The sequence below is a fragment of the Notolabrus celidotus genome, chromosome 3 (genome assembly GCF_009762535.1).
Source record: "Notolabrus celidotus isolate fNotCel1 chromosome 3, fNotCel1.pri, whole genome shotgun sequence".
NCBI classification, from domain to species: domain Eukaryota; kingdom Metazoa; phylum Chordata; class Actinopteri; order Labriformes; family Labridae; genus Notolabrus; species Notolabrus celidotus.
The window spans coordinates 33837882-33981153 of NC_048274.1; the positions used below are offsets into that span (position 1 = coordinate 33837882).

Below are 143272 nucleotides of genomic sequence, written 5' to 3' on the forward strand. Positions count from 1 at the left end.
AACTCTTTTTGTACTGAATATAAACACGTTTAGAGCGTGTCCGTTTACACAGATTAAACATTGAAATGCTTAGTGTTCATGTAGTGGAGTTTACTTTCATGAAAACAGCTTGTTGGCCTTTGTATGACATGCACTTTGATTCAGTTAACCTATATACTAGAATGTCCAAAACAAACAGAGGCCTCTCTTATCTTTAAAGAGCTTCTTCTTAACATAGATGTCAGTGAATTCAATCTTAAAAAACAAAAAACACAGCAGGCTTTAAATCATGGGACTCTCTGAGCCACATTGTTCTTTTTTTCACATATAAGTGTTGCTATGTTCAAAATGAACACACGCTTAAACGCTGACTCTTGTTCTCCATTAAGAAAATGGACCTTCGTGTTTTTCTTCCCTCTTTGATTTGCATACAGTCGGTTATTTTTAAAGTGGCCCAGCTGCTGTGTGCTGTGGTTTACTGAGCTGTCTGTAAAGTTATCTTTAGTTGTCTTTATGCTAATGCTCTGCCACTTTTTTTGTCTTTTAAGGGAAACAACGATGAGGAATCTGTCAAAGGCGTTTTGACATCTCCCGAGAACCGCATCCTTGTCAAGAGGATGCTGATTAAGTGTGCAGACATCTCCAATCCGTGCAGGCCTCTGGAGCTCTGCATAGAATGGGCTGGACGCATCTCAGAGGAGTATTTTGCACAGGTAATTAGACAAAGAACATATTTGTGATAATGATGGATTCAGCAGGCAGCAGCTGGGCTGTTTTTTAATATAATTTATAAAGATATTGTTTTTGATGAGCATTTTTGTTGCTTTCTTTGGTACAGACTGACGAGGAGAAGAGACAAGGCCTACCAGTGGTTATGCCTGTGTTTGACAGAAACACATGTAGCATCCCAAAGTCCCAGATATCCTTCATAGACTACTTCATTACAGACATGTTTGATGCATGGGATGGTAAGACTGCAGGGCATGATGCAAACATTACAGACACTACCAGTGGTTATGCCTGTGTTTGACAGAAACACATGTAGCATCCCAAAGTCCCAGATATCCTTCATAGACTACTTCATTACAGACATGTTTGATGCATGGGATGGTAAGACTGCAGGGCATGATGCAAACATTACAGACACATACAGTAGGCAAGGCAAGGCAAGGCAAGGCAAGGCAAGGCAAGGCAAGGCAAGGCAAGGCAAGGCAAGGCAAGGCAAGGCAAGGCAAGAAAAGGAAAATTAGAAATATATTAAAAGTAACTCTAGCGACTGTAAGCAGACCAGTACCTGATGACCTCAGAGGTCGAGGTGGTTCATACAGTAGCAGCAGATCAGCAATGTATTTTGGGCCTAAACCATTCAGTGCTTTATAAACCATCAGCAGGATTTCTTTTGTTTTGATTAACTACTCAAGTATTACACCAAGCTAAAAGTTCCCTAACATACTTGCACTAAGATTATATAATATATATATATTAAGTATTTTTACTGTTAAGATAGAGTTGCCTGTGAAATGATTGTTAATGTTGTCAGTATCACAATACTTTGTGGGACATGTATGCCAGCATAGTGTCCGTACTTGTATAGGCTATTTTTCACCAGAAACAAAACTATTTTTATTCTATTGAGTCTTAGAAGGATTTAAATATGAAAAAATTATATTGCTCAAGTCTGTTTTTATATATACTGCATATATTTTTTTATATTCAACCTTAATTTAACCAGGTGAGACTCATTAAGAAAATCCTCTTTCTCAAGAGTGTCCTGGCCAAGATAAACTGTAACACAGTTAGCAAAGTTTCTGACAAATGATAAGCAGCCATACTTACAAACATGAAATAAAATATATGATAGTGATGCATTAAAAACCCTAAAATAACAAAGAAAAATAACAACAGCAAACATTTGTCAAAGTCAACCACAACCATAAATAAATTCTACAGGACATTTATATACGGATGCCAAGATATTCAAAATCACTATAAGAATCCAGTTTATTAAGTTTCAGGACTCCATTCAAAGTAAAGAGAACAGCAAACTTAGACGCCTTTTGACGTGAAATAGCAATAATCGGGGAATTATGGAAACAGCTGATGTTGCTTTTCAATCTAAGCTGAGGTGTGGAGCTACAGCTTTCCCTGTAAAAATGACTGGAACAAAGTAAGAAATACAGAGCTTTCAGGCTTTCAAGATAAAGAGAACATAGGCCTTAGTAAAGGTCAGTCTGTTGTGAGAGATGTCATGAGTTGAGTTGTAAGAATAAGTAGCAGAAAATAAAATAGTTTGGTCTTCAAACAAATGGTCAATGTCACTGCAGAGATCACATTATAAGAATGTTAAAAAGACAAAACTTGACAAAGATTGATCATTACGTTTATTTTTTTCCAGCTTTTGCAGACCTCCCCAATCTTATGCAGCACTTGGACAACAACTTCAAGTACTGGAAAGGCCTGGATGAGAGAAAGCTGCACAGCCTGCGACCGCCTCCAGAGTAGGCCGCTGCACTGTCTGGTGGCCCTGGTGACTCTGCAGTCCAGGGGTAGCCCTCCTCTCTCGTGCTGGGGTGTCTTTCTCCCTGTCAGCAAAAGGGCCTCCTCGCCTTCACTCTCCTGCTTCCGTAGCACGCTGAGCGTCCACATGTCCGTTCCATACAGAAACCGCAGAAGGACCTCCTGACAGGAGGTTGCAGCTTTGACGCTGCTGGCTTCACCACCTTGTCAGATAAGAACTGTGATGAACATGCAGCATCTTGATGAACTTCACGTGCCTCTCAGGCATTCGCATTGTAGCTGGACAGGTGACATGACTGTAAAAAGGGTCCGTACAGGTCTCCTTGCAAAGCATCCGTCCCCCCAATGACCACATGGGCTCTCCTGTCTGCCTGTGAAGCTGCTGTTTGAGTAAAAACTGATGTTAATGAAGGAGTGAGCACAACTGGAGGACAGGATGAAGTGTGGTCTGGATCAAAAGGTGTCCAATCACCTTTGACCTCCATCTCTGTGCTCGCAGCATGACAGGACTTCTCCCTCTGCCCCTGGAGGCCACAACATGGAAGTACACTCCACTGCTTTTCTTTCTTTTTTTTTTGCAGTATACTCATGTGTCCTTCAGAAACAGATCCATGTTGACACTGCAGACAAGTGCAATGGGATGCTTTTTCTTTTGGTCAGGTGGTGGATTTGTATTTAAGGCCACTGCTGAGAGACAAAAACCTCAAACATGAAAGAACACTCCACTTTATTTTTGTTTGTTTTTTTTGGCAATATATCCATGAGTCCCTCTGAAACACATCTATGTCGACACTAAGCTGTCATTGCAAACACGTCAGAGAGGTGAGGATGCTTTTGTTTTGTGGTCAGGGAGTGGATCTTAAACTAAGGCCACTGCTGAAAGACAAACACCTCAACACTACAGATGATTTGGTATATTAACTTTTCTTAGATGTTCCATGTTTTCTATGTTAAAACTCAATCATTAAATTAATTGAACAACAAACAAGTTACAAAAGGAGAGAGAAAAGCCAAAGCTGATGAAGAGAAATACTACTCTATCTCTCAAAAATTCACCAATATTATCCATATTGAGCATTACCATATTAAACATTTTTATTTTCTTATCAAAAGTACAGTACCAGTTTGAATGAACACTTTTGTATTGCACTGTAAACAATATTAGAAATGTCTACGTCTCAGTGATTTGTCCAGGGATGGGATGTTGCATTGTAGAATAAGCTGTTATTGTTGATCATCAGGAGAGTGCGAGTGCGTGTGCATGTATAAGTGTGTGGGTGTGTGTGCGTGTGTGTGTGTGTGTGTGTGTGTGTGTGTGTGTGTGTGTGTGTCGGGTTGTAGGTGTGGGTGTGTGGGTGTATTCATTGTTGCAACGATCCCTTACTCTTGGTTTAATGCTGTAAACCGCTTGACATTTGACAACAGCAGAAATATGTGAAAAAACATTTTGGACTTGAAAATTTTTTCTCCCAGAAATTTTTGTATCTGGTTTATCCTACTGAAAAGACTGCCTTATTTTATACAATATTTATACAGTACATCCCACTGTGCAACTGCAACGGACATCTGGAGTTTTTATTATGACATAGTCAGAAGGTTATGTTCAAGTAAAATCTCAATATTTTTATAGACAATGAATTTTACACTGGATTTGCAGCATATGAGATCAACCATTCTAGCTATCTGAATACCTGTGAATTAGACGGTCTTGCAGAGCATGTATACAGAGAACTAAATGGTTAAGACGGATGTGGATCGCAGAGTTGTCTATCACTGTCTTTAAGCAGTCTCCTAAAGGCTGGCTTGCATTGATTTTTCGATCAAACATCATTCTGTTTTGGCCACTTGTCCAACATCCTTATGCACAGACCCAGGGAACAGCTTTCTGTTCAAGGCTGGTTTCAGATTAGGATACTAATATATGTTAAAGATTGTTGCTTATTAAGAATATTTCCTCTTTAAACAGTATATAAATGCCATAACAGCTAAGCAAATGATGGTTAATAAGATGTATTGACCATGTTTATCTTTGTTTCTCTCTTATGACAGAATTGTACACTCAGTCAGGGGATTTGTTTGTTCCTTCTGATTCACATCTTGGTCTGAAGGCACGGAAGAAAATTAGAAACTATTCAATGAAAAATAAAATAATGTCAATATGTTTGCAGTCTGTTTTCTGCAATGTTTCAATGTCTGTCCTCTTAACTGTGTCATCTGTCTTCTGTCTTTTCTTTTGGTTTCTGTCATGTATCCCTCTTTGCAAGTCCACAACATGCCTCACAAATGTATGGAATATTATGAGCTATTGCCTTCGACTGACTTGTTTGACTGTGTTGTTTTTTTCAGCCTGTTAGTACTATTACCAAAAAAAAAACTTGAATTTCATGAAACTTGATGAAAAGTTGCAGCATAGACAACAGAAGAACTCGGGACATTTAAACGTAAAACTTAAAAACTTTCTCTTTCATTCAGGGGTCTCTCTCAATAACAAGATAGTTCCTGTGACACCCGTGAGCATCAAGACCGCGTGGGCTTCCTGGGGCTTGTGGACATTGAAATACCCAGGCTCACTCACGCCATCAGGGTCCAGTTCAAAGCTCCTGTTCTGCTCTGCATATGGACTTTGGGACTGGGAGCTGCTTACACACTCCTGCCTGGAGGAGCCAGAGGGTCTGATGTTGAAGCAGGATGAACTGAAACTCGTGATCATATTGCCATGAAAGGCAACAAGCTTGCATTCAGAAATGGGCAACTTTCATCATAATGGTGCTGGAAAAAATATCTATGTGGAAATCAGTTCCAGCTTGACTGCAGATAATGGTTGATTTGTGGTCCAGTGCTCATAATGGTGACTCTTGAGTCTTTACCGTGCAAGTTGATACTTTATATGTGCCATCCAGCCTCAGGTAGTCATTTCACATATGCTGTTTTTGATGCATACCTTGTGTATTACCTCTCAGACTGACTGAAATTTGCAGGACATATAAAGAGTTGCTCCTGCAAATGCCCGTGTAATACAAGGCTGGGCTATTTGACTTTGGTGTTATATGAATGGAAGCTAACAATAAATCTGAAACTACTTGTTGGCTTGCCGAAACCCTGGCTTGTACAACCCTAATAAGGATAAGGAAAAACAACGTATCTCATTCTTTACATCAAGAAGATAATGGATCAAACACATGCTGTTCTGTTTTGTTATTATGTGGTTAAATGCCTTGTCTCAGCTTGGCTACAAAAAATGTCATGCCCTTTCTGAAACTATTTCTTGAAATAGTCGAACTGCCAAATTGTTGTTAAAACATGTAGTTGTTATTTTTTGTATCATGTGTTTACACTAACCTTAAATGTTAAGCTAATGTAGGAGTATCACGGGACGCCAGGAGTCATAAAGTAAGCAAAGTGATCAGTGACATTTGTTATTGGGTTATACAGAACTCATTTAGGGTTTGGTTTTAAGAAATATTTTATAAAAGGTAGAAAACTCGTCATGCTAGTCATGGTCAAGAGAGAGAGAGTGTTGTAGGAAATAAGATATTTACAGTTGTCTTCCGAGTCAGTTGACCCTTTTTTTTAACTGCAACTTTTACCTTCCAAGGTTTTCTGTTGCTACAGGGTAGGTCCTTCAACTTCCTCCTTCGTTTCTGGCAAAGACTCAATAATCCACACGCTGCTGCTGGTGTTTTTTGTCAGCTATATATAGACAGGCTGTTAAAAGCTTTTGAAGAAACATTGAGCACTTCCATGGTTCATATGAGGACAGTCTCTCTCCTCTTTCTTAGATTTTTTCTATTTATTTCAGCACATATATACAAATAGTTAAACTAGTCTGATTTTTGCACAACATTAAACGTATCATGTCATACTGTCTGTGCAAACACAAAAACAATTTTCTATTTCTAAACAGAGCTTTAGAACTGGCTGTGTGGCCAACACTACCATCTTTTTATATCTACAAACAGAAACCAAGAAAATCTCATTTACTCTCAACTTTTGGATATTTTTCACTTATCATAGAATAGAAATCAAAGGTCTGAAGAATTTCAAAGTCTTGTTTTGACATTATAATTGCAATATTATAATCTTCTTATTAGCTGACACGGGGGGAACTTAGACTAGTTTGTACAGAAACAGCATTCATATGCTTGGATTTTGTCAAACATGCAGCTTTTAAATTCAATTTTTCTAACCCTGATTTTGGGTAGTATACGCTACTTATCAATAGGTAACCTACAGTAGGTGGTAGATGGTATGAGTTATGATTATGAAAGGTGTTAGTCTATTTTACAGAAGCAAGCTGGAGCTGTGTGCAGCTGTGGTCCGGGTCTGATGAAAAATGTATTTAAGTCAACTATAAAAAACATAAAATATTTTTCTCTTGCTCCAGATCCTCCTCACGGTGTCACATTATTTAGTTTCAGTGTAATCCAGCAGGCTTCTCAAAAGGGGCAATGTGGACCACCATTACAGTAAATACATAAATACATACCCCTCTTTAAAAAGTTTAAACATGATCATGAATTAGTGGATAATGACCTCAACTTTTTGTAGATTTTATGCAACGCATTATCATCAATTGCATACCAATTCACTGGAGACCCATAGGATAAGTTTATGATTTTCTACATTTTCTTATTTTAAAATGATTTAATATAGATAAGTTAACAGGAAAAGTGGTCCAATAGCACAATATACATCATGAAGAAGACAGTCAAACCATCTGTGTATTCCTGCACTGACCATTTGCACTGTTTGTTAATCTCTGTGTACAGAAACTGAACACACAATGGACCCGCCTTTGTAAATAGTAATCTACATTGTTGAAGTAACTAAAAAAAAAGTTGTGGGGCGCTTATAAATACAGTTGTCACTTTATTTGTATCATCTTAACCGCTATGTCTACATGTTTCTGCAGTTTGCTTAGCCATATGAATGTGAGCAAAGCCACCAGCTTCGATCCAACATAGTTCTATTTACATAGTTTCAAATACATTTTCTGTTTTTATCTTCTGTTACTGTACATAATTCTATAACTTATTGTATACGTTTTTATATATATAGGTAAACTTGCCAAACCTTAATCTGGAGTTTTTATATTTACAGGTAGTTTGGCTATGATGGTGGTGTCCTTCCTGTTGGGTCGAGGATTTTTTGTAGGTCTGGAAGTCATAAATATGCACACAATTTTCTGTACATGTAGGTGAAAAAAAACTCTATTGGGAGGGTTATTTGAAAACTTAAGGGGCGCTATGGAGCAGTTTTTTTCAAGTTGTTTCACGAGAGCCCCAAAATATGAAAATCTGATGCATGGCCAATGTGTTGCACAGTTTGGTGAGTTTTCATGCATTTTAAAGCCACCAAAGACTACTCCCTGTTTAATGGCGAGACATGCGAGTTTGATGCACCTGATGGGACCGCCCTTCGATGACAGGACACAGTGTGAACAATAATGCTTCATCACGGTTTGGAGACCCTTTCTGAATGGGTTTGAAAAAAATATGGAAAAAGGAGGAGGAGCTTTCATCACAAAGAAAAACATGTGACTTCCTGTTGCCAGCAAGGGGCGCTATAAAGGTGTATACTTAATTGCATAAAGGTGTTATCAGGCTGGGGAACTTATCACCGATGAGTGTTTTGGTCCTGATCCATCACTATATATGACCGTTATTATGGTGCTATTCAAATTTAAAGGATTTGGCACATCGGCAACTTGATCAGAGAAAACTTAAAGACCTTTAGGTTCCTTCATACCTACCCTGCGAATCACCAAAATTGGACATAAGATTAAAATTCTGCACTTCCTATTAGGTTTAGACCATGACCATAATATACTTTTATGTAAGTCCTGACCATAGACTGTATAAATAATGGACATAGTATCAGTGACGTCACCCATCTGTTTCTGAAGCACTGTTTGGAGGCGAATCTGCGGCGGCTGCCATAGTGCTGCTGTCGAGCGATTGTGAGGTAAAGAAGCGGGCTTTGAGCCTCCTAGCCAACAGCTACAATGTTCCCGCCTTGCAATCAAGTCAGCTGTGCCTCTCATTGGAAGACTCTTAATCTCAATGTCTTTGAAATTGCCGCATTAGAAAAAAATTCACCCCCGTACAGTGTGTGCCGATCAAGAAATGAGCTATCCAGACTACACTCATCTTTTGTAACAGGCTGTAAACATGTTTATTTCTGCTGTAAAGATCTTTTTTTTTAATTGGTGTGTATGTGGTTTCCAGTACTTCCGTGGCCAACCTCTTAGGCGGATCCTTGATGAACTGCAGTTTTTTTCCGCATTGGACTCATATTTATGGACCGGAGGTTGCCGCTTGGTCCTGACATGATAGATATACACAAAATACATGTAGGTCATTCCCAGTGGTGTCATACGGGTAGGGGGGTGCTATAGAGCCAATTTTGAGCATAGATTGTGTAAATAATGGACATAGTATTGGAAATGCGGAACTCAACCAAACTTAATGTGACGTAAAGAGGTTTGAGCCTCCTAGCCAACAGCTATGTGTTCCTGTCGAGGAGTCAAGTCAGTCATGTCCTTATTTGGGCAAAAACTGGTAATCTTAATATCTTCTGAACCGTCCCATTAGAAACAAATTCACCCCCGTACAGTGTGTGCTGATAGAGAAATTAGCTACAGTACATAGAGCCCAGTCGTTTTTGAACCAGGCTGTAAACATGTTTATTAATGCTGTAAAGATCGTCTTCTTTGAATTGGTGTGTATGTGGTTTCCGGTGTTTCAGCAGCCAGCCTCAAGCGGACTCTCGATGAATTACAGTTTACAACACTTCTGCATGGGCTTCATCGTTTGAGACCAGAGGTTGCCGCTTGGTTCATACCTACACTGCGAATCACCAAAGCCTGACATATAATTCAAATGCTGCACTTCCTATTTGGTTAAGACCATGACCATAATATACTTTTTTGTAAGTCCTGACATGATAAATATACACAAAACGCATGTAGGTCGTTCTCAGTGGTGTCATACGGGTAGGGGGCGCTATAGAGCACATTTTGAGAAACAAATATTTAAAATTTAGAATATCAAAACTTCACTCTGGTCAGAATTTGGGCAAAGTTTGGTGAATTTTATGAGGCATGCAACTTTAGGATTCATTGCGTCAACCAAAGAAGATAGAATAAAAATCCTAATGTTTAAAGAGGGCCTCTCTCGGGCCCTGATTAAAGGCTGATCCACTTCCTCAGCGTCAGACTTTGCGACGAGTCGTCAGAAGAACTCGCCCAGCAGACAGCAGACCGATGGCTGCCGTCGCTCAGTGTTCAATTTACTAGAAGTTGCTTTTATTTACTGCAGATTCAGCGGACTGGTGCTATGTCTTCGGGAATGACTGGGCAAACACCGTAAGTCTTTATTTGTTTTCATGTTTATGTACTTATGTTTTAATTTCAGATTGTGAAACAACCAAAGGGTTAGCTTTAGCATCAGCTCGCGTAGATGGTCGTGGCCTGCTAATCGTAAATGTTAGCTTGTATGTTCTCCCTGTGTGGTTACAGTTATCTCAGCTCACTTTAGTGTACACTATGGAATATTTGAACGCGTTATTTCAATCACTATATGAACTAACGATGTTGTAAAATATAAAAGACCCCACATGTTAGTAAAGTTGATGCTTCAATAAGCTAGCAGATAGATTTAGCTGCTTTAGCTACTTTAGCTTAGCCAACGATATAAAGCCTCGTTAAATGAACTCATCTCCTGTTAACTTCTAAATATAAAGTGTGTTAGCTGTATTAAACACAGATCATTAAGTGCCTGTCAAAAACCCAGTTTGATCCAGTAACACTCCGGAACGATTCGAACGCTGTTAGCATGCGGCTAAAATAAACAGATCGCGCCTTTGGTGTCTGATATGAAGCTGATGATGATGATGAAGACTGTCGATATGTTGGCACATATTGTGTAAAAGTATTTCTAGCCAATTCATACAGGGACAGACTGATTGAGTGCGCTTGATTACTCGCTTCAAGATTTAACTTGTTTCTAAGTGAAAGTTCTCCTTCACCCTCAGTCAGCTCACAGAGTTACACCAAGCAACATACTTTAAGGCAGGGGATCCCAAACTTTTCAGCCCGCGACCCCCAAAATATAGGTGCCAAAGACTCGCGACCCCCACTCTGCCTGAAAGTGATTAAATGTGTCTTCATTTAGCTTCGAAATGACTCTACCTATATGAGCATGTGTTTGTGTTTCATGTGCCGAAATGAATTAATCAACTGCTACTGATGCTTTGGATAATGAACTGTTCACTTACTCTAAACTTAGGAGTCATCTGGCAAAAAGAAAGACAGAAAACTCATTACACTTTATATTTTCAAGGTTTTATTTCAAGCTCTGCTACTATTTTTGTCTATTTTTTTTACTATAAAGGGTAAAATGTACTATTTTTAGATACTTTTTGTCATTCAACTTTTTATTGCATTTTTTTCAGTAATTCTTTGTTTACCTCAAGTTAACAAATTATATATTTAATACAAAATAATAATAATAATCATAATAATAATGATAATACAAATAATAAATAAATGCAAATAATTAACAGTACATATTTTGAAAGGAAGATAAAAATGAGAAAACAGGGTAAATAAACAAGAAATCTTAATATTGTAATAAACATTTTTAGATAACTTAAAAATAAACATCCTGGAAGACATCTCACGACCCCCCATTTGTGTCATGTGATCCCCCAGTGGGCCCCGACCCACACTTTGGGAACCCCTGCTTTAAGGTACAGAAGGAGCCTTTCAATCTCTAAGATGTTGCACCTTTCATCTGAATTTAATTGATAATCGATATTAGACTGGATCATTTGCCGCAGGGAGGAGTTTTTACTGGCGATGAAACAGACTGTAATAAATCAGGATGTCTCTATATGGCCGACAAAAGTGAACAACAATATCAGGATGTATGATTAGCTATAGTCATTTTCAGTTACTGTTACTGCAGGGTAAGTGTCCCACACAGTTATTAACAGTACACGGCAGAATAAAACATATATATATCCCCTACCACAAAGATGCATAGTGACTGAGATGACTGTAAAAAGAACACGCATTTCTTCTTTAGCAAATACATCGTATGCTTGGACCGGACAGGCTTGTTAAAAGGACTAGACAGATTGCTTTGTCCACAGGGGCATGAAACTCTGAACAAAGTTCAGGAGCTTTTCAGTGATTTGGTCCTTCAGTATATTTTCTGATAACTGTGGTTTGATGGATCTACCATATGTATGCTGTTTTTAACTGTTTGTTTTTCATCCTAGGTGCCTAACAAGCCGATGGGATCAGCCAGCGCAACCCAAACAGAATGTAGATGTAAGCCAGCAGCGGAGTAGTGAAAATGCAGCCCGCCCTGTGTCCTTGCCAGGGGTCCCTTCAAACAGCAGTGTTCCTCAGCCAGGAGACAAGCCAGCAGCTCCTGGAGGAGTTGAAATGGCTGCAGCCATGGCTGCTAAAATAAATGCCATGTTAATGGCAAAGGGGAAGCTACTGACTCCTCCACCCTTACTTGCAAAGGTACACATTATTTTAAAATCTAGACAACAGTTTGTAATATATCTAGACATGCAGGGCTGGCCAGTCTAGGTTTTCATTTTGAATGTCTTTTAGACTCCTTCAAGTGGGCCTGCACAAACCGCAACAGAGGAGATGGTGGTCACAGAAGTTGATATAAATGATGTACCACTCAATTCCAGAGACCTTCTTACAAAAGGAAAAACACAGGAGGAGGTTAGTGGCAGTATTGTATTTGACATGAGGGAAGTAGGTAGAAATGTTGAAAAGCACTCGTTATCAGCTTTAGATAAACGTTCTCTAAATATTCCTCTAATGTCTTAATCCAATTTCCTCTGACCTTTCTCCAGATCCGACAGTGTAGTGGAGCAGTTGTCTCAACGAAAGGTCATTATATCTCTGAAAATGACAGGGGGAAAGGAGGAGGAGGAGGGTATGCTCTTACATTCTGACTTTGATGAAGAATTTTGGCTCAGGGAAAATAGTTTTATTCATATAAGAGTGCAGAGGTTCTTGAATGTCTGTAACATGTCTGATTTGTTTTGTTTTTAGAAACAGACCGTTGTACTTGCATGTCCAGGGAAAGAACCAAGATCAGGTCAACAGTAAGTAGTGCTTTTCCATCTGCATGATGTGCAGCCTATCTTCATGTGTAATTCACAGATGCACAGAGAAGATGAGCACTTTTTGTGCCAAATTGATGAAGAATGGGTGATGCATCAACATTGTTTGACTTCTCTATAACATCAGAAGCTGTAATGAGGATAAAAGAGATAATCTCCGAGGATGTGTTGAGGGCCTCTGCAGCGTCGGGAGGACAACAGGTGCCCATAATGCCGGCACTCACACTCTACCCTCAGCCTCCTCGCCCCGTCATCTCCACATCTGCACCCAACAGCAACACAACGTCAGGCCAGGGGCATCGACCTGCAGCTCCTCATTCAGGGGTAGGTAGATGTGACGTGTGTTAAGATTCACACATCCACTGATGGTGGTGAAGCCTCTTTAGTTTACTGTGGGTTCTTATGTTTCCACACTAGGATTTGAAGTAGAGGTTTAACCCATGAACTTTACATTGTAACACTGTCTTCATGCCTTTGTAACGTAGTACATGTTCAGATCTGTTTAAAGACGCTAAGTTTGAACACACATCGACTATGCAGCTCAGATCATTTGGATTTAGTGTTGTCTTTCTGTGGCTTTTCATTCTGTGAGAGTCTGAGTTTAATGATTGGAGGTAAAGAAAGTGAGGCAAATGAAGACCATGTTGCCTTCACTGATACTCACCTCCCAAATTAAGTAGCAGAGAGAACATCCAAGTCAACAGGGAAAAGCCTTGGATCGCTGCATCTGCTTACAAAGCTGTTCTGCCTCTAAATGTTTGTGAAAATAATCAACATACGCAGGACAAAATAGTGACTCATGTTTCCTTTACCTTCAGAGTTTTGTGCACACAAAGATTTTTGTGGGTTTGGACCAGGCGCTGCCCTCATTCAATGTGAATGAGAAGGTTGAGGGTCCAGGAGGGACTTACCTAAGTCACATCCAGACAGAGACGGGGGCTCGAGTCTTTCTCAGGGGAAAAACTTCTGGATACATCGAACAAGCATCAAAGCGGGAGTCCTTTGAGCCTCTCTATGTTTACATCAGGTATGTTTGTGACAAACGCTCACCTTTACTCAAACTTGAATAAAATATTAGTGCCCTAATATGATTCAGAATGCAATTTAAAGTGTGATTTTCCTGGTAGCTTTAAAAGCAAACTACTTCAAGTTGAGAGACTGGAAGATTAAATAATGGTTTTGCACAACCAAACATGACCTTCCCCCTGTCTTCTCTGTAAGGTATTTGTGGCAGTCATGACATTAGACCTGGTTTCCTGTTCAATCGGGTGACAAAAGGCAGTTATCATTTGGAAAGGGAAACCAAAGTGCAGCATGAAAAACTTCCCTTCTACCAACATATATTTTAGCCTTTGAACTTTCTTAAAGTTAAGGAATCTTATTGTCTCAGTCTTAATGGGACATGACTTTACATACTCTGTGTAGTGAAATTAGTTGTCTATATCAGAGAAATCAACCCAAATTTAAGTGCACATTCATTGGTTACACTTTTGGTTCTTTTGTGTTTGAAACAGCTTCGTAAGAGCCGGAGTCTAGCTTACTAATTCATAAACCTCCTTTTCTTTTTCTTTTATTTCTGTTCTCAATCTGTTTCATCATAATTAACCTCCCTTTGTGTTGCAGCCACCCAAATGCATCTGGATTGGAGGCAGCGAAGAAACTCACAGAGAGCCTGCTTGAAACTGTAAGTTCATGACTTACTGGTGGAGTTGAGCTGTACTAAATGAATATCAAAGGAGGTTTAAGAAAGTGAAACTATTAAGGCTTATGGTTTTCACTGATACCCACCTCCTAAAGTCAAAGTGGTAGCGTGAACCACCTGATCTCCAGATATAGGTTTTGAGTGCTCTGCACCTACCCACAAAACAACTGAACTATAAAATGAATACAATGTAAGATCACAGTGTCGTATTGGATCGTCACCAGACTCCTCACTGAGTTTCTTCTCTCATTCTGCAGGTGAGAGCTGAACACGGCCGCATGGTGTCGGTGTACACAGCCACAGGCTCGACTCAATGTAAGTATACTTTTACAACTTCTGAACAATTCCAGGGCGACCAACCAGGGTGACATTACCTTTTATTTTAGATCAAAAACAACAACAAGCAGCCAGTTTCTTTCATACAAATCAAATGGATGTTCCACTTCTATTCCTGCTTACAAGCAGTAATAAATACTCTGATTAACCCGAGCCTTCCAGACTGCTGGCTTGCGGGTTTGTCTGCAAGAAAAAGAGCTGACTGTAAAGGCACCAGACTTGTTTCTTGAAATTCTGGACTGACATTTAGATTCTTGTCACTCTGTAATCATGACAAAGTATGCTCCTAAACGTAATAACACATTTTCATATCCTGCTTCATATTCATATGATGCAACATGTAGCCTGATTGAAGAGATCTATTTGGAAAGTGCTTTTTATTCAGTCTGCTATATTCTGCCATGTTTAAGTCCTGCTAACTTCAACTTAATTACTGTGCATCTTTTTTAATTTTAATTTTATTGTTTGTTTTTTAACATCTGAGGTGCCTTCTTAACCAGCCTTCAGCATAATGGTGCCATTTTAAGAATTAGGATTATAATTTGCAGTATCTCTGGATTATTAACTGATTAAAGGAATGTTAAAATTCAGGTTATTTAACTCGAAATTCAATTTTTAAAGAAGTACTGTTCAGTCATTCGTATTCACCAGCATAGTCCGTATTGCTTTAGATTTTAAAACGATTGTATTAATTTTAATAAAGCTAACGGAATTATGATTAAGAGTTAGGCAATCTTTAGTGACCAAATCTAAGAACCAGCTGACCCCCTTTTTAAAATGCTAATCAACTTTTTCTGGACTTTCTGTAGTGGCTCAACATTAGGTTGAAACTATAGGCCGCAGTTATCAGAACACCGTAATCAATTCATTTGATATATGTTATTAACTTCACGCTCTATACTTTCATTTCAGCATACCCAGCACATGGATTTCCTCCTAATAGCAATTACTCTACCCAGGGGTCCTGGTATAACTACCCAGCAAATGGGTATGCTGGCGGCTATTCAGCGTACCCAGGAGCCGGTGGTTATTGGAGTAATGCAAATGGTCCCCCAAGTCATTCTAACATGTCGACAAACCCTCCATCTTCTCAGGCAATGGTTCAGTATCCAGTGTGTCCTAGGAAACCACATCCCTATCTCGTCCAGGTAACTATCAAAGATAAAGCTGGCCATGCGTGATTGCATTCCGCAGTAATCTTTCATGCACTTAGACAGCTAAATGATATCATAACGTGACAGCCTTATATTTGATCTCGTCAGCGGTGATATGGCATTTTTTATTTAATCATCTTAAATAGGAATGCACCGAAAAATTCGGCCCCCGAAAGACTTTAATCGTTGAAATAACACGGCCAAAACAGAATGGTGTGATGACGCAAGCAAAAACACGGCCAGTACGCGCTCGTCTGGATACGGGCCAACATGTCTGCATCTGTTCTTTCTTTAATTGCCACACTAAAGTGTCTTCTAAGCAAAGAGGTTGAGACAGACCACGGAGTGAAAACAATGAAAAGTCCACTCTTAGAGTCTGTCAGCACACGTTTCACTGAGATCTATTCAAATCCTCTGCACTTCATTGCGACTGTACTTGATCCACTTTATAAAGATCATTACTTGGATGTGGGAATAAAGCAGCACGCATGAGAAATGATCCAGGCCACAATGGATGGGGAAAACCCGCTTAGAGGTGGAGAAGCGCACAGCACAGGAAGGAGAACAGAGCGCATAAAAAAGGACTCGTCTTTGAACCAGATAAGGGGCATGCTCCCTCGCTGTCTGATATGTTCAATGAGATCCTTGATTTTAGGGAGGTTAGTTCACAGTCAGAGCCAGAAATGCAATGGTAGGGGAGACCGGGGACAGTTGTGACATCTCTGTCTATAACTTTGAGCTCTTTTAACCCAGTGTGTTCAAACTGCTATACAAACTAGCTTCAAGTGTCTGCTAATAAATGGCCTAGAAAATGCCTGTGCAACACGAACAGAAAATGCCTGACCTAATCTCAAATCCAAGGAGTGAAATGTTAAAACTGTCCCCGGTCTCCCTACTAATAATTGGCATAATAATTTATTTCGGTGTTTCGGTTTTCGGCCTTGGTTTTCTCATTTTTAGTTTTCGGTTTCGGCCAAGAATTTTCATTTCGGTGCATCCCTAATCTTAATACATTTATTGTTAATTAATACTTCACTAGTGTGCCTCTTTAGGACAGAACTACTTAATGTGGGGATCCATATTAAAGTGTTATCAATAAACCGTATGTTAGTAGGCCTTTTAGGAGATCTTTTTTTCAAATTGGGCTGCAGCATCAGTGCATTGTGTTGGTTTTCCTCCACTGAAGGATCCTGGCAGCAGTGAGAAAGTGGAAGCTGAAGAGTCTTTAAACCCCGTGCCGGAATCAGGAAGTCCCAAACGTCATTTCCAGGAGGGGGCCAAAGAGGAACAGGTTAGTGTTTCACTGGAGGATGATTGAGGGTTTCACTTCCTTGGCATTAAAATTGAGGGAGCATGGATGAGTTCTGTCATCACAGCTCAACTTTGAAATGCAAGAATTACGATGGTTTACTCAGGATCAGTGTTGCAGGAGTTTTTTTTTTCAGCTTTCTTGTTTGTTTTTTGGTGGTTTACAACTTTAGTAGTCAGTTGGATTAGTCACATTTTACCACCCTTAATTAAATTGACTGTTTTAACAAAGTCAAGCATTGTTTGGGATTACGGCCATGGGTTTGAGCTGCGTCAATGAGTGATAGAAAGTTACTTAACTGGATTTTTTGACAAAACATTCCCAGAAGGACTCGATGCTCTTACAAAGTAATGTGTTCAAATAGAACCTGCTGCCTGTCTATATCTGGCACAGCTGAGCACAGGTTGGACTGCCGCTCAGAGTTCTGCTGCAGTGAAATGGATTTGCAAGGCTCATGGTTTCAGCATTTCTAGGACTTTTCCAAGAACTAGGTTCACACTAGTTCACATTTTTTTTTGCCCTGTGTATTTGAGGTCCCTGGTAATGAGTGATAATAAGCTACTCTTGGTTGAGTTCTAAGACTTCTTTATACAGCAAACAGGTTTAGTCTACAGTTTTTGTTTTAGAAAACATACAATAACTGTTTATTTGAGCCTTTGAGTATTTGAAATAGTCTCCAAAAGGCCATTAAATTTTTTTACCTGTGATTGAAACTTCTATGCTTTGCACTTCTCTGTGTAGCCTGCCAGCAGATCGCCAGAGAGTCCTGCTCATCGGGAGTCTGCTCATCGGGAGTCTGCTCATCGGGAAACTGCTCATCGGGAGTCTGCTCATCGGGAAGCTGCTCATCGGGAGTCTGCTCATCGGGAAACTGCTCATCGGGAGTCTGCTCATCGGGAAACTGCTCATCGGGAGTCTGCACCTCCTGCCTCCAACGTTGGAGAGACAAAAGTACCAGAAAGGTCCGTAAACAGATCTCATGTTCCTTGGATGTTGTTCTTCATGAATCCATCTGGTGTAGATTTACATGTTTATTTTTAAATTCAGGGTTCTGATGCCTCCACCACCACCTCCCTTTGTGGCTCCTCCCCCTGTTGCACGCAAAAGGACGAGGGACGCTGTGACAGAAGATCCAGCCAGTCCACCCATCAGCACCGTGTCTATGGGTATGCACTTCCTGATTCTGTAGAGTTGTCTGTTGCATAAAATGGCATCTCCCCCCATGGAGCTATGGGGGAGGAGCGGAGACCTGTGTGAACCTCTCAGCTGGTAGAACCCACTAACATGCCCTTCTTGTATATGTTCTTTGTCTTTCCCTTGTTTTCTCTCTCAACATGTGTCCCTGGACCTGCCTGTAATGGATGTGTGCTCTGCTGCCGTTTCATTTGATATCTTCCCTCCTCTGGTGGCGGATCGACCCAAAATCATCGCTAACTTGGGGCTCCTCAATGGGTTTACTTTTGTTTCTATTCCCTCTCTGTCACCCCCCCCCCCCCCCCTCATTTCTCTTCTCTACTTTTCCCTCGCTCTTTTTTTTTTCTTGTGCTCTTACAGGTGTCCACGAGGAAGTGCACGAGAAGAAGTCCAAAGTGGACGCAGACGCATCAGGGTTAGTACCCTACGGAGGAGATTCCTCTGACGAAGAGGAGGAGAGGACTCGCAGTAGTAAGACAGATAACTCATAACCCCTGCCCTCCCCAGGATACCCACACACCCAAAGTCTCTTCACTCAGTACATCACACAAGTTCTCAAACCCAGTAAAAGAAAAAATCCACCCCTCCATCATCATACACTGTTGTTAGACTGTACCAGTGTTTTGCAGTGTTTTAACCCTCTTACTACTCATCATGTGTACGTTACTGCTGAGCATTTTTCAACCAACGTATATTTTTATTTTTGCTTTGATCTAAACTGACAGAAATGGAGATCATCTCCTCTGGGCATTCCTCTAAAATGTCTGTCTCTTAATGTACAGACTTTCTATTTTAGGACCTTAAACACAATCGACCAATCTTTATACACTGACGGACTGACAATCTCTACACAGCAGTAATGTGAAGCACAGATTATTTGTAGTAAAGTGGCTGAAGTTGCAAAACAACACTGGTATGGTCTTCCTCTTATCACCGCTTTCTAATATTTGATGCAACCCAAAGACTTTTTCTTTTTTCTGTCTTGTTGTAGGATTTTGCTTTTCATGCTTTGTGTATTATCTTCATGGATCTCAAAGAATGCCACTCACACAGTGGATGTGAACTAGTTTGCATTAGTCAAAGGTAGGCATATTTAAATATATGTCTGGTGAAAAAGAACGTGTAAATATAGTCTGTCATTAAGTTTACATCATTGAGTCTCTGTTTGTAACATCATCCCTGTCAATGCTACAATGTCATGGCTACAGGACCACGACATGGTTTTAGGGCACATTGGTGTTTTGCTTCCTTGTGTAATCGCTGCCGCCTTTACAAAAACCCTTTTTGAATTGTTTATGGTCTTACTCCAAACTGTGCACTTAGACATTTCTTAATCAGCTCAGAATACTTCAGTTTAAAAAAAATGTTCCCCTATTAAAAAAAAAAAAAGCAAGTTTTAACAGTGTGGAGATATTCAGGGTGGATTTTTCCTTTTTAAGATGTGAATACAATTGTATAAAAGTTCATTTTAAACACTTTATTTCATTCTTCAAAGCACCTTCTGCTTTTCAAAAACAAGCCCGTATTATTTTTTGGATTGAAACACTTGGTCTGCTGCAGGCTCTGATGAGATAAATACATATTGTAAAATTCAATGAAACTTTTTCTTATCTTGGAAAATGGTGTATGCCTGTTCCCATGGAATATTATAATAAAAGCAACTGAAAATCCTTCATTGTCTAGTTCTCACACATTTTATACCACTGTGCACGGTCAGCAGATATTTGACTTTGAATCAACACAATGTTTACGTTCATGAAGATGACGCTGAGACCTTTGGACCTCCTGGGCTTAATCTCCCATTCATCTTCAATGTGATATCTGGTGTTTAGATAAATGTGTACTCAGGAGCTTCTATGGCATTGTGTACAGTTAGAGCTCCTGGGTTGTCCAGGCTAAAGCAGGGGTGCACGTAATTTCTGAAGTGGGATTGAAAGGTGTGCAGGTGTTGTTCCAGATCCACATTAAAGAAGGACAGAGTCCCCCGGTCGTAGTCGAGGGCCACTCCTATCCTCACCGGGTTCACTGTAATCCTCAGGTCAGGACTGCAGCCGTTGTGCAGGAACTCATATTTATGCCTAGAGAAAGAAAGGAGGAATCGTACAGAAGTTCTAAATGTACAACTTCTTAGTTTGGTCATTTCAGTGTCAGTCCTGATCAGTGAAGCAGACGCTGCAGCAGGATTGTGATTGCTGCATATTCAAAGGGAGAGGTATGATTGTTAAATTACACAGAGGAGGAATATTTACATAGATGCCAGCAATGAACAACACATTCAGGGTTTGTGTGATATACAGCTCTGATTCCATTTATGTGACAACTCAGGATTGGTTGCCATAGCAACACTATAAAACTAACAGATATTCAACCAAGGGCTCTACCACTTTCTATGAGCTAAGCTTTGCACAGAGCAGACGCACCTCTTTTTTTGCTTAGAATAGGGAAATTTCTGGTGGCTAAAATTAGACATGGCCTATTTACTAGGAACTGCAGTAGAAGTCCCTCCAGAGCATCAGCAGGCTAATGTCTATCTGATAGACTGCAACATCTGCAGTTGTTAGGTGGAGGGCTGGGTGTTGCAGTCTTGTAAACATGATGGTTTGTCCGCAACATGCAGTAATAAGAAGTATACTTCAAAAGGGCAAAGGGCTGCAAACTAAGGTAATTGCAATCAAGGGTAAATTTAATCAGGGCGCTGGTGGCCTAGCGGTCTAAGCGCCCCACATACAGAGGCTACGGTCCACGCCCCAGGGGTCACCGGTTTGACTCCCGGCCGCGACCATTTCCTGCATGTCTTCCCCCACTCTCTACTCCCCACATTTCCTGTCTCTCTTCAGCTATCCAATCTAATAAAGGAGAAAAGCCCAAAAATATAACGTATAAAGTAAATTTAATTATACATCTGATCATTCTCAATGATGTCTGAAAATGGTAAAATTTCTGTCAAATTTTATCTATCAAATAATATTAATAGAAGAAAGTAATTCATAAAATATAAAAACAAATACAATGAAAATAATGATAATAATGTGTAATAATAACAATAACAATGATAATAATAATAACAACAACAATAATAATAGAGACCCTGAACCAAATGTAAAGGCTTATGATATCCACACTGTTAGGATCTTTACAGAGGTTGTGCATTGTTACCTGGTTGGCGTGAGAATGTGTCTCATACACCAGGAAGTGTTGTTGGCTCCGAGGTACGAGTTTCTCTCCGTGTCCTCGTACGCTACTCCAATCCTAAATTCAGTCCCATCATCGACCTCGACTTCCCAGTAATGTCTGCCTCGCACTGGGATCAGATCGCCCAAGACAGCTACACACCTGGACACACACAAACACTGTTATTCGACATCTACACTATCCACCCTCAGTCACACCAGTAAGCGTTTTATACACTACCTGGCAAAGGTGTTATCATCTAAGGCCATAGCACTGATGGGCAGCTCCTCGTCTCCATAAAACATGGTGAACCCATCTTCAGAGATGGACAGACAAGGGTGGGCAGTGTACTCCAAGAGATGGAAGAATGTACCTGCACAGGTAAGCACACATTGTTCATCCTTATGTCTTTATTAAAATGCAAAAAGCAGCCCGCACGTTTACTGAGGTCCTCTCCGTACACACAAAACTTGTTGGTGCACTTGTACTGAAGTATCTCTGCTTGATGCTACTTTACAGTTAGTGATGTCCCAATAAGGAGCTGCACAGTGGTGACTAAGCTATTTATTAAAACTTAAGATGTAATTACTTCCTTTTATGGTCAAAAGATTAGTAATCATGGTGCTGATGTGCCAGCTGACCAAATAACACCCACAGAATACGTTTACTTAATAATTAAAGTATGTTTTGTTATTAATATTTATGTACTTCTGAAGTGCAGACGTTATGAATCAGTGTTGGTACTCTTCCTCAGGTAGATGACAGGAAACAATCTTTGATCACAGACCAAGGGTAAAAAACAAACATCCTGATCCATGCTGCTCCTCACCTGTTGTAGAGACAGTAACAACGTCACTCCTGTCACTGGGCCCACCGATGTTGACCGCTCTCACAGATATGAGGTAACGCCGTCCTGGCTGCAGCTGAATCAGACACTGGCAGGTGGGCACAGCTACTATAGACCTGTGGGATGAAATAGAGGGACCAGCTGACATCACATCCTTTGCAAACCAGATTAAAACACCATGACAAAAAAATGTTTTATATTATGTTTTTATTTCTTTGAACAGACAAAAGAAACATCTTGTTTCAAAACCTGCTGCAGTGAAATCACTTCCCCCTCATCTCCCACCATCCCACATAAAGAATATGGATGAATGGATTGAGATTTCTCTAAAGTGACCGGGTAAGAAGTATTAATGTGAGGACAGTATTCAGGCTCAGGCGAACAATGCTGCAGGAGCTGGGGCTAAGAATAGATTTTCTGGGGCAGAGTGAATCTTGATTCAGCAGCTCTATAACCATGGGACTTAGAAATGCTTGGTAAGCACTAACGCATACTTGTTTGTGGCTGTACTGAAGCAGCTTTATTAAAGCACAAATATCATGGGGCTCTGCTCCCTTTGAAGCTCTGCATATTCTATGGAGCATGTTAACTTTAATTAGACAAATTGAGCTTAATCTGTGTGTTTGAACTCTTTAACTATATGAGAAATCCAGATAAAGCAGAACTAAATGTTTCTTTGTTCTCTGTTGTAAGTTATTAACGCAGGTCTTACTCTGTAACGCCGCTCTGTGTGCCATCGGTACCCATCTCGCTGAGCTCCACGATGTAAGAGTCCACAGGGTTGGTGTTTCCTGACTCCCAGCGGATCAGAGTGGCCTCTGGGCAGCTGGTGCACTCCCTCTGCTTGATCACTGGAGGTGATGGCACTAGAAAGATGAGTTAAGAATTTCTGAGATGTTTTCCACAACATCAGTTATTTAGATGCCAACAAAATAAAACTGAAAGTTGTGACAGGCTCACCCTGTTGCAGGAGAGTATTACCTGTCATGTATAAGGCCTTCTCGCTTGCCGGGCTGATCCCTGTAGTGTTTGTAGCCGTCACCCAGAGTTCATACTGAGCATTGGGCAGCAGATTGGTCACAGTGCAGTGGGTCTCTTTCACTTTTACTTTGCTCTCTGAAAAACAAGCACATATTTCTCTGAGGCTGTACTGATCAAAATCACAAGTTTTTCTCCTCACTAACTCCTATTTCAACAGTAGATGGTGTTATCATGCAGTGTGAATGTGCAGGCATAGTCTCTGTTGTACCATGTGCTGCACAGGTGCTGTCTGCTGGTGTGTCCTCCAGCACTGGTCTGTAGTAAAGCTCGTAGTACTCCACAGTGTCGTCTGAGAACAGGCTCCAGCAGACACGCAGCGATGTCTGGGTAGCAGAGTTAGCCATCTGAGGGTTGATCACTGGGGCAGATGGAGCTGTTTTTATAGAGGAGAGACTTCAGCTGTATGGTTTTGTTATTATCTCACAACATAAATAAGACTCAAATAATTATAGAGGAGTGTTGCATGAAAAGTCTTACTGCTTAATGGTACTTAGGGCCAACGCAGACACATTTGTGCTTTTCATAGTTATACATTTTATCCATACAAGGAGTCTTTGCTTGGGATTACACTCCTATACCAAGAGTCCAAGTTGTGATGGCCACAGAGAAGATATAGGATATTGTTTACTATTAGATTGTGAAGCCCTTTGAGGCACATTTCATATAAAAATAAAATTCATTTTGACTTGATTTTATTGAGCTCTCTTAGTCTCATGCCATGATTGTGTAAGTCCATCTAAAGAAACAAAAATCAGAGTTGAGATCCCTTTAGGTTTTGGAATGCTCAGCCAATAAAGCTCCCTGTGATGGAAAACAAAGATGAAACAATGACAGATACTCATAAATAGATGAAGCCATGCTATATAGGGAAGCAGCAGCAAAGAGGATTTACACAATTAACATGGCAACTAGATTCAGTTTCAAACCAAATGTGAAATATAGTTACAATGTCCTGTTCTGTCTCTGAAGATGTGGCTTTGAATTATGACCATACAAGTGTTATTACAGTACATTGTTATGTCACAGTAAGTTTGTCCTTACGAAATGCCTTTTCTTCTTCTTATTTGTCACAGTAATTTTATATATATATATATAGAGATATATAGAGATATATATATATAGATATATATATAGATATATTTTAAACACATGGGAGAAAAACACATCTGTAGCCAGCATAGATGCATTGAAATGGTCACTTTGATATTGAATTTTCTATTCACTGCACCTAAATGTGTTACATCACAAACCAGACCAGTGAGATCAAATCTGAAAATATGTGATGCACTGATATGAGCTCTGATGACAGCTAAATAAGTTTGGCTTATGGTTTCTATTGATGAATACTTGTAAAAGCTAGTATATTTGAGCTGTACCATCACAGTCATTGACTGATAGTCGGGCGATGAACTCAAAATGTTTTTTCAAATCAGACCTGGAACCACGTTGATAGAGTCCATCATGGTTTTAACATCAGACAGGTCAGCCTGCGGTATGTTAAATTCCAGATGTGTTTTCAAAGCGAGGTCCGTCTCCTCTTTGGCAAACTCCTCGATTCTAGAGAAGAGCAACAAACAATCAATCTCTATTTGTATAACACCAAATCACAACAAAGGTTATCTCAAGACGCTTTACAAACAAAGCAGGTCTAGTCCATACTCTGTGTTAAATTATTAACACAGACCCAACGTCAAGACAGGATAAGATCTAGTCCCATTTTACTGACAAGACTCAATCTTATCTCATCTTAATCCACCATGGGCAGAGCACTTTGCAGAAACCTCCAGCAGGACCAGACTCATGTTAGACAGACCTCTGCCTTGACCAACAACAACAACAGGAAAAAAACAAACAAGAATTTCATACTGAGATTTGACATTGGGGTGAAGCACCTTGTATCAAGACAATTAGGGGAGAACGGGGTTGGTTGTCACACGGGTTGGTTGGCACACTCGTTATATCTTGCCACCAGAGGGCGCTGTCTCTCAAATTGGGGTATGGACATTTCAAGAATTAGAATCAGAGCTCACCTACATAGGCTGTTTCCGAAATCGCCTACTATACTAGCAGTACGTACTGATTTGTCCAAAATTCAGTATGTAGTATGTAGTATGAGAACAAGAGCAAAATCTGCAGTATGCCAAAACTCCCCGGATGTCTACTGATTCGGAAAAATATCTCAGCATGCATCGGACCAGTCTGCCTTGCGTACTGTTTCCCATAATGCACAGCGCTCGTTCTGCTTTTTCTTTTTCCTCATTTTTTGATGGGGGGAAATCCGTTTTTGGGTGCTGTGAAAGTTATCAAATTACATATAAACTACTTCCTAACTTTTTAAATCATAAATGGATGCTAAATAAGCATTTTATTTATCGGCTTCGCCGTTGTTTACTTCCACTTTCTGAAACCGGATATCCAGCGAAGTCTGGCCCAGCATGCTGCATGACAGATCGAACAGAACAGTCATACTACATACTAAATTCAAACGCAGTATGTAGTAGGCAATACCTACTGCCTACTACATTAGTAAGTAGTATGTAGCAGGCCATTTCGGAAACAGCCCTCGTCTTCTCTGGAGTAAGACAGCTGAACTTGAGGTGAGAGGACTTTTTGTGTTTTTCATGTCAAATTGTAAATATTCAGCTCCTCAGTATTTTTCTTCAAGGCTTTTAAACGATGGGTTTATAACAAAACAAGTGTTACCCTTACAAAGTGTGAGGGGAAAGCTATAGTTTAGATTTGTATTTGCTAGCTAACTAGTTGTTACATGGTTGTTAGCCTTGATGCTAGCAAAAAAATCCAGTTGGGGTTGGTCATCACATTCTCTTCAGGGTTGGTTGTCACATGTAACAACCAACCCCTATGTTGGCAAAATCCTGCATGGTGAAATGAGTTGGAGTGCGCAGACCCTACATGTGCCATCACTGTAACTCAGACAGTGACTGCATGTAGCCTAGTTGAGTAGGCCATTATTGTTCAGCCTATTTGTTTTGTTCTTTATGTTGTTATATAGGCTGGCCTGAAGATGTGTTTCCTGTTCATGGTCCTTGCTCATTTCATGTTAAAATGCATTAAGTTATGTAGGCCTATCACTTGTCAGTGCAATTAAACATTGAAATTTAGTTCTTCCTTCTTGCCTTTTTTAAAATATTTTTCCCATTAAAATACCATTGTGACAACCAAACCCATAGTGTGTGACAACCAACCCTATAGTGTGTGACAACCAATCCCTGTGATGGGGTTGGTTGTCACAATGTGTCAGAGTGTCTTTGGTAGTTATTTGCCTCTTTGTTACAATGAGTTAGAAAATGAGAGGGACACACATGTCAAGCCAACACCTTAAGCTTCAATTTAATGTAGGAATGACTATTGAAAGATGTTTTGATGATGAGCAATCATCAAAACAGTAAAAAGTGTGACAACCAACCCCATTCTCCACTATATTGATCAATGAGAACATTTTCAGTTATGGTCCACCTTTTAGCATTACCTGGAGGCAATCTGTGCAGTGGTAATGGAGACTATCCCTTTGTTGTGAAAACAGCTATCTCAGTGTTCTGTCAAAAGCTAGTAAATGGACCATGAATGAGGATTTTGTGAAACTGTCAACGTAAGTTCTGTACTCAACATACATATTCAACATGTTTGGCCTTAAATTAAGTATTTCCAACTCATTCCACTTTATATGTTTACTTCAAAACATATCAGAGGAAAATAGTTTTCCCTCCACTGCAATTATCTGAAAGCTTTGGTCTCTTTTCAGATCCCAGCATTCCTCATTATTCAATGAAAACCATTCAACTCCAGCTTTGGTGATGTAGGATTTTTCTTTTAAACTGAGGCTTTGAGTGTTTGTTGCTATATGGTGTTACAAAATGTCTATCATACAAAATAAACAATATTAAAATGAGCCAGACAACAGAACGGTTTTGCTGAGCACATGACAATAGGAGCATTTGGAGTTTGTGGTTTTCAAAGGACAGGGACACATCAGACATGAAATAATCTTGTAAATGAAGGTCCATTTCATTAGACTTAACTACCCTATGGTATAAAAGCATATTAAAACTAGTACTAAAGATAAAAAACTGAAGCGGATAAATGCAATATACTCATTGAAACAGCACTAATTTAATCCTAAAACATCACACACAACTTTTAAACAGTGACACAGTGAGTATCTACTTCTGTTTATAATACTAGCCTACTTTTAGATTTTGAATGCAGTAGGCACTAAAGGGTTGTTGTTTTCTTTTACAGTGAATCAACCCTTTAAGTTAACAAAAGGATCCAAATATTTCCTCTACCACAATTCTAATTCATGTTAGTATCATATTACCAAATAATGTTGTTCATAAACTAAACAAAAACACTCAGTCACACTGTGACACACCATGCCCGATTAATAGTCGCTCTGCAGTCAGTGCAGTGTCACACCATGCAACTCAAAATTACCTTTCAATGGTGGGCATGACTGTCTGTCAATAAATTCCAAAAGACAACAATGAGAAACAGTAAAAGATGTAGAGTAGTTGCTTAATTGTCATGTTAACCAGCCAAGGTGTTTTCTTTCTAAATGAGCGCAAAATTATCAAATGTAATCTCCATATTTTGACTGGCTGGAATAAAAGACACAAGAACACCTTCAGGAAAAGCCTCTTGTCGTTGCAGCGGTAGATCTCCTGGGCCTTCTCGATGAGCTCCTTGGAAGCATCCATTGCGTGGCCACAAGCCAGCAGCTGCCTGTACAGGGCCTCCAGCTTCCCCTTCTTCTCCTCCTCTAGTCCAGCAGCTCTCTCATCACATCTCTGAGACAACGTCTGCAGCACGTCGTTGTAGTGCTGCTCCAAGTGCTGCTCCTGACGGCCAAAATTCTCCTGTGGACACATTCATACAATTTAAAGGCAAACATTTGTTATTTATCCCCAAAAATATGGAAGGCAGGAAAAAATGGGGAGAGTGTGAAAAGGGGCCAGTGACTTAAATGGATGCGTGTCATCACGGAGTTCAGAACATCCTGAGTGTCAGATATATAAATACAATATCAAAAAAGTATTCCCAAATGCTCACACAGACCTAGAATATACATTTTTTAAATACACATTCTGTTTTACTAAAGAATAAGTCATCTGAGTGTGCCATTTACCTCCACAGTGAGAAAGATTTCCTCCAGGTGACCTGCAAAGCTCTCCATCTCAGCAACCTTTCCTTGTAACCGATTCCTGATTGTGACAATTTCACTCTGAAAATGATTAGGGCTCTTTTTATTTAACCATTTTTTAAACTCAAAAAGGTTACAACATATTTTTCTGCCTGTAATCAAGTGGACAAATGTGAAGTTTTCTTGAATACCTTTTAAAAATAGAAATGGCTTGATCCTGTCTCTCTATTTTTCTAACAAATTCTATTTAGTAAAGTGATTTGGATCCTATTTGATTGAACAGATGAAATGAGAAAATATGGAGGTATGAAATATTGTTCTAAAGCTAAGTGTATGTGTCCCCACCTCTGCTCCTTCGTCCTTAAATACGTCATCTTCATCATTTCCATCCTCTGCACCAGTGGGAGATGGAGGGTTATCCTCACAGGGCTCAAAGTGAAGGGACTCATTTGTATCAACAGAAAACCGCTGGAAGGTGGAAACGTCTCTGGTTGTCCTCCCTCCTCTGTCCATTGTGGTTGACTCTCTGCTCAGACCCTGGTGCTCAGCTTCTTCTGCAATAGTCCCAAGTCTTTCCACTCTGATTTCATACAGGTCCATGAGGAGAATGACTTAAGGGGATATAAAGACCATTATGAGAAAAGTTCAATTTGATGAAGCTCTCTACTAACTACCAATCAATAGTTCAACAAATCAGAGTTAGATTTAAAAATCATGCATCAAATCACGACTAAACAGTGTACACACAACAGACTAGGAGACCTGAAAAGACTGATAATGCATGTTGTCTGTGCAGTACATCAAAAATTCAGTTATTAAAAGAAGATGAGAAGTAAATGGCAAATTTACCTGGAAAACGTAAACCAGCCTGTTCTAAACAACCATTTCAGGCCTACATTGGTGTCGGCAAGTAAGTGTAAGCGGTCCAAACCTCACACAGAAACTGGGACAGAAATAGATGGGACTTGGACTGCTCAGATGTCAGAGGTATGCCAAACGTTCATGCAGGAAGGTATTTGTTGTGTGAACACAGCAGACAACGAAGAAGAGTTCTGTTAACACTGTACAAAGTAAACTTGAAAGTAGTGCCAGTTTTGATTTAAGCATGATTCAATCCTTGATAGAGATGTGGAAGGGGAAATCCCCGAAAACATGTGATTTAAAGGTCAAAGTTGACAACATTACCAGGGACATTATGGTGCCTCCAAGGCCCCTCGTACATTTCGATAAAGCAAAGTATTTTATTAAGAAATAATGGAAATATGACCTAGCCAGCACGTTTAGTAACTCGATCATTAATATTAGAAGTGGCTTCACATAAAATTTCACTTTAACATTATGATAAAGCAATATTGACCCGTTTTCCAACAAGAAAGTTATGTTTCAGGAATTGCATCACAGAAGTGCTGCTTTACTCGATTTCGTAGCATGGTAGCAAGAGTGAAAAATCAAAATGGGCTTCTTTTGTCTCCTTTAAATCATATTGGACTTTAAAACATGTTATGGTAATGTATTTTAATGAAGAGTCACACTTTTGTGAACCTGATAAATTCAGTGTATGATTTTTCCGGATTTGTTTCAGGTGCCTGAAAGCAGCCTACGTCATGCAAATGGCGGACGTTGTAAACAGAGACAGCAGCTCGTCCTAGCCAAAGTGAAACATCACTTTTTAGGATGAATAACGTGGAGTGTGAGAGGCTGGATAGTCTAGAGGGCTGGGTAGCTGTGAAAAGTAACATATTTGAAGAAAGTGAGACATTTAAACTCGGTTTTATCGTTCAGTGGAATGTCATCGAGTGTAAGTTCGCTGTCACCTGCCACAATAGGACGTTACAGAGGCAGAAACGGAAGGCTGAAGTCAGTGCTGGAGACCCTCAGATGAGCTGGGCTGGTCTCTTCTCAGTCCACGACCTCAAACACATCCATCAACAGTTCACATGCGTGGCAGACACCGTGCTAGCCTACTTCCCAGATCTATCCGAGTTCGAAGAGGGTAATATTTGGGACTTGCTCTTCCTGACTCGGAAGTCGGGTCCTGAAGACGACGATGAGAGGGACTTTGACACACCGTGCAGGAGACTCGAGAAATACTTCAGCACTGCAATCGACATCTGCGGGAGAACTATTGTACTGGAAACATTATTCCCTCAGGATGAAAGGGACGTGGAGGAGTACTTTGAGAATCTGCAGGAGTTCAAAAGAAAGACAATGCAGGAGGAGATGGCGAGGGCCAAGGGTTATCTGCGACAGGTGAGAGGTCTAACAGCTGAACATAGAGGGGAGTGCTGCTTACATTCAGTTCCCAGCATCAAGAGTCAGCATGGACAGTGATACCACGTGTTGCTATTTCACATGTGCACAGGGGCGTCAGCAGGAATTCTGCCCCCCTGAAAAGATATCTCAGTGGTCCCCATCACCACAGCCAACCCTACAAAATATAACATTGCTGCTATAATACTGGTTTATTTGCATTAAACAAAAATATATGTTTAAAACTATCCTGGTTAACTGATTCAAATCTAAGCTACATGTCAATATTATTTATTTTACAATTTCTCCAAATGTACCTGCACAATATTGACCTTCAGACTGTCCACCTCTTTAAACTAGATTATTTGAAGCCAAGTGACTTGTTGAATATATCAAGGGGGCAGTGTTTGGTATGATCTAACCTTGTGAAGTAAAATAAAAGTCTAAAAACTTACAATTTACTTTCAATCAGATTCAGCCACACTTGATGCTATGCAAATATGACTTCCCCACTTTGGGACACATATCTCACGAAGCCAAAAGTAAATTCCAGGAAGGAATTCTGAATGTTTGTTTATTTATTCCGACAATTTTAGCTATCTTATTACAGTTATAACAAAACAAAAGAAAAGCTCAGCAGAAAACACATTTTATTTCAGGCCCATTGAGGGCCCCCCTCCCCACTTTGGCCCTAGGTAGTCAGTCCCACTTTTCCCCCCACTACGACGCCCCTGGTGCTTACATTCAGTTCCCAGCTTCAAGAGCCAGCATGGACAGTGATACCACGTGTTGCTAGTTCACATATGCATCTAGCTTAAACGAGGTTTCAGCTCCACTTGACAGGGTTAGTTTGTGTTGCATTTAGGTCTTTCTTATATCCTGTAAAGCTCAAGTATCATATTTTTACTAAAAAATGTAAGATATAAGCAATACTATATAAACCTTCATTCATGTCTCTTAGTATTAACTTCACTTTAAACACAGGTCTGTTCCCTGTGGTAGTGAGATATATTGCATGCATGTTGTTTACCCTCCACTTGCACATTAAACTGTAGAACTAGCACCACTTAGTGGTGTTAGCAGTCTGCATGGGAGTGCACTATGACATAGCAAAAGCTGCTTGTGTGCTTGAATCAAAGCTCTGATGATGTAAAACCTTTGGTCCAGATTACTGTGACCAAGAAACTTTCACAAGATGTAACTTCACATTTGCTTGGTTCACAAATAATATGGTTAGATGTGCTTTACAGAATAACAAAAGCTGAACATTTTACAGATATGAGACACTTTTGCTTTAGCAAAATCTCTTCAATAAAATGAAACACTTCAGTGATGCATTTAACACCCTTAGACGTCATTTCATGCTTTGTTGATACTTTAAAGGAAGCTTTAACTAGAGGATATAATTGTCTTCTGGGTTATCATATATAATGTTATGATATATTACAGCTCCTCTCAAATGAATTGTACAGGTCTGTGTTTAGGCATCATGCTCGACAAGATACTGTTGCTGACCTGCTAACTTTTTACTCTATTGTTGAACATACACATACCCAGCTCTTCAGGTAATGCCATGTATATTCTACAGAGAGAACTAACATGTCTGTTATTATATTTGCTCAGATACACATGCAGGAAAATAAGCCCCCTGCACAGATAGAGATGTGTCAGTCCCTCAGAGCAGACTGTGGGTTTAGATCAAACTCATGTTAAGCTGTTTATGTCCACTATATCTGCAGCTGCTGCAGACTCATGGCAGTACAGATGGGATGGTTGCGCTCCTCAACATATATGAGGACGAAGATGAGGCCTACCAGGACCTGGTCACTGTGGCCACCACCTTCTTCCAGTATCTGCTGCAGCCTTTCAGGGACATGAGAGAGCTGGCCTGCCTCTGCAAGATGGAGATCCTGGTAAATATATACAGGCTAATATTAACATCTGCAAAAAATGGGGGGTGACTGTATGTAGATATATGTGTATGTGGTTCTGCATCAAATCAGTGTAAAGTTGACCCCTGTTGTCTGGTTGTGGCTCTCTGCAGAAGTCTTTGGAGTTTGAGGACTTGGGTCCTAAGAGGATTGCAGCTCTGGAGAAGGAGGCGGAGGAGTGGAAAATGAAAGCACAAGATGCTGTCGCCTCAATTCAGGACATCACTGTCACCTACTTTGCACAGACTTCAAAGGCTTTGGCTGGTATACGTTGTTGTTTTCAGTTCTCTATTTATGTATTGATGGAGCATTAATTAATTACTTTTATTTTTCAGTTCTCAGCACACAGCACAAAAACACGTTTTAATGATGCATGCTATCGGGCTCATAAGTAGTGAAGACTTCACACAAAACACATTGTCTAATTAATCTGAGAGTTAAAGACCTCTTTAGATAAAAACAGAAAAATAGAAACAAACCCGACTCTGTTGGAAGAATTCATATGCAAAGCAAGTATTTTAAGTCTTGCCAGAAGATAAAATATGAGGGATTGGGGAGGATATCACCGCTTTTTCTTCAATTCAATGACAAACCAAATGTGGCAGCTGGCTTCTACTTTGGCATTGTTTTTGGCTCACATTAACATCAACAAGCATTTATTTAGATGTCTGGCAATTCTAGCTGCATTTATGAGCCTGGTGACACAACTTTTATTTAAAGTTACATATGCATGCCTGCTCGCTTCAGGTTTGAAAGAAGAGGCTAGTTAGGGAATGTAGATTTGACAAAAAGACAATTAAAACTCTCATCCTACGAGTCATTTTATTAACTTCTGAAGGATGTTTTTCTTTGTTTACTGTGTTTTGTACTGATTAAAATGTACTTGAGCTTTGTGTGATGTGGACCCAACAGATGTGTTTATGTTCAGGTACGTTAAAGCAGATGGAGGAGGATAAGTGTCGTTTTGGAGCGGCAGCCTGGGCGTCTGCAGCTCCAAGAATGGAGAAACTACGCTTCCTGTTGGCAAAAGAAACCCTGCAGCACATGAGAACCACAGAGATGTGCCTCAGTCGCAAGAAAGACAGCATCAGAGAAAGGGTGTGTGTCTTTTGATTAAAAATAAAACAGCTTTCTGTTGTTCTCCTGTCATTAGTCAGCTTTTTCTATAGCAGTCTTTTGGGCTCAGTTGTGAGGCTTTAGCTGTCATTCAGATCTTCATTTCTAAGAGCCAAGGCCAACACTGCTTTTGTAGTGGATGAACGTGTGTGGAGATGTGACACGGTGCCTGCTTGCTCTATTTTATCTCTCACTTGGTATTCCAGTCTGATCTGAATCTCTGGCTGCTGTAGTCCTTTGATCTATTTATAAAGCGTCTATAAAAACACAGAGAATCCCCTCGATGCACCCCCCAAAAAAACTGTATTCATGAATAAGCGAGCGTGCCTGCGTGTGTATGGACATACTCAAGACATCCCAGCTATACGCATATCTGTAAATACAGATGTCAGGATCACAGTATGTTGGGAAAGCTGCAGCAGAGTCCTTGCTTCTTTAGGGAGTCATGCTGTGCATCTGAGCGTTTTGGAGGACAACAGAGAGAACAGAGAACACTTTCAGCACTTTCACCTGCATGTGGTTGCATTATTCATACGATTTAGCTCTTCAAGAACCAGGTATCAGGATGCTGTTAGTATCTACCACTGTGAACTCTCCATGAGTCCTTACACACACAGCTGTGTGTGAGGGTTTATAATGAATCAGTTAGCGACGCATACGCACAATCTTGCACACTTTATCGAGTTCCTTACTTGCAGATGACTTTTCATTGAGTGTGATTGCATGTACATGTATATTGTTAAAATGGGCTCAGTATTATTGAAAAATCATTTCACTCTGTCACATCCAAGCAGTGTGAGGTGTATTTAAATGTATCATCAAAGGCATTTGACGACATACATATGCTTTGAATGCATCGGCTCACCCACTACAGATCGTGTATACTTAACATTACTGCCTGACCTTGCAGGTAGTTGTAAGTTTCAGCTTATTTCATCACTGACAATGAACTTGCAGGGCTTCAAACTTTAGAAAAGTTATCCTCTAAGATTAATTCTAATGTCAAATGTTAATTTTTCACCTGATGATGAAATCAAGAGCAGATATTTTTCAGAAAATTTCTGGTTGTGTTCAAGGACTCAGTGGTCACATTTAGACTTGTCAAAGAGTCACAAATCCAACCCTGGAAGTAAACAGAAAGAGTAATGGAAATGATGAAAAGGATCATTTGGAGGGATTTCTTTCACCAAATAGATTTGGGTTTGAAGACTAACTTTACAGTGGCTTTGAAAATAACAGTCCTTGTTTGCATCACTGTCCCTCTGTGTTGAAGATTCATGTACCAGGTTGTAAGTTGAGCTGAATTGCATGCTGAAATTAATTAAAACCAACAGCTTGATAAATCAAAACATAATGATACTCCCAAAGGTAGCATGCTCTGTGTATTATGTTTAGACTTAAGCCTTTAACTGGGTGGAATGAACATTTTCCCGATCTCTCTCTTCTGTTGTGGTGCAGATGGGCAGCCTGTCTGGCAAACTCAGGAGTGACAAAAATTCTGGCTCTGTGTCTGAGGACGGCCACCAGCAGGACACAGTGGACCAGCTGGAGCTGCATTTCTATGAAACCCAGCTAGAACTGTACGACACCAAATTTGTGATCCTGAAGCACGAGGAGCAGCTGCTGGTGGCTCAGATGGATGCTCTGCGGCGGCAGATCAAAGGTATCAATCAATCAATCAATCAATCAATCAATCAATCAATCAATCAATCAATCAATCAAGCTTTATTTATATAGCACCTTTCATACAAGTCAAATGCAACCCAAAGTGCTTTACAGCGATTGAAAACAAGAAAGAAGCAGAAATAAAATAATGGTAAGACATTAAAAAACTAAAACTTGATTTTAAAATAGAGACTAAAATAGAGACTAATGCACACAGTACAGTACAGTAATTTTATTTCATTCTTATTTTTTAGACTCAAGTGTCTGTGAGTACTAAGGAAGGCGCTATATAAGTCTTATCTTATTATTATTGTTATTAATATTATTACGTCCTAAAGGGAGACATTATCAGAGCTACATCACTTAATGAAAGATGGTGTTGTCCATTTACAGTTCACTATAAAGCACTCAAGCAGCATTAAATCCAAGATGTATGAAGCACTCTGTATTTATGTCATTTAAAAATCACAACAGCAGAATGTTTGTGAATAAAATAGCAAACAAAAGAGAAGGTTGTCAAGTCAAGGTTACCTTACTGTGGAACTGGAATTGGCATCTAAAGCTACTCACACAGCTGTCTATGCCTGAGCACTGCATTTGCATTAGTGTGGTAATAGAGTGAATGGATGTAAGGCCTACATAAAGAGTCAATCTTGTTGTATGAAACCTCTGCAGTAATAAGCTGAAAGAATTTAGCCCCAGTTTACATGTTGGAACATTTGGCACTATTGGCTTAAAGCAGTTTCTGAATGTACTGACAGCTAGCACTGGAATACTGTGTAGCTGAAGAAAATGTAAACATCTGAAGATTCTCAGGCATGTCATAAAGTTAACAGGGGTGTGAAAGTGATTAGCAAAAGCTATACGAGATAATAATCAAAAAAGGCACAGTGGTACGCAGCCAAATCATGGTTTGATCTGTTGAATCATCCTGAAGACTGTAATGTCTTATGCAGCTCATTTGATCAGTTCTAAAACCTGACAGTGTAATCCAACTGGAGGTTTCTGTTCCTGTGCAGAAGAATCAGAGAAAGGTACTTTATTGAAAAATTCAATTTTTTCACTCATGCTATTTTGGACATGCTACACATACAGTTTTTTTGGTATATACATACAAACGCACACACATGCAGTGAACATGCTTAGGGAGAGATGTCAGAGTGAGGATACTGCCGTCAACCAGCGCACCCCGAGCAGTTGGGGCTTCGGTGCCTTGCTCAAGGGCACCTCGGCAGTGCCCAGGCAGTCTACCAGTCCACTTGCCAAACTTTGTCCATACTGGTACTCGAACCAGCGACCCTTCGGTTCCCAAGCCAAGTCCCTATGGACTGAGCTACTGCCGCCCCCAGAACTGTTCCAGTAAAAAATGATAGGTTGTGATGTAATGCATTCCTTACAGGCCTGTGTTTTTGGATTATGAAGTGTTGGACTTTCTGTTTGTGTGGTCATTCAGTGTTTTTTGCACAGAGTTTACTTTAGGGGAATATTTTGCACATGTACATACTTCCTTAATTGCTCCTTCTGGGACTTGAGGGATGTTTGCCTCTCAGTGGTGTGTCTGTACTCACTGTGTCTGTATCCGTAGTGATTCCGGCTGAGGCTGTGAATCCTCACCTCGGGTGGTTTCAGGTTTATTTTCCCACCTTAAAGGCAGGAAAGTGCCTTCTACCAGAAGCAACAACAAAAAGAAAGTCTGGAAGAAAGAGTAAAATATGAGATTAGTGAATTTAAAAAAAGCTACTGAATTCATGGAGCCTTCAGAGGATTTCAAAGTTCAAAAATAAAAAGTGGTCATAAGTAGGAAGGGGTTTTTCTTCTGCCCCTGCCATGTGAGTATGTGGCTTTGTTGTCAGTAATATTTCTACTGAACACTCAGTGTTGCACCACATTCTCTTGGCTTAACCTCATCATGCAAGCTTAGAAGCAACATTGTGCAGAGATGGAGCTGCACTATCTAGTTCGCATCCATATCAGTCTATAACTCTGAGTGTACATATGTAGCACATTTTGAAGCCTATGACTGAGATAATATCCAGGTGTCTATGTTGTATACAGACCAGAAGCTCAGCAGAGGATAAAGATTTGGATTTGCAATGAAGGTTAAAACATGTAACAGGGAATTTTGATTGACTATGTTTTGCAGAAATGAAGGATGAAGTGGTGTACTATGATGTGTGTGAGGATCCTGAGGAGCTGCAGAGCATGCTCCACACGAGTATTCACCACAAAGACCCTCCTGCTGTCAATCAGCTCAGAAGACAACTGCAAAACCTGGAAACCAAGAGAGGCAACATCTGTGCCCGGCGAGCTTACCTCCGCAACAAAAAGGTGTGTAACATTACTTTGGACGATGATTATGGTAAATATGTAAAACCTGATTCAACATTTGCAATACTTTCACTTAATATCTGGATATTTGACAGCATCAGCTCCAGTTTCATGATATCACAATCTATCTAGTCTAACAATGAAGTGATCTGAAAGAAGCATACAGCAGACATCACTTTTACTGCTGTGAAATGATTGCTACTCTTCATTGTTTTATGAGGAAATATGGATCAAACCAGTTATTCATTAATTAAAAATAATTGACAGATTGATCATTGATGACAAATAACTGTCAATTGAAACCCCAGAAAGAAGACAGATAGATTTTCCTCTTTGTGTGTTCCCTGTGGGTCCCTAATTGCTGAGTTTTGAAAGAAGATTTTACTTTTGTGTTTTATTTTTAGCTGACAGTCATTTAAGCACAGTTGGTGCGGCTGGCATTTTTTCCTATTGCTGGCTGCGAGCTTCTTTGTCTGTATGAAAAGGATTTTATAGCTCAGAACAAAGTGAGAGGAGTCCCCTGGTAAGCAGCTCCAACAAATCACCCACAATAATCTACGGGGAAAAGGGATCACATGCATGAATATTTAACAATGCAGTAAAAAAAACGGTGTAAAATTTAAAAGAAGCACGCCCCATTAACTAAGGCTTTATTTGCCCTGTATTACAAGTTTCTCTAGACTTTATTCCTCTGGAGGCCTAAGCACCTAAGCACCCACTTTCTCTCACCATGGTGTGAACATTTCAATCTGCTGTTATATTTTTTTTAATGCAGCTCTTTGTGTAAACCAGTTTCCACTTTGTGTGCCTCCAGGATCAGTGCATGGAAGTCCACGAGCAGAAGCAGCTGTCAGCCAAGCAGAGCTTCACACTGTACAACCAGCATCATCAAGTCCAACTAGTATGTCACCACGGCAACAACACAACCCACAGAGATGCCTCTGCACCACAAAACAGCACCATGTCCGATCCTTTTCCCTGTTAGCGTCTCTCACTGTCTCCCTCTGTTGTCTGCAGAAGCGAGAGAAGAAGAAAGAGGAGGAGCAGAGGAGGAAACAGTGGGTGGACCAGGAGCGAGAGAAGACTCTGAGCAGATTACGATCCTTCAGAGAGGTCAGGCTCTGTCACTGCCTCTGCAGACTCCCTCTGCATACTCTCCCTCTGCAGGTTCTCTGCCTCTCAACCTCAGAGAACCTCTGCTTCATATACAGTTATCCAGTTTATTCATTAGCATAAATTATTCGCTACAAGCTGCTAAATCAGGGGAATCACAGCTTCTCTTTTGAAAAGTACACACACATACAAAAAAGGTTGAACAGATTAAAGAAAGAGAAATCAAGTGAATCACAGATGTGTGTGATGTTACTGTGGACGACGGGCGGAGTAAACACACTTCGGTTAATCTACCAATCAAAGACGTTCAGCATTGCAGGCCCTGCCCCCTAAAATCCCTGGGGCTTTTGAAAAGTACTACCCCCCTAGCAGGGGCTTTTTAGGGGGAATATTATCTACCCCTGAACTAAATTTAAACCCTGGGTACACCGGTCAAGACGCACGTAGTTCTGGGGTAAAGTCCCTAGTTCCGGGGTAAAGCTCCTCCAGTCGAAAAACGCCTTAGTTCTCAAAATTAAATCTTAAACATCTGACTGCTCTTCTTTAACCTGCTCCTGGGCTGCTGTAAACACTTCAATGACACTTTTCACTTACCTTAAGTGCTTTTCTGTGTCATGCAATGATAATAATAACGATCTTAAAACCCCTTTCAAATTCCACTATATGATGTACGACAAAGGCAGCAAAAAACAACAACAACAGAAACAAGTGATTTGGAATTCCTTTAAATGGAGAACGTGTTACAGTTAAAACTGTTTATTTGTTTTAAGCTAACAACCAAACAGCTCTGCAAACAAATGAAGAGACCACTCTTAATTTTCCTTACATCAACATCTCTACATGCATGGAAGCAATTCTATCCTATCGTCTGCTGAATTTCAACACAGACACACCTCTTTCTACTGAATGAGGTACATGATTTGGTGACGAGCCATCAAACGAAGCTGAGCAGCTCGAAGTTTTGCGTTGAGTGACATAACGTCACCCAGCTGGAATGTGAAAGCCTGGTGGAGAGCATGCCAAGACACATGGAGGCTGTAATAAAAAAACAGGGTTATTCAGGTTGGAATGAAAAATACTACATCTGTTTTTTATTGGAATTACTTTTCATTTTCTGCAAATGAAAGACCCAAATAAGTATCTTCTATTTGGAAGTTGGAAGTAGTGTATACAATTAAACCAAAATATTAATTTACTGAAACATGAACCTATGATGATAAAACCAAAGAAGCTAATTCTCTCGTGTCACTATTGAGCTAATATCTGTCCCCAGCTCTTAGTTGATATTTTAGTTTGTATAAAATCCCATGAGGGGATTGAAGTTTAATTCTGAACTCTGAGAAACAGCAGATATCAAAGAATCTCTTCAGATGCATACAGCCATTAGCTCTCAGTAGCCTTGGATCATATCACATGACCTTCCTCAGCAGTTTGGCACTCATACTTCTATTCCTTTAGTGCACTTCAAAGGTTTCTTCTTCATGTTTTCTTGAGAGCTGTGACACAGAATTTAAAGCAGGTAAAGAACATGTAAGTATATGGAATTACATAAGTCAACCTCTCTATCTCCTACATATTTTAAGACAAACAGCTGGTGAAGCCCCAACCTGGAGCCAGGGCTAAGTTATATGTGAGACTTTTTCATGCACCAATCGTTTTTATTGATAGTTTTTGTCACCTTTTAGGTTATGTTACAAGATTGTCTTACTTGAGTAGAAGAGGAGGATTTGTAAGAGTGTGTTTGTGTGTGTTTTCCCTCTGTCACATCAGCTCAGTAACAAATAAATGAGATCAGACTGCTGAGTGGGCATCGTCTTGTGTCTTTGCCGTCTCTCTCACAAAATCCGACAAGATTTAGTCCTTTTTTCTGAAAGCATTTCCTTTTCTTTCCTCTTCTAACATCTTTTCCAGAAGCGACAGGGCCAGTTCATCCTGAAGACTCCTCAGTCCAGGATGTCTCCTCCAGACGTCTCATGTCCCTCCCAGCCGCTGTCAATCATCAGCATCGGCCCCTCTGAGGGACCCTCGTCCATCCGTCCTGCACCCAGGCGCAATAAAACACCCAAAAAACAGCAGCCTAGAGACATCCCTGTCCAAATCTTCTCTGCACCATCACCTCCCACGACAACCTATCCTACTGCACATCCACCTCCACCTCCACCACCACCACCACCGCCGCCTCCTCCACCACTGCCGCCTGCAATGCTTCCTCCCCCTCTCTGTCCTCCTGCCCGAGCCTCACCTTGCACTGAGGACGCCCCTATGCCTCTCAGTGAAAAAGAGGACCCCCCTTTCCCAGCCAAGAACACCCTCAAACAAAACATAGGTAAGAATGAATCAGCTTTTCATGGCTCATGGATGTTTATGTATTTAAAAAAACTAATACAGATGGAGCTGCTTGTGTAAATTTGTTCATCTACAGGGAAGGTCGTGTTTGTTTGTTCCAGAGAAAGGTGTTGAGTGTGTTGTTGTGTGTGTATGTCTGTACACAGTGTTCTGTCCTTAATTTTCAACTTCCCTGTGAGGCCAGAGGAGGCCTTTTACATCAGTTGTGGTCCTGCTGATGCACACACTCAGCTCCAGGGAGTCCGAAACGTCAGACAGAGCATTTAAAAAAATAAAAGTTGTATTCCTGTTTTTGAAATGAAGGTCGTTCGAGAGAAAGATATTCTAGAAATACGTTGAAATTTTGCACCAGTTAACACCTGGTAGAGCTCAGTGCAATCTACTTTGTTTTGAAACTTTCAGATTTGTTTTTAGCAGTGAAATTAAAAAGGATGGAGTCCTAACTTGACTACAGCTCCTTCTGTCTTTGTAAAAGTGTCCTTTGTCGTTGTGTTACTGAAGGAACTATGGATGAAGTGTTGGCTTCACTGCAGCGGGGACAGATCCAGCTTCGTAAGGTCCCCACTCCCAGGATGGCACCCCTTCCTGAGGACATGAGGGGCTCTTTGATGACTGCCATCCGACAGGGAGTCACATTGAAGAAGGTGAGATGTTCAGCAAAGACAGAGAGGGTTTCTGGTTAAAGCCCAAAGCTTGATGAGAAATCAGTCAGGCCAGTTAGTAAACCTTCGTAAACAGTGCTGAAAAGTCCGGCTAGAGAGTTAAGATATATTGAGAGACTAATTGACACATTTAAAGTTTCAGTCTTTGCATTGGACTTGTTAACATCAACTACAGCCTGGAGTATTACCAGCCTTATTGCTGCTGCAGGAGATGAGTTTGACTTCATCGTCCATGGTTTGAGGGAATGCATAAATCAAGTATTTCATACACTCACATGGAATGATTTGGGGAGTAAATAGGATTAACTGAAGGCAAATTCAGTCAAAAAGATGGTGCACATTATTTTTCACTAATTTATTTTCATCATCATTTTAGAATTACCAGAGCTGAATAACACAGCTAGTGAAATTACTTTTCCACTTTAATGAGCTTGAGTTTATGTTAATATTTCAATACATTGAGTTTGTTTTCAACAGACTGAAATCTTTTGAGAACATTTTCAAGCTCAGGAGGACTTGTTGTCTAAAACCTGAACTTACATTTTACGTGGGAAATAATCAAAGACATCCAGCCATCCAACAAGCTCTCTTTGAATGCGAAGAATGAACTTATGATCCCATATGCCTTTCACAAAGCTGATATTTGGACTTCTTGACTTCCACTGCGCTTGACTCGCATTTAAAAAAGCACTGTAGGGGCACAGATTTATGCTGGGGGTTTGGTTGTGCGCCCTTGTAGCGGGCCACTGAGGTCTATTCTAGCCTTTCCTATATGTCATTCCCCCACTCTCTCCCCTGGTTTCTCTATCCCCTCTGATCCTCTCTAAATAAAGGTGTGTAAGCCTAAGAATATAATAAAAGACAGAAAAGGTACTGATGTAACTTTTCTTTAGAGGTTTCTCTGTAACCCATGAAAGGTGACAGTGAGTCAGCCTGCACCAAACCAGAAGAAATCAAATGTTACTTTTAAAACACACACACACACACACACACACACACACACACACACACACACACACACACACACACACACACACACACACACACACACACACACTCTTGTCTCAGCCATCAGCTGTCTGTTAGAAATGCAAAGCTTTAGATTTTTTTGTTTCCTTCTCTCCTTGTGAGAGTTTGAGATGCCCCACACTGAGACTGCACTCAGATGTGATCATGTCATGAAGGCAGGAGCAGTTGTGACATTCGTAGATGTATAACAACCTTACTGATGTGCGGTAATTCTTTGAGGTATTTCAGTTCCAGGAGCCTGACGTTGTTTGTGTTGTCAAAGCCTCTGGTAACCCTCACATAGAGCAGAGCTCTTTTTAATGTAATTATTCATATCTGTGCTTTCTGTGCCAGGATGTCAGAATGTTGCTCTTGTCCATCATGTGCAGCCTAGATGAAACTTTTTCATTGAATGTACTCTCGTCATGCTGCAGATGGTTCCTGCACGTGCAGAAGTTTCCAACAGCAGAGACACTGAGCTGGAGCGCAGCATCAAAGCCGCCATGATGAGGATGAAGAAGGTGGCAGCCGACTCTGATGAGGAGGACAGAGGAGACGATGAGACACAGAGTACAGACTGGGACAGCTGAAAGCAAACACACACACACACACACACACGCACACGCACACGCACACGCACACACACACACACACACACACACACACCGATGAAGCTGTTCCCTTGGATTACCCCTGCTGCGTTTCCTTCACCGTTCTGAGCTGCAGCTTATATCACTGCCAAATTTCGCCAAAAAGCTTCTTCTTCAGTCAGATGATTGGATTACAGCTCCTTTTATTGCAACATTAGAGTTTGTTTAAGCAGTTTGATGATCATCTTATTTGTCTTTTTTGTTTTGGAAACAGCCCTTAGATGTTGTAATACATCCAAAACTACTCAAATGAGAACCAGGATTTATTTTCCTCTGAAGCATTTGGTTTGCAGAAAATCCAAAATGAGCAAATGAGGCGTTGTGCTTCAGCACTCATTAAGAAGAGAATGCGAGCAGTGCTTTAGTACAAAATGTGTAAATGAATTTCTCTCAACTCTGCATCTGAAGGCCTTTAGTGAGCCTGTCACACAGCAGGGGAAGCCTGAGCTGCAGGCAGAGACGACAACAATACACGACTCCACTGTCACTAACACTCATTTTACCGCAGTGCTGAGTCCAAACTCAGCAGACTTCTATTATTCAGAATGTAGTACACTCTCAGCAAATGTATTTGTAACCTGATTTTTCCTAATAAGGGCTTTTGTAGTTTTTTCATTTTATTGCATAAGAAAGGAACATTTATGTCCTGAGGTGCAGCACGTTAATTATTTACAGCCTACATATTTGAGTTTCAGGCTGTGCTCTGTCCTGTCCCTGTGTTTACTTTAGAGGCGGAAATGTGGGAATGTGTTAGGCTTAATTTAGACGCAATATTATGTATGATCTGTTATTTTATCATTTGGTCATGATGCCATCTCAAATCAAGTGACAAATAAGGAATGTTAGATTATTCTCAATAACCTATACCTTCTTTTGAATACACAATTTATCTTAATTTACACAGACTGCTCTCTAATCAGCCTGAAGATGTGCACTTATTTTCTGTGAACCTGTGACACAATGCACTTAACGTCCAAAACGAAGAGGCAAGGATGTATTATGTACAAAATGAAATACTGTATGACAAACAACATGTAACGATTTGCAGGAAACATACACACATTAATCCCTGCAATTTTTTATAGGGTTTGAATCTGCAAAGAAACTTAACCCAGTGTGCTAGAGATGAGTAGGTGATGTCTGAGGCTCAAACACACTGAAATGAGCTGCTGTGTTTTTCAAAATAAAAGACACACATTGATCAAAATTACAGGCTGTGATTTGTCTTTAACTCTTCTGGCTGTTCTCTGATCCCAGCAGTTCAGCTGGGTTGTAATGAACCGGCTAACCTGAAGGAGGTGTGTTATCAACTTACACCGGTGAACCCATGTGTGGGTGTGTGTGGATTTGTAGCCCACATGGCAATGAGTCATATTGTAACAATCGCTGCTCTCACACATCTCCCTCCTGCAGTGACAGATCAGTCGTCCCCGGCCAGCTGTGATTAGGTTTATTCAGCTCTGTGTGCTCAGAGATCAGCCTCCATCAGAGGTAGTTACAGCCGCTCTGTAAAGTCATGATGTTTGCACGGCCACCATCCCTCTGTGTTTGTGTTTGCGTGTCATTTATCAGAATCATCCAGGTAAATCAGGTGGAAGAAGGGGTCACGCACCGCATGTATTTAGATGTACCTGGGGGTCGAGTGTCATCATGTAATACCACAGCCTGTTACTATAGCAACAAGAAGTCTAAATGCTTGTGGCCTGCAGTACCATGTCTCTCTCTCTCTCTCTCAGACACATGTAGAGAGCAGCACAGTCTCTTAATGATGTTTCACCAACTCGCCCACTCATCAGCAGCCACACAATGAGCTGCACCGAGAGACTTAAAGAGACAGAGAGAAACACAGGGACTGCTTCTGTTTGACTTTGAGTGGTTCTGATATGAAAGAGCAAATATTGATAAATGCTTCATATAGTTTTCATTTCATTCGTTCATTTCTTTGGGGCATAAAATGTCAGAGAAAGTGAAAAAGTTGAAAGTCCACAGCGAGATATTTGCGCCATCAAAGAGTCGGTTCAACTCAAATTTAAAGGCAACATATTCACCATACAGACGTACAAGCAGGAATCTGAAACAGCTCTTATAGGAACCCATAATTGACTCTTAATGCTCGAGTCTGCTTTGTAACATGCTAACAATGTAAGTATTGGTATGCTGATGTTGACCACTACCCAGAAACAAAGGTGGCTAAACTAACTTTTACTCAACGACACAATCTTGAACTTTTATTTCAAATGATGAGATAACTAGAGTCCGAGAGATTTATCTGCATGAGAACATACATGACTAAACACAATTGGATCTGAAACTTTCCCATAGTTTAGGTCTTTAAATCTTAATGAAAATGGTGGAAAACAGTGCTCATTGAGGAAGCAAACATCAAAAAGTTCTGAAATCCAAGGCTGAAATATTTGTGTCTGAAAAACTCTTGATTAAAGATGAAGTATCCAGTAATGATGCAACCAATGCTGAAAATTGTTGGCTCTTTAGTTGCACTACAGAGCCAGAGATATTGTTATCCATGATACAGTATAGTTGCAAAGTGACTCACAATGATTCATTTAAATTGTTGCCAATATTTGTCCATTGGTTTATCAGCTAAATGTGAAGGGAGAGAAGCTTCTCAATCCCTGGCAGCACTGATGATCCATCAGTTAAATATACCAAAACATTCTGTTGCTCCTGCTTTCTGTTGCTAAAATGTGCTGCTCTTCAGACGTATAACATTCAACATTTGTATGTTTGGATTTAGCACTGCTGGCTCAACAAAAGGGAGCCACTCAAGTTCACTAAATATGGTTGGAGGGATTTCTCTGATGAGAACTTTTCATTTTAGAGGTAAAATATAAAACTAAATGAATCCAGTAATTGATGAAAATGATAGTTAGCTGCATTTAATTTCCATCAGCAGAGTAACTCTCAATTAACAGATCATTTCAGCTCTAAATTGATGCTTATTCTGCATGTTGATGAGTGTTCAGATCAGATGTACCTGTGCCAAACTGATCTCTGATGTGGATCAAGAACGGTTTCGAAGGAGGAACTAACAGTCTCTGTGGCTGATGACTGATTCTCTTGTGTAATAAAATAATTGTTGGGAGGTTGCACTGAATCATTGCTTCTCATTGTCAATCATACACAGATATATTTACAAAAAAAAAAAAAGAAGTGAGTGGGATTAAGTTGCCTGGCAACATGTCGTCTGATCCACCCCTGCAGTTATTTGCTCGGTGCTGTGAGGACGTTGGACTCAAAGTGTGTTTCATCCCACAAACAAGCTCATATGTCTTTACTTGTTCCGACCTCAGAGAAACTGATACGTGTCACTGGCTGTGATTAAATCCCACTTGTTCTGCTCTACCCGTGTGTGTCTCTGTTAGGATTACAGCTATATTTAGTGTTATGTAAATCGACATCATAGAAAGACGTGCGGTGGCGGAGCATTTGTACAGGAGCTTTGATAGGATGCAGCTCTGGTGCTGGAGGTTCATTCCACCTCCTTCTCTGAGTTTATCATCCAGAAAAAAGGCCTCAAGGATTGTTCCATGTCAGCAGATTTGTAAGTTTTAACACAAGTTAAGTTTTCCACATAAAAAACCCACAATACTGACCTGTGACGAGGTGGGGATTACCCACCTCACCTCCCCTCTCTGAGCAGCTTTGCCAAAATGTGCACCCCCCCAACTTGAAGTAAAAAAAAAAAGACACTCACTCAGCATTATAATTAAACTAAATTTTAACAATTGTCAGTTCTATTGTACAATATTGAACAGGAGTCACAAAAGTGCACAAGAGGCATTGGTTCAAAAGGAAGGGTCATACTTTGTGTTGTTCAGGTGACTTATGAACAGTATGGTTAAATAGAGAAAAGCAAAAATTCGGTTCATACATATCTTAATGTTTAGATCAAAACAGATGAAAAAATATACTTATAACATTATAGTATAACCCAGTAAATATATATGCCACGACAACACGTGCCTCTGATCTCAAATGTACCATGATTAAAGATGGATTTCCCAAAAGCAGCTCTGACACCATCCTGCAAAATCAACCTCTGACTCCTAACAGTTTGGTATTTTATATAGCTTTATACAACTATAGATACATGATAGAGACATTAGGTAAAGGTGATTTACTTGGTTTGTTCTATACAGAGAGGCACCAAAATAAATAAATAGGTCAAACAAAAAGCAAGAATCTGACAGGTTGTAGTGAAAAGGCCCACGCCATCTTTTCAGTGAAATACCCTTTCACATTGTTCACCCGTCGAACAGCACCAAGTCCCCTCACCTCAACAGAACCACCACCATAACAAAACCCAGTGTGTAAGGAAGCACAGAAACAGCCTTGGAGACACGTCTTTGTTCTACAAATGGACAACAATACTACTGCACACACTAAGTCCTTTGAACACTACACTACACTCATGGCAAAATTATTTCCTATTATTAGTTTGGATGTTTCTGATGGAAAGCTCCTGATGGTTGTCCTTCTTTGTACAAACATAGAAAAAGTTGTGTTTACTGAAAACATCAACAGAGACAAGCCTTCTTAGAGCAGTTTGTGTGCTAACACCAGTTTGACACCCATGAACCACAGTAACATCCTCAGGATGGGAGGGCTTGCCTGCACCTCATTGTATTAGTGAGTGGTTTTCTCACAGAAATCAAGTTATCATTATGGTGATGGTCATCACTTGGCCAGTTCTCCTTGCCAGGTGTGTTTAGACTAACCTGGAGGCACTTTGTGTCATGGCCCATTGTCATGTATGTGCATAAAATCCTATTGGTACAAACTTGTCTCCTAACACACCTGAGATAGACGGGAGGCAACAGCGAGGACAGCCAGTAAAAAGATTGCTAATTATCTGAGGGGGCCACAAGGTCTAACACCAATTATTACTGGAGTGATGCTGAACAGCATTGTCTTTGTCTTTTTTATTCTAGCCCTTTTAAGTCCCCTCTTCTACTCTAAAATCAGACTGTCTGTGAAGAAGAGCTGCAGCCTTCAGAAAAAAGACAGATGGACAGAATCTAAGAACCCACAACCAGCTTTGAAAGCCATTTCCCCCCACAGAAACAGATAAGTAAGCTCAAAGTGTGACTCTTGATTTAGTTTCAGAATGCCAGCACACAAAAATGGAGCCATTTGCTGGAGCACGCTGGCCTTCCTCCTGCCAGTATCTCCCTCTCCCTCCAAACCCTCTTTTCCTCACATGGTAGTGTTTATTAGAAGCCAAAGCTGATAGTTTCTGAGTGGGCATCACCTGGGGGAGTAGGTGCCACATAGTTTCAGCCCTGAAGACATACTGTAGTGAATCCTTCGCACCTGACCTCTGACCCTTTCAACACAGTGCTGCTTTTCTCAGTTATCAACACCCAGCCTGGAGAGCCCCTGCCTGAACTCATGCAGCTCGTCTATCTTTCCATCCAGAACATCCATGAACTTCTTCAGCTCGCCCTTCATGTGGTCCTGCTTCTGTTGGCTGTCATCGATGTCCAGCTGCAGACCTCCTATCCGCCCCTCCAGCTCGCCATTCTTTGACTCTGCAGCCTGTGGACAGATATTAGAGACAGAAACAGCAGTTACAGTTGATGAAACAGTGGATACAAGGGTTAAAGATACTCATTTCTTCCATCTGGATGTCTGAGCATTTGATGTAGCACCACCAGCTTAGTTTTTAGTCTTTTTCTTAGCATAGATGCCAAACAAAAGACAGCGCTTCTTACAGCTACTGTCAAAAATGAGATAAAAGCACTTTGGCTGTATTTTTTCCTAAAATGCTGTAAGACAAAAAATCTCTTTTTATATGATCAGGCCTCAAACTCAAGCATCATGTAAAGGGAAAGAACATTTATGTTCGTGGGGCAGAGGGCAGAATGAGTGTCTCGGACTAGCAGGCGACATGGGTGACACATTAATGGTGACGATACGAATGAAGGGAGAACTTTAAAATAGGAGTGCTAAATGAGTGTTGCGTCTGCATGACTGTATCCTGCAGCTGACTCCTGAAACCTGATCACCACGTGGGGTGTCGTCTTTAAATAGAGGGGAGCAATGACCAAAAATACAGGGAGAGTAAATGTATTCTCCTTTAGAAAGCCACAGAGAGGGTAAAGTGCAGCAAGAAAACTATTTTTAAAGAGTTTACTTTTATCTAAATGCACTATCCTCGGCTTTTTGTCTAGTGGATGGATGTATCGGAGGGAGGAATTTGAGGTATCCTATCCCCCGTGCTTCTCCTCAGTTTTTTTTTTTAGCAGATTAAATAAACTTCTGCGTCAGTCGGTTCACTGTCGTTCATCCAGCAGGCTGTTGCAGGAACAAACCAGGCAATTTAACTTTGCAAAGCACAAGAACTTCAGGCATGCCACTGTTGGTTTTATTTTCCTCCATGCCCCGGTCTGAAAGGCTGCACATGCATGACAGCTTGGATGATAGAATGCTGCTCTGAGTCAGTCTGAACAGGCCGACATGAGCGTCACTATCAATGCAGCTCATGTTGGACTTGGCACTCTCGGGGTGTACAGTCAGTCATACAGCCTGGCACTTCTGGTTTTACAGAGAGTCTGATATTTCTCAACAATGCCTGGGAGAACAGGTGCTCCTTGTTATCTGACTGACGGTAGGTGATGGGTGTGAATCTTTTTTGTTCCAGGGTTTCTGGAAACACACCCAACTGAACCTCACAGACGCGACCCACACACCTACAGACATGTTATGAAACTGAGTCATTAAAGGTCTCAGCAGATCCTGTTCTTTTTGTTTTTTTGTTAGCTAACAGATCAAATCTTTAAAGCTAATAAGCCATGACAGAGATGTGCTATCTCTGTTTCTCAGACGAGGAAGAGGAAGCCTTTTCATAGAGGTGATAATCCAGTGTGCGTTGTATGGGGGGATGGACCTTTATTAATAGATTCAATAACCACAATGTGAGTTAGAGAGACACGTGATAGGAATGTTGTGTCACCAGTCCTCGGGCAGAATGCTGAATAGAACTTTTTTATACCTCCGTCTGAAAGCATTGCTTATGCCTCAAAGCGTAAAGTGTGTTACCTCGCTGTGACAGCTGTCCTGTCCTCACGTGTGCTCCAAGCTTTACAGCTCCCTGTCGTGCCTTTATACTCGGCTGTGATTCACACATGAGACAAATGGGGGGCTTCTGGGTACCTTGAACATACCTGCATTTTTGTGGTGATGCTCTCACACTCTGCCATGAGCTGAGGGATTATCTCTGCCTGCTTCCTCAGATTATCCAGCTCCTGGGAGACAGAAGAGCAAAACACAGAAAATCAAACACCAACAATCCATGTCAGGGTGAAGGAGATGTTCCAGAGGTTTTTTCCTTCTCATCACTGCTAACAATATCTGCACTTACACTGAATAACAATCCTAACACACAGTATAATTCAACAGCTGAAAGCCTTTACTAACCCTGTTTGTCAACATCCCTGACACATAGCATGTACATCTGTTTCCTGTTTCTACGGTTAAATATTGCAGAATTCCTTCCTTTTACTGACTAATCCAGCTGTCTTGTTAGCATAATACTATTGTTTTATGGTTATCCTGACATACATTCATTTTAAACAGCTCTAAATCACAGTTCTAAAACAGAAGTTTCCAGAAACATCTGTAATGAATCCATGGCAACAGAACAATGTAACCTGCTGCTTAGGTTACTACCATGTGTGTATAAAAAGGATGTGTGAAACTTAAATCTTGTGGTCTAACAGGTTTTATATGCAGGGCTATTTTTTGAACAGAGGCAGTGACCTTCAGGTGTTAACAAAAAAAATGAAAGAGAAGACTAAGAAGTGCTGGAAGGGAGACTTTGTTACCTCAGAGCAGAGCTAGGGTAGCTGTTTCCCTCTGTTTTCAGTGTTCGTGCTAAGTTTGCTAAAACTTTATAGTTATCGGACAGACACAGAGGTAGTAACGACCCTTCAGTCGATAGAAACGTCACCAAAACGTCCTTTTTTCACCTCTGCAACATTGCACGGCTCACATCCTCTCTCTCCCCTCCTCTGCTGCAGAAACCCTCATCCACACCTTGAGAACTTCCCGACTTGACTATTGCAACAGCATTCTTTACGGCCTCCCCTTTACTGACCTCAAAAAACTCCAATTTGTCCAGAATTCAGCTGCCCGGTCATTCACCCACTCCAGCTCTCGAGCCCACATCACACCCATCCTCAGCACCTCCACTGGCTCCCCATACAGCACTGAAACCACTTCAAGATCCTGTTCATCACCTACAAAGCCCTCAATAACCTCGCCCCCTCATATCTGACCGACCTCCTCAAATGCCACTCCCCATCTCGCCGCCTCAGATCATCTGATCATCAGATGCCAATCTCCCGTCCAAACACCGCACCTTGGGGGACAGAGCCTTTGCCATCCGCAACTCTGACTCTCTTCAATCATTCAAAAACCACCTCAAGACCTTCCTGCTCAAAAAAGCATACAACACATGACCTCTACCCCCGCCCCACCTCTGTCCTTGTTCTGTTTTATTTAGCTGTTATTTTTACTTTTATTTTATGTAAAGCAACTTTGAATATTAAGAAAAACGCTATATAAATCCTATGAATTATTATTATAAGCGATCCAGCAAGTTACCTAAAATGTCTTATTCTTCCATTAAGCTGTTGCAAGCTTATAACATTGATCATTTTAGTGTTCATTTTTTAGAAAAAAAAAGGCTGTACCTAAAAAATGTTAAATTAATTTGTATGCTCAGCCATGACCCTGGTTTTTTTTAGAAGCAGCAACTTCAATTTTGAACTACTGTCTATAAAGAATACAATTGTAAACTCAGAAAGAAGTAAACAGAGCAGGTAAGGAATAATAAGGAAAAGAAAGACGAGCATCATTGAGTAGACAGAACACTGACGGTGCAGCCTTGATTCTGCCTTTCTGCTTTGTGCCAACATGTTTATTTTCCCTGAACTTTACTTATTTCTTCTCTTTAAAGCTCCACATCCGTACTGCTTTATGCTGAACACAGTTATCCAATATAACATCAAACGCTTCTACAATAAGGAATAATTGGCCGATTCTATGTAGTCACCTGCTGCTGCTTTGTGTGCGGTTCACAGGTGGTCAGCGCGTGGGTCAACGCAGCAGTGAATGCTTAATAATTCATAGGTACGTTTTTAATTGGAGGAGTTGAGAGTGTTTGTTTCTGGAAGGAGGTGAGTCACTGGGCAGACGAGCCTCTGCGGGCTTTCTGCTGCTGTATCACACTCTGCAAACACTGAGACTTCCTCCTGTAGACCCTCAGTCAGTGTCAGGAGAAGCACAGGGCTGTAGAGATGCTGAAGCACCCAAAGGACCTGATTCTCTGCCTTTACTTTTAAAAGCAGCTCCAGCTCAGTTTGAAACACTTATGCTGTTGTTGAGTATGATTTAACGCTCTCAAAAAAGATGTTCTATTAATACTCAGGCTGCCAGGTACTAAACTAGACTATCTCAGACACACAGATCACCTCGGGGAGAAGAGTTTTAAACCTGGCACAGACACAGATGTCACTATTATGTCACACTGTTATTAGCAACATTACGTTAAAACATCTGGACAGGTTGAAAAAAAGGTTTTTCCATGTGAGAGAGAGGGAGAGAGAGAGAGAGAGAGAGAGAGAGAGAGAGAGAGAGAGAGAGAGAGAGAGAGAGAGAGAGAGAGAGAGAGAGAGAGAGAGAGAGAGAGAGAGAGAGAGAGAGAGAGAGCTCTTCTCATTCAAGACTTTGTATTAATATTAACTATTTGAAACACTGTAGATTAATACCAAAGACATCACAACTATGAAAGAACATATATGGAATTATTTAATTAACAACAAAGTGTTAAACAAAGCAGAATATGTTTTAGATTTTAGATTCTGTAAAGTAGACCCCTTTTTCCTTCATGACAGCTTTGTTTGCACACTCTTGGTATTCTCTCAGTCTGCTTCATGAAGTGGTCTCCTGGAATGGTTTCTAATTAACATGAGCCTTGTCAAGAGTTCATTTGTAGAATGACTTGCCTTTTTAATGTGTTTGAGATCATCAGTTGTGTTGTTCAGAGATAAGGTTAGTACACAATGGATAGCCCTACAACTACTGTTGTAATCAAGATTATGGCAAAACCAGATTATTTCATAGTTTTGATGTCTTCAGTATTAAACTACAATGTGGAAAAGAATTAAAATAAATAAAAAACCATTGAATGAGAAGGTGTGTCCAAACTTTTGACTGGTAGTGTATATATACTGATTTTTCCATTACATAGTGCAGGAGACATAAAACATTGTGATATAAAACATTCTCTCAACCCCCTGAATTAACAAAATGTTCATTCTGGCACCGTTGGGTCTGGACTATACTGAGGGGGCCATGCCCTCTTCCAGACTCACCTCTGAAGAGTGAACATCTATTTGTATGAAACCATGTGTGTGGAATGTCCTTAAACAAACAAGACTAACAAATCAAAAGCTAGGGATACAGCTACAGCTACAGAGAAACACAACTCTAATAAAAAAGAAAATCAATAGATAGATGCAAGAATAAAACTTGTCAAGTTTATGATTAATTCTTCAGGCACAACCCTTAACATAAAGTCTCTATGATAGTATGTTTATCCTTGATAGTGAATGACCTTATGAACATCATAAGCTGTTGTCCATAAAATGAATGTAAGGTATCCATATTTTGTCATATATGTCCAGCTTTCCTCTTATTTTTTAATACAAGTAGTCAAGTAGGATATAACTTGATAACTCTGCCCTCCACGGAGACAGTGAAGGAGGAAGGAGGGGAGGGATCCTTACAACTTATAACAATACATTTTTTCGCAGCAATAAAAGCAAGATTACAGAATCTCCTTTGATAATAGTCTCCCAAGTGAAAGTTCCCAATGTACATGTAAGTCTTGCACAAAAAAATACAACACATGAACACAAAACACAACACAACCCCCCCAGATAAGGCTGCTTATCTGTGTTTACACTTTTTATGTTAAGTTATGAAGCTTTAGATAGATATGACAGCGGTATCCATCTTCTTATCTTTTCTTCACCATGAATGTTGATAAACACATTCCAAAAATGTTAAATTATTACCTTTAATGAATGCCAGCTTTTGGTAATTTACAGTTTAATCCTACTGTGAAAAATATCTAAAAGACTCTGCCAAATATCCACTGTGTGCTTAAAAAGCCACAGTTAGATGAAAATTAGTAGCAAGTTGTCTTATGGTGCCAAAAAAAAAAAAAAAAATAATTATCTATTCCTTTCAACTAAAGGTAACCAAGTTTGATGAGTTATCTTTACTCTGATTCACTCCTGGTTGACTGTTTCTCCCTTTCATGACGTTAATTGGGAGACATGGTCACACTATTGTAGAAAAAGGCTGAGAGACTGTAGCTGCAGTCGGTCCAAATCATTTGTCTGCAGACAAAAACAGCTTTTAACCAGCGGGGAACAAAGGTCAAAGACTGTGTGGCTACGCAGGGCTTCTCCTCATTAGAAATAACAGCAGCATTATGCTGTCCTGAACTGACAGACGGCCAGTTTTGATTATAGATGGTAGATGCAGTAGGCAGAGGGAAATGCTGCTAATGGTATTTGTGCCGAAATTCCCTGCTGCTCAAAGTCAGAGGATGAATTAACATACCTCCAGTCCGACTATTTTCACAGCTGAGTTAAAATGAACCAAAACAGGAAAAATAAGGTAAATTATAGAAAAATGGGCCACATGGAACGAACAGAAAATGGGTCAATTAGTTAAAAACAAAACACTAGTGGGCAGTGTGGGAAGTCTAGGTTAAGTTAGGTTGGCAAAAATAATAAGACCAATCTATATAAATCCCAAGATGACAAATAAAAGACCCGTCATTCCCTGCTGAGGTGTAATCACCTCCTGAGGGAGAAGAGTGGAGTGAGAACATGAGGTGAAGAGCTCCACTGATATGCTCGAGTAAGGAGGAGAAAAGTAGATTTCAACTTCAGGGGATATTAGGGCGCAGTGATAGTCTAAAAATTGTGATTTCTTTGATGAGGGAGGATGAAGAACACTGAGTGAATACTGAAGGTAAACTACTACCTTTGCCACAAAGAAAGCATGCTCTTCCCTGCCCTCACACTGGCCCTGTTGTTTCAGAGCAGATTTACCGAGACGTGTTACCTGCTCTTTGTCGTTCAGCTCAGCCTCCAGCTCCTGCACTCGCACAGTAAGCTGGGCGTTTTTCTGCTTCTCCTGATCGGCCTCGGCACACTGAGCCTCCAGTTCTGCAATCTTCACACAGAAGGAAAAAGGAGGGGGAAGTGGTTTATGAGAAAGTCAATATGGACAACAGATTTTTTTTACATATTTCCAATTCTGTTTTCCAAACATTCATCTGTTTACTTGTACCAGTGGCATCTTAAATAGGCTGCAGGTTTCATAAAAACCCACGCTAACAATTAAAATAAATATCTAGTGCATGTTACAAAATGAAAAGTATCATTGCAACACCAGGCCAGCTGCAGAAACAGCCCACATTGATTATGAAACTAAAATGATTCTATTTATAGTGGACTGAGTGGAGCTCAGACTCTGGTGCAGGGAACACACAAACTAATAAAGTGTACAGTACGCGGCTCACTGAGAGGAGAAACTTGCATAACTAAATTTGATGGAGTTTACTCATCCCTCTTAACAAATTCAAATTAAAACAAACTAAAGCAAGACAGAAGATGTTCATTCAGTGATAGTTTGGAGTGCACTTTTTTCTCCTTTTTCGTAACAAAGGAAACTGTCACCTTCCCTGCGAGCAGGATTGATGGGTGTGTGTACATTATTCAGCTTTCCTGTAGGAGCACATGACTGTATTACCTTTTCCCTGAGTGTGTCACTCTCTTCCTTGCAGGTACTAAGTTGTTTCTTCCAGCTCTCTACATTAGCAGAGGACTCCTGCAGTGCATCCACCAGCCTGGCGTTATTTTCTCTTAAAGTCTGCAGCTCTGTTTCCCATTTCTTGGCGTTGGTGTTGCTGCCAGACAGGAGAGACAGAGAAACAGGGGTACAGGAGGGTAGATATTAATGGAAGGGAAATCTAGACAGGTTGCTGTTGAAATGCCTTGGGCTTGTGCACACTGACAAGACCCATAATGCTAAAAAAAATCCTCACAGTCATAACTATTTAATCCGATGTTATATGCATCACACTGTAAAGATATATTCAATCCATAGAATGAAAAAAAGTTGAAAAGTCTCAAAGATTGAATAAGCATCAGCTCTGATAGGACTCCATGTATTTATTTTAATCTTTCATACCACAGTGAGTGTGTGCGTCTGTCTTATCAATAAAGTTGGAGGGGTTGTGATGTATATTTAGTATGCATCGCTGTTCCCTTCCTTATGCATGGCTGGGTGAAAGTGTGCTGCGCTCCATCAAATGTGGACAGACTTGCACCGCAGCATTCTGCAGTCCTCGGCTGTTTCTCTGCTGTGACACACTTCCACCAAACAAAATCCCAAAGCTGTGTGAAGGCACGAGATAGGGCTGACAGACAGAGCTTTACAACCCTAACCACAAACAACACATGCACACTGAAATAAACATATTCCCTTTAAAAAAAGATTGTGAATGTGAGGGACAAAGCTTTATTGAACAGACTCATCGTGTCCTTAACATTTTAAAGACTTTCCCCTGAAGAACTTCCCTGTTCCCTGTGCTGAGAATTTACTTTATTGAGGTGGTCAATGTAAACTCTAATTTGTATGCTATTATAACCTGAAAATACAGACATCTCTAAAGTAACAGTTTAATTAAAGGGAAAAGCTTCCTCCAATCATTTAGATATCAATTGCGGCAGGTGAATTAAAACAATTTGCATGACACAATTAGTGAACAGTATTTGTTTATCTTTTGATTTTACAGCAACTTGAGAACAATAACAACAAACATACTACAGCTTATGGAAGGTAAAGATCAATCAGCAACATTTCAGTGTTCTAGAGTCCTCATTATGACAAAGATCACACTCTCTCTTTCTAGAGAACCATGATGATGAAATAAATCAGATTTTAAATGTGTTTGAAAAAAATCAATTAAAAAAGAGGTGCTTAATTAAGATTTTGGGACAATGCAAAGAATAATCAATTGTCAATCAATTGATACTTAATTGGTGAAACTTCAGTCTGTGTATTTGTTGAATTGGATGCTGTTAAAGATCAAATTTAGGATGCAAGGTCCTGATCCTGTGCAGGAACCTTCGTAGAAAGGTGTGACTGGGTACCATTTCATTTCATTTCATTAGTTAGATACATTAGTAGTAATACTTATAATGCAGATGTTCATTTAATTATTATTTTCTTCTGTGTGTGAATTCTAAAGCATTGAAAGTGTGGTAATTGCTACTTTTTTATTTCTATCTCAGGGCTTTTTATTCCATCTGTATCAAATATACCAGCGCAGCTTTTGTTACTGCCATGTTCTAATTCTGGTTAAATTAACTTGCTGCAGTTTTTTTGTTGACTCTGATGCTCTGGGGACATTTCGATCCCATCTGGACCCACATCTGGTGCTCCTAGCAATTACCCATTTTTACAAACAGCATCTGGATTTTAGAGAGCAGATAACCAGAGGTGGAGTAGAGCAGCGTCACTGTATTAGATTAGATCAGATGATTTCTGAGCTCTCCGGGGACATGATATCATCCCAGCAGCAATAAAATGAAGTAGGAGAACACTGGAGCTGTTTGGTGCAGAGACAATTAGAGAAAAGGAACTATGTGAAAGCAATCAGGAGCTGTGGTGTATAAATGATCTGATGCATTTTGAGGAGAGCTTTTTGTATTGATGTGAAATACGCAACAATCAGGAGAACCACACTCAGGATGAATCAGTGAAATGAATGATTCTCAGTTGTACTGTCATGTTGTCTTTTTGCTTTAGTGAAGTCTACATTGTGGTGACTCGTGCCAACACTCAAACTTTGACCAAAGAAACACCTGAACTGTTGGATTAATGGCTGCAGGATAACAAGGTGTTAAGACTTTACATTATTATGTGCACTATATTTACTTCTGAACAAGCACTATGTCCACACCATGTGTTTATAATAGCAGTGCAGCATTATCATATGATCCTTTAATCAGTGTCCACTCTGCTTATTTTACATTCAAATGAACTGATTTCATCACCTGCATATTTTCTGTTGATCCTCAAGGGGTCACACACCACCATGAGCTGCAGACTAATTTGTGTGAACTTTGATTGCAGATATACGTCACATTCAGGAGGTTGGTCTGATGTAACCACAACACGAAATCTTACCTCAGCTCCACTGCACTCTTGAGTCGGTCGTTCTCGGTCTTCAGCACAGTAGCCTCCGGACCGACATGAAAGATTTTCTCATCATCTGTCCCATTAATGCTGGACGCCTGGTTGGTCGAGGGTGTCTCACGTCCAGACTCCTGGCAGGGGAAGAGAGAGAGAGACTTGTTATGGTTGGGGGCAAGTTTTTATTCTGCTAAAGATTTGCTGCAGCTCTTTTAGAGGTCTGAGGGGTAAAAATCCCCAAAAGAGTCTCATATATTCTGCTCTGACGGTGAGGTAAAGGCCCTGAGCTTCTTTGGGTACAGGACTGTAAACAGCCCGGATACGTCAGCTATGACAGCAGAGGGGTGAGGGAAAACTGTTGCCAGTATTTATCATGTCATATGCCCGAGCAGCTCTGTGTCTCTCAGAGTGAGTCTGATTCCTGCCATCTGGAGTCAGAGAAGCAGAGAGAAGAGCTGGCAGCCGCTGACTGCTGGATTTACCTCCAAACAATGTTGTTTACTTCCTGACAGAATAACCACCTTGAGATCATTTGAGTCGAGCTCAGAGACTTTTATTGTTTTACTGCTCTCTCAGACTTCCTTATCTCAGCGGTTTCCTAGGTGCAAGCCTGGTAGTGAGAAGCCTTGGGTGACCTTTAACGTCTCATTCATTGTGACTAACAGAATTGCCTGAAGGACGTTTTCTTCTCATTAAATATCCAAACAGGTGTTTGTTCATATAAAGATTTCAACATGTATTTCAATACTACATTTTGAAAAAAATCCAAGAAACCTGATCCTTTGCTGTTTGAGTTACAGTGAAATGTGTCAAGTTCTTTGCTTGTCTCTGTCGAAGCAGCCAGTGAATGTAAAGGAACAGCAAAACTTGTGAATTGATTTATAGTTCCAGACAGCAGAGAGATATAATTTACCTCAGAGTGATTGCTCAATGTCTCCGCCTTCTCTTGAGATTTGTCCCTCGCCAGCTTAGCTGATTCTTTTACCTCCTGGAACTTATCAGCAAACTGTAAATATGAGCCAGAGAAGAAAGAGCTTAGTGGAAACATGACATTACATTTCAAATATTGTGTGGCTTTTTCTCTATGATTCATTGGACACTAAGGAACCAGAAAACTGGTAATAGTGAGGAATTAGGAATCAGATTGTTCCTTCAAACCGAACCCATTACAATGATTTCCCATCTGATGTCTAACTTGTACCACATTCTGCAGAGTCACTCTCAGCTTCAAAGACTAACACAGCAGGCACTCTTGTCTTTTCTTAGGTGTAAGGTTGTTTTGTGGTTTAATGAGATTTTGCAGAAGTGTTTCCTCTCACCTTGGCCAGTTGCTGCTCTGAAGAGAAGCCCAGTCCAAACACAGTGTTGGCCCTGCTGTCAGCCCACTGGCCAAACTTCTGAGACGTCTTGGTGAATGTCATGTTGGGTGTGATGGTGCTGTTGATGATCACCTGTTGGGACAAGATGCTTTATCATTATTTTCACACCCTGCAGAGAATCACAGCAAGAAACAACACAGATGCTTGGACTTCCATCATATTTCTGAGTGCCAGCAGATGAGCAGTCTTCCTCTCTGGAAATGCTTACAGCTGGATTTTGAAATGTGTGTTGGCTCTTTATCCCAGACATATAAGAAAATAAGCTTTTAGCAGCTGATGAATAGCCCCATTGAATTAGCAAAGAACAATTGTCTACTGTAAATCCATTCATTCCAGAGTAAATCTGCAATACCCTACTTATGTCTTTCACCCTGCCCACACTGAAAAGTATGATTACAACAAGCATAGTCATTACTTTTCTTATGAGAGGTCAAATCCATATAAATATTTGAGAGCCTATTACAACACAAAGCAATCTTTCATAAGTACTCAACAGTATTTTCCTCCAGTTTCCTAGATGGGGTCTGAATTAAAGCTTAGGCTAACATAATTCTTTATTCAACTCTTTCACACATGATGAGGGTGTGTCCTTCTTTTTAAACTATCCACACTGTTGTTTATGTTTTACAGGCTATAAACCTGTAACACTATACTTTACTTATCACTCACTTTCACATAGACAAGTGGTCCACGGAAAACCTCAGAGGGTGGGTTTGAGTTCAGTGGTGTTGTCAAAATATAATATTTTGCAACATTTGTTCTGTTCCACATTTGCAAATAAAGATGTGTAAAGAAAATATGAGCATACATAGCAGGAGAGACTATGCAATGCTGAGTGCTGACCAACTAACCTCTAAGTAGTCAAATTACAGTCTCCATCTTTGCTACACAACACTTTCACCTGTTGCAGCTCTGCAGTAAATCAGAGGCCAGAAAACATCTGCTGCAGTCAAAAATAACCAGCGCAGGGGCAGTGACCTCTAAAAACACATTTCAGCCTGACTGGACTGCTCTGATCTGTGTGTGTGTATTTACTCACTTAAGATATGTCTCATGAAATCAGTCATCTGGATGTGTGTGTTAACACCAACATCTTAGATTCTTGACTGTGCATGCACACTAACAAATGCTCACTACCAAGATGAAAGAGAACTTAGAAACTGCAAATTACACGTACAATTAAGAGACAATAGAAGACAGTTTAATCACAGTGCAGCAAATGTCACAGAGCAACATAGCTCTGAATACAGGATCCAAGAACTCACATTGCTGACAGACTTATGTCCTATTCACCCCACCGTCTCTCTCTCCATCACTTCAGAGGCTGAGATGTTAAAACACGTTGAACTGCATCATTATTGGGTAATGTGACCCAAAAAGCCAGGACTGAACTAACAGAATGAGCACATTAGCCTGAGATCAATACCTCCTTTACACATTTGTGTCTCCATTAGAATAATGCTGATGGCCTCTAAAAAGAGTTATGCTGTGCTAAAACAAAGACCTTCATATGTGTCATGCACTTAAAAGATTACAAGCTCTGATTAAAGTAGCATTTCTGCATTAAAGGTTTATGAGGTGAGTGGCAAATTACTGGGGTGACAGTGATCTGATTCCAGAGGCTTCCTCAAACAAATATCACCACTTTTCTCCAGCAGACTAAACAGAGAAAAGCCTGAAAATACACTCAAGTCACAGTGTGAATATACAACAGAGGCTATAGTTGAGCCTTCAAGAGAAGTGTTAAAGCTGCTGTTGATAGTGGTGATGTAAACATCAGTTCCGAGGGAGATTTCGAATGTCAACACTACCCCTCCTCCTCTTGGCTCCCGTAACCCCACCCACAAAAGATCGTTGTGCGCGTTCTATGGGGAAGTAGTGGCTTCCCAGCTTATCAGGGCAACGTGGGGCCGCCACTCAACCATTCAGAACGGAGGATTGGAGAGTAGCTCTGATTGGTCCGTCATAACGGGAACAAGGGAAATAATAACATTGCTTGATACAAAGGTATTGGAAAACATAGATTTGGTGATATTCTCAAATTACTTCACTTACCTACGAGTACTGATGGGTATTATGACCTTTTCTCCAAACCCAGCAGAAAAAAAGGAATGTTTTTGACACCAGTCCTACCAACAGCAGCTTTAAGATAAGATTAAAATGTAATGACCATCACGAAACAGGGCTGTTGAGTGAATCAAATGTGTAAAAAAAACGATATGAAAAAAGAAATTGTTTCCTATCAAAAAATAACGGCAGAGTGAGTTAGCATGTTATTAATTCACTAATTAAAGTCCAAGTTCCTTCAAAATATCTTGACAGAGAGCTCACTCTACATCATGTCTAGATCTTCTGCCCGAAATGTTAATTCTTCAAAGCGACTACTGACTGAATAGAGTTCGTTAATCTTTTTCTTGGGGGGGTTGATATGCCTGAAATGTTGGATTTTATGACAGAAAATAACGACTTGTTGCTTACTCTTGGTAGCATAATACTAAACAGGGCCTGTAAATATGACTGAGTGTCACTGCTGGAGTTTAACTGGTAAAATAGGACAAGATTAGCACACAAGTTGGCAGTTTCAGAGAGTAATTGGACCCTCCACTTCTGTCTGTGCAAGTAACAAGATAATGAAACCTTACACTCCAGCCTACAGCAGTGTTTTGCTCTGAACAACCAACGCTCACTCTGAAGTCAAAGACTAGGAATAGATGAGAATTCAAAAGAGTGTCTACCTTTTATGACATCCTGCCAAATTATTTTAACATTGAATCAATAAAAAATGTTATTGTCTTTTGCTAAATGGTTACCTATATTAGAAAAGAAAATACTGTGAAACTGAATTCCAGCTCATTTCCAGGCCTCATTTCCCTGTTCATTTGAAAAGATTGTTGCTCATTTATTGTGGCTAGAACATGATGTGATTACCTGAGCTTTTAGACAAAACTCAAATTATCTGAGTGCCTTCACGGTTGTGGGCTATAGCTGTGACTGTATACTGGCATGTATGAGTGTGCATCTCAGTGGGCGAGCAGGTGAGAGTGGGGGTGCTGACAGAGGGAGGGAGAGTGGAGTGACGCTGGCAGCTGTGACAGGGCTGTGTATCAAGTGGCAAAGGCGGCGCAGATGGAAGTCAGTTGGCCAATAAGCTTGAGGGTCAGTTTGAATCTCTTAGATGGCCGGGAGGTTAGAGGAGACATCCTTCTTGGCTGATTATGTGTCTGCAGCACACAGAATCTGCAGAGTCAGTAAGTAAGATAAGAGATGTAACATGAGAGAGGAGTATGGGAGTGAAAGAGCTGTGATAACTTGTCAAGCCCCAAATGCCAGAAAACTTTGTCATAGTTGGAGAAAAGGAAAGCAGCTACCAAGGGCTTCAAACTGGGACAGTACAGACATGTCCCTGAATAAAGTCCAGCTACTATTGAACTCTGTAGAACAACATTTTGTTAAAGTTTTTGAGTCTAATTATAAAACCCAGACCAGCCGTCTCTTGTGTGTCAGTCTGTCTTAAAAGAGACTCCAGTCTAGCGTAGTTTGTACACAGCACTGATAAAACTGAGCTACAACTGCTTCCATGACTAAATTTAGCTTCACATCCCAACTTCTTTACTGATCAGTGAACTCTCTTTAGGTCTCCTATAGTTAAGTGTTTGAAATGATACACAGACACCTCGGTTGGTTAGCTCTGGCACAAAAAGCATCACTTTGCAGGGAGCGCTGTGATTGCAAATTGATTGGTAAAAGTTAAGAAACCAGCCTCTTTAATGACACCAGCACCAGCCAATGATGCAGAGAGGCAGAAGTAGTAAAACTTTGAGAGAGATTTCAAACTACAGCCAGAGATTCCTGCAATCAAAAACTGCTCAACCCTAAAATACTTTTCAAGGCCCCCGAGATTGTCTTAAGATGAGGAATATGCCCATGGTGGATTATAATAAAAAACTTGAAACTGTATTTCAGAAAATATGAAAATATGGGGCGTTGGTTTGGCCAAGTGGCTGTGTTGTGTGCCCCATGTACAGAAGCCCTCAAGTGGGTGGCCAGGGTTCAAACCTGCAGCTCCTTTCCCAAATGCCCCCCCCCCCCCCTCTCTCTCTCTCTATCTCCCAGTTTCACTCTATCCACTCTCCTGTCCTCCTTATCACTGTATATTGATCTTCTCAACATTAACTTACTTAACTGTTGAGAAGATAGAACTGGATTTCACATAATTGTAGCAAAGAGCTCAGTTTTTGAAGGATGTGCTGTACATTAAAAGAAGATGGTAACAAACTGGCAGTGAGGATAGTTATGATAATGAACAGGTGAAAGAAGCAGCGGAAGCTGAGCACCGCCAAATAAAGATTGCAGGTTAGTCGCTGTGTTCTCTCATAAAATGTAAAAAAAGGTGTGATTACTCATCGGGCAGAGGTGTGATGTGGATGAAGAAATGTGGGAAAATGTGTGTACATTTGCCAACTGCTTTAATGACCTGATGTATTTGATCCCACCATATATTAAGAGGAGAAACTCATTCCCCACTGACGATGACGCAGGTGTAATTTTCCAAGGACAGGTGGTTATGAACTTAGTTGAAGTCGGGGTGAGTCACCACGTCAGAAATTTACAGTCAAGAATGTTTCCAGTATTTCTGTATTAAATCAATGAAGCTCTATAAACTTTATACTTATACAGAGCTGGGCCTATATCTTCAACAAACTGGTGAAAGATTAAACTGGTGGGGGAGAATATTAGATTCAGAAGTGCAGCACATCCACTGTTTGTTCATCCTTACTGGAAATAACACTCGTTTTGGTGGTACGGGGACTTTATGACACAGATCGAGAAACTACAGTGCACAACTTTATAGGGAGCAAGGTGGTGATAACACAGGGCATTCAGGGTTTTGACAGTCACTTATACAGTGAAGAGGTAAAGACATTTCACACACCTGCCAGCCAAAAACACATGTAACAAGCTCACAAAGAGAACCTTGAATTCATACTCTTGGCAGACATGTCTTGTAGCTAACCAGCCTCCAGCAAGTGGGCCAAAATGTTAACTTTGGAGGCTGGCTGTGAAACAGGCGGCAAAACAAAGAAATAATAGCTTTATAAAGAAATAATTGGATTTATAGGAGAATGAGAGTGGAATAAAAAAAAAGAAAAGATTCAAATGAAGGGATTTTTTTTATTCAATTAGAAATGTAACACACTTGAAATAATTCATCAATAACAGAGAAAGCTCTTCATTGTGTTGTCATAGTGCCTGCCACATTGCTGTACAAGACACAAAAGTGCTAAGCTGCTCCATTACTTGGCATATCATCACCATTGAGTTGCACAGCCATCACGGATGAATAGAAGCTGACGGTCTGTCATAGTCAGTGTGTAGAGCTGCAAAGACTATTGTTCTAGACAGACCTGTCTTCCTCACAGCGAGTGCACAAACTAGGAACTATATCTAACATGTATTTGATATGACTCAACATTTTCTTGCTAACGGTTGCTTTGCTCATACCGATATCCCTTTGACTTAAATTCACTGGAAAAATCAGCCAGAGACATCTCAATTCAAACTGAGATAACATTTCATTTTAAAAATGTTAATCCTGAAAACTCACACAGTGCTGCTGGCTGCAGACACTTTATGACACACTGCTTTGTTACTCAAGGTTACCTAAGGGGGGGGGGGGCGCAGGAGGACAGGGAGGATGACAGGAGTGAAAGAGCAGAGAGAGGACTCTAGGCCTCGTGAACACAGGGGCATACAAAAATATAGACGCACCCAGCCGGAGAGAGAGAGAGAGAGAGAGAGAGAGAGAGAGAGAGAGAGAGAGAGAGAGAGAGAGAGAGAGAGAGAGAGAGAGAGAGAGAGAGAGATTGAGAGAGAGAGATTGAGAGAGAGAGAGAGAGAGAGAGAGCTATTTTGATGCTAACAGAGCTTGACTCAACAAAGCCTGGCAGGAATAAAGAAACTGTGCATTTTAAATGATGTTAAAGATGTTTTGTTCTTCTAAAATGACTGAAATACTTTAAATTGAATAGAAAATTATGTTCCTCATCTAGAAATCATGTCATGTTTTTTTCCCTTTGACTGCCATAGTTATATAATCAACCTTTCAGATAGATAGATCGCTTCCACACACAACTAACATCTCAAAATGTGGTCTGATTCATCGGCTGCTGTAACAGAGATCTTGTTCTAAGCAATTGTAGTAAAAAGGGTGCCGTGTCACATTGATATATGAATTGAGTTCCTGTGAGAGCCACCATTCAGCGTTAGGGCTGGTTATCCTGTCGCTGAACCCAGCAGGAACTTCACCTAAACAGCGCAGTGCATGTTAAAAGAACCGCTCCCCAAGGACATAGAAAGCTCCAAACAACTGTCACCCCGCTCAGTGTCTGGAGTGGCTCTGCAGGTAATATGTCCAATTTAAGATTGTGCAGAAAGTGATTGCCCGGCAGTGTCAGCAGAGGGATGTCACTGTCATAACCCTCCTCCAGTGTTAACACAGAGAGAAGACACTGATCACCATGGAAACACGGTACTCTTTGAGTGAGCGGAGGAAGGTGGTGTGAATATGAGACACAGGCACACTCATATGGTGTTGTCACATGTATGATCAAATCTCAGCCTCATACTTTCATGATGACAAATCAAAATCTCTGAAAAATAAAAGAATGAAAGGCTTTTTGAAAATGGTCCCATTCAGATTTACCAAACACATCCTTTCTCTTCAAAGCACACGGGTGTAACAGAGTTAAAAAGAAAAGCATCCCATCCTGTCAAAAATCACAGCAGAAGAATTTGACAGTTTGAGAAAGAAAAGCTGATCCAGTGTGACAAGGATTTAAAATCCCCTCAGTCTTTGAAGTATGACAACTGCCTGCTCCTCTCTGATTACAGCAAATTACAGATAATTAAGTTTAATTGCAACTCAACAAGCTTGCAGCTCTTGGCTGCTATTGTTAATTTGTTATAAGAGGGGTTCACTGGTGTCCAGACTTTTATTCACACCTAAATGTTACCGTGCTGCCCCTTGCTGAACTCTTACTGTGTAGTTATATACCCATTCCATTGTTTACTTTCTTAATGGAGGCTATAAGACACATGAAGGTGATGGCCTCTGAGAATTAATGTTATTGTGCAAATTCATCCTGACATTCATCATGTGATGTTATACGAGTAGTGTCTCCATTATTAGACCTTTCTTGAGACCCTGAGCTCCATTGTCTCATAGGCTCCTCTGAGTCGCTGCTTTCCAACCTCAACTCAGTCTCAGCAGATGTCTGTCTAACATGAGTCTGGTCCTGCTCAAGGTTTCTGCCTGTTAAAGGAAGTTTGTCCTTGCCGCTGTAACTAGCTAAATACTGCGTGGTGCTCTGCTCATACTGGATTAAGATGAGATAGACAGAGTCCTGTCTGTAAGATGGGACTGGATCATATCCTGTCTTGATGTTGGGTCTTTGTTAATAATAGAACATAGAGTACGGTCTAGACCTGCTCTGTTTGTAAAAGCGTCCTGAGATACCATATGTTGTGATTTGGCGCTATACAAATAAAGATTGATTGATTGATTAATTGATTGTTCAATAGCATGATTTATCAAGATAAAATGCTATGGACTATTTCTATGTGCTTTCTGGCCTTTTAGTGACAAAAAAATACTTGAAAAACAGAAACAAAGTCATCAACGAGAACACTATCTTGGATTATCTAATCTCAGAAAGTTTTTTAAACCCTTAGATTGTGTTTTTTCGTAGATACAGAGTTAAAGTTTGCTCCTGTGTGGAGCAGGAGATGGTGGAAAACACTCTATTGCCTGGAACAACAGTTGGATTATTTTGTGTAAACACTGAACATATTTTTCATACCTGTATGCTATTTCAATCTAATTTTTTTCCAACAATATATTAATGAGGCATGTTTGAAGGGAGAAGTGAGCATACATTACTTAATGAAACAGCAGCTTTGAGGGGTCTTCCTCAGAGCCAGCAGTTAAATGGTTCTCATTATCTTGTTTCATAGTCACACACACAGACGCACTGTGTTCATGCACACCCATACCTTGGATCCATCCACGCTGATGATGCGGTAGCTGTTTCGTGTGCTGTCGTAAAAATAAGAGACAGTGACGGCCTGCTTGCTGGCAGGAACCCAGTTCTTCTTGGTGGATGGGTCAATTTGGAAGACATGGGCCCGGGTGGTGTAGATCGGCTGCTCCCTGGAGAGGGGAGGACACAGGAGAGAGACAACATGAGAAAAAGAACACTACAGGTACTATGGAAAGGATGGATCGAGACAATATTCACTTGGTTAAAATCCACAAGTCACACCATTTAACAAAGTTGGAGTGAGTTCGTAGTATTTCTCCACCACATTAGATCTGCAGAGACACTCAGCTGTGCCTCGAGGGGTGCAGAGTCCTGGGAGTCCCAGCACAGGCAGGTAGGTGATAATGTAACACACACGCTCAATCCTTATAGCAACCCAAAGCCATTTGCACACCACTTACCCCCCTCTTGTAGACAACAGTCATGTGGCCCGCTGTTTGTGAGAGACTGTGCACTTGTTTTTGCACTCATGTTTACAGTCTAATAGGAGATTCCACTGTGGATTTGAGACCATTTCCTGCCCGTGGTGTCAGGAAATAAGGGAAGACTTAAAGAATGCCCCCGCCCCGCATTCTTGTGTACTTTTAAGGAACCCATTTCAGTAGGGACTGTTTTTTAAAAGAGCAATCTGAAACTAATCATTTTGACTTATTAAAATATTGAGTAAATGATGGTATGTTCCACTGTCTACCAAAATGAAACTGCCAATGTTCACATGATTATTTATATACCAATGTACAGTATATGCATGTTAGCTATGAACAAATCAAATGAGAGAGAGTGCTGTTTACTGCTTCACTGACCTTACCCACACTCTCTCCTCCTCCTTAACAAATCAAGAATTACCCAAATAATAACTACCATAAGGTGTTGTAACACGACTGTTTGTGGTCCGATTACACAGAATAAATGTATTCCACTATTTGGGGCTGAGCTCGTAAACCTACCTCCTAACCCGGCCTTAAATGATTTTCTAATCCCAGATTTCACAACAATAGACTTTTGTTTTACTTTTTATGTTTGCCAATAAACTATTTTGATGGAGTGGTCCTTTTTAACGCTAAAAGAATCCAAACTTTAGTATATAAGCTTTTACATTTTGTTTTTGCACTAAGGGAGGAGACTAAGTAAATTAGAAGTGCAACAAAACCATTACAATGACAGCCAGAGGTAAAAGTTATCCAAAAGACCAGCACAGTAATGGCTAATATGTACAATGAGGTTAAAAAGTAATTTCAGTAAGGGATCATGTATGGTGAGCAGGTGGTTATGGGAAATAGAATCCTGACAGGGTGAGAGAATCATCGCTTTCTGTTTCTGATTTTAATTTAAATAATGTGATTAACAACCAATCATGTTTTTATTTTAATAACATCAACCATAAATGTAACAGGAAATATGCTATTATGACCTTCCCCCATCATGGGAATAAATAGTAAAAGAAGAAGCTCTTTCTCTGCATGAGATACATTCTCTCTCTCTCTCTCTCTCTCTCTCTCTCTCTCTCTCTCAGGGGCATCAGACTTTATGCACACACAGAAAACAACAGCCATGACCCTGAGGTTTAGATATTTAAAAGCTGTAGAGAAACAGTATCTCGTTTTTCCTGTATGTCTCGTATATACAGTGAAAATTGACAATAAAAACCTTTGAATCTTGAATCTTAAGAGTTGAAACTGTTGTGAAATATGCTAAGAGATTCCTCTGCTCTTTTGTGTTGTCATAATTGCTTTTGTTAAGATTTGTTTATTGTTCTTCCTGTGTTAATCATGGTCTTTTCCCTGTGTTTCATGTCTTGTGTTTTTTATTACTTGTGTATGTATTTTCTCTCGTGTTTCTTAGTTCGGTCTCCTCTGTTTCCTGTTTTATTTTGTAGTTCTTGCCCCCTGTGTATCTGGTTCAGTTTACTTCCTGCCCTTGCGTTTCCTATCAGTTTAATTGCACCCTCATTAGTTCCACCTGTGTCTGGTTGTATCACCTGTGACTGATTATCCCTGTTGGTGTTTAGTCTCTGTTTCCTCCCTTCTGTGTCAGTTTATTGTGTAGTCTACCATGACTGTAATTTATTACTTGAGTGTAACCTTGTTTTCCTGAGTTCCAAGTGCTCTCATGTTTCTCGTGTTTCCTGAGGATTTGATTGAAGTACATTTTGTTTTGTTTTGTCTCAGTTTAGTTTTTTTTTTAGTCTGCATTTTGATCCTCTTTTTGTTTTCTGCGCACTGACAGTTATCTCTTTAAAACGAGCAGTGAGCTACAAGTTATGCTGGATTAGTGTATTGTACATTATGTTGGTGATCTTAATTTCATGGCTATGAGAATGGGAAAATGGGAAAGCTAGATCATTTGTTACAAAGGATACATCTATAAACAATATATAAAACAGATAATGAAATATTTTGCTTTTTTATATTTTTTTCACTTTACCTGATCAAACATCAAGAGCCATGTCGTCCAATCTAAGTACATTTCTAGCATTTTATTTGAGTGCAGCTTGTGGTAAAATTAACTACCACCTCTAGGCAGTACACTCATGCTTCATTTTAAGCTACACACGTACTTATCACAGCGAGAACACCACAGCTGATTGAGAAAAAATAGTTGCACTTTGTTTTAATGGAGGTGCTCCATAGGGAATGGTTCCAGCTGGTTTAAATTATCCACTACAAGTTCTCATTTCCAAAGGAGATTGAGGGAGGTGGAGAAGCTCTTCTGCAAAGTTGCAAGAGTGAGGAATAATTAAGTGGAGTGGCTGCATGAGAAGGGTCAGAGGTCGCTTTGAGAACCAATAATGGCTGAAGATGATTATCAGGGGGATGGTTGGAAAGTAGCTTGTCGGAAAGGATAAAGTGACGTGAATGTGGCTTTCAGAAGGGGGAGGTTATTGAGAGCACTTTTCTTATTTAATTCTTACATAAAACCTTTACATGTCAGTCATACTGGCTTGTCACATTTCACATGTTACATTGTCATATCTTTCTTAGGAAAACACGTTTTAAAAAGGTTCTCTGTATTCTCTAGACTAGGGGTGTCAAAACATATGGCCCCCATGCCAAAACCGGCCCGCCAGAGGTTCCAATCTGGCTCATGGGCTGATTCGCAAAGTGAAAAATCTGTAACTGCTATTTCAAATTTGTCCTCACAAATATACAATCAAACGGCTGACGCAGTGCACCTGAAAGGCGCTCTGGAGTTTGCATAATCTGGTTGAATTTCATAGACTTTTTAGAGCACTTCAAGATCCAATAAACACTAAAGTTTACGTATATGTAGAAGTGGTGGATCCACTGCTTTCGAAAGGAACCTTATATCGTGCATGTGCTTACATGTGGGTGCGTAATAGGTGAGCTCCTTACTAACACTAGCACTACTGTGTCAGGTGAATGTGAAACGTGTGTTTGGTGTGTTCGCCGCAGGTTTCAGTCCTTAAAGAATATCATATTCGGCCAACTATGAGACTCATCATGGCGAAAAATACAACAGCTGTTTATGTAAAAAGATAGTTCATTAAATGTGAACATTTTTAGAATGTACTTGTACTTTTTTGCGCTAAAACAAGGGGGAAAATTTTGAGTTTTCATTATTTATAGGTTATTATGTTATTATTTTACTTGTCTGGCCCACTTCAGATCAACTCGGGCTGTATGTGGCCCCTGAACTGAGAGGAGTTTGACACCCCTGCTCTAGACCCAACAATATGCCTGAGTGCCTTGTTGCAGTTTTCTTGGAAACACGTTGCATGTTTGGTACCAAGATATTCCTTTTTTTCCCCAAACATGTTGAGAACATTTCCTTCCTAATGAAACATTCAAATGTTTTTAATATTCCAATATTATGTCAAAATCTGTACTGACCTTCCAGTAACCTCTGGCTCTCGTGTCATTGTTGGTACTTTACAATGACGGACAGAATGGCACAAAGGTGCAGTAGATGATAATGCAGCTTCCATCAGTTTCTGGGTTCCCTCTGAGTCAGCACAGTAAAGATGCTTTAACAATTACCAGTGCACAGTTTGTCAGTTGTCTCTGTGAGGTAATCCAGGTAAGTCTGTTTGGTATTCAGGATCTTTAAGGTTTATTTTATTTTTCTGTATTCTACATTTCCTCCTGGTTAGATTGCAGTAGGCTCCAGCTAAGGGCTCCAGATGAAGGAACACTCAAGAATTTAACACGATAACAGACGACCAGACTCAAATGCACATAGTCTTCCCATTTAAGTCACGCTTCAGGGAGGGATGCTTTCTGACAAACTTTCTAAACCATCGTTTTTTTCTCTATAAGTTTGTGCACTCCTGATATTTTACACCTTCTCCCTCCACTTCTTCCTTGAAAGGTTTCAATAAAATGTGTGAAGTGTTCACAAGGGTGCCAAGTTAGACAACATGACACAGACACACTTTGCTCAGCATAGCAAAAAGTATTCATGCTCAACAGAATTTAGAAATGTTGCTTTTTGGAGCACCAAAAACATTTTTGGAAAGAAAATTGCCAAAATCCAAATCAAATGAGTCTGTTTTTAATAAGTCCTAACATTTTACCCAGCTAATGACTGTAGAAGCTAGCCAAAACATGAATATGAAGCTTGTTCATATTGCGAGGGAGATTTCTTTGGCAGGGCACAGTGCAGTTGTTGTTGTTTAAGGGCTTTAAAGCTGATAGCAACAGCCAGTTGTCAAGAGAACATATAGATTTCTATGAGATCCAGATGAAAAAAATTCAAAATAGACAGACAGAAAGGCCAGCAGGCAGCGAAAAATTCATGAGCTAATAAAGCTTTTACTTCCACTGGGATTATGGTTCTCACAGAAATGAAAGCCTAATAAATTCACAACCCCCTTTAAGCCTAATCTCAGTCTTCATCTGCTTTGGGAACAACAAAACCCATTATACAGATCACTGTTGTCGCTTTACACACACACGCACACACACACACAGCTACACACACACGCTGACCTTTGCAGTGGCTGTGTCTGGAGCCAGCTCACACTGGCAGGGGAAGAGAAGCGAAAGGCCACAGCTGAACACATGGATGCACTCACACAAACTGTCGGTGGAATCCAGTGATCTGCTTTTCGCAGATAAAAAGCATTAGGCTGATTGATTTACTGGACAAAAAAAGAAGATGACAACATTTGGGACTTCATGAGTGTGCTGAAATCTTTGTCCCACTGACTGTTGGGTGCACTGTCCACTGTCCCCATCTGGTTATTTAAATAATATATAAGTGAGCATGCGTTCCTCTTTGTGTTTGTGTGTGTGTGTGTGTGTGTGTGTGTGTGTGTGTGTGTGTGTGTGTGTGTGTGTGTGTGTGTGTGTGTGTGTGTGTGTGTGTGTGTGTGTGTGTGTGTGTGTGTGTGTGTGTGTATTGGTTGTGGGGTAAGCAGGTCTGAGTAAGTCAGCACGGCCTATGCCTACATACACCTACACACCCACTTCAGGCTACTCCACACTCATGATGCAGCAAATGTGCAGGGAGGCAGAAAAATAAGAACTCAAAAACAAAGGAGAACTCTGTCTAACTGATGATACAGCTGTGCACATCACAAACAATACACTAATCAGATATCCTACAGCCATTATGCCACGTTAGCACAACCGATGATTACTTTGCAACATTCCTTATGAGAAATATGAAACTGCAATAAATTAAGTGATGCACGACTAAGCCAGCCTCCCTCATGTTCTCTTAAATGCATTGAAATGTTATCCCAGACAAGACTGAAGTTCGCTAAGAACGGGATAATCCTCCTGCTTGAAAAGCATTTCAAAAAGATGCAGGATGACACCGTACTGAGATGAAGCGTGAACCACAACAGCAGAGTGTGACTGGTGATTTTAATGCAAGCAGTTGTAGTCACGTTGCATTCAGGTTCTGCTTCACCTGTGGAATTCAGGTGTGTTTTTTCAGTAAGTAGGGGAACAGCCATGTCCAGATTCCTGAGCACTGGAATCCACTCCAGCTTCATTCCATGAACAAACTTCCTCATTAAATCAGTCACCCACTTCTTTGTCCAAGTGAACCAGACAGCTGTCAGTTGTTTAGATAACTTGTGATAAGTCATTCCTGATCTGAGGTCAAATATTGGATGGTTTCATGACAGTTTCAAACCCAGGCTTTGTAGCATGTTCAGCATAAATCAGCAGCGTGCACATAATGTTACCTAACCCGCAACTGAAACCACTCAGCCGTTGAGGCAGCATAGAGTTACACATATACAAATGAATATAAGGGTTGAATCAGGACGCTGCAGTGCCTGAAAATTCAGCAAAGTAAGCAAACAGATACTTATTTATGTAAACTTCATCACTTTGGTTCCTTTTACCTAGAAATGGATGATTTGCAACCTCACTGTTAGAGTCCAAAGCAAAAAGCGAGGCGTGCTTTTATCTCGATTTGCTTTACTTGTTAAAGGCGTCAGTCTTCCTCTAAATTTGATAAAATAGCACCAATACACAATGCTTGGGTTTTACAACATGTAGTGAGAGAAAATGGTCTGTGGACAAATAAACTAGTCAACTGTACATCCAGGTACGTCTGGCTGCACATTCACAGGCCTAGTAAAGTAAATGAGGCTTTAACACTATAATTGGATCTATTCATTAGTAAGACAACATCCCTCTAACAGTGGGACTTCATTGGGTCATTGACCTGTTAAGAAATAAACTTTCCCCCTTTGAACCCTCGAGAGGCGACACAATAATCCTGAACTGACATTATAATTGAGAAGTGCATCGTACTATTTTCACTGACCCAATGAAAATAACTCTCAGCACAGTCGATTGTCTTAGGGATAATTAGAACTTGCATCATGTAGCCTGTGGGCAGTGAACACAACTCTTCCACTTTAAGAGATGTTGTCCACTTCAAAATGCCCGGTTCTCTCAATAAGACAGGCACAAACGCAGGACATATAACCATCATATCAATAACTTGAAGCTCCCGTCCTTTCAAGAATGAGTTTTCCTCATGTGCTCTAAAACGTTTGACCTTATCATTACTGACTTTTATGACTCTAAAAGTTTGTTACAAGTGAAGTGCTTTTACTTTTAAATGACACTGTTCGAGCTACACTTTGAGAGCCAGTTACTCTCTTTGAGTGCAACAAAACAGGCAAAGAAACCTGAAACCTTAAAAGCATGCGAGAAGGGACAAGTATAAGAAGAGAGCGAGAGGCTGCATTAGATTACCAAGTAAGCCTAACCCTGGAGATTGTTCTCACCTTCTAAAAAAAACAATATAACCAGAGCAGAGAAGACTGTATGCAGCACCACCGCTTTCAACTAAGACCAGCGACAGGAAAACAACAAATGCTTAGCTTTCTGATAAATCTATCAGTTACATATTTTGGTGCAAACCAAGCGGCAACCTCCTGTCTTAAAATATGAAGCCTGTGTGGAAGTGCTAAAAACTGCAGTTCTTTGATCATCCGCTTGAGGCTAGCTGCAGAAACACCGGAAACCACATACACACCAATTACAAAAAGATGATGATTTACAGCAGAAATAAACATGTTTATAGCCTGGTACAAAAAACGGTTTAGGTCTGAGTAGCTCATTTCTCTCTCAGCACACACTGCAGGGGGGTGGATTTTTTGTAACCGTGTATTTTGGAAGATATTAAACTTACAAGTTTTGCCAAAATAAGGACATGGATGACTTGATTGATGAAAAGGCTAAAGGCCCGTCTCTTTACCTCACACTAGCTTGGACCAAGTTTGGTTTTGTTCAGCATTTCCAGTATGGCATCCAGTGACAATTGGCTTCAAAACAGCGCTCAGGAACAGCTGGGTGACGTCACGGATACTATATCCATTCTTTATACAGTGTATGGTGCAGACATACTCCTCATGGTTGTGACTTACACTCAGACTCTTAAGACTGAATCTCCCCATATTTGCTCTACAGCTAGCCATCTTGGCTATTTTTCTCACCAGTTGTCCTTGTGGGAGATGGCTATGGGCCTGGATCAAGAGTTTCTCAATGATTAAGGAAGACAGATGTGTGTCTAGCCCCCTTTCATAATTATTTTTTCCTTTTTTGTAGGAGAAACCGGGCATAACTTAATATCAGTCATAGCAGAGTCATTTTACACATTTAAAAGAGAGGGGGAATTTAGAATTATTATATGACTCAAAGAATATATAAAAAAGGATGTCCTTGAACATAGTAAGTGCTCCTACTTTTCAAAGGACTTCAGGTACAAAAGCTGCATTAGTCACTTGTCAAATATCTATGGTGCAGTAGGGAATAATGACACTTATCCTTTCTCACTCTCTGTAGAGGCGCCGACAACAATACACCAAGTTTCAATTGGCTTTCCTGCAGCACAAAAGAACATCTTCTCCCAAATCTGTCAGAGAGGCAAAATAAGAAATGCATATCTAGGTCGCAAGGTGCACAGATCCGGGGACTCCAGTAATCTGAGAATAGCAAGTCAGAAACAAATGTGTTGTGAAGACCAATGCAGCATTCATTTGTGAACACACATACAGAATTAAATAACTTGACTTCTCATTATCTGCTGTAATCCTGGTCATGTGTCAGCTGATCAGTGCAGACTCCCTCACTTGAACTGCCGAAGCAGCAGGAGATCAGAGCTGCCTTATTAGTGAGAGCTGTGGTTTGTATGAGTGAATGAACATAGTAGGCAGGAGCTCAGAGCTCTGCAGGATCATACCTGCTGTAACTCCACCTGGGACTTGATCCCAACCAACAGGGTGCTCCACTAGGAGGTTTCCCACAGGTAGAGTGCGTTATGCAATAATGTGGACCAGGATCCGTGCTGAATTATAAAAACATTAATTATGTAAAGCTCTATAGTGGAAAATAAATGAATTTACGAGCTAAACTAGACCTGGCTTCAAGGATCGGATATTATGACTGGCACTTTTACAAGTTATTGTTATAACATACTTATGAACACAGGAAATCTTTTTAAAAAGTGTATCTTATCAGAAACCTTCACTTTATGAGAGCGGACAAGTAAAAGAGGAGAGTGAGAGACTGTATTAGATCACAAAGTAAACCTAACCCTGGAGATTGTTCTCACCATCTAGCATGATAAAACAATATAACCATAGCAGAGAAGACTGTATGCATCACTCAGAACTTTATTCCCTTTATTTTAATAAGTGCTTAAATGATAAGTGGCTGAATCATCGTAATGCTGACTACAAGAATTAAATAAATTTAATACAAGATGAGTAATATAAGTGATTCATTATTAAAAAACACATGTTTTAATGTTGTCTTTGGGCTTTGAATACTTAGTCTGAAAAAAGGATCTAACATGCTACATTGTTTTCACAGAATTTGTGATTTATTTTAACTTATAAATCAGGATTTGCATTTTTTTATTTTTGATAAGGCAAACTTTGTACATCCCCGGATGCTTAAAATGTTGAAGTGATTATTTATGATAATGTTTTAGCAGTTCAGTAATTTTAAATTTGATTGTTTCATTTGAAGAATTTTCACAGCCCTGACCAAACACAGTATTCTGTATTTCATCAGAAAGGACTAAAAGGCTAAATAAATATACTCCACAAAAAGGTTTTCTTCACCATCCTAGGAATTCTTGTGGAACCACTTATTAAAGCTCAGCTGCCCTGTTGAGTCTAATTTTGACCACATTGGTTTAACACAGCATACTCAACCTTTAATGGACATTTCAAATTTGACTTCTGTAATTTTTCATTGTTTTAAAACTGCCATTCTTAAAAGGAGACTTTCATTGTTATTACCAATGTCTTGACATCATACTGTACACAGAGCTGTACCTCCAGTACAGCTCATTTATCTGGTAGGAGGGGAACAAACATAATCTAAAACAACAAAGGCAGCCATCCAGATTCAAACAAGCAACCACAGCAGCTCCTCCTCCATCACACCGAGACAGTATGATGCAGGGTCCAACTTAATCTGAGTGCTCACAGAAAAGGGAAGTGAGGAAGTCTCCACAGAGGCGCAGCATGGCAGCAGATGGCCTCCTAGGCCTCAACCATCTGGTAAAGGGATGTCCAATCCGCCGTCAGTCTGTCCCCTTTCATTTACCCATGATCCATGAACAGTAAGACCTGCTTCCACTCCCCTATACACCTCCACAACCAATACCTCCACCCTACAACCACAGACAGAGAGCACACATTCAGATTAGGCCCACGGGCACAGTCACTCTCCTGGCTGGGCAGCCAAGGGAGCCACTACCACGTCACATGTCAGTGAGCCTAATCAATGAGTGTTAATCCTTCAGCGATCAGTCTCTGGCCAGCCAGCAGATTATCATCTATCCCTGTGTTAGAAGTGCTCTGAGCATGGCTTATTTTAAAGAGCAATATGCTGATTACATTGCTTCTGTATGACTGATTCTTCAGTCAAAGGGTTTTTGGGGCAATCTGAGCTTTATTAAGAATATCTAGGACAACAGGAGTTAGAATACTAACTTTACTTAAAACTACATCCACAGCTTACCTTTTCTACTACTATCAATGATTTTTCAACTTCAGAAAGTAAATCTGTTTTTAAATAACATACTTTTTTTTTATTGTGCATGCTTTCTTGTGTAATTTATGTCATGTGGAAATTATGTGATCAATAACAAATGTGGCAAGGTCAGGAGGGCATTGACAGATCACATCAACAGAGATCTGGAATAGGAAGTAGAAAACTAAATGCCTAGGGTGTCAGTGTGTGTGTGTGTGTGTGTGTGTGTGTGTGTGTGTGTGTGTGTGTGTGTGTGTGTGTGTGTGTGTGTGTGTGTGTATGTGTGTGTCAGTGTGTGTGTCAGTGTGTGTGTGTGTCTTAACTTAAAGGTAATTTTGAACTGCATTTAGTAGTGAAGAGGGACAAAAGGACACCTGAAAATAACAACAATCTATAGTCCCCACTGTTTAACACACTCACTCACGCACAATCTATTGTATTGACTTGTCAATTAGGACAGGACATCCTGCGTCATTACAAAATGTAATCAAGCAGTAATGAGAAACACAATTATACACGCAAGTGAATATAACCTTGGTTTGTACTTCAGAAAAACGTAAAAATCCAAAGCTTGAGTGGTTGCTAGGCAACAAACAATTGATGAGTTCATTAATCAACCTCTGTTTTGAGCCACTTTCAATGGAAACATGCCAATGGTTAGGGCTTTTCATTGTGAGAGGTTTGACTGCTTCTCTTTGTTCTGTTCAATAAAACAGTGTAATAAAACACGTGTGATATGAAGCACTGGTTGGGCACAGGAGCCATTAAATCAAGTTACCTTGGGCTTTGAACATTACAATTAACATTCTATTAAAGATCTAAGACTTTAGAAACTAACAAACAAACAAAGGTTATCCAGTTTAAAACAAAATAAGTTGGGATCCTATTCTGTAAAGTATCATTAGCATTAGTTCTTTGTTTCAAAATTTAAGTCTGTTCGGAAATGCCATTCACCTGCATTCTTGTTAGTGGCCCAGAGGGTTTGACTAATGACTGCAAGAAGAATCTGATTCTATTGCACAGGAACAGAGGAGGCATGAATGCACTTCTGAGCTGACTTATAACCTCTGTCAAATTTTTCAAATGACTTAAAGGTCTCAATCACTAGTTGAAGTCTTTTCATGATGTTTTAATAAGTAAACTACAGAATATACCCACTCAGAGTAAATCAGACTTTAAAGCACAAAGCGGGGTGAGCTGAACAGCAGAGCAACCTGTGACTAACAAATTACTGCCACGACAATCTGTCATTCAGAACTGAGCAATAAGTCACTTCTAGTCACTCCTGGTAATCCAAAATGGAGACATTTCAAATGCTGATCTGTAGACATGGAAACGGTATTCACCAAATAAATTTGTCAGAGAAACTTTATCCATCACTTTGAAATAGTCCATGGTTGCAGCTTTAGAAAAGATTGTTGATTAATCGGTGTATTAAATGATAGAAAACTCATCTCAACTACTTTAGTAATAGCTTGAGTATAGTATAATAGTCTTACGTTCTCCCAGTAAATACATTCAATATTTCAGGGTTTTGTGGTTTGCTGACGATTGTTGGGCATGAACAGGCTTATTGAAGTAATCTGAAAACACTGATAAGTTGCGATGAACATTTATCTCTTGTTTTCTGGTATTTTACAGATTACATTACTTACCCAATCACAAGTCATTTAGAGCTCTGAAGCAAATTGTCAGTTAAATGAAAGTTAGTCATTGGCAACTTTATGATGTAATCATTATGTAATCATTTTAGGGAGATATTTAGTGTGTTACTGTCTGAGAACTTGTAGCTGGCATTTTTTACTATTTAATATATTTATCAAAACAATAATTACATAATTCCATCAAGAAAAACAACATCAAAGATCATCATGTGTGAAAATGAACACAAAAAAATACTACCAGTTTGTGTCTAGGCTTTAAAGAAAGCTGTCATGTGATACAGCTGGTTGGCATGCTCTGAAACCAGGCATGGGGGGGAAAGGAGACTTGTTGCCATGTCTCTGTCAGTATGTGTGAATTCCTGCATTGGGCTGGTTGGCTTCGGGCTGCTGGTCTGAGCCAGGTTCATGACAAAACTACTGACTCCCTTCAGTTTTAAACCTGCTGGATGAGTGAGACAAACTCTTGACGAGGAGTCAGGACTGTTGAACTGGTTTCTTACTCATTAAAAAAACATGTCTACCACAGAAAGGAACAATCACTATGGCATGTTGTGGCACTTCTAGCGTCATTACCGAACACTCAGACTGTTAGTCCTTTCTATTTCTACAGATGTCAGGGTGGCTTAAACTTCAGTGAAACTATCCTGACATAGGTTTCATTTTAAAATAATTCAAACCAAACTGAGTGGTAAACAATGCATCATTTTTAAGTTGGGTACTACAGAAAGAAACTGTGATATAGAGGTGGTGTGATTGCATAACTATGGCGTTGAGCCACAGAGTCAACATTCACATCACAGTACACTATGGAGGCAAAATACAGTACTGTGCCCTGTAAACAAATGTGGGAGTACACCACACTGTAATAAACACACATATACACACTAAAGCACACACACTCCCTGAAGTACCATCTCTCATTAGTGGGCAGTGCAGACTCTGACATCTCCATATCATAACCCTCACACCATGATCTAGACTGATAAGAGGGAACTAAAACAGAGAGAATATAGCAAACAATGTCATTATTGACAGAAATTAGGAATAAATCTCTAACAAGATATATGGCATCAAGCCTGTTTCAAACATTAAACCGGAATATCTCCTAACACCATCTCTCATGCTGCAACATAAGAGTAAATTGGGATCTTCCTCAGCTCCCAACACGCAAAGGCATGCGCTGAGAAACAACGTTATCCTTCATGATATTTGATAAGAGGACTGCCATGCATTAGATTGGTCAGTTGTTGAGATATTTTGTCGTATTTTCACACGCATACCATTTGAGTCTGTGCAGGTGTCATTAGAGGCGCTCTGAAGGGCAGCGCTCTCTGGATTACTCACCCCATAGCGCGGACTTGAGGAACAACTCCTGTTAATATGTAGGCTCTTTACGCAGCTGCTGGAGTGGGGAATAATGTTTTAAAGCGTAGTCAAAGTCCACAGCTGATTAGAGGTCCAAAGAGTTCATTTCCCGCTCCCCAGCTTCGTATAAGTCCGCTTGCTGCTGACAGACAAGTGAAATGTGAGAGCACTTCTTCGTAAACTCGATTCACCGGGTTATCAGGCTCAGTCTCGCAAAAAACCCTCTCGTTGGAGAAAGTTCGTTTGTTTTATCTCTGCAGACACGCAGCTGAATTAATCACACATCGGACTAAGTCTCTCCACGCTGCCTTTCAAGTAGTCGGCGCTGATGATTTAAGTTAATGTTTGCGTTTCACTGCTTCGTCGCTGCGCAGAGTTTCTTCCTCCCCAATGGGATTGTGTTTCAGTGAAGGGCAGCAGCAGCGACACGGAGCGGATTCCACCTGCTTGCGCTTCTGCCAGAGCCACCCACACTTTTTCAACCTGTGGTGTGTCTGCGGTTTCAGGCGGAGTTGTGGACCATCACTGTGGTCCGCAACCACTGAATAATTGTGACTGAAAATTTCATATTAAAACGAACATTAAAAAACACATAAAACGAATATTGGGCCGCTAATTTAAAGTGTAGGATACTTACATTTTGATTTGATCGTTATCCGCAGCTGTCACTTTCTCATCAATTATACGAATTAACGGTGTGATCCAAAATATAGTATTATCCTGAACACTAAATAAGCTATGGCTTCAAATGTCTTCCTTAATGTTGTGTTCAAAGTCAAAACTTGTTATGAAGTTACAGACTAAAACATAAAGTACCACCTGCTTATCCTGTTCCTAACTGGCAGGAAACGTCCGTCAATCACTTTCAGGTGCGTGCGCTCCCGGAACCATTAAACCTGATCACTCTTTCCAGGGGGAATCATTAGAGCGACGGACTTGCACTGCATTTCTTCCGAGAAGTCGTTTCATTACATTTAGCAGCCAAGGTAAAACGCACTGACGTTACAGAAAGGTATGTGTTTATTTGAAGCGTGTAATATATATTTAACAGGTGTTTAGTTTGTGTATTCGTCTTAAGCTAAAGGTTAAGGTAACTGCATTCAGATAAGCAAGGTATTTATTTCGCGTGTAGCATTGCACACAAAGGCAGTTCAACCTTATTTGTTCCTTTACGTTTGTATAAAATATACTAACTGAATCAGTGTGGGCTGCATTAAGTATCCAGTTGATCAGTTGTTTTTTCTGTTCTTGCAGTATGACTGAGAATGAGACTGAGACTACGGAGAGCCAGAAGAAGTACGAGGAGTTGTTTGCCCACAGATTTTCATCAGAGGATAATGAATACCAGCAATATGTGAGCCGTCCCCCTGACCCCCCTCCCATGGTTGAGGACTGGAGGAGTCGTGGAGGAGGCAACAGAGGCAGGGATAACAGGTACATACATTATGGATACAACAAAAACAATGAAACACTGAAATTACTGCTCAAGGAAAAACAATCATGTGATCACTGAGTTAATCCTCTAAACGCATCAAACTAGAGACAATGAAATTAAATGTTAAATGTGTTATTAGTGATGGACTGTTGAGTATGTATTATTTTAAATGCTTGTGTGTTTTTATCTTTTGTATTGTAAATTATTTTACATCTTCCTGCCCAGGAACTACAGATGAAAATTAGCTTATAGCTAACTCTGGCTTTACAGTTTTTTTGTTTTGCATGGCCCCTGTCAAATAAACTAATAAATCAATAAATAAATTATCAGAACCTTGCAAAATGCAAATCAATTTTACTTGATATATCCCCAAATCAAACTAAAACAATAACAACAACAAAAAAGAACTTTATTTATATATCACTTTTCAATACAAGTAGCAAAGTGCTTCACATTGGGCAATAAAAACAAGAAGAAGTGCAAAGCAGAATGAAGCGATAAAAAATAAAATGAAATAAAAACTTTGAAACATACAAACTTATAAAACAGACCCTTTAAAATCTGAGCTAAAATTAAATAAAATCTCACAATAAAAGCCTTCCTGTAAAAATGTGTCTCGAGTAATGACATAAAACACAGGACTGACTCTGCAGGTCTGATCTCCTCTGCAAGGCTGTTCCAGAGTGTAGGAGCCCTGACTGAAAAAGCCCTGTCCCCTTTATATCAACGATAAACAGAGAATGTAAAAAGTTAGGAAGACCAAACATAGATGTGGATTGTTCTTCAAGAATCTGAGGAGATTACTCTGAAGTTAATCACAATATTACAAATGGCAAAAGAAGAAGGAAACAGGATGACCTACCAGCTGCAAAAACAGAGTGGGACATATACGGTATAAAATCTATGATTTACACAATGTCATGGTTCAGATTTGAGCTTTGTATTATAGTGGTGTATTTAAATACTGTCTTATAGTCAGGATGTCTAAATGTGCAACTAAGTGATCTTACAGCAGTGTTTAATAGAGCTAGGTGAAATGGCAAAAAAAGGGATATGGCATTAAAGAAACATCACTACAGTGTAGATCACTGGTTACGAACAGTTCAAATGGTTACATGGTGATATAATATTGTTCCATACAAATGTTTTAACTGTTGGAGATTGGGCACAATGTTTAGTTCCTGTAATTCCACTGTTTTTGAAACTTTTTGGTCTAAACAGGCTGTTTTAATACAAGCCAATTTATAGATGTAATTATTTTATTGTATTCCATTTAAGTAACTGACCTATGGCTTGCACTTACAACCATGTTTCATAGTTTGATAAGTATCATTATACAATTATTTTATATCGTTGTAGTAGTAGTAGTAGTAGTAGTAGTGGTGGTGGTGGTGGTGGTGGTAAAAACAGGCCTATTCTTGTAGAACAGTGGTCTGCTTCTTTATAGGGATCAGGTTTAACTTCTTTGACTTTGACAGTTGTAACCTGGTGATATAATCATGATTTTTGTGAGGCTAAAAAATCCAAACAATCTTTCTCTGAACTCTTTAGCCATTGTTTCATCTTATTCAGCAGAAGCTCTGACTGCTTTCCATGTGCAAGAGTAAAACTTTATTCTGATCTTCATCCAGGTATCAAGATCGTCGTGGAGGCCATGGGTGGGGAGGAGGCAGAGGTTGGGGAGGAGACCGGGGTTGGAGAGGAGACAATCGCAGGCAGCACCACTGGCAAGACAGAGACAGAGACAGAGGTCAAGACCGGGACAGAGACAGAGACAGATTTCAAGACCGGGACAGAGACAGAGACCAAGGTCGAGATCGAGACAGGCAGTGGGGGCATGGGAGTGGGTACCAATCAGGCCCTCCAAGCTCCAACCAGACATCCAACTCTCATCAGCAGAGACCACATTATGACCGCTACTGATCTGTGCTTTGATCTCTCAGGTGGTGTTAGAATTTAACTGGCTCATAACTTGTATTGCATTACAATATGTGCAACTGTTGATGTTTTTGTGTGTAAGGCTCTCAGTGCCACAACTTCATAAGTAAGGGCTGGGCAATGTATGAATACCAATGATTCACTGTCTAAGTATAATATATTTATACATTCATAAATATAATTCTGGATAAACTATTCAGATTTTTCTGTGATATGATTGCTGAAAACTATTTACCTCCACTTTCTTCCATAATACCTTTTTTACATTATATTGCTCAGCCCTGTAATCACAATACAATTTCTAACAAGGACACATTTGCAATATTTCAGCTTTCTGGGCAATTTGTAACAAAAATCCACCTCAAATTAAAATGGAATTATGGCTAAGGGTTTGTTTAGTGATCTGTTAATTAAGCTGTTTTTTTAAACTTGTACATGTTTTGATATCAGATTGTTATTAATTATACGGGACAGTATTGATGCAGCAGTGCATCTGACTTTCAAGAAAAAAAAAATCATTTTGTAACGCAGTCTGATTTTTCTGTCACATCATTATATGCCGACTCTTATGAACTGAGATGTTATCAATAAACATGTATTTTCTTAACATTGGTTTCTGTTTATTAAATGAAGAACCTCAAACTTTAACTCAATTTTGATCTGTATCAACTTTTAACCATAATTGTTGAATCCATTTTGCAAGATGCACCAACTTTTTAAATTCTTTGTATACAGGACTTTGATGAAATGGTAATAAGAAGTGTAGAACATTTGACTATCCTTTTCTGATCAAAATGCAAGAATTCAAAACTATGAAATCTGTATTAGTGCTTATTGAGAGGATTTGGCTTTTCTTTTAAAGGCACAAACTTCAACTAGAAATATCTATACAATATCTTTTTATCTCCTCTGACCCAATGTTTGTTTTTTTCAGTCTAAGGGCACTGGAAATCCCTCAATAGAAACCATAACAAATTATTGTTCGGTTGAACTTTAAACAGCCAAGTATTACATTCAGAACAGGGACCAGGGTTGCAGAAAGACCGTTTTTATTTAATTTTAGCAAAAAAAAAGCAAGAAACCGGTGATTAGCTGATTAATATTTTGTTTGGAATAGAGGCTGCATTTGGTCCTTGAGATTTTTTCAGTCATACTCTCACAAAATGGTAGTATTTTGAATGATAAAACTGGAATTATCTCCCATTAACAAGGAATAGCCTTACTATTCGAATCAGGGATTTGTTTAGAACTGTTGGGAACCTATAATACAGTGACTGTTTATGATCTGACTTCAAAGTCAGGTAATTTACATCTAAAACATATTCAGACCATTGCATCTTTAACAAATAGGCCCTACTGCCCAGCTCCTAATCTGGATCTCTCATTTAACCAATAAATGTCAGAGGTTGACTCATTCTTTTCAAGAAGAAGTAATAACACATGCTCAAAACCCTCACTACAGGCTAAGAAATCAAGCTTTACTGAAGTTACGTGACACCAGTTTATTTCATGCTTAGTGTCATGGTGTAATGGATGGCACATTAATCCAGATGATAAACAACTGAATGGAAGAGAAAGCAGTGTTCAAAGTAATTGGCCCATAAGAAGCTGAGGAGCAATAGTTCACATTGTGAAAAGCAACTCAAATATTAATGTTCATTATTAATACATTATTACTACATGCATCATTGGCTATGGCATATGTAGCTCATTGCCTAAGACGTCAGAGCATGAGTATCTCTGTCCATTCACAGCAGATCTCTAATTAGTAACAAATGGTAACTTTAGACACGCTGGCCATCTCCACTGATCCAAAACAAAGGCAGAAACATTCTGCATTGTTTTATGCCTGCCTGAATGCTGCTTCTATTTATGGCCGGGGATGAGATGGGGTTAACAGTTCATTTGGACTTCAGCAGTGCAATCAGCTGTGATGATGAAGGAGGGAAGGAGGAGGAGTGTGTGGGGGATGTGCTGAAACTGGCGCACAGTGCTAAAGGCTGCCATCACCACTGTAATCAGTTTAGATTAGAGAAACTTCACCAGAGATTGCTATGTCTTCACAGAGCAGGAATGTGCTAGACTGAGACCAAAAAAGAAATGTGGGCCAGTGATTATTAGCAAAGAAATACTCAAATGGAAACATACCTCGATGGCATAAGAAGAGATTAGGTCTTGGATAAGACAAAACTTTATATTTGGAATTGTAAGAATTATTGAGCATTTTATGAAATACACAGTTTGTTTTGCTGAGAGTAAGATTTTTGTGATCCATCCAAAGCTAAAAATACAACTTTTAAGGGTGTCTCTTAAGCCCACTAACAGCACAGTTATGGCGTGGTTATATTTACTTTTTGTCAGCATTGGTTTTATGAGCAGCATCATTAGACTGAAGTCAGGACTCTGACACTGACTTTGAAAAAAAAGTCAGAATAGTATAAATAAAAAAGATCAGACCTCAGTTCTTTTTAGTGGCTCTGGTCCTGGGGTTGTGTATGAGTACTTCAGGGCCTTTCTGTATCAGAGGATACTAACAGCTCACAAACAGCTGCCGTCTGCATCGCTCACCAACCAGAGCTCCATGCTTTACTGAAAGCAGCAGTTTACTGACTTATTTCAATTTCAGAGTAAAAAAAACAGAACTATCCGGTTTAACATGTTTCCAGGATTGTCATTGTAAATATGATAGCATGCAGCCTCACAGGGCTGCTGGCATCACTGTAAACCCTTCTTAATGTGATACACTCTAAACCAGCTCTTAACTAGCTTAGAACTGGGTTTAGTGAATAAAAATGGTTTACAGATCATAGATATCACGTAAAATAAGAATAAATTACACTGACAATAAAATAAATCCTCATGTAATTAACCCTGTGTAAAGTTCATGCTTAATACAGTATTCAACATGTTTATCTCTGGTTACCTAAACCAGAGTCTACACAGATGGATTTCAGGGTGAGTTCTTTTTTATCATCTATTTCCTATTATTTCTATTATCTACTGTCATAAGTGGAGTTCATGAACTTCCAGTGCTCCCTTTATAAGCAAAACAGTTGTGTATTCCTATTTAAACACTAAGCTATTAATGTATTGTGCATACTAGAGAGTGTAAGAGAGAGAGAGAGAGAGAGAGAGAGAGAGAGAGAGAGAGAGAGAGAGAGAGAGAGAGAGAGAGAGAGAGAGAGAGAGAGAGAAACAATGCAGAGAGGCAGAGTGAGGACCAGTGAGAGCCCCCTCAGTCCGGTCTGCCGAGCTGTCAGGCTTCATGTGGTCTGTTTGTGACAATGTAATGTGACAGAATTGGAGACAGTGTGCTGGGGGCCATGTCCTTGATGATGAACTCATCCACTACAATCATCAGTCTATCTCCCCCTCAGTCTAAGTGCAAACACACATACACGTGTGTGCACAAAATAACACAGTCTCCCCGCCAACACACACACACAAACACACACATGCACACTCCACATCCCCCAGCCCCTGCAGCACTCACCGACCTACATCTGGTGTTGGAGAGTGCAGGGGCTAAGGTTGGCCCAGGCCAGCCTGTCCGCCCCCAGCAGACAGTGGGGAGTGCTTATGTAGCTTGTGACGTGTGTGAATGGAGGACACTTCCTCTGCTCTTTCTGTTGAAGAGTGAAAATGCCCCTAGCCTTTAAAGGTACATACAAATCTGTACACGGCTGTACTCAGTCACATGAACACACGTGAAGATTGTGCACATGCACTCAGACCCAAGAATAGACCCTTTTAATTGCTCCTGCAGATCAGTTTTAATAACATCTTGCACCCTGTTCATCCAGCTGCATGCTCTATAAAGTTAATGATGTAGTCGCTCAGGTCTGCCATGTAAAGACAGTGGACTCTGCTGCTGCTGCTGCTGAGGGGAGCCTGTTAGTCTGATTATATCTGGTGGTACCTCTGCAGGAAAATTCAGACAGGCTTTGTGATTACTGGGTACTGGAAGAACTACAACCTTTATTTAATAGAAACTATTATGAACAAAATTTCAATGAAAATCAATTACTACAAAGAATATGTACATAAAGTTGTTTAATTTTGCACAAGACAAGGGTATGATGTGCATTTGTTTTTCTTGCACATGTCCACTAGGTGTAGTTTGTCTTTCCAGTATCTTACTCATCTTGTCATGTGTCTTTTATTAACACAGAAAACAGAGAACAGTTGAAACTAATTGTCTTAATAAAAAAAAGTGAAAAACCCCAACATGAATATCCCACTTCTGAATATAATGAGAGAGAAGTCCCAAACAAGTGTCTCTGTAGCTTGGAGGGCATGTGATGCTCCCTTCACAGTCCTATAGATGTACTGGGTAATTAATTACCCTACACGCAACCATCATTAGAATAAAGATTGCATAACTCCAACCAGCTGGACACGGAAGGACAGACGCACATGTGAACACACACACACACACACACACACACACACACACACACACACACACACACACACACACACACACACACACACACACAAACACACACACACACACATACAAACACACACACACACACACACACACACACACACACACACACAAACACACATACACACACACACACACACACACGTACACACACACACACACAGATCTAGTGGATGTTTTATTTTCCTCACACAGAGCCTGATCTCTCACCACAAAGTTCTGTTTTAATGTTTCTGTGCTAATGGGGATGTATCATACTAACTGCGTGTACAGAATATTCTAATGGATAAGCAGCTCAGATTAACCACCATGGCAAATTGTAGGACTGCACACTGATGGAGAATTTAAGTCAGGCTGATTGAGCATGTTTGAATAATCCTGTTATGTTTTCAGGAACATCATCTTAAGTGGTTATACAGATGTGGTTTAAATTAATGAGGTTGCACAAAGACCACTGTGACTCGATGCAGGCTTGATTTAACTAGTGTTTAATATCTAAGAAGAAAAATCATCTGATCTTACCCCTTATACTTTTTGAATTCTTCAGCTTTATGTAAACAATATATTTATAATGGAAACAGCTGGGTGAAATCTGCAAATCTACCTCAAAGTCCTTCAAATTTGAAATGATAAAACGTAAGCATACTTCCAGTTACAGACTTCATTTTTGCTTTAAAATGCTCAAAAATCATTCAGCTATTTATGCTGTATTTGGCTATATTCCGTATCCTTTACAATTTTTTAAATTTTACTGTTTAAGCAACATGAAGTATTTTGCTCGTTTTACATTTGTGTGTATTGCGTCAGCTGGAGTGGTGCACAAACATTTCTCCATCTGTGATAGCCATTACAGTTATCACCCAGCATCCACAGTGTTAGACAGTAGTTTACCCATAAATCCCTTTACTTAGGGTCCCATGAATGGGACACATCAACAGACTCGGCTCTGCTGAACTAACACATGTACAGGACAGCAGTAAGATTAGATGGACCACTTTGTCCACAGGAGGGTGCCACAGTACAAATACAAAGCTAAAGTTTGACTGGTTGAAAACGTTCGGTTTCTGGAGCTACATCATCTGCACTTTTGTTCATAAAAAATAAATGCTCCTCAGAGAAAACACAATTTATTACAAATGTATGTTGTTATCCTTCACATAGGTTGATTAAAAACTTTAAGTTGTACATAAATTATACAAATAAAGAGTATTTTACAACCTACCGATGTTTCCTGTCATGTCACGTGGGCACATAAGAGTTTGATTGTTAAAGGTAAAGGATTTGGCTGAAATATTAATTCAATGACTTTGGTAGGTTAGAGTTTAGACCAAATGTTGTTTGGGGTAATGTTCCTCCATGGATATTTCCTGCACCTAATTTGGATTTACAGTTTGATAAGCAGGATCAGGAATGGATTAAAAGCAAAATGGCAAACATCAGGACATTTAGTTGAAGAGTATTTGAAAATTAACTATTATAACTATATACCAATCTTTACTGATGGATCCAAGGAGCCAGAGAGTGGACATGTAGGAACAGGAGTGTTTATACCAGAATTTAATGTTGTCATATGCAAAAGAATTACTAACAATTGATCTGTGTTTACAGCAGAACTATCTGCAACTATGTTTGGGGAAGCAATGGATAGAGGAAGAAAGGCCTGAGAGAGAGGTCAGATTCAGTCGTAGCCCTTAAAAGCTTAAATTCAAAAGAAACAGTCAGAGGGGATTTACTGATGGAAATATATTTGTTTTTGTTGAGATTACAAATACCTGGAGATGGGGTAACTAAAATAGCTTAGAAATTAAATGATAAAAATATACTGAAAGTTCCCTTTGGAAAAGGTGAGGCCAAATCTCTTGTAAGGAGGGCAGTGAGGGATGTGTGGCAGAATAAGTGGGATGAAGATTAAAAAGGAAGGCACTTCTACAGTATTCAAAAGTCAATTGATGTGAGGGGTTTTAAAGGGAAGGGTAGAAGAGATGAGGTTATCATTTCAAGACTAAGATTAGGACACAGGATTCATATCAACTCATTATCTAATGGCCAATTGTGTGTAGGAAAAATCTGGTGTGAAATTTTAATGAATATGTTGAACATGTTATGGAGTGTAGCAAATATGACATACAGAGGAGGGAATTATGTGATAGAATATATAAACTAGCAGAGATGGAGTTTGGAGGGGGTTATAGGAGAGAGTGATATAATGAGAGAAAGCTACACTCTCTTAAAGCTGCTGTTGGTAGAAATTGTGTCAAAAATGTTACTTTTTTCTGCTGGGTTTGGAGAAAAGTCATAATACCCATCGGTACTCATCGGTAAGTGGAGCAATTTGAGACTCGCAAAATCTCTGTGTTTCCCAATGCCTTTAAATCAAGCAATGTTATTATTCCCCTTGTTCCCGTTATGACGGACCAATCATAGCTAATCTCTAACCCTGATTGGTCCATGTGGCGGGCCCACTACCTCGCCCTGATTACCTTGGAAGCCACTACTTCCTCATAGAACCATAGACTGTATAAAATATGGACGTAGTATCCATGACGTCAGCCATCTGTTTCTGAAGAGCTGTTTTGAGGCAAATCGTCAGGGGGCAGCCATATTGCTTCTGTCGAGCCAGTGTGACGTAAAGAGGCGGAGTTTGAGCCTCCTAGCCAACAGCTGCAGTGTTCCTGCAGTCAGCTGTGCCTCTCATTGGAAGACTAGTAATCTCAATATCTTCGAAATTGCCGAATTAGAAAAAAATTCCCCCCCCTCACAGTGAGAGGACATAGAGAAATGAGCTATCCAGACTACACTCGTCTTTTGTACCAGACTGTAAAGATGTTTATTTCTGCTGTAAAGATCGTCTTTTTCCCATTCATGTGTATGTGACTTCAGGTACTTCTGGAGCCAGCCTCAAGCAGATCCTCGATGAACTGCAGCTTTTAACACTTCCGCACTGACTCATATTTTTAGACCGGAGGTTGCCGCTTGCATAGAACGCACACAACAATCTCCTGTGGGCGGGGTTACAGGAGCAGAGAGGGTGAGAGGGTAGGGGTAGTGTCGAAGAAACAAGATTAAATCTTGTGATATGATTTTTTTAATTTGTTAAATAATTATATTGATTTATTTGTATTAGTTATGGATTTAATTTAATTATGAATTTATCTATCAGAATCAGAAATACTTTATTTATCCGGGGAGGGAAATTCGGCCATTACAAGGCTCTTATAAACAGTATGTAAGAAAGTCAAAATATTAATAGAAGAAGGGATAGAATAAGATATAAATATGAATAAAATAAAATAAGATCAAATAAATTTGAATACAATAAGATAATAATAAAGTATATACAGAAGTGCAGAATATTTAGACTTATTATTTAGTAATTCGTTTTCATGTTTATTATGTAGAATGTAACGTGAAAGCTGTAAATACACCAGCTGTAAATACACCAGCTGTAATTACACCGGTACAGTAGGTGGCGGTATGCACCATTACAGTCTGGTTTGTGATCCGCCCTTAGAATCAGAGAAGAAGCAGCAGATACTTTCCTTACTGACGAGTAGGAGGAGCGTACTTCACGAGAGTTCTCTACTCACCAAAGTTGCCCACCTAAAGCCTAATTACCAACATTGTATCTGCAGTGTGTCTGTGACATAGACTGTCTGTGACCTCCTCACACTCTCACTGTCAGTCTGCAGTTTGTTGAAGTCTCACAGTCATTGCACCAAACTGCAGAGAACATGGGACGGAAGGTGACTCTTGCTACCTGCTCGTTGAATCAGTGGGCTTTGGACTTTGAAGGAAACTCAGAGAGAATACTTCAAAGTAAGTCTCACACTTACACGTCAGATGTCACATGCTGCTTTGGTCTGTACCAAGATATAATGTGTCAGTGTTCAGTGTATGATAGTAATATTGCCACCATGATATTGATCAACTATGAAAATGAGTTTGTGTTGCATTTAAAGGTCCCTTCCTATCGAGTGATAAACATACTTCGTTTTATACTTCTCTATAAGCATACTGTGAAATAACAATGTAAAATAACTAAAGTGCAAATAAGTGCATTGTAGCATCAGTTTGATTTAAAACAGGAGGTAAGTAAAGGAAATAAAACATCTTTCTAACAACTCATCGACTAATGTGGCAGTGTGTGACAGTAAACAGTGTGTCCTTTAAATAGTTTTTAACTATTACTAAACTGTTTACTAAACTCTCATACAAAATATGATGGACATCATGAGGCATAGTGGCCCTTTTGGAAACCAAACTAAACAAACAAACAAACAAACAAACAAACAAACAAACTGTAAAATCCTCTAAATAAAAGTCAGAAGAGAATAGAAAGAATCCAACATAACCAATGAAAAGAATAAGGATTAGATTTTGTATTAAGTCGAAGTTTGTTGAAATGCATGAACAAATCACAGTGAAGACCAACAGAAGTTTCTCAGTGATAATATTACTTCCTCGTTTGCTTCTTTTTCTGCAGGTATTGAGATCGCCAAGGCTCGAGGAGCCAAATACAGACTGGGCCCAGAGCTGGAGATATGGTATGACAGGTTGCCAAGACACTTTCATAGGTGGCACACTTTCAAAGGCATTTTCCAATATTCAATTAACTCAGCTATCTCAAACCGTCCAGGTCTAAATAACTTTTTTACAAACTTGTGGACAGCAAATTAATTACATCGAGTGGTTTGCAGCTCAGAGGTTTTATAACCACAGATGGAAAGTTCAACTTTCCTGTCCTCAGCTGACTTCTCTCTGTCATTTTTACAGCGGATACGGCTGTGCAGACCACTTCTATGAGTCAGACACGTTGCTTCACAGCTTTCAGGTCCTCAAGAAGCTTCTGGAGTCTCCGATCACCCAGGACATTATCTGTGACGTGGGGATGTGGGTAACACCTTTGAACTGCTAGACCGGCCAAAAGGGGTATTCAGTCTGTCAGTCGGCCTGTCAGTCGGCCTGTCAGTCGGCCTGTCAGTCGGCCTATCAGTCGGCCTGTCTGTCGGCCTGTCTGTCGGCCTGTCTGTCAGCCTGTCTGTCAGCCCTGCTTCAAAAGCAACATAGACATTGAATTCATTTTAACGGTTTCAGATTCACATGCACATATGTTGCTAAATATTTTCTCTATTTAATAGTTGAATCAGTTGATGTACAGTATCAGTCAGTATTCCTGGATCAGATTTTTTTAAAGAGGAGTTTTTGGGAGGTAATAGAACAGACTGAAATCTGCTGTGAAGCCTCTTCTTGAGCTACACAAGCAAATGAGAGCATCAGCAACAAGAGGGATGATCTTTAATGTCTGAAACTGTACACACAGAAAGTTACAATGTTACAATGTTACAATGTCATTTAGCAGACACTTTTATCCAAAGCGACGTACATATGAGAACAAGAACAACACAAGCAAAGATCTAGACAAGAGGAAACAAGATCAGTATGAGTAACAAAGTGCTTCAAGGCAATTTGGGTGCAGGTACTGACAAGCAGTGTAAAGGCAGTGCACAAAAATAAGTAAGGATTTTTTTTTTTTTTTTTTCCCGAAATAAGAAACATCTACAATGAAGCAACCAACCAATTTAAGACCTTCCATTATCATCATCAACAATTAACATCACCACAATAATGACCAAAGTACCAAGTGCTGGGTCCCTCAAGAGCTGAACACAGATTCCCAGAGTAGAGCAGGACAGTGCGAGTCAATCGTAGCTGGAAGACATGATCTGCCACTGGGGACAACAGTGGAGAGTTCCTCAAAGGAGCTTCAAATGAATGGATACTCTTACCATTAGCTGGCCCAATATCTAGAGAGTGACTGATGTCAAGAGTGAGGACAGGTTTGTTTTGTCTTGTGTAGCTTTAATCTGTGTCTGGTGTCTCATTAGAGAGTTTTGGATTCTGTTCTCTTCAGGCCCATCATGCATCAAAATGTGCGCTACAACTGTCGGGTGCTGTTTCTCAACAGGTACTTCATCTCACTGGTCCGTTCCTAAGAATTATGTTTTTCTGATTGTATGCATTCTAACAACTCTGTAACATGCTCTGTCCCTGCAGATGGAAATAGCCTGTTTATATTGTTTTTCATGCATCAATAATTTCCTCTATCCTGCAGAAAGATCCTGCTGATCAGACCTAAGATGATCATGGCCAACCGTGGGAACTACAGAGAGCTGCGCTGGTTCTCTCCGTGGAATCAGTCAAGGTAAGTTATCACTCTGACTCTAGCAGACTATGACCACTGATATGCTCCTACCAGGTCACTCTCTGTCTTTATGTGAATCATCAATTATATTAGGAACATCAAGGACATGTTGACTTCTTGTATCTTACATTTTGTGCCCCAAATATTTTGACCCTAGAGGCATAGGTTGTTCGATACATCAAAACCTTACTTTTAGGCTGTGGTTCCTCTTCCTCTCTAAGGTTTGGTGTAACACCTGTGTTATTGCAATCATGTTATCCATTTACCTCTACCTGTTATAAAGAGAGATCATATTATTTATTAAAACAATCTAAAGTAGTAATGGTACAGTTCTAGGTGACAGAAAGGTGTCTTTTTTTCACTGTTGTCTAAGCTTTGCCAACCCTTCCTCATAGTCTATGTCTTTGTTTATATATTTCCACAAACTCAAGGAACGTTTCTACCAGATTAAACATGCTGATGTGTTTTGATTTTGTTTACCTCTTTAAGCAACATGTTGGCTTGTGTTTTTGGCTTTTGTCTCCCCCAGGAAAGTGGAGGAGTATTTCCTTCCCTCAATGATCCGGGAGGTAACAGGGCAGGTAAAAAGCTGCACAGTTGTCTTCTGACAGTGCTGTATCTTTTCTTCACTCTGACTTCAGATTTTTTGAATCCTTCTTTGCTCTTCTGTTCATCAGGATACAGTCCCTTTTGGTGACTGTGTTTTATCCACAAGGGACACCTGCATCGGCACTGAGTTATGCGAAGAGCTCTGGAATCCTAGAAGGTAAAAATAATGATAAGAAGGATTTTACTTTTTTCTTCTGTGGGCTGTCTTGAAAAAAATCAAACTTGTGGTATCTCATTGTTTGTCTTTTCATCAGTCCTCATATTCAGATGAGTCTGGATGGGGTTGAAATCATAACCAATTCTTCTGCAAGCCATCACGAGCTCCGCAAGGCTGACCAGAGAGTTAACCTGATCAAGTTGGCCACAACAAAGGTATCCTCTAACCAAGAGTCCCAGACATATTAAAAAATTACATCTTGAATATTGCTTTTAGAAACTAACCATTGAACAAACACATTTGTGAAATCACTTTTGGCATGAGTACAAGCACATAAATGAAACCCTTGATCTTAGTTTATTTGTCAACCGTCAGTGCTCACACAGACTGAGCACAGCAGAGACCACCAGAGGGCAGCATTGTACCTCATATGTAGGACAGGTTGCAGCTTTATTCTCCAAAGTTTTATTGTGTTTTTGTTAGTTATGTTCAAAGGTTTCAGCAAATGCATTCAGTGTTTTATTGTTGTTGCAGTGTGGAGGAATCTACCTGTATGCCAATCACAGGGGCTGCGATGGAGACCGAGTCTATTACGACGGCTGTGCCTTGGTGGCCATCAATGGAGACGTGGTGGCACAGGGAGCACAGTTCTCCCTCACTGATGTGGTAAGTATGGAACCATGGAAAGATCTGGTCCCAGCTCAAAAAGTAAAGAAGCCACCAGCAGTTAAAAGTAATAACCATAGTTCCTTTACATTATGAAAAAGTAGTAAGATAAAAGTAATGTCTGGGTTTTAATAGGTAGACAAAGAAGAGAGTCAAGAGATGTTTGTGTTTACAAATGATTGGGACTTATTTTGTTTTCTTTTTAAATCTGATATTTCAAAATATCTGGGATAACAGACTTTCTGTTTTCTATTACTGCACTTATTGTTGTTTCCATCAATACAGTTCATAAACAGTGCTGCAATGGTAGTTAAATGATCAAGCTTTAAGTACTCACTCTTGATTCTAATTTATAAAAGTGACCAAATGTACAATTTATTAAACATTGGAACAAAGGAGTCTGGACTGCACAGCTACGACATGTACAAACAAATGTTTAAAGCCTTACAGCATGGAGAAACACAATTAATGGTGTTACGTAAATGTTAAAATTTTGATTCTAACATGGTTTATTTACATAACAAACATGCAGATACTTGTGCTATGATGTCAAATATGGTCTGAAATACTGACCTATAACTCTGGAAAAGCATGGAATTCTGAAAATGTACTTGCCTTGTTTAAGTGAGGGATAAGTCAGTGTTATAAGTGTGCACAAAAAGAGGACAATTGTGTGCAGTGCTGTGGTTTCTTATGTGTGCTGGTGTATTGGTCAAGTGTAGCAGTGCAGCTCAGATAAACACTCCTCAGTAAAAAGAAAGTGTAAAAATAAATCGGATTTCTCCATGTGTGTGTGTGTGTGTCTGCTGTAGGAGGTGATCACAGCCACTCTTGACCTGGAGGATGTGCAGAGCTACAGAGGAGAATTTTGCCAACCGAACCTGGTGAGAGAATACTTTCCTCCCTTCTTTGTAAAGTCACACGTTTCTTTAATCATGGCTTCTTGCTGTTTCTATTGCTCTTACATATTGTCGTCTTTCATTACCTCTGAAGTTGACAATGACCATAAAGATATATATTCTATTATATTCTAAGTCCAATAACAACGTCTGTGTATCAGATCAACATTTTCTTCAAAATGTACCTCATCTTAGCATGCCACCTTCCTGAACTAAGATGATGAACACAGAAAGCAATACTGCTGTTACTCAGCACATAGATATTAGTATGTGCTCAAAGTGTAAGCACAAACAGTCTCACACAGCCCCCTTTGTGGCTGTAGAGTTTTGGCCTCTTCAAATCTTGCTCGCTCCACTTTATTAGTCAGTGTTCACTGAAATCTAGCATTTAGAACTGCTGCTATAATTGCATTTTGTTGAACAAACTCTAGGTTACACAATGATTCAGAAGAGTGGTTAAACAAACAAAATGCTGCATGTTTGAGAAGTTAACCTTTATCTTTTATGTAGATACAATCATAAATATTTGAAGTTGTTGTATTGACTCAATCTATTTATTTGTTTATTCCAGTGTAGTTAGTTGTATTTGCTAATTATCCTTGCTGTTATATAATATGTAATGTTTGTCGTCGTTCAGAGTTGACTGTACATTCTGCAGGACTTAATTGGCCCTGGGTGCAAATGGCAGGCCTGACACGTGTGTGTCGCATGTTAGAGCTAATGAGAAAGGAGGCAGCTCAGGGGTCATGCTGTCATGATTAGGAGTCTCCCACAGACCCGTGAGACACCTTGCTTGTCCTGCAGCAGAAACCTCTAAGTCCTGATTTCAGAATACTGTTAGAAAAGTAGAATAATGTCACATCTGTGCCATGAAAGTTCAAGTATGAAGTCATACTGTGAGGGGAAATTAGGCCGTGTATCCATTTATGAAGTGTGGTGTTTCAGTCAGTAATCTCTACCACTGCATCATCATTTCACTTAGAGGTTGGAACTTCAGGCTTGTTTCTGCCTTCACTTGTATTAAAAACATACAACAAAATGTCAGTGTAGCCCAGTTTGCAGAGCAGATGACACTTATGAAGAGGCTTTTTGCAGAGGATGCAGTCTGATCTCATCTTAACCAACCATGAGCAGAGCACTTTGCAGAATTTAACAGGTGGGTTACAGCAGCAAGGACAAACTTCCTTTGACAGGCAGAAAGCTTGAGAAGAACCAGACTCATGTTAGACACACATCTGTTGAGACCGTGTTGGGGATGGAGAGAGGGATAGCAGGAAATTAATTAATGAATTCATTCGTTTTCTGTTATTTTGAGCTGGAGTTATTTAAGCTGGAGTATGCAGCCAAAAAATGTGACCCAGTAAGCCTGAGGCTGCAGCTTTTCATGTGCAATGCATCGTGGTAGATCGATCGATCGATCGATCAATCAATAAATCAATCAATCAATCAAACAATCAACCAATCAATCAATCAATCAATCAATCAATCAATCAATCAATCAATCAATCAATCAATCAATCAATCAATCAATCAGACTTTATTTGTTAAGCGCTTTTCATACAATGACATTGTAACACAAAGACAAACCCACAATCATAAGGTTACGAACACAATATATGCAACAATAACAATAAAAACAATACAAATAAAATAAATTAATAAAAAATAAAAAAGAAGTTGCTGAACAAACTGAGGAAAATGTTCATGATTTCTTAATGAGGAAACACTGGAGGTAAAATAAGAGGTTAAAACTCAACACAGGAAATTAAAATCACCAAAATAAAATTAATTTCTAAGTTTATAAAACACTAAAATATTAAACCATTAAAAAAAATGAAGATGCTATACTTAAAAAATAAAATAAAATAAAATATAGTAGTACATAGTACATAAATAAATAAAATAGAATACAAGTGACTCAAATTTGAACTAGATAATAAATAGATATATAAATGAAAAAATGAATGTAGGCAATGCCGACTTGGCTCCAACCCTAACTCCATTGAAACATAAAATATTTAAGCTGCAATCACTTCAATGGTAAATGGCTTGTGTAGTATTTATTTAGCACTTTCTGTAGCCTTTTGACCACTCAAAGCTTTTACATCATATGTCACATTCATACACTGATGACAGAGGCTGCTCTGTAAAGAGCCCATCAGTATTAACTAATTCCATCCACACACCTTCGGCACAGCCACCTGCAGTCATTTATTTTACTCAGTAACACCTACAGAGAGCTTTTCAGCCTCCCTGAGAAAATTGTTTTGGTTTCATCTTTTTCTGTTTCAGTTAACCGCATTAACTATCATGGTGCTCTGTCTGACAGGTGTAAATGTGCACTACCTTGTTAACATGTTCACTGTTTCAATTTATGTAAGGTATATGTTGTGTGTACCACCTCCTCAGCTCTCTATAAACACATGTGTGATGAACGCAACAGATGATGCAGTTCTGAGATTATTAAAAGAAAATATGGGGAAGCATTTAAGTCTGTGAAATAATCACTCTGTTGTTGCTGCAGACTGGTTTTGTCAGTAGAGGGCTGTATGTTGCAATAACAAGGCAGATGAATCAAATGTGTTTCAAAACAAAGAGAGCAAGCTAATGATTAGTTTGATAAGAAAAATATCCAGCCCTTGTCTTCTCTCAAACAATTGTTGCTGAATAAAACAGAACTCAAAGAAGAGCGTGTGCCACTCACTGTCACTCTCACTCATGCTTCTCTGCTGCAGGAGATTGAACACAAACTTTGCCACAGGGTCAAAGTTGACTTCTCTCTGTCCACTGCTGACGATATCTACCTCCCTACCCACCAACCAATAACATGGTGCTTTCATACACCAGAGGAAGAAATTAGGTATGAATACATTTCACTGGATACTAACTGTCATTGAAATCCATATTATCATTATTAGAGGTAGTTAACACCTGTTGTGTCCAGTTTAGGGCCAGCCTGCTGGCTGTGGGACTACCTGAGGAGAAGTGGACAGGTGAGGAAGAACAGACTAGAAGTGGCCGCAGACTCTTTGTCAGTATCAGCAAGTTCAGTCGTCTTTGTTTGGACTGTCTTCTAAAGGCAGTTTCATTAAAAGATGAGACATGATCAGGAGAAAGCGTACCTGTTTCTGATTCTCCTGGAACATGAATGTTGTGATACCTCATGTTCATCTTGGTGTTTCTGATAGTTCTGGTTTGTGTCCCAGGCTGGTTTTCTGTTGCCTCTGAGTGGAGGAGTCGACAGCTCCTCTGCTGCCTGTATCATTCACTCCATGTGTGTGCTAATCTGCCAGGCTGTAGAGGATGGCAGTGAGTATGATTTACTCAGCCAAGTATTGTGTGTATTATTAGCCAGCTTAATTCTCTTCCTTTCTCTTCCTTCAAGCTCCAAATACAAAACTATCACAAGTCCTTTATTTAGCTGCACAGATCTTTTCAAAGTAGAGATAACTCTATAAAGTATGTTTATAACTTTACAGTGTAAGAGCATGAGTTGATATACACTTTGTGACCTAGTGAAGACCTAACCTCAGATCTTGGTTGCATTTCCTCACTCTCAAGTCTCCTCATTCCAACACAAACAAAATTCCCAAAGTTAACTTTTCTCATCTGCTCTCTGTTCTCTTACTTTGATCTCTCGCTCTCTCCATCTCGCAGACATGCAGGTGCTGGAGGATGTACGCAGAGTTGTTTGGGATGACTCCTATTCCCCTCAGCATCCAAGAGAATTGTGTGGTCGCATCTTCACCACCTGCTACATGGCAAGTGAGAACTCCTCAGAGGACACCTGCAGCAGGGCCAAGGACCTGGCCAATCAGATTGGCAGGTAGACGTTACTCAACCTGAATGTCAGTTACTGTTTGTGGTCTTATTAACTGTTTCATTTAGCAAAGCAAAAAGAAAGGAGAAGAAAGAGACGGAAGAAAGAACTTTGGCACTAAATGAAATTATCACACGGCTCAGCTGTGTTAAATACTTGGTTGCTTCTCATTGCACTCTATAGCAATGGTCTGTTATATCTATAGAGCATTGCTGCCATGGCTGTGGCTCTAATCCCAGACTTTGGAGAACTAACTGAAGTAGGAGGAAACTGTAGAGGGGGTTAGAGACAGAAACGTAACTGTGGTCGAAGAATTCTACAAACTGATGGCTACGAAGTTAACACTTAATAGAGCATTGTTGTTTTTGTATTTGCTTGGTTTGCAGCACACACTTGAACATTAATATAGATATGGCAGTGAAAGGAATCCTGGGTATCTTCTCAATGGTCACTGGAAAGCTGCCTGAGTTTCGCGCTTATGGAGGAACCCACAGAGAGAACCTGGCTCTGCAGAACATACAGGTCAGACACTCTCTCACTACAGGCTCTATCTATATCTTCGACACCCATCAGCACTATCACTATGCTCTTGTCAGGTGAGATGGCAGCATGCACAAATACACAGCTGCTCATGGCTCTATGTACCCCATGGGCTGTCAGGCTAATAAATCAAACTAGCTCATCTTTAGTTTTATTAGATGCAATTAAGTTTTACGAAGTATAATGTTATTTTATTTATATTTTTACAAAGTGAAATATGGTTTCAGTAGCTACAATATGGTTTTCTTAAGTGCAATAAGTTGTTTGACATTGCAGGACTTTTTACGTTGTCTCTTTGTTCGTCTGTTGTTCACCTTCTGGCACCCGTTCCAGACCCAGCACTAATCTTGTCGTATGTTCTAGCACAAAGACAATAAAGGCTTTCTATTCTATTCTATTTTATTAATACAGGTTTCATTTAAACTTGTCTTTTATTATTTATCTACTTTACAAAACTGAAACTATTTTGTTTTAGCTGTAGGGAACTACTTTCTTATGTGTGTGTGTGTGTGTGTGTGTGTGTGTGTGTTCCCAGGCTCGGGTCAGGATGGTCCTGGCCTACCTATTTGCCCAGCTGGGTCTTTGGGCCAGGGGGAGGCCAGGTGGACTGCTGGTGCTGGGCTCAACCAATGTAGATGAGAGGTAATACTGTAATGATTCTGTAATGACAAACTTAACAGTTGAAGTCAGTGATTTGAAGCTTCTATGAGACTGGATGCACTGTATGACTTTGGACTGTTAGAGCAAATATGTTAAAATCTTACTGACTGACAAACATTTTTGGGTTTGTTGCTGAATTTCAGTACAGAGCTTTGACATGACAGAATAAATCATGACGGGCACAACCCAGACCTTTATGAAAGTGATTTCTGTCATTAAAGGTAGAAAGAAATCCATGGAGAAATTCTAAGTGAGGTGCAGCAAGACAAATGCACTGAGTCAACTCTGAAAGAAATAATATCGTTTTTGAATTTTAAAGCATGACTGTTAACCCTCTACAGATGTGAACATCACATCACAACCTACCATTAAGAAATAAAGACACAAACTTTTTTTCTTTGGACATTTGACGTTGTTCTGACAGTAAGACCACACCCTCTGGAAGTCTGAACATGTATACGGAAATGATGATTCAGCAAAACAAATCTTGCTTTGTCATGTTCCAACTACCTACCCCTTTTGAGAGGACGTGATACAAAACATACGCAAAGGGTTACATGCACCACCAACTGCTCTGCTCAGCAAATTTCGCCTTTCTTCCTTATATTGAAATGAGCCATTATGCATTATTTTGGAGTGAAATATGCCCCTGTCAATGCAAACAAGCCTTATTGCAAAAATGAATCAGATAATATCCCAAACACAAGGGCACCTGCCAAGCCTGCTGCTGCTTGTCTTTCTCTTTGATTTGGTTTTAGAACCCCTCGCTACTTGATTCGAAATTGTGAGATATTCAGGGTCATAATGAGGGGAGACACAATCCTCTAAGTTTCTTTATACGCTGACAACCTGCTCCTCTATATTGCCAACCCAGTACAGTCCATACCTCACCTTTTAAGGCTTTTACAGAAGTGTTGGAGTTTCTCAGTCTATAAATTGAACCTAGATAAAAGCCTTCTTTTTACTGTAAATGTCATATTGTTCATATTGTTAAGAAAATTCTCATCCCAGAAATTGCTTCCCATGTCTTATCTGTCTAACTAATTCCCAATCTAACTCCTCTCCAGTTGTAATGTCTTCATCTGCTCAGTCTGACAGGGTATTTCACAAAGTATGACTGCTCCAGTGCTGACATCAACCCCATAGGAGGCGTCAGCAAGACGGACCTGAAGAGTTTCCTGCTGTACTGTGTGGAGCAGTTCCAGATCACTGCTCTGAGGGGGTACGGAATGAATATAATAAGTACATAATCAGACATGTATTGAAACAGAAATCCAAATGTGTGCGTGTTTGCTCTGCAGCATCCTAGCAGCTCCCCCCACAGCTGAGCTGGAGCCTCTGACTGATGGACAGGTGTCACAAACGGACGAGGTAGAACATGAAAATATAATATAATATAATATGATATAATAGATGAATGGTTCAGATTTTTTTCCCATATTAACTATTTTTACATGTTTGATCTGACAGCTTTAAATCTTGTTTAGTCATGGTAATATTTACAGTTTATTTCTGTGCCTCGTAAAGACCACTGCAATGGTTCATGAAGATGATACTGATTCTAAAATATAATTTAGTATGATCCGCAGCTAGGTCACTCTGTACATTGGATCATGGGTAGGTACTTACACCCTCCTGCTGTCTCTCACTTCCACACCTCCTTCTGCAGACAGACATGGGGATGACCTACTCTGAATTATCTGTGATTGGACGTCTGAGGAAGATTTCCAAGTGCGGCCCCTTCAGTATGTTCTGTAAACTCATTCACATGTGGAAGGATGCACTCTCTCCCACACAGGTCAGTTCACTCCATCACACTGTGGACATTTCTCTGAAAGTCTGGAGGAATAACGTGGTGCACATTTTTAGATCAATAAATTCCGCCACAGAAAGATGCAGAGCTGACATTTCTTGTACAGCCCTTTGTCGGCTGCAGTTGTTTTACATGTATTATTTGAATAAACTTTGACTTGACTTGACTTGGACTGCATGAATTAACCACTCCTCACATGTGTTGACAAGAGCAATATGGATGTCTAAGGTGTATTGACATGATATGTTGTATATAGGAATAAACTGTGTGTATTTAGGGGTTATCATGGAGTCTGATTTCTGAAAGCACCAGTGTACTTTCTTCTTCTTCAGGTGTCACAGAAGGTGAAGCACTTTTTCCGGATGTACTCAATGAATCGCCACAAGATGACCACAGTGACTCCGGCCTACCACGCCGAGAGCTACAGTCCTGATGACAACCGCTTTGACCTGCGACCTTTCCTCTACAACACACGCTGGACCTGGCAGTTCAGGAGCATTGATGACCAGGTAGCGAACAAAACATGAGCTGGACACTTCATTTTACTCTCTTCAGTGATTGACCACAAAGGGGTTAAAGCGAAAGAGATAGAAGAAGCTGTAGTGTTTTTATCTAAACATCTATCACCATCCTTATGAGCTTTTTTCCCTTTCACACAGGTGTCCAAGGTGGCAGTGAATGAGCACTAAGAGATCTACAGCATCCAGTGATCAAACAGATGAGATGATATTTGGGGATACTGTGTATACTTCAGACATGCCAAACATTTTATACATTTCTCTGGTACTGTACTGACCTTCTCTTCTACCTCAGTCATGTTGCCTTTGTGATAGCTGTTTGCTCACTGTTAGTGTAAAAGAGGCGATGGTGTACTAGATGCCACACTTGAGACCTCAGGGAGATTAACTGTTTGCTGGTGATTTTATCTGTAGGGTTGCAATCGTCACAGTTTGTCCGGTCAGAACATGGATGTTGTAGATGAAAAGATATTCGATGGTGACACACTCTATTTCGGTTTCCACTCCTTTTATTTCCTTAGACATTGATTTTTACTTATGATGGTGAACATGAAAGTGAAGGTGTGTGGTGAAGGTGTGTGGTGAAGGTGTGTGGTGGTTTCTGTCAAATGTTAAACACTAAATGTCACAAAAAACTAATGAAGACGTGACATCACCCACTGGCTTATTTTACTTGAAGCATTGGATTTGACATTTTGTCATCCCCATGGAGCTGCATTTTATGAAAAGTGTAAAAGCTAAGCTATAAGCTAACACTAGCTTGCTTATCAGAGTGCATACCTCATTTACTTGGGACTAAAAACAGGTTTTAAAAAATATATTTACAGCAGGAAATGAAAAGTCAGATCCCATAGCTTTGGTTTTAGTAAAGCTGAGGGCTGAAGACATCTGTCAGGTCGCTGTGTTTTTGACAAGTCAATCAAAAGGAATCCACTGAAGCATTGTCAGTTTTATTCTTAACAGGAAAATAATGTACAGATTGAACATCATGCTTTATTCAGAAGGACTTAAACTACAGATGGAGGCCATCAGGTTGTTAGGATAATGTTTACTGATTAAAGATGTGGGGTCATTTTCTCATGAACTCAGATTTACAAACAGACTTCTGGTTTCCAGTGGACTCATCTCCTCATGTTGGCACAAAGAAAGAAGCAGAACAAAATGATTCAGTCTTGACTTCACCTTTCAGAGCCAGATGCTGTGTACACGTCTTCCTATGTTTTCAGCTGACAATTAAACCAGGTAATATCAAACTGTTCTACTCATCCATACCTTGTAGCTGTGCATTATTTGACTGGCGTGTCCTCGTGGATTTCACATTACAATCTTCGCGCGATGAATATAAAAAACTCAACATGGACTCTGTTCTCTATCTTGACAAAAAGACTCAGATATAGAAAGAAAACCGTGATCTTAAGAATCTGGTTCCAGGTTGGAAATTGCTAATCTTGATAACCCCTCAGTGAGGATTAACGGTGTTCAATTACTACAACCATGACAGATTAGATCAAGACTGTGAGCTGTTTACTCTCACATCTGTGAGACTGAGGTAACATCAGTAGGCTCCTATAGCAGGCCTGTGTCATCTAATTTGTTGGTGAGAAATTTCATGTGAGGGGTTGTAAGAGGTGGACGGTTTGTCGGAAATGCACAGACATGTTAAACTGGGATTCAATGTTGTTTTGGTATATATGCCTTTCATAGGAAACCCTTGTTGTTAAATCAGCTTCAGAGCAGATTCATGTTTTATTACCTGTAGAGTCCAAGCCAAAGCTTTAAGCCACTGAGGTGCTGCACCTGGAATACCGATCTGGAGCGGAGTTACCGTGCTTGATGAATTTAAGTCCATGTCATATCTGCCGGTTGAACTCTCAGTCCGTTTATTTTCGTGATATCAGCTCCAAAGTGTCCACAACATGACATTTCACCGACGAACATACGCACATAACTCCTGCAGCACCATGCTGCTTCAGCGGTCAAAAACTGTTAACCTTCTGGGCAGAACACCTGACCACACAACAATGGTTCCTACCTTAAATAGACAATGACCCCGTACTACCTTAATTACGGACACAGGTCACACACACATTCATTCATGATCTGCCTTTACATTACCATTACAATGATAATTTCTTGCTGTCTATGGTGTGGTTATAAAGAATGAAACTCTTGGCCAAGCTCCTGTAGTGGCAAGATTATGATATACAAACAAAACAAAACATATTATAGAATAAAATTCATGAACATTTGCTTTAAATATACCAAACTTAGGAGATAAGTTACTTTTTGGCAAACTCAGTTTTCACTATGTTCTACTGTCAAAACAGTAAAGAGATGATTTTAAACCAACAATACTTGTTTCATGAATCATAACTCAGACACGGTGTGGGCAAAGTTATTACAACACATGAGTTACCTGCAGCTAGATGATATGTGTCATGTTTGAATACAGGAAAGCCAAGACAGGGGACATTACCTGAGTTTACTCAACAGGCTGTTCTCTGTTTGATGACAGGAAGCCCACTGAAGTGTTACCACAACTAGTGCTCACTTCAGGGGATACTCCCTCTGGTGGGTGGGCAGACAGACGGACAGACAAACAGACAAATTATGGTGGAAGCTGTAGGCCACCCCACTGCATATTTCCTTCAATTTGTGAACAACAACATTTACCTTTACTACTACTCGTAGTAATAGTGGTATTAACATGGTTTTTGAAACATCATATCAGCTTTATTGAACTTATTATTAAAATTACAACTTTGTAATGAAGTCCACTGACACCATTTTAGATGACAGTTTATTACTGTTTAAAAACCACAAATCAATCATACATGGACAGAGTAACATCGAAGGCATTGACTAATAATATTAACAATACATTTACTGTACAAAAAAATCAAAATAAGTTGAATAATAAAAGAAAAACACCAGCTGACACATGGTGCATGCAGAACGATGTATTAACAGTGATAGTGAGTTTAGGCCTATAGAGAACGAATGTATGTGATCTGATCCAGCACATTTCTCAGTATGATAAAGGTTATCGCATGTAAGCTTAAAATGATTCACTTAATCTGCAATGTCTCTACATTTGTAGAATATACTTTGATTTTGTTGTTGTGCTACAAAATCTAACAGTATAGTAGGCCTACAATAGTTGAGTTCAAATTGAAAAATTACAGATGGTGTTATTCTGCACTTTTTCGACAGTGTGTTGTCCCCCCATTTTTTGTAATCATCTGCACCAATCATTAATACTCAAGGTGCTTTAAAAATGGATGGAGAGTAAGTGAGCCTCTATGGTTCAGTCTAATCCGGAGTCCAGGGGCATCGTAGTTGGGGGAAAAGTGGGACTGACTACCTAGGGCCAAAGTGGGGAGGGGGCCCTTCATGGGCCTGAAATAAAATGTGTTTTCTACTACCTTTTCTTTTGTTTTGTTTTAACTGCAATAATATAACTAAGATCGTCTAAATAAATAAACAAACATTCAGAATTCCTCAGCTTCGTGAGATGTGTGTCTCATGCCTAAAGTGGGGAATAGTCTTATTTTCACAGCATCAAGTGTGGCTGAATGAATCTGATTGAAAGTAAACTGTAGGTTTTTAGAGTTTCATTTGACTTCATGGGTTTAGATTATACAAAATAATGCCCCCTTGTTGTTATTCAACAAGTCACTTGGCTTAAAATAATCTTGTTTAAAGAAGTGGACAGTCTGAAGGTCAATATTGTTCAGTTACATTTGGAGAAATTGTAAATATATATATATATATATATATATATATATATATATATATATATATATATATATATATATATATATTGACATGTAGCTTAGATTTGAGTCAGTTAACCGGGATAGTTTTAAGCATATGTTTTGTTTAATGCAAATAAACCAGTATCATAGCAGCAATGTTATATTTTGTAGGACTGGCTGTGGTGATGGGGACCACTGAGATATCTTTTCAGGGGGGCAGAATTACTAGAGACGCCCCTGCTAATAGGTGAAGGGACAGGTGAAAAATTACAGATGGATTTATTCTGCACTTTTTCGACTGAGTGTTGTCCCCCTATTTTTGTAATCAAAATTCCGCCCCCATCTGTACTAACAATTTATACCCAAGGTGCTTTAAAACTGGATGGAGAGTAAGGTTCAGTCTAATCCGGAGTCCATGCACTTGAACCACAACAAGACACTTTAACCTATTTTCTTTCTTTTTTTCTTTGTCGGTAACAATCACTTCTTCAACCTTACCCTGTCTGCTGCAACAAGGGAGTCTTTCTGTTGTCACGATCACCTCAGCAGACCTTCCTGAGACCGTCTCAGTGCTGCAGCGCGCTCGGAGTTGGAGGAGGAGTTAGTGGTTTACTGTCGGTGTAAAGTGATACTCTGGGACAGGAGGGAGGGAGGAGCGGAGGACTCACTTCCTAAAAACACGTTCCCCTGCCCTCTGCCTCAGGCTTGTTTTGTAGTTTTAAACTTTATTTGTCAGTACACGGTTCATTCTGACTGAGTTTAGAGTAAAGTCAGACCTCACTCAGCCCCTCTAACTCACTTCACAGCGTCACGTCTCAGATCTGTGACTTTCACTTTGACAGCTGAGGATCGGCAGAACAACAAGTTGTAGGTTTCCTGGATGGAAAAGGAGGGTCTGCTGACCGGGACCGAGAATGGAGCCTCCGCAGACTATGGCTCCAGGTCGGGATCGGGCAGCAGGAGGATGTCCTACTCTGTCTCCGGACAGTCTTGCCAAGTGGAGGGGGGTACAGGTGAGTAGGGGTGGGGTGCTGTCAACTCGGAGTAGTCTGCATTAAAGTGACACAAAGGGTGACAGGATGAGAGGATTTTTAGAGAGCAGGTGACTGGCTCCTGTCTGTGAAGTCAATGGTGGTTGATCAGGTCCTGTGCGTCAAGACAGCGACATGTAGTTACATTACAAGCTGAGATCTCTTAACCTGTAGAAGATTTAGCAATTGTATAGGCCTAAGTGTTATTATGTGAGCATGGAGTAGGCTACCACAACTTCATTAGTCTGCTGAAAAGAGGCCCCTGAAAGCTTAACAGGTTTAACAATCACAGCTAGACCTGCAGCCAAACTGAGATTTGGCTCCCCAGTGACACCACCAACACTAACTCCTCATCAGTCTTGATAGGGTTTGCATCCAGTAAGAGAGCTTGTGACAAGATGTTTAAAACACAAACTGATTACAAAATTACCCTTGACACTGTGAGCATGGAGCAGACCTGCTTTCTTGATGGCTGGGTATATTAGATTGTTGTTACAGGTGTATTAACTCAACTCAACTCTACTTTATTTATACAGCACCTTTCATACATATAAACATGCAGCCCAAAGTGATTCACAAAATAACAGAGAGACAGAAAACAACAGCAATGGTAAAATTAAAAAAGGCATGATTATAAATGAAATATATATAAAAAAAAAAAGATAAAATCAACACAGTAAAATTAATAAAATAATTAATAGTGGAAAGAAAAGTTAAAAATAAGGTAGCGTCGACAAGATCAGATGAATACAGGAAATTAAATAGATAAATAAATGTTAAAGCAATGATTATAATACTGCAGTCCAGGGCTAAAAATAAATACTCCAAATTAAAAGCTTGATTAAAAAAGGAAGTCTTAAGTTTACTTTTAAAAACACCCAGAGAGCTCGCCGCTTTAATGTCCAGAGGCAGAGAGTTCCAAAGCTTAGGGGCGTAAAAACAGAAAGCTCTCTGGCTACTTGTGTGAGAGACACGAGGAACATTAAAAGGGAAGCATTCGAGGACCTCAGTGATCGAGTTGGAACATAAAATGACAGGAGATCAGTGATGTATAGACTGGAGGAGTAAGGCTGTTGAAAGCTTTAAAAACAAATAAAAGTACCTTAAAATCAATTCTAAAAGAAACTAATGTGAAAGTAGCGAGTTATCATTTTCGTGTCCAGTTTAATTTGAGTTTTTCAATTTCAAGCATATGTATTGCAAGATCAGTGTGATTTATAAAACGAGCCGTGCAAGTGTGTGATAATGCAGTGAAGTGAAGGATCTCACTCATAAAATGTCTGAGCTTTGTTAAAGCCAGAGCAGTCACGCTTTTGTTTTTGTGTTGATTTAACAAGGCACTGCAGAGGCTCATTGACACTACATGTTGTCCTGGTAGTATCTTTTTGCTGTTGGATGTGCTGTTGGAACATCTTGCTGATGTTCTTGCCGGCTCAACCATATCTTAAAGGTCTTCTTTGGGGCTGCAGGGGGGCCTTCGAGGACCCTAAGCTCAAAGTAGTGTTGGTGAGAGCAGGAACTATCTGACATGGTGTGCTATCATCACTTTTACAAGATGCAACCAATCAGAAACCATCAGCACTCTGAATGGCTGACACACTGGGTATAGAGCAGGGGATCCCAAAGTGTGGGTTGGGACCCCCTGGGGGGTCGTGAGACACAAATGGGGGGTCCTGAGATGTCTTCCAGAATGTGTCTTTTTTTTTAAGTTATCTAAAATTAGTACATTTTACCCATTACAGTAAAAAATATCGACAAAAATAGTAGCTAAAATAAAAACTTGAAAATAGAAAATGTAATGAGTTTTCTGCCTTTCTTTTTGCCAGATGACTCCTAAGTTTAGGGTTAGTGAACAGTGAATTATCAAAAGCATCAGTAGCAGTAAGTTAATTCATAAAGGCCCAGGAAACACAGACGCATGCTCATATAGGTAGGCTAAATTTCTGCAGACCAGTTAAATGAAGCCACATTAAATCACTTTGAGGGACAGTGGGGGTCGCAATTCTTTGGCACCATATTTTGGGGGTCGCGGGCTGAAAAGTATGGGAACCCCTGGTCTCGAGGACAGAACTGAAAATTATAGGAACCCTCACAACTTTGACGTTGAGTAACTGTTAGCTGAGATGATATAGTGTTGGCTTAAAAAGTTCACAAAGTGCAGTACAGAATATTGTGTGTGGTTGTGTGTGGTTGAGGGTATTTTTAGGCTATGAACATGTTTTTTGCCTCCTGTCTGTGATGCATGGAATATGACATAGCAGAAGTTTCCACATTGAAGATTCACAGCAGTTTTTCTAACTCAAATGAATCTTCTCTTCTCACCAAGCCTGATAAAATGAATCAGTATGGTTGTTTGAGGAAAATGGACATACACTTGGCTATTGCAGTGTTATAATTTGTGATTCTGTATCTGTTAATACTTTATCAAAGCTACTGTAAGCAGTGTTTAGCTGGTTATGAAAAACATTGAAAGTAAAAGTGGTGAATTTTGTTGACCTGCAAAAGCAAAGTGTCAGCAAATAATCAACTATTTCTATTTTGTGGTTTTTAATATCTTTAACAGCAATTTTGCATTCTTTTTTCATAGCAAATGTTCAGAGTGTGTGATACATTTGAATTTAAAGAAAAGCATGAAGAGATTTTTTCTAAACACTACTCAGACGTGTCCAGGAAAAGATCAGCCAAGATATAAGATGTATCACTTTATCCACAGAGGAGTCCGAAATTAACACAATCAGAAACTTTCTCACAGAGGCTCTGACCTAAAATCACACTCACTATTAAATGTGTGAATTTACATGTACACTTTATTATAATATGGTTGTGATGGAAATTCGATCTGGTCCTGTATGTGAGTGGATGTCACCTTTAAATGACAGAAACAAAGGGTACTTTAGAGCTGTCACACTCGTGGTTTCAGAAGTTCAAAAACACGTTGTTCAACAGTTCTTTCAAAGTGATACATGTTGCACTAAGAACCAAGGATACTTCTTTATATCATAAAACTTACCCCCCCCCCCCCTTCTTATTTTTACTGAGTTCTTAAAGTTTCTTCTGCTGCAGCAAGTGTGAGCAGTGCAGCTCACACTTGTTTGACCGCTGTGTGCATGTGTTGAAGCAGTTATAATCCTTGTCCTGTCAGTGACACCCACAATCACCTCGGCTGTGACACATCCTGCTCTGATGCATCCAGTCAGCAACAGCAAGTTTGTGTGTGTGTGTGTGTGTGTGTGTGTGTGTGTGTGTGTGTGTGTGTGTGTGTGTGTGTGTGTGTGTGTGTGTGTGTGTGTGTGTGTGTGAGAGAGAGAGTGAGTGTGAGTGTGTGAGTGTTAGTGTTGCCTGACCTGAGTCATCATATCTGTGTCTGTGCAACTGTGGGGAGAAAGAGTAACAACGGTTGAACAGAATCACTCAGCAGCATAGGAACAAACAACCTACCTACTGCCAGCACTGAAAGTTTGAAGTGGACACACACATCCTCATTCCTTTTGAACAAAATACTTCAAGTACAACACTTTCTAAATCGCAAAGATCAGCGTAGGGTTTCTTTAGGCCAGGTTGAGTTCAGTATAACCTCATCCTGAATAATTGCTTTATCATGTGAATGCTGAGCTTGATATACTCTCAGCTCAATCCATTTGAACCATTTATCCAACATAGATCCCACATGAGCAATCACTTGGCAGCAGTAGCAATGCAAAGCATTCTTTTATTAGGCAGAAACCTGCAGAACTGGATTCACTGTTATTTTTTAAGATTACACCCAGAGGTAATCTACAGTGTTGAAAATTAAGCCAGAGTTTTGTACCTCCATGTACCTCAATTCTAGACACATATTACATTTGACCCCCATTAGTTATTACAGCAGTAATTAGTAAATCTGTATGGGGTGTAGCATAATTAGGGGCACTGGGATTGGGCCAGTTGTAGCTGTTAGCCAGGAGGCTAAAGGCTTGTTTGTTCATGTAGGTCTAAAGTTGGGTTGAGTCAGCATTTCCTAAATGACCATTTTTGGGCTTCAAAACTCCTCTTGAGACTACATCCATGGTTTTACAGTCTAGGGATTACACAGACATCAGTGTCCTCGGGGATAAACTATTCCTGTGTGTGATTGGCACAACAGATTTATGAAATATTACAAAATATGTAAACATACAGCCACAGTTTTCAGGTCATAAAAAGAGTGTTGAATCTGTATGTTTTATCAAAGTCACTGTGCAAACTGTGAGATACTCAGTGTGGTAAATGACAAAGCATCAGCTGTGATAACTAATTGTTTGTCTTGATATTCATATTATAAATAATACACTTCTTATATTCTGCCCAGAGGTAAAGCAGATTGCTTCAGTTCAGTTTTCTTCATTTGGAAAATTGTTGGGTAAGACTCTGAACCCTAAACTGCACCAGAAGGCACAGTTATGGTTAGTGGTGCAACGGATCATCGTTGATCCGTGATCCGTACGGATGCCTCTCCACGGTTCGGCACGGACGTGGTCCGCGGATCGGTTGATGAAAAAAAAAAAGGTTGCGCGTCAACTCACTCTTCAAGCGCAGAGGTAGTCATGGCAAGTGAAGGAGCAGAGGAACATTATAACCCTCCTGCATCTTGTAAGTCACATGTATTGGAGCATTTTGGTTTCCCTGTGAAATACAGTGAATGCTGAATGTGCTTGAGCCACGTTATGAAATTCCGTCGCGCACCCACTAGACCAGAGGCCGTCAATACACGGCCCGCGGGCCGCATCCGGCCGCCTATTTGTGGCCCCCGAACTGTTATTCCTTCACTCTGTGTTTTGGTCGGGTCACCGTGTGTTTACCGGGATTTTTTTCTCTATGTCAACGATAAGCAGACAGGCTGTTACTGGGTCACTTAGAGTCCAATGCTGCGAGTGCAATTTTTAACTTTCACTTTCGTTTATGGAGCCGTTCGCATGTTGGCACTTTGCCAACTGTAGGACCCTAGAATAAAACGGTGTGTTCACAGTTTGCTGCTCAAAGAAAAGTGGACGGTGAAAATCAGCAAATGAAAGAAGAATGGAGTGAAACTTTTGAAGTTCCTCTGCTCCTTCACTTGCCATGCCATGAAATGCAGTGAATGAGGCAGGACTGGGCCCACAGATAGGGTGCTTTGCACATGCAGTAAATTTTGAGTTGAATGCTGTTTTTATTTAATGGGCAAAGAGTTTTACAAAATAAATAGAGGGACAAAGTTGTATTTGTCTTGTCTTCTTTCTTTTTTTTTTTTTGTTGATCCGAAAAATGATCCGATCCGTGACTCAAATCCGTGATACGATCCGAACCGTGAGTTTTTTGATCCGTTGCACCCCTAGTTATGGTGTACTAATAGGTGTGAATGACTAGCTGACCTTGCATAGCACTTTGCAAGTGTATGAATGTGTGTGTGAAAGGATGAGTGCTGACATGTCTTGTAAAGTGCTTGCAAGTCACTTAACCCCAACCGCCCCTGGTGGCTGCGTCAGCGGTGAGTGATGGGGTTAGTTAATACTGATGGGCTCTTTCGATAGCAGCCTCTGCCATCAGTGAATGAATGTTGTGAGAATCAGTGAATGTGATGTGTAGTGCTTTGAGTGGTCAGAGGACTAGAGCAAGCGCCCTATAAATACAGTTCATATACCTTTTAGAGTACAAACCAATTAAGATTCATATTTAAAATGAAAAAACCCTAGTAATTATCAGTTTACAGATGAGAAATTGCGTCATGAAATAGTCTAACTTCTTTGTTGTTAAATCTCTGCTTTTGCAGCTGCAGTGCAATTTCTATTATGTTGACGAGGTTAGATCAGGCTTCAACCACCTGAATGAAAAGACACCAAGAGCCACTCCAAACTGGATTTAATCTAAGATTTTTAATGCAAATAATTCAGCTGGTTCTTATTCTGATTAATAAAAGACACTAATACTAACACTAGTAAGACAGTAACTTATGCATGACATTAAATGATTAATCAATGAATCAAAGCTGGATCCTGCTCATCTCAAAGTGATCATGCCAGCCTGACTTTGTTATTACTTCCTTTTTGATTTTCCACTAATCTCTAATCAGCTGACTCCAAATTGGTCAACTGATTTGAATATCCAGATGTTGCCGCAGGACCAATCGGACTTGTGTCTTAATTATAAGTCAGGGTTTTGAACAAAGTTTCTTTGTGATTTTGATTGGACATAGTTTAGAAAATGACTTCAGTCCAACCTGAGAAGCAGGTGCTCAGTGAGTGTTCACTTAGCCAGCTCAGTCCCACTGCTGCTGAGCTATGATGGCATTGTTTTTGTTTGTCTGTTTGCATGTTTGTTTTGTTTTAACGAACCATCATTTGTCCATGTCCAGCAGTCCTTTTTTCTGGGCAGTGGCTGTTGAACAAAAATGTAACCTCTCTTTCTGTCTCGTTCTGCACATGGAGCAGTCATGTATGAGGCTCTGTTTGTAAGATTCCTGTTCTATTCTCATATTGTACTCTGTATGTCTATTACTGTGTATTACTGTGTATTAATTAGTGTGTATCTGGCTGCTGTGAGTATTTAAGTGGGATTTCAATTTTATTGTCTCCCTTAGTTGTACAGCACCTTCCTTGGTCAGTATGAATACATTTGTCTTGACTTGGCAGTCAGCTGGATATTCGCTGATTTTTTCCCCCAGTTTTGCCTGAAGAAAAAACAAACTTTCAACGTAGCTCCTAGCCCAACCAGTTCTATAGACAACAACATCTTGGCGCTGGTTCCTGTGGTCTGTTTCAGTTTGTGTGGTGTGTGTTCTGTTGTAGTTAGTGGCTGAACATGGCAGTTAAGGACATTAAGGTCACAGTGGTCAGAGCACCTGGGGGAGAGGTGTCAGTGAATTCTGCTTCTGAGACAGAGATGGTCTTTCAGCTTACACTCGTCTCCCCATCCACAGGTGATGAAGACCTTTACATCCAACAGGCTGTTGTGTTCATCGAGGACGCCATACAGGTAAACACAGTGACTTCATGAATTATTTCTATGGTAAAAAAGTAAAATGCTGATTAAGTAAAATAAGTAACCAAAGAAAGTAACCACTATCAGTGCTGCTGACCTCGGTGACATCTCTTTCATGCTTCTTTGTAACAAATTGAATTTTCTCTCTCTGGATTTTGTGATACAAAAAGCCAGTGATCTATTAATAAGTGAAAATATACCTGGAGAAGAGCAGGCGACCTGTTTTTAGAGGAGGAGTGAAGTAAAGGTGCTGCTGCTCCTCAGCCTACTGATTACAGTTAGATGTCATTAGTATGTTCAGGTCTTTATATCAATGGTTTGTTTGAGGCTACATTCATACAGTGATGTGGACTGCTCATTACATTTGAAAGCTCTACAGTAAATAATGTTGAGTGAGGTAATGTGAAAGACCTAACCTAATGGCATGAGTTGCATGCAGTGACTCTTACTGATTTTAAATTTGGGACTGCATCAGTAACAGATTCAGACTTTGTGTCTGTACTTAACCTGTGTGCTCATCTTAACTTTCCTTGGCTTTATCTGGTTTGCTGTTTTTTGTCCTTGTTTTCCCCTCACTGTATTCTTCCCTCCCTCTTTCTCTCTCCGATGAAACCCTTGTGTTCTATACACTTCTGTGTTAATGACGTTTTTTCTGCATGCCTCCAGTACCGGTCTATCAACCACCGGGTAGATGCAAGCTCGCTGCGCCTGTATCGATGGTACTACTCAAGGATTTGCCAGTGGTAAGTTCACACTGGGTCAACGTGAGTTCAAGCTCATAGTGAGAAAACATTTTTGACCCACACAATTTCTATTTTGACTCAATTGGTCAGTGTCTTAGTTTATGTTTATTTTCCTTTTTTTATTCTGTAAGTGATCGACTTTTTCATGTCTTTTCTGTTTTTTAAACTGGAGCAATAACCTATAACTTTCTCTCTTAGAACAGCACAAAAAAATGGTGGGGATACTTCCCCCATATCATTTTCTTTAAGATCATGTTTAATAACATCCTCTTTTTGTTGTCTCTTTTGATTAAAGTTCCCTGTATTTAACTTCCAAAAAGTGCTCCTCTTTTCAGAACTTAGTGTTTAGTCCATAGAAAGAGTATGATCAGACATGTCCATTGTCCCAATACAGCAATTTGATGCTGAGAAAATCTCTTTGGAACACAAAAAAGTAGTCTAGTCTAGAATAGATAGAATGTGAGTGGGAAAAAAATGTGCAGTCCTTTTTTCCAGGATTCAGGTCCCGCCACACGACTGAAAGTCCTAGTTCCTCTAACATTAATTATGTATTATTGTAGTTTTCTTCCCTCCTAAATAGTATGGTTTTGATGTGTCTAGAGTCTAACATTGAAACCCCCCACAGATAAGCATTGCACCTCCCAGTATTTAGCTAGTTACAACGGAAAGGAAAAACTTCCTTTTAACAGGCAGAAACCTCGAGCAGAACCAGACTCATGTTAGACAGACATCTGCCTCGACCTAACTAACGCGTCTTCAAACAATGTGGACATGACAATTAAAACTAGTGATAAAAGAAACAGACTCAAATGTTTGACTAAACCATATGTACAACATGTCTGCATTCATTTGTGCGCTATCTTTCAGGGGTTTAGGCCTGACCATTGCAGCGGTGTTGTTGCTAGCATTTGTGGAGCGCCCGTCTTCATTGGCCATCTCTTCTGACCCTCGATATCGCTTCCAACCCTGGGAGCCTCCTTGTGGCTTCACCGAAAGCATCGAGATGGTCTGCCTCATCGTGTTTGCTCTTGATCTTGCTGTAAAGGTAAACACAGCCCTGGCAGCTGGAAGCTGTCTGGTCAAACGAGACATTAAATGTTGTTTTTAAGACGATATTTAAAAAAATTCTCAGGTATTAATAGTTATTTCACGTTTTTGTTAAATAAACTTCTGCTCCCCTCCTTATGTTTTGTCCTAAGAGCTACCTGATTGGCTGGGAGGAGTTCAGGAAGAACAAATGGCTGATCAGTTACACAGTGGTGATCACAGTCTCTGTCATTGACTGGGTGCTCTCTGTCAGTATGGTGTGTGATGAGGTGAGGCTGCGGTCTTTGTTTTCTCAGCATGATATGTTGACGGTCTTCAGTGTGAGCTTTCAGTACAACAATGCAACATGAAACAGACTGAAGGCCACTGATAATCTCCTGTCTGTCAACGATAAACCATGGTAAACATAAATATGATGAACATTAATAAAGTAGAACAAGGATTATTGTAGCTGGGATTATTTGCATCTTTATTTAATAGAACAATATTGACTGCCAAGCTGCAACAAAGTGGACATGCATGAGCCACTTATTATGTGTTGGGTCATTTTCAAACTCCCAAGGACTTCAAACTTGCCTATTTCTCTATTAAGATGAGTCTAGTTGATTCAAATAAAAATGAAGGCTCATTCTATTCACTAAACGTGAACCTGTATTCCTTCTGTCGTTTAGAAACTGAGAGTACGGCGACTCCTGCGTCCATTCTTCCTGCTGCAAAACTCGTCCTTGATGAAGAAGACACTCAAGTGCATCAAGAGGACTCTACCAGAGATCGCCAGGTATCTGGATAAACATTACATTCAATGTGATAGAATTGGTCAAGAGGAAGTTGAAATAAATACATGAAATATAAAACAAGTTATAAAGGAAAATAACACAGAAACAAACAATGTGTGTGTGTGTGTGTGTGTGTGTGTGTGTGTGTGTGTGTGTGTGTGTGTGTGTGTGTGTGTGTGTGTGTGTGTGTGTGTGTGTGTGTGTTCTCCTGTCTGCAGTGTCATCCTACTGCTGGCTCTCCACCTCTGCCTCTTCACTATGATCGGCATGCTGCTTTTTGCTAAAACTGAGGTGAGTCCAAGACTTTATGGTCATGACATGTTAAGTACACAATGCGGTTCTGCTGACACTTTGCCTAGTGTGCCTGTGTGTGTGTGTGTGTGTGTGTGTGTGTGTGTGTGTGTGTGTGTGTGTGTGTGTGTGTGTGTGTGTGTGTGTGTGTATATGTGTGTGTGTGTGTATGTGTGTCTAGAGTTTAGTTGTCCTAAGTATGTTTATTACGTTTCGTATTGTTATCTAGTATTGAACAAAATGACCGCACAGAGCATGTTTTCTTATACCGTGTGGGCTTATGTCATTATCTGTTTCCTTCATTCAGTACTATAATACACCCTGAGTGTTGTTAACAGTAGTAGAAATACTGTATGATCTCTCTGCCCGTGTTTCTGTTCAGGATCCAAAGAGGAACGGAGAGTGGGAGTTACATTTTAGAGATCTGCCCATGTCACTCACTTCCCTGCTGGTTCTGCTCACCACAGCTAACAACCCTGACGGTACTCGATCAGTCACCAAATGAAGAGGCCATGTTTAATGATGTCTGTTTATCCTTCTGTCTGATTGTCTGAACACTGTGTCCTCTGTCCTCTCACAGTGATGATCCCTGCTTACTCGCTCAACAGACTCTACTCCATTTTCTTCGTCACCTTCAGTGTCATTGGTGAGCGTGATTATTGCTGTGTGGGGCTCCAGGAGGAAATAGCTCGACTACTTAAAAATGTTAATATCTTTGCATTTATTTACTTATTTATTTCCTGGCAGGAACTTACTGTCTGATGAACTTACTGACAGCCATCATCTACAACCAGTTCAGAGGGTATTTACTGGTGAGTCACACATTGTCAATCATTAGGCTGGGGAGCAGGACATTGTCCCACCATTACCCAGTCTTCTTCTGCTTCTCATCTTTAGTGACAGTGTAGGTAGAAGCATAGGCGCAGATGTATGTTGGTGTTGATGGGTGCTCTATTCCTTTCATGACTTGCTGCTATTTTGAAAAAACAGTAAAATGCCTGTTGCAGCAACGTAATGAGGTGATGTACACAAATACACACGTAACTAATGTTGTTGCTGAGATACGGACAGAGCTAGATACAGACAGAGCTACTGATGCCATAATTGAGACAGCTTTTCTCTCAAGTGTCAGCTAATCAATGCCGAAGGCTCACATGAACAAAAAACATAGACCAAATCCACTATGGTCTATGGTGTCTGGTGTCTGTAAGCTGTGTGGCAGCGCAGGATATCATAAGAGAGCCACTTACAAGCCTCCTTACAAGCAAGCCAGGACTGCAACTCTGGGATATCTTGAGCATGCAAGTTTAACAGCTGGGTCACATTGGGCTCCTCATCTGCGTTTCCTAAGATGGCCAATCCTTGGCATGAAAGGTAGCAGATTGAGGAGAAAATAGGCAACAAAGCTGTTCTTGCTTCAGCCATCTGCTTGTGTTTACCAGCAGAAATTGAAGTGGCAACATAAACACCTACATTAGCAGCAGCAACTGCTAGCTGTTGCTTGATGCAGATTTGACTTTTCGTGGGATCAAAATTTCTCCAGTACTTTGGTCCAGCTGGAAAAAACATCCCTTACAGAAGCTTTTCAAGACTCTTGATCGTGTGAGGGACACTCATGTTTGTATCTGTCATTTGTAGCTTCATATACTATCCTGGGGAATTATACTGTCCAGCTAGCCCTTCCTGGCCTGCTTCTGCCCCTAGTTGTCCTTACTTGTAAACTTGTTGAAAGAAATCTAAAAATTCTATATATAAAGATCAGGTCTAGATTGTACTGTTAGTTATACTGTAAGGAACAGAGGCATGTAACGGGCAGAATCCTTGAGCGGAACCAGACTTATGTGGAACAGAAAATTGCTTAGACTGTGTTGTGCCAAGAAAGAGACAAGCAAACAAAACAGTTTTCTAGAATCTGATTGCTCATCCTGAACATAGTCCACTATAGAGCAGGTTAAGTGTTCAGGTGATCTACCCCAGTAAGAAGTGAACCCTCGATGTAGTGCTGAAAACTCAGAGTTAACCCTGAAGTTAACTCCATAACCACAAATCCTGCTCTGTAGTTTACGCCCCAGATAATGAAGACTTAAGTCTACATGCCAGTCAATAAAGCACAAAGAAGTGTGCCAGACATTTATTATATGAGTCCGTTAATGTGAGAGGGTTTTTTGTTTGTTTGTTTTTTAAAGAACAAATCATGGCTGCTGTCACCTCATTGCCCTGAGCTGGAAAAGTGGGTGTGTCCACAGAAAAAATCTGTGTTAGTAGTGAAATATAGTCAGGAGGAATCATTTGACAGTTGTTTCATATTCCACAGCATACGCCCAAATTTTCTAACATGGGTGTTCACTTTAAATGACTCAACACTAGCAGCTTTCAAAACAAACCAAAAGGCCTGAATGGATGGAGACGTCTGAAGGATGCACCATGCCGATAAACGGTCATCAAAATGTGAAGCAGTAGTAATTACCTCACCTGTAGTTATGTTCATTTGCAAACACAGCAGTTCTCCAGGTCCACCTGAATCTCTGTGTGGAACATTCATTAGTGCCATCTGCTGGGAAATTAAAGGTTTATAAAAGGATTATAGTCTATTCTTACATTTCCATTTTTATTGTTTTCTTCATACACATGCACAACAATAGTTATTAACACTTACATTCATGGACTCTTTCTGTTCTGGTGCAGATGTCAGTCCAGACGTCCATCATCAGGAGACGACTTGGGATTAGAGCTGCTTTTCAAGTCCTCAGCTGTCGAAGAGCTCAACAAGCTGCTGTGTGAGATACACACACACACACACACACACACACACACACACACACACACACACACACATGAAAAAAACAACGGATCATATCAAAACTCTGTCTCTTAACCCACACTTTGTATCAATAGTTGTATTCTTTTAAAGCTGCTGTGAGGAACTTTTGATTTATATCAATCTAGGCGCCCCACTGTGGACAAAGTGTTACTACTTTTGCATGTACAGAATAAGAAATAAGAGGTGTTTTCAACAAAAACCTCACTCTGCTGTCTTTTAACAGCCAGATGTATCACTGGATGTGATTATTTGCCATGAAAACAGCCGAAAAAGGGTGTTTCTAAAGCCAAATGTCAATCATGTGGTCTGACACCTACCCCCTCTGAGTGGTTCACGGCATTAAAAATGACAACAGAGAAGGTATCAGTGTTGTTGTTTATGGTTTTGTTTGCTTTTGAAGATCATAAAGAGGCATCAGTGTTGGTTTCAGTCTGTTTCTCAGCTGGTGAAAAACTCCTCATAGTGCCTTTAAAGACACAGTTGTTAGCTGTGTTGAACATGTTATAATAGTTAACCATTAGTAAGAGTCAACAGTTAATAACATTAAAGGGATAATGTATGACTAGCTGGTACACAAACAATTTGATGCTAAGTATTGACCTGAGGATAATTTATTGACTTAAAAATGACTTATTGGGCGCAGGTTTGTGCATCCCAGGTTGAACTTCAGCCTGTTGCCCCTTTCCCACGGGTCATTCCCCTACTCCAAAATACATTTTAAAAAGGGGACTGTGTTAGGAGAGCTGATTTGGCTCACTTGTTTAATCAAAATAACATCAAACTCAGAGAATAAAAGCTGAATAGAGTTATGTCATTAATCTGTCAGGGAGCATGTACGTGTTGATGCTGTGCTGGAGGTGATGTCCAGGGTCCAGATGAAAAGTTACTACAGAGCAGCCATCACTAAGGTAAGAGCCACGATTCACTCTCTCTCTCTCTCTCACTCACACTCACACACACACACACACACACACGCACGCACGCACACACACGCACACACACACACACACACACACACACACACACACACACACACACACACAAACAAATTATGCTAACATGTCTTTACCCCAAATATATATTTTAAATTCTTGAAATATGAAAGATAATCTGAATAATGAACAATGAACGAGTTTCTTCTCAGATGAATCCAAATCAGTCAGTCAATCCTGAGTCAGTTATATATCACCAATTAACAGCAAATATCATCTCTAGACCCTTTACAAACAGAGCAGGTCCAGACTGTACTCTGTACTAGATTATATGCAATATATATTTTATGACACATTAGGGGAGGAGTTTTATATTTTGCTGCCATCTACTGGACAACTTAATAAGTCACAGTCCTTTCTCGTCTAAAAAAACAACAACTGTAGCCATGAGAAAAAAGAGAACTGATTGAAAGTATGTAAACTTGACCTGGCAGTCTATATGTTTAATAAATTAAATTAAAGGTGAAAATTAAGTAGCACAACTCAAAGATTCCTACATTCAAAAATCTGACTGCTTTGCCCACTGAGCCTCTGTCTGACTCAGTGAATCCAGACACATCAAGTACTTTTGAGACACATGGAAACCTTGCGGGTGTTTTTTTATTTCCTCTAATAATACAAATCAAAACCACAATTTCCAAAAATTGTAGTGTTGTGAAAAATGGCCACAGACATTCTGTCTTTTGATTGTCATGAATGTAGCATCTTTACTACCTTATAAAACCTTTACGGAGTATCTTCACATTCTGACCTAATGACCTTCTGTGTACAACACGTTTGTTTGGTCAAAATGATGAGCAGTTAAAGGGCAGATGTTTAACACACATTATTAATAAGAATTATGAAAGTGTATTTAACCTAAGACAACAAGATTTCTTCTCTCTAAATGGAGATGCATCCTTTTCTCTGGCTGTTGTCCACAGGAGGCTCAGCAGTGTGCAGACCTGGGCTCCATGGACCGAGAGCAGTTCAGGAAGATCTTTGATGAACTCGATAAAGATCGCATCAAGGAGGTGAAGCTGCTTGAAAATCACATTGACATCTCACACCTGTTTCATGCTGTTGAACCTGTGGTACTTGAATGTGTTTGTTTCTGCAGCATCCTCCCTTGCCCCAGTATGACTCCCCAGTCCTGCAGAAACTTCAGAGAGTCTTCAGCCACTACTATCTCACTGTGCTGGGCAATGTAGTGGCATTGGCCAACGTCATGTGCATATGTGTAAGTTACACTCACACAAATTTACACACACACTCATCCACTGATTTTCCTTGCTGCTGTAACTTGCTAAATACTGAAAGGTGCAATCCTCATGGTGGATTAAGATGAGATCAGACTGAGTCCTGTCAGTAAGAGGGGACTGGATCTTATCCTGTTTTGATGTTGAGTCTTTGTTGATAATTTAACATGGAATATGGTCTAGACCTGCTTTGTTTGTAAAAATGTCTTGGGATAATGTTTGTTGTGATTTATTCTACAAATAAAGATTGATTAATATGAATGCAGTCTAACATTTGATGATCTACTTCTGTGTGTTTCAGACTGTGTTGGTGTTGAACTCTGAGAAGACCACTGCAGAGAGAGACAACTACATCATGGAGGTAAGCACTGTCATTAAATAATGAATGGGCACAGGGGTCACTTTAATTATCATCCTAGTGTTATATCTTATATCTTATCTTTGTGAGCCCTTCCTGCTGACCTTTCTTGCACCACCGTCTGGTCACAATTACACCCCGGCCAACACTTCAACAAAGTTTCTAAAAATGTCTTCACAGGTCTTTTGCACTTGAATGCAATATGAATATTGAATCCTGTCTTGTAATGTTCATACCAACCTGATCAAACTTTCCACTAATACACCAACATTTGAAGTCAATAAACCTCACTTCTTATTTAGGCCAAAACTAAAAAAAAACTGATGGAGTCAAGACTGCCTTCCTTGTGTCTAAATGTGTCTGTGATGGCAGGATTAGTGAAAATGGAGATTTTGATCTTATGAGGGTCTCCTCTCTGGCTTCCCCTTTATGTTTGAGGTGTAAAATAAACATTGCTGCCTTATTGTAGAACCCATAACATCCTTTACACATAAACTGATTCAGCTTTTCCACTGTCTCTCCTCCAGATCATCAACCTGTGCTTCATCCTCTACTACCTGTTTGAGATGTGTGTGAAGATCTTTGCCTTCGGCTGGAGAGGCTACCTGTCCTACAGGAACAACGTCTTTGACGGCTTCCTCACCATCCTGCTATTGGTAACGTTGCTCTGTCCACTTACTTCAGTACTTTTATATAAAAAATGTTTCCTACAGTGTTTTGTCAGGGATGATTAGATTTTTTATTGTGGATTATTTGTAAGGCACAAGAAGCAATTTGATAAAAACACAGTGTGCTCTGGGGAATTATTAAGAGCATTTTGTTTTTACATTTTGACATTTCATAAACTTTACACTTAATCCTAAAAGTAATAGGCAGATAAATCAGTAACAAAAACCTCCATGAGCTGCAGCTATAGCTTATAAATTACCACATCATCTTCAGAGGAGAAAAATACAAAGTTAAAGATGTAAAATGTCTTTATTTACCAATTTAACATTTGTCTTTCATCTTTTTTTCCATCAGATTCTACAGATCACTATATATATCACCTACAGGCTTCCTTATTCTGACTGGTAGGTTTTCCCATTAATAGAATCATTAGCTCAAAATATAGACAATAGTGATGCGGTCACAGATTCAAAGAAAGTGCAAAGACTTACTATTAAACAGTTTGTTTAACCAAAGGGACTGACCATGTTAAAGAAATGTTCAGCACTGAAATCTGTGCAGATGAAATAACTCATTATTGCTGTATGTTGATACACATTTTGTTTTCAGGGACACGTCCTCTCATGGTGTGATGTCTCTGTGGGAGATGGTTCGTTTGGTTAACATGCTGATTGTCTTCCGCTTCCTTCGCATCATCCCAGATATCAAGGTTAATGAAGACATCATACATTATATCACAATCAACAGGGCTCATTTTACTGGGGAAAGTCATTTTGTAAAGGGTAAAACTTTAAAGAGATTATCTTTAAAACATCACAGTAAGCCTTTTAATCAGCTGGTTCACATGTTTTCAAAGCGTAAGTGTAGAAGGTGATCCATTGATGTTTTCTTTGAACAGTGAACACAGGAGCCAAAACCTATGGGGCCCCGGTAGTCCCAAAAAGTAACATTTAATATGTGCACACAGCATAAAAACTTTGCACAAAACATAACAATCTATGTTAACATGCATAGCAACTTTCATTTTAAAGGAGTATTCACACAAACTGAAGGTCATAGTAAAACAATATTTAAATGTGTTGTAAACAAAAAATGATTTCAGGCCCAGAAGAGAAATGTTATAGGATACATTTTCTAGGCACAAACATCCCAAAGTTTTAAGGGCTATACACGGTTCATGACAGACGTAGTAAAAGTCAGTTACATTTCAGTAAAACATAAAAACAATGTATGTAGCCAAGATTGCACATTGTGTTTTCTTACCTCTGCATCCTCATCACAATCTGTTGAACCACACATCCTGCTTGTTTTGCAGCTCATGGCTTTGGTTGCGAGCACACTGTTGGACCTGTTGAAAAACCTGCGAGCCTTTGCAGGGATCCTGGTGGTGAGTGAAGTCATGCATGATGGAATTAACCAGTTGATCTACACTTACACCTTGCTTATGTCCTTACTTTTAAACACACTGTTTAATAATATGCAAACTATGGATTAAGAGTACTGGGCCTGTCTGCAGGAATGTTATATGTTCTCTCATATACTTCACAAAGCACTGAGAGCCAAATGGGGAAATAAATTAGCTGACAGTCAAGTCTGTATTTTACCCACTCTGTATGGATATGAACTGTGTTTATTGTGCCCCGCAATTTGCACTTTGCATAAGAACACACAAAACTCAAAAACAATTATCTTTTTTAGCTTTTAATATTTTAATTAATAGAATGAATGAATATGTTTTAGGTTCAAGGGCCATGACAAACACAGGAAGGAAATGCAAGTTGACAGCAAATCATAACACAAATGTTCATTACTGGCAGATTTTAAAAATGGAGTTCTGATGGCCACAGGTCTGGGAATTATTTTTAGTTACTGTTATAAACACACTATTTGATTTACTTCTACTACTTTGGAGATACAAGGTTCTACATGACTTGATGACTTGGGTTGATGTGTTGTTCATGCTTTCTCTGCAGGTGGTGTACTATGTGTTCGCTGTGTTTGGGATCTGGCTATTTGAAGGGGCCATTAAACCTCCTCCACATATGAGGTAGGAAGTCAAAAACAGAGTGAGGCTAATGAAACATGGAGCTCTTCTGACTAATTATTTGCAGAGAATGCAGGAAAACAGTTTTTATTGTCAGCCTAATAAATGTTTCAAACCGGTGATGAACCCAAGTTTAACTTATGCACATTTATTTTCATGTAACGTGAAGTAAAATTGTCATATCTGAAAATATATTGGTTTGTTGGTTAGATGTATATGTTGAAGGGTTCCTGTTCAGAAGACTAATTAAGGAAATAAAAGAAAGACAGCTAATAATATTGCTGCAGACTGAAGCTGTATTTAGTTGCAGAATGTTGAGCGGTGTGCAACATAGCTTCAAAGTGTCATTTCAGACCTCATTAAAATTTCTGTGAAGAGTTTGAACTGTTCATGAAACAATCAGCACTGATGTGATCCACAAAATAAAAACTGATGTTGTTTTCATTACATTATGGAATATAATCAGCAAATATAAACAGTCATTTGAAACATTTGTTCCTCAACTGGTGACCAGACATTCTTTAGATATCTTACTGCTTAAAAGAATGCATGTGTTTCATACATGCAGGAGAGATCTTCACCAAATGTGAATCATTCTATAATAGTTAGAATTAAATGTGCGTGTCAGCAATCTGGTAGACGTCTGGTTTTCAGCAGCATCCAAGATAATAATTAACAATAGGAGTACTCAAGTCTAGGACGAAGACTCGAGCCAAACTTGAGTGATTGGGTATAGCTTTTCAGTTCTCAGACTTAGACCTGGACCCAGTCATTGTCTGCGACAGGACTAAGAGGAAGGAGAAGAGGAGGAGTTTTTTTTGTATAAGGCCCTGGTTTATTAATTTTGAGCAGTGGGTGCATGTGTTCACCTGCACTAGTGTTCAATGTCTTGTTACATGACAGTTCCATGCTAAAATGTGCACTCCACTGTGACTCAGACTTAGGTAATGGGGACTTAATCAGACTCGGGTAATGAGGACTCAACTCGGACATCTCTGGGATTCTCCTCAGTGTGTCAGACTCAGGTTTGGTAACTGCAAACCTGATTCTAACCTTCATTCAGCTAACTGAAGTGAACTCACTGTTAGTGGTTGTTCATCAAATATGTAAGATCCCAGTAATAACACTGTTTGTTACAGAAAGCTGAGCTTTCAATTCTGAAACAATTTGATATAAGCAGTTTCAGTGAGTCCTCTCTGATGGTGTATGTGTTAATATTTGTGCATATGTGTGTGTCAGTGTTCTCCCCAACACCACCATGGAGGACATCACCTCTAACTTCAGCATGGCGTGTGGCACCTATGAACAGCTGGAGTACTGGCCAAATAACTTTGACGACTTTGCGGTGAGTAACATGAGCAGTGAGATGTGAGACAGTTTTAAATTCACTGGTTTCAACCTCTCAGCGAGATCACAGCGATCTTTTACAGTGAAAGTATTCAATCAAATTTGGGACTGTCTCTCTCTCTCTCTCTGTCTCTCTTTCTTTCTCTCTCTCCTTCACCAGGCATCCATCATTCTGCTGTATAATATCATGGTTGTCAACAACTGGCAGGCCTTCATGGATGCATACAGCAGATACACCACAGAGTAAGACAGACCTTCTGAGCTTTTACATACAGACTAGCTGATGATGAAGATGATGAAGATGATAATGAGTGGTTTATTTCCTCAGCTGGTCCAAGATCTTCTTTGTATGTTGGTGGCTCACCTCGTCAGTCATGTGGGTCAACTTGTTTGTGGCGCTCATCTTAGAGGTCAGTTCACTCAGACGACACAACTTTAGAGTTTCAGTCAATAATTCTGATATTGTCAAAACAGATATTGAAACTCTGTCAACAACCCAAATAAAGGCCATGGGGAGAAAATTGTTATTACTGGAAAAAAATGTTTTAGTATTTAAAGAAAACTTAATAGAAACCTAAGGGCATAACAGTATTTTGTCATATTTTAACCTTTGCCTTTCTGAGCTGTTTTGTACAATTTCATGTCACAGACAAGAAATAAGAAATGATTGTGTCAAAGATAAATCTGGAGTAATATCTTCCTCATGTCATTTGCTAAATATCCTGTTGGTTGTTTTGAACAGAACTTCATCTATAGGTGGGACCGCAGTCACAGCTGCTCTGTTACTGAAGTGGAGAGGATCAGATACCAAACCTCTGTGCAGCTCATGTTCAGGTCGGTCTGATTGTGATTCATTTTAACACAAAACAAAATCTCTCATCGCTAATTTCATTAACTGTATTCTCCTGTCCTCTTTTTCTCTGCAGAGAGCAGATCCAGGAACCAACAGAAGAGGAGTTACTGTGTCAGCTTCACCAACACCCACACTTACACCTGGACTGGTGACACACACATACACATATACTCATACAAACTCAAACATATATGTACACACACACGCACACTATGGTGCTGGATTTGTGTCACAGCAAACACACACGACGCACACACATTTGTGTGACTATTCCCTTAAAGTCCCACATGTATGTATGTATGTATGTATGTTTGTGCGTTGTGTAAGTAGACTTGAGCATTCAGTGCTGCTTATGGCACATTTTTCTATGCTTTATGTAGAATGTTAGTGGCACGGTGGTATTATTTTATGGTTCAGGGATCCAAAACCTGCTCCCTCCTTACTTATCCCAGCCATCAAATGTATTATTATGTTTTATCAGGTCAGAAATATGCCCTTTTCCCTGCACAAGCGCTAATAGTTCTTAACAAGTCTCAGACAACTAAAGCTTTGCTCGGCACTGGTGCTGCTGATTTGAATGGTTGTTGTGAGCCACAGCCAAAACAGAATAAAGTTTGCATTAGTGTTTCTACTGCAGGCAAGAACTAATTATTTTTTTATGGGTTATTTTGTATTGGATAAAGCACTGACATTTTAGCAAATGATGTGGAATTTCAAAACAATTGCCATCTTAAATATGAAACATTGACCTACTGTCTTATTTTAATATAGGATAAAAACAAACTACCTGTTTCAACTGACTCATTTTGGTTCAGAGCCATAGGTGTCCACATCACAGTGTGACGAAGCCAAAATCAGGACAAGCCAATGCAGAATTTCAAAATAAAATCCATCTTAAATATGAAATAGCGAGCCACATTTTTCATTAATTTCAATTTGAGATTAAAAAATAATCCCTGTTTCGACCAACTCATTTTTGGCCAGGCTGGTACTTCATAACAGTAAGAAAGTAACAGAGCCTGAGGCACACTGGATCCATAATAACCATTCAAAATAACATTAAGAGACGCGCGTACAATCAGCTGATCACGATGTGCACCTCTTTCCCTCGCTCTTTAGAGCTTGCTCTGCTTCAGCACTGGACAGCGCCGTGTTTACCCATTTTATCATTTTCAGCACAAACAAGAAGAAGAATTTCCCCTTTCACAGCACAAATGCTCACTTGAACACTGTTGGACTTACAATAATCTCTTAATATTTAGGCACCACATGGATTAAACAAATTGCCTACAATGCTTCAATATGCCCCTACATTTATTGGCCTGGTGCATTTATCATCATCACACTCATCACTCATCCTTGCTTTATCCAACACAACACACCGGTAACTCATTGAAAGAATTAAAAGGATTATTAACAATGCTTACCTGCAGTGGAAACACTAACACACGAATCCCACTAGTGAGCTACTATTTCAATATTTACGTGTATTCTTATTTTGTATGCTGTGTACTCCTGGAATATAACAAACACATCATCTCTTAAAGTAAAAGTAAAAGTTGGGTTTTGAACCCAGGTCTCCTGTTTGTATGCCCCCCAAATACCACTGCACTACAGACCATGGAGACATGTGATAGGGAGAAAATGTGGTAACACAATAGTGGGTGCGTCTGGAAGTCCATTGGTGTGCACTACTTTCACACGCACATACGTACAGATTAATGAAATACTCATGTGCTTTGCATGTGTGCACTGTGACACAATTCCCGCTTCTCACACACACACACACACACACACACACACACACACACACACACACACACACACACACACACACACACACACACACACACACACACACACACACACACACACACATACTGTTACTACTTAATCTGTCTACTGTGTGATTTAAGCACTGAAAGGTCAATATAAGAGCATTTTACTTTTAGTTTGTTTTAAATACTTTTATTGTTGTTTTTTTTTTTTCTACTACTGAAACAGTAAAAAGCACATTGTTTTCAGTATCAGTGCACCTTTGTGTTATAGTTGAGTTACCTAAAGTGTAAATATTAATGTTTCATATTGCTGCCATTCCCTCCACCAGCAACTAGCAACATAACGTAAAGGAAAGGAGTGGGAACAGCAGTCAATTTTGGCATATCAGGTCATTGGGGTTCAAATGCACAACCCCAACACTGAAAAGGAAGCAGATGCTCAAGCCCTCATGTACTTAAACTATAACCACTTTCATCAGTTTAAATATGACAGACACGCGAGAACCAAGTCAAGCTAACAACCAAAGTTTTGCCATAAGTGAGTTTGGCGGTATTGTAATAACCTGTTTTTCTCACTTGTACAGATATTGTTATGAATAGCTTGTGGACCTTGATTGTTTTCAGGGTTTTTTTCACTGTTGTTCACATCTCAAACATAGCTATCTGTGGGAGGATATCTAAGCTGAGTGTCACCAGGACACACGTCTTCAACTGAAACGCACAAATGCATATTTAAACAAAGCAGCCTGCACTCAGATGGAGGGGATACTTTGCCTTCTTGGATCAGCCTTTTAAAGGGTCTCTGCACCTCTTCGCACAAACTGAACACAATTAGCATGTACGTGCACTCTCTCACAGGGAACAGATTGTTTTTATTTTTCCTGGAACCACACCATACACCAGTAACCTGTTTTGATGTAAGGGAAATCTTAAGTTACACCTGAGACATTTAGGAAGTGGTGTTCTTGTAAGGGGAACATGTTTTGGGAGGCTGTATGTTATAAAAGCTGGAGTAACAGAGGCTCAGTAAAAACACAGCTTTTCTGCATGCTACCTGCCACACAGCACTGAGAGTTTCCTAAACTGAATTTAAAAAAGGGATTTTTTAAATAGAGATTTTATCTGTTTATGACTTATTGTGCCTTAGTATTTATAAATTGTAGAGTCCACTGAATGGTGAAGAATAAAAGGATTTTATTGAAAAAAGGTTGGTTGAGTAAAAGTTCTGTGTTGACTGTAACTTGAAAAACAGCTTGTCTGCATTGTATGAATGGTGTTGGTAAAAACTGGGTAAAAAGACAGATTTAAATAAATATTTTACAAAACTTCTTAGACTTTTTGTGATTTTTTTTTAATTTTGAAAACCTCACCTTTTAGTGTATAAACTAACAAGCATCACCAGCATTGACCCGGGTCTGGTAAACAGTGAACCAATGAATGTAGGAGTCAACATGATGTGTAATTACGTCAATGACTCTGAATGTGTTCACCAATGATGACTCTGATCATGGCTGTGTTTTAACTGGTTTCACCATCAAGTGGTGCAGGTCTTCTTTTTTAAATATAAATGTGTCTGAAATGAAAGACACAAATTTTTAGAAAGAATCCCTCTGCTAGTGAAGATCAATGGACAGGCAGTGGAGACCGTGCACCAGTGTTAATACAATTGTTGACCAGAAGCCATCTCTTGATCCTCATGTAGTCCCAATCTGTAACAAAACTCATCAAAGGGTGTATTTTATCACAACTTTAATTCTGACAAGGTTTTAATGGAAATGCTGGATTTATCAAATCATTTCTGACATTCTTTTTTACATTCTTTCTTTAAAAAACTGCAGGATCTACATGAAATTATATATGAGGTATTACATTCAGTACACTAAAAGGCTTAGCCCATTACTGTTAAAAGAGTTCATGTTTCCCCTGCAGGAAAAACAGTCTGAAAACTCATTTGACCCAACTGCCATTACCCTTCTGACTGGCTCGATGTTATATTTATTCATGAATCATTCTTTCATTGCAAGCATCTATTTTTAAAGTTAATTCAGTGTGCCGTTGTGACTTGTGTGTGACTGCTAGCTGTTAAAAAAAATGACTCCTCTGTGAAAAAAAGGATGAAGATATTAAATAAATTGTATTTTAATGAACACATATGCATTGGGGACACAGCACTTTCTATTTCAAAGCAAGAAAATTGGAAAATGTAATTTAATTTGATAATATTTTACAGAAAGTCAAGAAATATGTTCAAAAAAATAGCAGTGTTGACATCTGTCTTTACTAACTCAAAAATGTACTGTATAAACTAAGAAATGCTTGAATATTCAACTTTCCTGAGAATCATAAACTAATATTTAGTTGCATAACCTCAATTTCTGATAACTGCTTCACATCTGTGGTGCATGGAGTCGACCAACTTCTGGCACCGGTCAACAGGTATTGCAGCCCAGGACAATTGTACCAAGTTCCACAATTCCTCTTCTTGGTTTTGCCTCATGAACAGCATTTTTGATGTCAGCCCACAAGTTTTCTATGGGATTAAGGTCCAGAGATTGTGCTGGCCACTCCATTACTTGAATGCGGTTTGTCTGGAACCATGATTTTGCTTGCTTGCTGGTGTGTTTGGGGGTCATCATCTTGTTGAAACACCCATTTCAAGGGCATTTCCTCTTCAGCATACGGCAACATGACTTCTTCCAGTATTCTGATGTACTCAAACTGATCCATGATCCCTGGTATGCGATAAATAGGACCAACACCATAGTACGAGAAACATCCCCATATCATGATGCTTGCACCACCATGCTTCACCGTCTTCACTGTGTACTGTGGCTTGAATTCAGTGTTTGCAGGACGTCTGACAAACTGTTTGTGGCCCTTAGACCCAAAAAGAACAATCTTACTTTCATCAGTCCACAAAATATTACGCCATTTCTTTTTAGGCCAGTCAATGTGTTCTTTGGCAAATTGTAACCGCTTCAGCACGTCTTTTTTTTAACAATTTTTTTTAACTTTGCGGGGGCTTCTTGCTGGTAGCTTGGCTTCACATAGACGTCACCTGATTGTTACAGTACTCACAGGCAACCTTAGATCTTCTTTGAACCTCCTGGAGCTGATCATTGGCTGAGCCTTTGCCATGCTGGTTATTCTCCGATCCATTTGAATAGTTGTTTTTCTTTTTCTTCCTCGCCTTTCTGGTTTTGGCTGCCATTTTAAAGAGTTTGATATCTTAGCTGATATTTTAGCTGAACAGCCTATCATTTTCTGCACTTCTTTATAGGTTTTCCCTTCTTTGATTAATTTCTTAATCAAAGAACGCTCTTATTCTGAACAGTGTCTTGAACGACCCGTTTTCCTCTGTTTTTCAAGGACAAATGCAAAGCCAGCATATGCAGCATCAGTTGCCTTGATCCTTAAATGAGGGCCACATGTTTAACACCAGTTTTTTTCACATTATCAATGACCTCACTTATTGAACTCAGCACTGCTATTTTTTTGAACACGCCCCTTTCAGTTAATGATTCAGTTTCACAGAATCAGCAGCATGCACGCCATGCCTGTTGGTTTTCTATACCTTTACTAAACCTCCTAGAAACTTACTTGCAGTGTAGAAGTTGAAATTTTCACAAAAACAGTGATTTATCTTGCTAGTGATGCTGGACTGCTGTTATTTTGAACACAACTGTATGTCCACTGATTTTCATGCATGTAGGTGAGAAACACTCATGAGCTCAAGCTTTTGAAACTTTTTATGGGGTCATTTTGTTGTCTCCAAACAAGAGAGCACCATCATACATTCATTTCCTCATCTTGCGATGCATCAGCCAAATAAGGGATTATTTTGGCAGAGAGAATAGTAACTCCTTTCAGTCGAGGGATGGAGCATGACATCAACACAAAATAAACAGTACAGAGTCCAGAGCTCTCATCCACTGCAGAGATAACACACCTGAGCTGAGATAACTCTGTCGCTATGAGTCAGCCCAAAGTCATTTAATGGACGATCACAGAAGTCATTAATAAGCAGCTTTAAATATGGATTTAGATCTAGATACATGTATCAGGGTTTAACTGAATGCAGATAACAGGATAGAGATCTTCAGCTGCTCTTACTGACACTGAGATATCAAGTTAACATTTCTACAGCCAGTGATCCAAATGACTATTTCTGACATTCCGGTGTGTGATGGTGAGTGTAATGACACAATAAAGAGGAACTGTGTGTTATAGAAGGCACATCACATAATTTCATTTATTCAGAAACAGAAGAAGAGTTTCAGCTGCAGGAGGAGCTGCTGCAGTTTTATCTGTAGAAACATAAAAAATACAAACATCCAGACAAATTGAAACCAAAGTTTGACTTTGTTAGTAAAAACTGAAGCCATGTTTAAAGGTTTTTTTTACACAGCGTGGGGTTCTGCTGTCACACACTGACACAGCATGAGAAAGTAAACACTGAAGTGATCCAGACAACATGGATTAATTGGAACAGAATAACAGAGGTGTGCAGGTGTAATCACCTGTTTATACAACACAAACATAGAAACAGTTCAGGCAGGTAAATGAGTGCACAGTAATCAGATTCATTCACATAAGGCAGAGTGTCACATGGTGTTAAAGCACATCCTTATCAAAATATTGCTTCATCTTGCAAAGAAAAATACTCTCTGCTGATTGGTTCCTCCTCCTGTTTGAAATGATGCATTCAGGAGCAGACAGACTGTAGGAAATGTTCACAGGATACTCCACGGGTAAACAGCGTCTCATTGGTCCTCGCTCAGGTTTGCAGCCTGCACCTCCAGCTCCTCTGCTGTCACCATGTCCGGACTGATGGCAGCAAACCTTGTCCCGTGGAACTGACGCAGGTGGATCTGGAAAAAAACACGAGTCCATAAACCATTTCAAATAAGAAGTATCAATAACATCATCAGTCAAAAACAAAAACCACGAGGCAACAAAACTCTATCTGTTTTAGTTCCTATAGACAGACTGCTGTTATAGGCTGTTATATAGACTGTAGTACCTGTATGTGTAATGTTGTACCTGTTTGTAGACTACAGTACCTGAGTGTATTTATACAGACTGAACCTGTATGTAGTAGCTGTAGACTGTAATACCTGTATGTAGAGGTTGACCTCAGCGCTTCTGCACAGGTATGGGAAGTTTCCACCTGTCTTCAGATGGGCCCTCCTGGCGTTAGGATATAGCTTGTACATCTCCTCCTTGGCCTCTAGGGACAGCGCGCTCTGATCAAACACCTGCACAGAGAACACTTGTCATTCAGGTAACTCCAATACAAAATGCACATGTATACAGGTGTGTGTATATAGTCACACTTACATCTATAATGGTCACAGCCACATCTTTGATTTTGTGCGGCTCCACGTACGAGTTCTGGCAGTTCAGCGTTAGCCGCGACGCTAACTCACTTTGGTTCAGGCTCTCCAACTGCATAAAACACACAGACACACACACACACACACACAGGAAGGGTTTACAATTTGAATACACACTAATAATAGAAGCGCAGTAACCCTGACACTGACACCCTGTAGCTGGCCTGCTGCTGTGAACGTGCCAGACTCCAGCTGCTACAACTATTAATATCAGTCTCACCGTTATCATCACTGTTACAACTCTGATCTCAGAACATTCAGACTCCAACTGCTATAACTCACACTTTCACTCCTTCCCCTTTTATCAACATCATTATCAGAAATGCTAATATGAGACCTGTTGACTTTAACTGATAAAGATGAGATCAGACTGAGTCCTGTCTGTAAGAATAGACTGGATCTTATCCTGTCTTGATGTCGGGACTTTGTTAATAATTTAACATAGAGTACGGTCTAGACCTGCTCTGTTTGTAAAGTGTCTTCAGATAACCTTTGTTGTGAATTGTTGCTGTATAAATAAAGATTGATTGGTTAATTTAGACAGCCTGACTAAAGATGAACTATAGTCTGCCAGACCCTTACCTGACTACAGTGCAACTACAGCCACACTGGGCCCAAGTAAAGCAGACAACAAACAGCCTACAGCCAGACATTAACCTGACTACAGCAGATCTACAGCAAAGGGTAACCAGCAAAGAAAAAAACGTATGGCCCTTTTCCATCGGCCCGTCTTAGCCCTACTCTACTCGACTTGACTCGACTCTACTCAGTTTGTGTTGCGTTTCCACGGGCGCGGTACCTCGTGTCAGATACCAGTTTTTCGTACCTGCTCTGCTCTGGTTCCAAGCGAGCTGAGCCGATACTAAAAAGTGACGTCGACGGACTGCCGGCCACTGATTGGTCAGAGAATGTCATCACCTGGAGTCATGAACACGACGCCCAACATAGGAATCAAACCCTCCATTTTTAAAAAACAACATCAGTACTGTACAATGTCTGCTCGTAAGTTTCTTCGTGGTCCGTTGACAGGGTCCAGACTTTTTTGGGTCGATGATTGTAATTGTTGTGTTTGTGTTTGTGTTTGTGTTGTGTTTGTGTGTGTGTTTGTGTTTGTGTTTGTGTTTGTGTTGGTGTTGTGTTTGTGTTTGGGTTGTGTGTGTGTTTGTGTTGTGTTTGTGTTTGTGTTTGTGTTGTGTTTGTGTCACATTCAAAATGACGTGAACGCAGTTTCGCGCAGCTGCGTTATGACGACCCCGCCCACCGTGAGTCGGTGCCCGAGCTGGTGGAAAAGAATTCAAACCGAGTAGAGTCGAGTCGAGTAGGGCTGGAACTTTGTAGTGGAAAAGGGCCAATAGTCTGACAACAGTTTTGCTACAGTCAGATTTCAGCCTGTTAATTGCCAGGCCACACAGAGGCTCAATCTCCTCCCTGAGCCCTGAGCCCTTCTTGACTTAATTGACGTCCCCTGTAAAGTGACTGAGGGCAGGAGGCTGGAAGGGCTCAAAAATGTAGAACTGGGAATGAGACAGCACTTTGTGACATCTCCCGTAACCTGCATGACGCCATGTAGCTCAGCTTAGCGGCATTAGGACATTTTATTGCACAATTTTTACTGACTGATTGTCATGTGATCCAGGCTCTTGCGTACAGACTGCTCAACCACCCAACATGTGATCATTGTAAACGGGCTCCTGCTACACTACTACATATGTTCTGGACGTGCTCTAGACTTCATAGTTTCTGGTGATCCATCTTTGAGACCTTTTCCAGAATGTGTGGCACAACAACAGACCCCTCTCCACCAGTTTCACTATTCGGAGTTGCCCCAGAAAATGCTCCTTTCAATGGGTCTCAAGCAAACCAGCTCTTTTTTTATTTACACATATATTTATATTTTCTGTGTGTGCGTCATGTCTGTATAGATGTTTTTGTTTGATTGTCTGGCTGTGTGCTTATTGCCCTTTGTTACTTTTGTTGTTCTCAATGTAAATGTTTTTTGTGACTATATCTGAAAAATAAAAAAGACTTTGATAAAAAAAAAGACTGCTCAACCACAAAATTCAAAATATATATAACTATCAATATATAAATTATACTGTGTACAAAGATGAAAAGATATATAGATATATCTATATAATAGATTAATAGATTTAATTTGATTAAAGCTGTTTTCTATATTTATGCTAAAAGGAAAACTTTTTTGTAACGCCAACATTGGTTGCATCTTCCCAGCTTCTTGTTTAACATCTCTGTTTTAGTATACTTCATGTTATGTTGTTCGTTTACCCTTCCATGCTCGTGGGCTTCCCCTGGGAATCCTGTGTTTCACGTCACAATGCTATGAACTCTGGGTAATTCCCTTATGTAAAGTCTGCAAAAATGCCCACTTCGGGAAAGGGGACATAAAGGGCTCAAAATTCGAGATTCCCTCATGCACTTGAAGATGTGACAGCGAGACAGTCCTAAGCCCTCACTGATTTAGCAGGATTGGACTCAAAGTCATTGAGTGTGTGAGTGTGGACATGGAGATTGGGCCAGAGTCTTCAGCCTGCAAACAGCTTGTACACAAGTGGCTACAGCCTGAAGACAACCAGACACGGTAAATCAAAAAGAGAACCTATAACCTGGTGATATCCTGACAACATGTAGAAAGAGCAACACTAGAACCTTACAACCACCTGATCAAGACAATTACAAAGTCACAATACAGCATAACCATAGCCTGACCATAGCCAGACCACCGCCACACTACAGCCACACTAAAGCCAGGCCACAGCCATCCATAAATAGCAAAACCACAGCCAGACGTAAACCTGCCTACAGCTGCTCTACAGCCTGATAATATCCAGACACTAGGCAGTTTCAGCCCAACTACAGCTGGGCCAAAGCTACAGTCAGACATGAGCTGGACCGTGTTGGGTCAGTAGTCTGATGGTGGATGTCTCACAGCAGCAGTGGAGTAGTACAGAGGATCAGAGGGGTCTGATTATCTAATGAAGGACACTGCAGGAGGAACAGGAAACATCCCACCATAAACAGACCATCATCAGCATCAGCAGGAGCTGTTGTAGTTCATAAATCTTTACATATCACTGACACAAAAACAGTATTCACACATACAAATGCACACACACTCACCCTGTCCACCATGAAGTCGATTGCATCGGCCATCTTGGAGTCCACAGGTCCTTTAGCAAAGTTCCCCAGAACAATCTTCTTCAACATAAATGCAGGCATCAACCAGAAACTGAAACACAAACAAGAACGATGAGTCCTTTGATACTCTGGTTTGTTTATGTATTTACCTGTCTGGAAACACTCACCTGTTAGCCGTCCAGGTCTGGTTAAAGATGGAGGTGTCACTGAACGAGTTACACAGGATTAGAGAGTGAACTCTGGGAGATTTGTGCGTGCACTCTGCAAACTTCTGAGCCAAGAATCCACCCAGAGAAGCCCCAAACAGGTGCACCTGAGAGACACAGGTCACAGGACCACATTAAACACCCGTGTCAGCCTCCAGATTCCTGCACTTTGGATAAGGATTTTCTGTAATGGAGCTAATCTCAGTAGAGATGCTCTGATTGACCGGCTGGGGACCTGAATCAGCTGGTTTTTAGCCTGTTCAGCTGTGACCTCTCAAACACATCAGATTCTGTGCTGGTCTCAGATTTCAGACACCATGCTCACAGTGACACAAAAACACACACATACACACAGGGTACATGTTGTCAATGTGGACGTGACGTGTCCATCAGTTGTTGTGAAAAACATACAGGAGGATCCTCAAATCACTGACCGATCCAAGTATGGATTATTGAGTTCTGGAGCCTGATCCAGAGAGGGGAGGAGAAAGAGACTATGTCTGTTTTCAAAACCGCCTGCTACATACTACCTACAAATGTAGTAGGCAGTACCAACTGCCCACTACATTTGTAGGTAATATGTAGCAGGACGTTTCAAAAACAGCCTTTGTCTTTCCTGAGTTTACATATGAAATGCATTAATATAAACTACATTATGACTTGTGTCAACCTACTACAGAGACTGATTAAAGCACAACTGTTTGTTTAGAGGACAGGAACGTGTCCTGACTGTTTGTGTTCAATCATGTGTTAGCATCAGTTTTTATGCTCTCCATGTGTCTCTGTTTGATACCGTCTGCAGGCAGCAGCTGAGATTCAACGACTGAAAGGATCACACAGGTCAAATGAGCACGCCTCAAGAACAGGAGTCATTACAGTCAGATCCAATGATGAAGCTGGGACAGAATATGATCCAGCATCCAGGATGGCAGGACTAAAACCAGTCAGTCTGCTTTAGAAGAATACTGTGCTTTACAGAGTTTAAGATGGCTCTAATTATGTCAAAAGTTCACCAAACACACATTTTAACACAGTATGAAGACCTAACAGACACACGCATTATAAAAAGGTAAACCTGGACTCACCTTGTCCAGCTGCAGGTGATCCAGAAGCTTCCTGAAGCCGTCACAGAACTCCATCAGGTCCCAGTAGACTGGGTACTGCAGCTGCAGGGAGCAGACACACCAGCAGGGGGCGTTACAACATCCTCATCATCATTGATAAATCATTAATGTTACACAACTGCTGATCTATTGTTATTGCATGCAGAGTGTGTGTCTCACCGAGATGACCCTGTAGCCCCACCCCGTCAGAGCTAAAACCTGCTGGAAGAACACCTCAGCTGTCCCGCTCACAGGGGGGAGCAGGATGATGGGGCACCTGATGCTCTTTGGGCCAGCATCATACAGAGACCACACCTTGCTGTCATCATCATCCACGATGATCTGAGGTGCACACACACAGAGCTAGGTTAGAGGAAAGGGTGCTGGCAGGGGACGAGTACCTGCACACACACAGTCTGTATCAAAAGTGAGACGAAGATTCAGGTATGTATCAGTCCTATCGGGAAGAGCTTCACTCAGTTACACTATCAATGGTCCTCTCTGTGCTGTCTGAATAATCCAACAGTGTGTGTTTGTTAATGTTTAACTGTTGGTTATTTGCTGTGTGTGCAGAGTTTCAGAGGCAGGATTATCATAGATTATAAATCATGAGGTACTTACTCTCTTCAGAGGCACTGTGCTTCTGAACCAGTTATAGTCAGGAGACACTTTAATCTCGTCCATCTGAGGTGACACACACACACACACACACACACACACACACACACACACACACACACTATAATCAATACAAATAAGTGTATCTGCTGCAGTCTTGGGTAAACAAACCTTCATAAATGATCTAGTTCACAGTGTAACTTCATATATGATCATTTCATGGTCAGGCTGTTAAGCGTCTGTCTGATGAACACAGTTTAAACAGGACTTTGATGATAATAAACCTCAGATGGTACACTGTTTACTCCAGCTTCAGTTTCTGTGTAAATAAACTACATAGTCATATTAATATTAGCTTCAGATTGTATACGGTTTAATGATAGCTTTACACTGACTAACAACATCCTCATGTAATGCTGCTCCTGTCTCTAACATG

General features: G+C 40.0%; 9 protein-coding genes across 14 annotated transcripts in view; 6 read left to right on the forward strand and 3 right to left on the reverse strand.

Annotated features, from left to right (window-relative positions):
• Nucleotides 1–4811, forward strand: part of pde8a (phosphodiesterase 8A) — a 56014-nt gene extending 51203 nt beyond the window's left edge. For both annotated transcript variants that reach the window (XM_034680113.1, XM_034680114.1), the window contains 4 exons: nucleotides 528–692; nucleotides 818–850; nucleotides 993–1089; nucleotides 2375–4811. In XM_034680113.1, coding sequence (XP_034536004.1) covers nucleotides 528–692; nucleotides 818–850; nucleotides 993–1089; nucleotides 2375–2481 — 402 coding nt within the window. In that variant the 3' untranslated portion in view covers nucleotides 2482–4811. The remainder of the gene's footprint in view (nucleotides 1–527; nucleotides 693–817; nucleotides 851–992; nucleotides 1090–2374) is intronic.
• Nucleotides 4812–9522: 4711 nt separating this feature from the next.
• Nucleotides 9523–20022, forward strand: LOC117810529 (KH homology domain-containing protein 4-like). The gene is made up of 14 exons (XM_034680409.1): nucleotides 9523–9862; nucleotides 11782–12034; nucleotides 12128–12247; nucleotides 12382–12464; nucleotides 12584–12636; nucleotides 12782–12978; nucleotides 13473–13681; nucleotides 14278–14338; nucleotides 14614–14671; nucleotides 15605–15840; nucleotides 17033–17137; nucleotides 17897–18117; nucleotides 18203–18321; nucleotides 18710–20022. The coding sequence occupies exons 1-14, from the start codon at nucleotides 9834–9836 to the stop codon at nucleotides 18838–18840; spliced, it is 1875 nt and encodes a 624-aa protein (XP_034536300.1). The 5' UTR covers nucleotides 9523–9833; the 3' UTR covers nucleotides 18841–20022.
• On the reverse strand, nucleotides 19812–29816 carry LOC117810527 (fibronectin type III and SPRY domain-containing protein 2). Of its 2 annotated transcripts, none has more exons than XM_034680408.1 (13): nucleotides 29506–29816; nucleotides 28915–29180; nucleotides 28555–28650; nucleotides 28052–28285; nucleotides 27864–27886; nucleotides 24844–24965; nucleotides 23617–23781; nucleotides 23349–23483; nucleotides 23080–23233; nucleotides 22350–22483; nucleotides 21761–21893; nucleotides 21506–21682; nucleotides 19812–20427 (listed from the first exon to the last, which is right to left on the reverse strand). In XM_034680408.1, the coding sequence occupies exons 2-13, from the start codon at nucleotides 29167–29169 to the stop codon at nucleotides 20178–20180; spliced, it is 1878 nt and encodes a 625-aa protein (XP_034536299.1). In that variant the 5' UTR covers nucleotides 29170–29180; nucleotides 29506–29816; the 3' UTR covers nucleotides 19812–20177. The 2 variants fall into 2 exon arrangements, with proteins under 2 accessions (XP_034536299.1, XP_034536298.1); XM_034680407.1 differs by having other exon boundaries at nucleotides 29419–29815.
• Nucleotides 29817–30141: 325 nt separating this feature from the next.
• LOC117810526 (WASP homolog-associated protein with actin, membranes and microtubules) lies at nucleotides 30142–44848 on the forward strand. The gene is made up of 11 exons (XM_034680406.1): nucleotides 30142–30819; nucleotides 32559–32732; nucleotides 32864–33014; nucleotides 33679–33848; nucleotides 35325–35529; nucleotides 37675–37859; nucleotides 38674–38760; nucleotides 38877–38972; nucleotides 40884–41298; nucleotides 41820–41962; nucleotides 43423–44848. Exons 1-11 carry the CDS (start codon nucleotides 30244–30246, stop codon nucleotides 43576–43578), a joined length of 2358 nt encoding a protein of 785 aa, XP_034536297.1. The 5' UTR covers nucleotides 30142–30243; the 3' UTR covers nucleotides 43579–44848.
• Nucleotides 44849–47359: 2511 nt separating this feature from the next.
• On the reverse strand, nucleotides 47360–82827 carry homer2 (homer scaffold protein 2). Of its 2 annotated transcripts, none has more exons than XM_034679690.1 (9): nucleotides 82570–82827; nucleotides 68379–68535; nucleotides 60267–60398; nucleotides 59861–59953; nucleotides 58942–59081; nucleotides 56497–56653; nucleotides 55807–55917; nucleotides 50826–50906; nucleotides 47360–49197 (listed from the first exon to the last, which is right to left on the reverse strand). In XM_034679690.1, coding segments are annotated over exons 1-9 (1062 nt in total). In that variant the 5' UTR covers nucleotides 82572–82827; the 3' UTR covers nucleotides 47360–49008. The 2 variants fall into 2 exon arrangements, with proteins under 2 accessions (XP_034535581.1, XP_034535580.1); XM_034679689.1 differs by lacking the exon at nucleotides 82570–82827 and adding an exon at nucleotides 81912–82405.
• On the forward strand, nucleotides 82789–85912 carry LOC117810087 (RNA guanine-N7 methyltransferase activating subunit-like). Of its 2 annotated transcripts, none has more exons than XM_034679692.1 (3): nucleotides 82789–82918; nucleotides 83187–83366; nucleotides 84999–85912. In XM_034679692.1, the coding sequence occupies exons 2-3, from the start codon at nucleotides 83188–83190 to the stop codon at nucleotides 85288–85290; spliced, it is 471 nt and encodes a 156-aa protein (XP_034535583.1). In that variant the 5' UTR covers nucleotides 82789–82918; nucleotide 83187; the 3' UTR covers nucleotides 85291–85912. The 2 variants fall into 2 exon arrangements, with proteins under 2 accessions (XP_034535583.1, XP_034535582.1); XM_034679691.1 differs by having other exon boundaries at nucleotides 82813–82944.
• A 7344-nt stretch (nucleotides 85913–93256) lies between these two features.
• nadsyn1 (NAD synthetase 1) lies at nucleotides 93257–106908 on the forward strand. The gene is made up of 21 exons (XM_034680697.1): nucleotides 93257–93571; nucleotides 94239–94299; nucleotides 94529–94645; nucleotides 95667–95720; nucleotides 95868–95957; nucleotides 96487–96538; nucleotides 96635–96723; nucleotides 96821–96938; nucleotides 97258–97389; nucleotides 98202–98273; nucleotides 101024–101148; nucleotides 101233–101281; nucleotides 101495–101597; nucleotides 101946–102114; nucleotides 102495–102630; nucleotides 103184–103290; nucleotides 104399–104530; nucleotides 104610–104679; nucleotides 104978–105106; nucleotides 105454–105630; nucleotides 105781–106908. The coding sequence occupies exons 1-21, from the start codon at nucleotides 93487–93489 to the stop codon at nucleotides 105808–105810; spliced, it is 2097 nt and encodes a 698-aa protein (XP_034536588.1). The 5' UTR covers nucleotides 93257–93486; the 3' UTR covers nucleotides 105811–106908.
• Nucleotides 106909–110037: 3129 nt separating this feature from the next.
• tpcn2 (two pore segment channel 2) lies at nucleotides 110038–133682 on the forward strand. The gene is made up of 25 exons (XM_034679052.1): nucleotides 110038–110410; nucleotides 117339–117394; nucleotides 118067–118143; nucleotides 119011–119188; nucleotides 119343–119459; nucleotides 119862–119968; nucleotides 120185–120257; nucleotides 120640–120739; nucleotides 120838–120903; nucleotides 121005–121069; nucleotides 122943–123034; nucleotides 123905–123986; nucleotides 124994–125083; nucleotides 125170–125289; nucleotides 125610–125669; nucleotides 126194–126322; nucleotides 126690–126739; nucleotides 126945–127044; nucleotides 127651–127722; nucleotides 128309–128382; nucleotides 129619–129724; nucleotides 129887–129969; nucleotides 130055–130136; nucleotides 130469–130560; nucleotides 130653–133682. The coding sequence occupies exons 1-25, from the start codon at nucleotides 110278–110280 to the stop codon at nucleotides 130729–130731; spliced, it is 2283 nt and encodes a 760-aa protein (XP_034534943.1). The 5' UTR covers nucleotides 110038–110277; the 3' UTR covers nucleotides 130732–133682.
• Nucleotides 133683–136579: 2897 nt separating this feature from the next.
• spg21 (SPG21 abhydrolase domain containing, maspardin) overlaps nucleotides 136580–143272 on the reverse strand; it is a 7017-nt gene continuing 324 nt past the window's right edge. For both annotated transcript variants that reach the window (XM_034680789.1, XM_034680790.1), the window contains exons 2-9: nucleotides 142840–142902; nucleotides 142399–142560; nucleotides 142201–142281; nucleotides 141077–141222; nucleotides 140892–141000; nucleotides 137698–137805; nucleotides 137475–137615; nucleotides 136580–137228 (exon numbers count right to left, since the gene is read on the reverse strand). In XM_034680789.1, coding sequence (XP_034536680.1) covers nucleotides 137121–137228; nucleotides 137475–137615; nucleotides 137698–137805; nucleotides 140892–141000; nucleotides 141077–141222; nucleotides 142201–142281; nucleotides 142399–142560; nucleotides 142840–142902 — 918 coding nt within the window. In that variant the 3' untranslated portion in view covers nucleotides 136580–137120. The remainder of the gene's footprint in view (nucleotides 137229–137474; nucleotides 137616–137697; nucleotides 137806–140891; nucleotides 141001–141076; nucleotides 141223–142200; nucleotides 142282–142398; nucleotides 142561–142839; nucleotides 142903–143272) is intronic.

Bases quoted from the DNA above. Each gene is read 5' to 3' on its own strand.
- LOC117810087 (XM_034679692.1), top strand. From the start codon at position 83,188: ATGACTGAGAATGAGACTGAGACTACGGAGAGCCAGAAGAAGTACGAG. The intron at 83,367-84,998 runs GTACATACATTA...ATCTTCATCCAG, and splicing joins AACAGAGGCAGGGATAACAG to GTATCAAGATCGTCGTGGAG.
- LOC117810529 (XM_034680409.1), top strand. From the start codon at position 9,834: ATGTCTTCGGGAATGACTGGGCAAACACC. The intron at 12,979-13,472 runs GTAGGTAGATGT...CTTTACCTTCAG, and splicing joins CTGCAGCTCCTCATTCAGGG to AGTTTTGTGCACACAAAGAT. The intron at 18,118-18,202 runs GTCCGTAAACAG...TTTTAAATTCAG, and splicing joins GAGACAAAAGTACCAGAAAG to GGTTCTGATGCCTCCACCAC.
- LOC117810526 (XM_034680406.1), top strand. From the start codon at position 30,244: ATGAATAACGTGGAGTGTGAGAGGCTGGATAGTCTAGAGGGCTGGGTA. The intron at 32,733-32,863 runs GTAAATATATAC...GGCTCTCTGCAG, and splicing joins TCTGCAAGATGGAGATCCTG to AAGTCTTTGGAGTTTGAGGA. The intron at 41,299-41,819 runs GTAAGAATGAAT...GTGTTACTGAAG, and splicing joins CACCCTCAAACAAAACATAG to GAACTATGGATGAAGTGTTG.
- nadsyn1 (XM_034680697.1), top strand. From the start codon at position 93,487: ATGGGACGGAAGGTGACTCTTGCTACCTGCTCGTTGAATCAGTGGGCT. The intron at 93,572-94,238 runs GTAAGTCTCACA...CTTTTTCTGCAG, and splicing joins CTCAGAGAGAATACTTCAAA to GTATTGAGATCGCCAAGGCT. The intron at 96,539-96,634 runs GTAAAAAGCTGC...TCTGTTCATCAG, and splicing joins TCCGGGAGGTAACAGGGCAG to GATACAGTCCCTTTTGGTGA.
- LOC117810527 (XM_034680408.1), bottom strand. From the start codon at position 29,169: ATGGACCTGTATGAAATCAGAGTGGAAAGACTTGGGACTATTGCAGAA. The intron at 28,651-28,914 runs GTGGGGACACAT...AATCATTTTCAG, and splicing joins TTAAGGACGAAGGAGCAGAG to AGTGAAATTGTCACAATCAG. The intron at 28,286-28,554 runs GTAAATGGCACA...ATGTGTCCACAG, and splicing joins AAATCTTTCTCACTGTGGAG to GAGAATTTTGGCCGTCAGGA.
- homer2 (XM_034679689.1), bottom strand. The intron at 59,082-59,860 runs GTAAATTATATC...TTCCCCTGCCAG, and splicing joins CATTGAGCAATCACTCTGAG to GAGTCTGGACGTGAGACACC. The intron at 55,918-56,496 runs GTAATACAGTCA...TTCTGTGTGAAG, and splicing joins GTGACACACTCAGGGAAAAG to ATTGCAGAACTGGAGGCTCA.
- tpcn2 (XM_034679052.1), top strand. From the start codon at position 110,278: ATGGAAAAGGAGGGTCTGCTGACCGGGACCGAGAATGGAGCCTCCGCA. The intron at 126,323-126,689 runs GTAACGTTGCTC...TTTTTCCATCAG, and splicing joins TCCTCACCATCCTGCTATTG to ATTCTACAGATCACTATATA. The intron at 128,383-129,618 runs GTAGGAAGTCAA...TGTGTGTGTCAG, and splicing joins AAACCTCCTCCACATATGAG to TGTTCTCCCCAACACCACCA.